The sequence below is a fragment of the Gopherus evgoodei genome, chromosome 10 (assembly GCF_007399415.2).
Source record: "Gopherus evgoodei ecotype Sinaloan lineage chromosome 10, rGopEvg1_v1.p, whole genome shotgun sequence".
Classification (NCBI taxonomy): Eukaryota; Metazoa; Chordata; order Testudines; family Testudinidae; genus Gopherus; species Gopherus evgoodei.
The window spans coordinates 52,231,753-52,375,931 of record NC_044331.1 but is presented as its reverse complement, the minus strand read 5'-3'; the positions used below and the strand labels follow the sequence as shown (position 1 = coordinate 52,375,931).

Here is a 144,179-nt window from a genome sequence, read left to right as displayed (position 1 = left end):
AGTGGCCCCTTGGCTGGCATCGCAAGTGAAGTGCAGCGCCTGGCCGGCTGATGGGCCCCTGTTGAGCATGGGTCTGGTGCCATTGTAAACCCAGTATTGTCCATGTGGGTGAATTCTTTTCACAAAGTGATCACTTTATATCTGAAATCTCAGTCCTCATCTGCAAAGGAAACCTGCACAACACTTTCAGAAAATGAGCCTGGAACGTTAAATTCATAACTTTGCTAGACACCAACAATCATGGACTGAACAGACACACTGGATTTGTGGCTTATTACAGCAATCTGTAACCCACAACCTCCACTGTTTGTCCGATGAATAAAGGGGTGTTGATGGGCCACTTCACCTTGAATGGTCTCTTAGTTAGAATATATGCTAGCTACTTATTCTAAACTATCTGTTTGATCTTGTATTTAGCTGGGAGCGGGGCCAACCCACAACATTTTGGCACCTGAGGTGGAGAGCTCAAATGACCCCCTACACCCTCTCGCTTGGGCCAAAATTTTGAAAGGTCTCAATTCTGCCTACTTCCTGTTCTATTTCTCTTATGTTACTGCTCTGCTACCAACCCCAATAAAGGAGAACAACTTAAAATGCCTTGTTCAACAATTTTAAGTAACATTTAATTTTTCTTGTCTTCATAGTAAACATTGGCATTTTTATCTGTTTGAATAATCAAAGTGATGCTTCCTGTGCCTTCTTGGTTGCAAAGATTTGAACTGATTCCTGAAGGTCCAGAGGCTGGGCCAGCTCATGCTCTATTGAGATAGTTGCAAGGCCAACCAGCCTCTCTTGTGTCATTGTGGAGCATAGATGTGTTTTTATTAACTTCAGCTTTGAGAAGCTGCGTTCTCCACTGGCAACTGTTACAGGAAGTGTTAGAAGTATGAGCAGAGCCACAAAAGTATTTGGAAAGAGGGCGGTCATCTTATTTTTGCACATATATTCCAGAACACCCTTTGGAGTTGATCCTGCTGAAATGGGCTTTCCTGTTCATCACCTAAACCACTCGCATCAATATTGCGCATGTCATCATGCGTCAACACTGTCTCTAGTGCCTTGCATTGCTGATGTAGGTCTTCTTCAGGTATAGCGAGAAGTTTTGGAATATCATACAACATTCCAAATATACTGCTGTGTTCCTTGAGCTGCACGAAACGTTCAACTAACTGTATTGCACAATCTAGCACCTGGTTAAAGAATTCAACTTTGAATTGTTGTTTGGGGGTCTCTTATGGGATTATCATGTGCCTCAAAATCAAAATGTCTTCTTCTTTGGTGACTCTTGTATTCTTGAATGGGTGGGAAAATAGCTTCAGTGTGAAGTTCCTCTGCCAACTTCTGTGCACTCTTCAGAAGGTTTTGAAATCTCTCATCTGAAAAGTAAGACCGTAGGTATGACTTTGCTTTGTCCAGTTGTTCCATTGCTCCAGATATATCAAGATCAACACCTTGGAGTCTCTTGCTTACAACATTTATTTTAAACAGTATATCATGCCACAACACTAAGTCAGACAGAAATTTGAAGTTATGTATGTTTCTGGTGATTCCATTTCCCTCTGCCACTGTTCTCCCACGAACATTTTCTGTCATAGCATTATCCTCCATAATGGCAATTATGACATTATCTATCTTTTCAATCTGGTGTTTGATAGGCTTTATCGCCTCCACTTGACTTTCCCATTGTGTGGCACTCAGTGGTTTCAGGGTCAGAGAGGATATTCCCAGATGTTGCTTCAAAACTTGCCATCAATGAGCTGATGCAGAGAAAAAAATACATAGATGCTTTGATTTACATTAAAAAAATTCAGCAGCCTCACTAGAAGCTGATGCTGCATCATCGACCACCAAGTTCAATGATTGAGAACTGCATGGGACAAAAACGATCAAGGGTTTAACTCTCAGATCCATGTCTGCACTCCTCTGTTCTTTCCTCTCATGTTGGCACCATTATTGTAGCCCTGACCTCTCATGTTGGCTATCGCAATTCCTGTATCTTCTAGCTTTTTAAAAGCACATTTGTCATACCATGATGTAGTATCATCAGTGTCAATAAATTCTAGAAAATGCTCTGACAGTCACCACTGCAGCAACATTTTCACTAGGTCCTGTTGTTGTTGTTGTTACAAAACACACCATCAAAGTCATTTGTTCTGCATGGCTGATGTCAGGTGTGCAGTCCAGAATAACAGAGTAATATCTTGCTGACTTCAGATCTGCCACAATCTTCTGTTTGACTTTTGTCGCCAGTAACTGTGTGATCTCATTTTGAATAGTTTTTCCAAGGTAGTGTTGTATGTACATTTCCTGGGTGGTGACTCTTCTTGGATGCTCCTGGAGTACAGCATCAAACTCAGCCATCTGCTTGACCATTTTAAGGAAGTTTCCACTGTTTGGCACATACAGCTGATCTGAAGTGCCACGCAGTGCTAGGTTTTGGGTAGCAAGCATTCTCACAATGGCAATGAGCCAGCAGAGCTGGCTGGGGCAGTCATGGTAGCAATGGGGAGAAATACCGCTCCGCTTCTGGAATCTCTCCCTGTGGGGGTCTTGGGTGGAGCCTCCCTCACCCCCATCAGCACCGTGGCAAGTGTCACCTCGGTCACTGGCACGGAGGACTCCAGGGTAGCAGGTGGGAATTTTTGCTCCATCTTTGAGGAGATCGAGGCCCTGGATCTGACCCTGGTTACCAAGGGGGAAAATTACCCTTTGCCAGCAGGCCTCTACCTGTGTGGCAGTTCCATCATGCTGCCCTATCTTCTCCTCTCTCCCCTCCCTTTGACTGCTATCCCTGCTCTTACTCGCAAGGTGCCCCCTGTTTCGTCCACCTGCCTGGCCATAGGGGGCACCTTGATCATGGCCGCTGAGACCGCTGGGGCAATGGATGGTGGTGAGCGGCCAGACTCCTAGCCATCGTATGTGTCCCCTGTTGATGCAGGAAAACTGCCACCTTATCTGGTTGGGGACCCTACCAGTGAAAACTCCCTCCCTCCTAATGCCATGGTTGCAGGCACTGAGTTGGCTATGGCATCAGAGTCTGGCATCATCAAGGGTCCCTTTCCTGCTCCCTCGACCCCTGTGCCCAGTCAAGAGATGCCTCATCCCAGCTGCCGGGGTTCCCAATTCTGTCCCTGATCCTGGTTCTGCCAGTTCCCAGTCCTGTTCCTGACACTGCCCCTGCCTCCTTTCCCTCCACCTCCCTTGTTGTTGCCGCCCCCAGAATTGTCTTGTTTCCCCGTCCATTGGACAGCCCTTGGAAAGAGGTGTGGCTTTCGAGTTCCCTTCTCCTAACCCCTTAGGGGCTGCTGTCCTCCTTCTGCCACCTCATCCCATGCTAAGGTCTGAGACGGGTGATGCAGTGCTGGTAGAAGGGGTACCATGCTGATTGTCTGCCCCATTTGCCTGTCTCCTTAGGCCATCGCACAGTCCATGTATGAGATTTTACTGAAAAAAACTGGAACTGTTTAGAGAAGAGATGAATAGGTAGCAATAATATAGGTATATCAAATAATGAAAGGTATGCGGAAGATAAATCAGGCATTCCAGGCAATTCCTGACTGATTTCCTTTGGGGCCATTACAAGTGATTTAGACTCTGATTCAGGAAAGCACTTAAACACATGCTTAACTTTAAGCATGTCTTAAGCAGTGGGATTCAGTGCTCTGCTGAATAGGGAAGTGTTCCTGCACTGGGGCTTGTATGAGCAATGATAACATCTACAGTCACATTCAGTAGGATAAAATGAAATAAATTAGGGATTTTGTGCTTCAGGACACGAACCAACCTCTAACTGATAGGATCAGGAAGAAAACTACCCCACTGTAGATTATTCCTAATTGTTGATTATGGGTTTTCTCTGAAGTACCTGGTGCTGGCCCATGTAACACACAGGATACTGGATTATATGGGCCCTACTCTGTTCCAGCATGGTGAGTAGGGCCCATATAATCTGGGGATCCTTATTTTTTGTGATTGTGAGAATGGTGGAAATATAACACTGCAGTGTGCTTTTACAAGGGGGTTATAAAAGGGTATTTCCTAAGGCAAGGCTGGCAAAGGCTGTAAATTACTGCTGTGTTACTAGATGTGACTATCTGTCATGACAGACATAAAACCATTCCATACATTTTCTGTAATATTCTGTTTGGGAACGTGTCTCCTATGAATGTACTGAAAGTAACACAGGTATGCATGTGCTGGAACTCACTCTCAATACATTTTTAAATGCAAAAAAAAAAAAAGCAACTTGTGTGTTCAATCGGCACACCTCTGACTTTAAATATCTGGTTCTAGGAGACTGTGGGAACCTGATCACAAACAAGCTGCAGACCAAAAATTATTAGTGAAAAATATTCAACAAATAATTTCAGCCTCTTACAGAACAGGGCCCCTGGCCATTTCCACTGGGCAGCAATAACAGCCTCAATCTCTTCCCAAGTAACTCCATAAATAATTACAGGACACTCATGTGCCAGTCAAGATTTGCCATCATACTTGTGTACCAAATATACAATGATAGCTGCCGGCCTTTGTGTTCATGTGTCCCTTGAGAACTCTGTGTTTCAAAAACAGATCGCTAGATCCTCCACTAAGGACACTCCAGTGAAGCAGTATAATGGTTTTAGGAGACAGAGACGCTTCCCTAGAGAGAGAGATGGCTCCAGGATACCAGGATAAAGTGAGGGTTGAGCTAATGCCAGAGAGGAACAACTTTACTGGGCTAAGTGGCCTTTTCCTGTCTAGCAATTTCTGTCCCTTATATTATTTGCAGTTCTTCCTTTCTAGGTTTTAGGCTCTATGGACAAGTATTGAACATGTTCTATACCTCTCAGCTGCCAGATGTAATTGACATATATTGCTTTTATTAAGCCCCAAACACATGAGGGCTATGCTATATAGTTTTTCAATGTAACCATTCTTTTGTTGGACACACACTGGGCTGTAAGGGGTCCCCTGTCAGGCGAGGGGTCGCTCTTCGCCCTCCGGGGCGCCTGGGAACCAGGCCGCCTCGCTACACAGCGAGCAGTTCGGTCTATAAATCTATAAAGCTCAAGCCCTGGCTCTGGGCAGGGCAACAAACACAGATACAGGGCTCAGACCCTCAGGCAGGGCTGAGCAGCAGTTCAAGTCTATAAGTCTATAAAGCCCAAGCCTTGGCTCAGGGCAGGGCAACAAACACAGATACAGGGCTCAGACCCTCAGGCGGTGGCTGAGCAAGCAGTCCAGGTTGGTAGGTCTATAAAGCCCAAGCCTTGGCTCAGGGCGGGGCAACAAACACAGGTACAGGGCTCAGACCCTCAGGCAGGGCTGAGCAGCAGTTCATGTAAGTTTAAAGGCCTCCTCAGGCCAGGGAGAGGGGGAGCCTGCCACCCCTGGAAAGGTGGTGGGGGAGAACGGAGGCCCTCCCACTCCACTGCGTCCCAGCCCGGGGCCCTAACAGCGGCAGGCAGTCTGCTGCTGGGTCAGTGGGGATCCTGGCCGCAACACACTGACATTGGTTCTGGCAGTGCTGCAGCCAGACTAGGGTTGGCTGCCCCCGGGCTACTTCCACTCTCCCCCTCCTCGAGTACCTGAGTCGTCGCGGTGTCGGCAGAGGGGTTAATCACCATTGGCTCCTCAGGGTAAGTGTCCACGGGTGGGCTCAGCAAGTCCTCCAGGTCGACGGCCCCCGTCCGGCTCGGCTCCTCCTCCGGGTAACGGGAGCAGGGCAGGCACGGCCAGTCCTCCTCCGGTTAGCAGGAGCGGGGCAGGCTCGGCCAGTCCTCCTCCGGGTAACGGGAGTGGGGCAGGCTCGGCCAGTCCTCCTCCGGGTAGCAGGAACGGGGCAGGCCCGGCCAGTCCTCCTCCGGGTAACGGGAGCGGGGCAGGCTCGGCCAGTCCTCCTCCGGGTAGCGGGAGCGGGGCAGGCTCAGCCAGTCCTCCTCCGGGTAGCGGGAGCGGAGCAGGCTCGGCCAGTCCTCCTCCGGGTAACGGGAGCGGGGCAGGCTCGGCCAGTCCTCCTCCGGGTAGCGGGAGCGGGGCAGGCTCGGCCAGTCCTCCTCCGGGTAGCGGGAGCGGGGCAGGCTCGGCCAGTCCTCCTCCGGGTAGCGGGAGCGGGGCAGGCTCGGCCAGTCCTCCTCCGGGTAACGGGAGCGGGGCAGGCTCGGCCAGTCCTCCTCCAGGTAGCGGGAACGGGGCAGGCTCAGCCAGTCCTCCTCCAGGTAAAGGGAGCGGGGCAGGCTCGGCCAGTCCTCCTCCGGGTAACGGGAGCGGGGCAGGCTCGGCCAGTCCTCCTCCAGGTAGCAGGAACGGGGCAGGCTCGGCCAGTCCTCCTCCGGGTAACGGGAGTGGGGCAGGCTCGGCCAGTCCTCCTCCAGGTAGCAGGAACGGGGCAGGCTCGGCCAGTCCTCCTCCGGGTACGGGAGCGGGGCAGGCTCGGCCAGTCCTCCTCCGGGTAACGGGAGCGGGGCAGGCTCGGCCAGTCCTCCTCCAGGTAGCAGGAACGGGGCAGGCTCGGCCAGTCCTCCTCCGGGTAACGGGAGCGGGGCAGGCTCGGCCAGTCCTCCTCCGGGTAACGGGAGCGGGGCAGGCTCGGCCATTCCTCCTCCAGGTAGCAGGAACGGGGCAGGCTCGGCCAGTCCTCCTCCGGGTAACGGGAGTGGGGCAGGCTCGGCCAGTCCTCCTCCGGGTAGCGGGAGCAGGGCAGGCTCGGCCAGTCCTCCTCCGGGTAGCAGGAGCGGGGCAGGCTCGGCCAGTCCTCCTCCGGGTAGCGGGAGCGGGGCAGGCTCGGCCAGTCCTCCTCCAGGTAGCGGGAGCAGGGCAGGCTCGGCCAGTCCTCCTCCAGGTAGCGGGAGCGGGGCAGGCTCAGCCAGTCCTCCTCCAGGTAACGAGCGAGGGGGAGGCTGGGTCAGCCGCTGCGTTCTGCGGCCTCCCCAGCGGGAGCTCGGTCATGGACGTCCGGCCTGGCTGACGGTTGGGGCCTCACTGAGCGCAGAGGGCCTGCCTTTGTACTTCTGGGTCGGCGCTTGACCCTTTGCAGGGCAGGCCTAGAGCTCCGTAGCTCTCCCCAGTCCGGCCTCCGGCTGGGCTCTTGGTTCTCCGGTGCGCCTGGGGGCCAGGCCACCTCACTACATGGGCATATAACATTCTGCACTGAACTGACCACTGGGGAGAAGAGGTGGTGGGAAGGATTAGGAAGCAATTGTGCTTCCACATATATCCCAGTCCATAGAAGTAAAAAACCTTTGCATATTTGCCACTGTGAATCCTATGGTGCCTGCCCATTTTACAGGGATTCTGTCTCTGAAACACTCTCAGCAGGCTCCAGAGGGATGCAGTCCAGCAGTGAACTCTGACTGGAGTTCAGGGAGATCTGGGACTGGGCACAAGGCTATTCCCTGGGGACCACCTCAAGCCCTCCTCACCCCCTCTGGTTATCACCCCCTCCAGTTTTTGGTTTTAATCTTTTTATGTTGCATGTTTAGGAAGTAAGAAGGAATTCCAAGACAGCACAGATGACTATGGCTGGAGAATACATGTGAGAAACATACCAGCAGTGCAACATAAACAGGAAGGTCAGAGGCCACCTAACGTCATAGCCTGAACCAGTTTATATTCTGTATCACACTCAAGGATTTGTACTATTGAGTCTCTTGCTTCATTTTGATGTATCGCTCTTCTCAAACCCTGGGAACTTGCAATATGACTTAGTTTGCTCCATCTTGATTTTTATTTGTTTTTCCAAATGACCCATCAGGCTTCATCCCACCACATGTCCTGTCTCTTACAGGACCAGGCTGGTAGTTCCTTTCTGTTTGTATAGAGAGAAAGCACCTAGGTGCAACCTCAGTGTGTTATTTTTCCGTGGGTAGATCTGTTGCATGCATAATAAAAACATTCATCCCTTGTGTGTAAGCGCAAACAGAATCTTTATTCGAAGCAAGAAATCTTGGCAGGGCCCTGGCAGAGACTAGCAGCTTCCTGATTATAGCCTGAACACTCACCCCTGAAAACTCCCATGACCAACCTCTTCCCTCCTCTTTCTACTTACAGGGAGAAAGCATCATTAATCGCACATGAACAGTCAGACACAGCCTCTAGTGAAACAACGGATGGACCCCCCGATAGCTCTATGCCAGTGATTTTCTCATACATGGCAACATAGAATAGCAATAATTAATCATTAGTAATGAATGAATAGCCTTTCCTCCATCCATCAGAGGATATATATATATATTTATATTATATATTTATATATTGTATATGATTGATATATTTATATTATAGGTTTCAAAGTGACTCTATCTGTTTAAAAAAAAAAGCAGCCGCACTTTTTTTTCAGTGAGAAGAGTGTATTTTTTGTTAGCCTGACATAATTAAAAAACAATTGGAGGGATTTTGCTTAAACTTCCAGCAAACAAAAAACAAACAAAACAAAAAAAAAATCACCTTTGGCTGAAACAAAAACATGAAGAATTTCAAACCCAAAGGAGATTTTTTGCAGAAAGTTAGAAACTATTGAAAACAGGGGATTATAATTTAAATTATTTTGCAATCTTTGGCCCTACTCCTGCAAACACTTTCACACATGCTGAATTGAATGGGATTATCCACACATGTAAAATCAAGTACAGGCCTAAGTGCCTACAGGAATGGTGCTTTCACCATAGCATTTGCTACCAAGAAAATGCTCTTGTGCCAAGATCTCTATAAATGAAACATTAATTTTGAGATTCGTTAAATCCAGAGCAAACCAAGAAATTAAGGAATAAAGATTCCTAAAACAACCTTAATCTTCCCTCCTGTGTGAATAGGATCTTTTGTTAGGTAATCCCAGGCTTTGTGCAAGAGAACATACTTATTCAGCTGATATTAAAAACCACCTTAAAATAGCTTGAATCTATTTTATTGGAAGATGCTTTCAGGATTTCATTCCATTTTGAAATATGGTGTCCAGCATGAACCTTTAATACAAACAGACTGTTTCAAGCTGAGAAATTTTGTTCGCCGGTAGAAAGCAACTGTTCATGACCATTACGTCACAGGAAAACATTCTAACTGCCATGAAACAACATGCAGGGAGGTTTTCAAACTGTAATAAATCAACTCTCATTTTAACAAACATTTATCGGCTTGTTTTTATATACTAGCTACACTGCCATTAAGATGACTCATATCTTGGCATTTCATGTTAATATACAAAGTGAGGTTTGCTAGTAATGTGGAGAGGGAGGGAAAGCTCAGCTCTCTTTAGTTTCTTCATCACTACTTTTGGGTGAAACTAGTGACTGTCTCCTGCAGCACAGGCTTACTGTACCGGCCTGCAAATCTGCTGCTATCTATGGAAAGTGTTTGCAGATCATGGATTGGATCCGGGTACAAATTTTGTATCTGCACAGGGCTCTATATAATGGCTAGAATTCAGGCATAATGCAGGCAGAAACCATTCTCATATACCTAGGCTGACCTACTGCACACTTGTATTCTGCGTGTTTGCACTCACACAGCCCTGTCCATGCCCCTCAATCCTGACTTGCAGCCCCCGCTGCTATTGGAGTTCTGAGACACACGCCCCTCCTAACTCAGTGCACTTGTCGGAGGACCTGCATCACCACAGGGCCAGTGTTTTAAGCATAGAAATCTTGGAACCAGCATCTTTTTTGCTCTAATGTTAATTTTATTTTTTTCCTCCCCTTCCCTCCTGTCCCATCCTCCTAAGTCCTTTTTCTCCCTGTACTGTCTTTCCCACTGTCATGTGACAATGGTAACAAATCAGAGAGTTACTAGCTTCTAAAACTGAACCAGGAACTCTATTAAAATAAGGTAACCGGTATAATTTCTAAGTTGCTATCTCTCTCTTGCTCTCTCTGCCAAAAACCTACCCTAGCCCACATCCTGCTGGGCTGCCGGCTGCTAATTTAAAGAGCCATGTACACTTCCTCACACTTATCCTGCTAAAAGAACAGGAATACTTGTGGCACCTTAGAGACTAACAAATTTATTTGAGCATAAGCTTTCATGGGCTACAACCCACTTCATCGGATGCATAGACTGGAACATACAGCAAGAAGATATTTATACATCCTTATCCTGCTGTTTTTCTATGTGACACATATCCTGGGTGAATCACTTATGAGACCTTGTATCTTGTTCTTTCAGACAGTGCCCTCATGAAAGCACCTCTACTAGATTCTGCATCACTATATCACATCACATGTGACATCAGCCAGCAGAGTTGAAGGATACTGACCCCTGCCACGTCAAAGGGGTGTAAACTTTTGAAACCCTGATTTGTGTCATGTGACTGGGGCTAGGCAAGAAGACCAGTCACATACCAGCATTCCAATGTGTCGCATTGTTATCACAATAGGCAGAGTTTTGAAAGGACTTTGATGGATACTTATCACCAGAGTCCCTAATGAAGGTAATGGGAGCCGGAGTGTGGGAATGAAAATTATTTGTGGGACCTTTCATCCCCCTCCATTTGGCATTCATGTTCCCGTCCTTCCTTTGCCTCTCCTCCCCTGTCTTTTATTGTCTCTTTGCCCTCTCTACCCTTTCCCCGCTCCCTGTTCACCTTATCCTTCACACTGTTCTACTCTGCCCTATCAGAACTAGCAAGGAGAGCCCAAATTAAAACCAGTCCATAGAGAAAGGACTGTCCAACCTAGGATCACCATCAATCCAGGATTTTGTAGCAAAGTCTTGATTTCCTTGGGGCAACCTTGTGTCTTACCACTTGCTGGAAATTCAAATGAATGAATCTGTGACATGTTGTGTTGCCTTATGATGCTGTTTTGACATACCATGATGATGTTGATGCAAGGCCATTATGTTATGTCATTGTGGGATGTTTTGGTGGGATGTGGTATTGTGCCAGATTGTTACCATCTGGTATGCTGACTTCCTAAAGTTGGGGTCATCAGGGAGACAAACAGAAGGTGACAATCGTAATTCAACTCCCTCTTCTTTTCTTTATAGATTACACCAACACAGGGCAAACCTGGTTTCCTAGGCCTGGGTTTATAAACTGGATTATGTCTCCCTTGATGCACCATGGTCTCTGCACTGGTTGAACTGCTGCAGTGCATCCTGGAAGATGTAGTACAGCCAGGGAGCCTGGCCCATAGAGGAGAATGGGGCCATGAAGCACTCAAATTACAAGTACTACAGCAGCTCAAGCGGATGCAGAGTTTAAAGGTGAGCCAACCCAAAGGCAAATATATTGACATTTCGGAATCATGTTTCCGAATTTATATTAAAAAAATTTACATATCTTCCCAATTGGGGACAAAAATAAATGTCAAAACATCAGAATTTCCCATATGATGTAAAGTCCAATTTTTGACCAGCTATGCAGGGACATCATATAGAAAACGGCAGGTGTGGTCTTTTTAACTCAACCATATTAGGATATTAGAACCTGGGATTTTGTTCTGTCTTGTAAGAAGCAAATCCAGGCATACAGATGTGTGAAAAGGCAGAACACTGTTTTATTGGGAGAGCTGAAATAACAGCTTGTATAGTATCTGATTCTACTAGCAGGTTACAACTGTACAGTAGTTTTAAAGATCATGTCAGTTTAGTGTCTAGAGGTTAGAGGCCAATACAGTATATTAACTCAGTGTCACCAAGCTCCTAAAAATTATCCTGTATCTTGTCCTGTGTGGAGCACCCTAAATAGAACTGTAATTGGCTTGCTGTCTCCTGAGCACCCCCTCATGGTTTGGGGTGGCTCTAAGGCTCTCTGCCTCAGTTTCCCTTTCTCAGGGCTTCTACAGCCTGGTTTGGCTGCTTCAGTGACTTGGTCCTCCAGCTAAGTCACTTAACAAAAGTCCACCCTTCCAGGGTATACCAGTTCCAACCAGACAAATTAAAACCCGAAGTCTTCATACCTGGCTCAAACTGGTCCCTTCTGGCCTTAATATCTAGGGCCCTGCAAGCCCCGCTTACTTGGCCATGGTGCACTGTCCTCTCATAGCGGCTAGGCTAGAGAATGATGAGCCTGCTACAGTCTTGGCTAATAGACGTGTCTTTCAGCACATGCATTTAGCTCCAGAGGTCCCAGATTTGATCCCCACTATTGACGCCTGCATGTGGTCGGCATCACAAATGGTGGTCCATATGGCCCACAAGCAATTCAACTGGGAAGTCTCTGAAGTTCAGGATGCACTCCCCTGCCCTGGGGGGAGCATGTGACCTCCTGCTTGATGGGAGTGGCGCTCTGTTCCACACTGCCGCCAGTTAGCCCACCCCAGAGTGGGGGCTAACTCCTCTGGATTTCAGAGTTCTAGACGCTTGCAGGGGCGTGTTAGAAGCTGGGGACAGCACTCTGTTGGTCCAGTAGATTCATCCAGCTACAAAAAAAGGAGGCAGAACAATTCTAATTTGGGATCATCCCAAGCTGCACAACCCATCTGAAGTCTGGAGTTGTTTTAACCAGATGTCAGCAGCCCTGGGTTCTGGTTCATTGACAACACCACTCTGCCTCTTCTCAGACAACCCCTTAAAGTCTCTTCACTGCCCCTCTTCTCTTGCAAGCACTTTCCCAAACAAGAGGGTAGGTTACTCACACTGCCTTTCCTGCAGGCCCACCCCCATCAGCTCTGGGCACAGCAACAGCCTCTGCCCTGGCTCAGGGAAGCCACTAAGCACCTCTGAGGCTCCCTGGTCAAAGCCGCTGCAGCAGCTTCTAGTATGGACAAAGCTGCACACAAGCAATTTCAGCTCCTTTCCAAACTGGAGCCCACATCAAACTCTCCTGGCAGAGGAAGTTTCTCTCTCACTCTCTCTCAAGGCATTCTGGGAGTTGTAGTCCCAAGGCTGGATTGCAATGCTCAGGATCTACCCAACTGGAACACTTCCAATTAAGTTCAGAGGCCCCAGCACAGTAAAGGGAACCTACAGCACTGTACACAAATGTAGACTAATAATAACCATAGAAGCTGAAACTGGGTGGATTGTGTGGTTCACTGTCTCTTAGACAAGTGACAGTCCCAGGACAGGGGATGGCCCCAGCACACCTGCCAGTAGCCTTCATGGCCGTGGAAGCCTAGATAGCCCAGCTCAGAACAGAAGGTCTTGCACTTTGTTCACTTTGGCACACGTAAACCTGATCTGCATAAGCAACACAAATAAGCCATGGGACTTCAGCAAACACTAACCATTTTCTTGGCACCCTGCTATGAATGTTGACTCCTGTAATGCAAACACAGTCCATTCTGTTCAGAGAAGCAGACCTGAATCACCCTTGCTGTCTAAACAGTAACAAGCAAGTGCGCCTAACCAGTGCTGAGACCTCTCCAGCCACACCCACATGTGTTTGAGAGCAGGTGTGTTTGTAATAGGGAGGGAAATGGGTGTCAGTTGGCCTTCTCTCAACAAGCAGCTGAAAACCAATCCCAAGCCCTCAGCAGTCCAAGGATCCCAACGGTGCTTTTCAGAGAAGCTGGCCAAGATCAAAGACTTCCTGCAGCTTTCACCAGGGGGATGGATGCTGACTCTGCTGAGATCACAGTGGAAGTTGTGAAATTCTAGGTGTGCTGCAGCAGGTGTGTGTGCAGAGCTGCCTGCTGAGGCAGGAGAGGAGCTGGAGTAAGGGAGAGCATGCTCAGAGAGCTGTCAGCAGCCTGTGTCTTCAGGCCCCTGCTGCAAAAGGGCTTGCCTCAGCCACATGTGCATGGAATGTTCCAAATTGCTCATAATTAGAAGAGAATCTGAACAGCAGCTTGCTGCTAAATCCCAGGATCTATCTGTGGTAAACTTAACTTCCTGTCTACGGAGCCTTGTAAGCACATTTATGGCACATCATTGATCACATCCCCTTATGCACATTAATGATCCTATTGAACTCAGTGAGATTACTCAGTGTGGATAACTGTTTGCAGGATTGGGGCCTAAACATGGAGATAAAACAGACAGGGCTGACTATGCAACAATGTTTGCAATGTGTCCTAATAACTGCAAAAGAAAATAAGCAAAACGAGGTGAATAATTCATCAGATTATTTCATCTAATTTTCTCATTGTATCTTATCCTCAGGTTGGAATTTTCTCAAAGACACTTGTCTAAACTATTAGCTGACTAAATTCTGCGGATCATTCTTACTCCCAAGTGTGTTTCTGAGCTGTTTGAGGAATTAATATTTTACTTGGACACATCGGTTACATGCACGGTTCTGTCCCAATCAGAAGAATGTACCTCTTTGGAGTCAGGTTCACAATGTGCACACATGTGATTATAATCTAAAAATTCACTTTCTGAGAATATTTGGCAATATTTGCCACTGCTGCTGAGAACATTCCTGCTCCTAAACTGGTGGCCAATTCAGTCGCTGGTATATTCCTGGAAAGTGAACAGCCAAAGCAAAGGTGTTTAGAAACCTTTAATATTTGTGGGAATGTTTTAATTCCTATGCCCACTAATAAATAACCAAATCTGAAGGATGCCCTAAGGTAAAACAAAGCCATAAAGGAGTTTGTGTGGTGTGGGTTTTCTGACAGCTCCTCTGATTCTAGTCAATAGACAGTTGTAATTTTTATGTAACTTCGGCGGGCTCTGAAGAAGACAGCCAGACATCCTGCTGCTTTTGAACATTCTCCCTTACTCTATGGCATTGTCTACACTAAGGAAACTAATATCTGAGATCACCCCAGTGCAGGCCCTATGGGATGGCAGCAATGGTGAAAGTGCTGGTATAGACAGAGCTCAGGGGTGGAATCCCAGCTCCCCAGAAGTTAATGACAAGGGCAAAACCCCATGGGGCCAGGATGTCACTGCAAGAATTTAACCCTGTCATTGGGGCTTGATGGCTTAGTTGAAAAAATATTAAGGCCGCCCATGTTGGAGCAGCCCCGAGAGATTATGAATTGTGGCCTAGAACTGCCAGAACCAGTGTGTTTCATTCCTGCAAATTCCTTCTGTCCTTGATATCAAGGCAACGGCTTGTTGTGGGGGTGTGCATGGCGGTGGATTTTGCTGCGTGTTTCAAGGAATCATTTACAGACATCCTTCCTCAGGCAGTCTCCCAGCAGCAATCCCTTTCTGCTCCTACCCCAGGGGAGGCCAGCTGGCAAGACAACTCAGAAAGGTGATTCCTCCCCCCCACCCCCATCCCTGTGCATAACTTGTACTTTAATTTCCCTCCCCTCCCCTCGCTCCCAACAAAATATCTTTGTGATGAGTCTATTGCCCAGCGGTCTGCTGCATGTGGAGTCTTCCTCTTCAGCTAGTTTGGGTGAACAAAAAAGAGTCACAGGCCTCAATCACCCCCTCTGCCCCTGACCGAAGCACTCTGTCTGCAGTGCTGTGTAATACTTGCCCTCTACTCTGGGGCCCTGCAGAGGCCAAAGACAGCAGAAGGACGTCCAAACCTACAGTCCTAAGCTTTCTGCCTTCCGTGCCCACCTCCACAGGAGACTGAGGAGGTGCACACTGGTAGGTCCATTGGCTACATCCTCACTCTACTCTCACCCTTCTTGCAGGTTCCCCAAATTCTGCCTGCCACCATGTGCACTCATGCTGTGAGCAGTGCAGCTGTCCTGGTCTGTCAAATATGAGCTAATGCCTGTGAAAATCTATTGCCTCGGATTTAGAAAGTGATTCTGGATGAGAGATGCTTCCTGTCCACAGCTGGGGACCAGGAAGCACCGGCACTGAGGGCAAATCTACACTACAAAGTTAAGTTGACTTAAGTTACGTCACCATACAAGCCACATCCACACTGCGCTCCTTGTGTCAGCGATGCATGTCCTCACCAGGAGTGCTTGCACCGATTTAACAGCCAGTGTGGAGCATTGTGGGACAGTGTTTGAAAAGTAGCAATGGTTGAGGTGAGCAGCGCAGTGTCTACACTGACAGTGCGTTGACCTAACTACATCAACCTAAGCACTACGCCTCTCACAGAGGTGGAGTTATTAAGTTGGTGTAGTGGGTGAGTTACAGGGGTGGAAGCTACATTTTAGTGTGGATGCTTCCAGAGTTAGGTAAACGTAAGCTGCCTTATGTCGATCTAACTCTGTAGCGTAAACCAGGCCTGAGACAAAGAAGTCACATGGGTGGAAGATGCACAAATGCACTTTGACTTCTAATAAAAATTGTGTGTGTGTCTGTGATTTGAAACCCAATAGCTGAGGGTATCATATGGTGAGTGTCAGCAACTCAGTGTGAAAGCCTGCACGGATCTAACTCCCATACGTTAGTCATGATGATACTTGCAGTCTGTGGTCATTTTCACATTGTTGGCTTTGCTCTCGGAGTGCAGGATCTGCCAGTAGCACTGCAGAATGCTGCTGTGCAGCAGAGACTTTTGGGACAGAGGTGTGCTTCCCGCATCAGAGAGGGGGTGGATTATCCCTGGCTGCATGGGGAGAGCTGGTATGATCCAGTAATCAATGTCCAGAGAGGTTATTATCCTGCAAGATGTTGAACACTTACTTCTGTGTGGTGCTGAGCACCTCAACTCCCACTGACTTCAGTGGGAAGTAAGGGCACTTAGCCGGAGAGAGTTCACAGTTAAGAGCTGATGTAAAGAGCAGCCAGAGGAAGTCATCTGCAGTGCACAGCATTGAGTCATCAGGAGCAGGGATTGAACCTCTGACCTCTTGATCCTAAAGCATAAGCCTCTACAGTCTTGAGCAGAAAAGACCCAGCACTGTTAGCCAAGGCTGTTACAAGCTCATCAAGCACTTTGTCTTTGTCACCCCTTAGAGAGGGACAGAGCACTAAGCGGGTGCCAATTACATCAACATCTATTGGTCCTGAAAACCCCCAGGAACTCTGCTGCATGTTCTTGACTGCCCCCACTGGCACCTCATCTATTAACTAACAAGGTACATAGATGCGCAGAGCAAGCACTCTAACATTCAGCACACTGCAGGATTGAACCTAGACTGCCTGGTAAGTATACAGTGCCAGGTATCATTGTTAAGTATTTTTATTTATTATCTACTGGGTTATTGAATAGGGCACTAACAAATAATAAACCAAATGACATTACAATCTAAACAGTGGGGCTATAATGTTTGCGTCGAGAGAATGTTATAAAAAAGCCTCCATCAGGGCAGCCCTGCCTGCCCCTGCCCTTCCATGTTTCAGGCCTCCTCTGCCTCCCACTTCCTCTCCTCTGCTAGCTCCATTCTGCTCAAGGCTTCCCAACCAGGTTTCCCTCTGCCCCCATCCACCTCCATATTTAAGGAGTGCCACTCCATAACTGGGCAACACGATGCCTTCTCTCCCCTGGGATTAAACACTGACTGCACCAGCACATGCTCTGGGCCAAGCTGCGAAAGAGTGACCAACCAAGAGTAGGAACCAACCTAACACTAGGAACCAAACCCAGGTTTTCCTGCTTGGCAGCAATGTGTGCTCCAACGAGGTCTCATGTAGGTTGATTGGGAGGTAATCAAAGAGTCACAGCAAAGGCTGCAGCTCATGCGACATAATTCTGTCGCTTTCTCTTTTTGACTCACATTTGGGGTGTGTTGGGCTTATGTGAAAACAACACGCCTTGGAGAGTGTTATGTAAGGAATAATGCACAACAGGGTGTGTGCTGGTTGTGAGATGTAACTACATGTCCCTGGTCTATAGTGATGGCACATGGCCAAAGCCTCCAGTGCCTGAAACCTGCTGTTATCCTGTGGCAATTGCTCTACCTCCTGTGAGTTATTCCACAAAGGAAAATAACTTTATTGTTTTAAACTTAGAGTAAAGTAATATGGGCTACTGAAAACGATTTTAAAATACCCAGTGGGCCAAATCAAGCCCTGGTGTAAGTGGGGTAACTCTGTAGCCCTCCCTAGTGTTACCCCAGGGCTGGATCTAGGCTTATATGTTTTGGATTTTTATTTTGCATACCCATTTGTGTGCAGAACATAAGTGAAAGGCCAATGGATTGCATTGCATTGCATTGCAGCATCGGCTCCATGCATGAAATAAAGATAGCAGGACTTGATTGGTCCAGAATGGAATGAAGAGAATGTGGGTATTAGCATGGTTAGTTCTCCCTGGGGGTACTTAGTGTGTGGGGAGGTCTCATTGTGCCCTCTCTGGGACTTCCCTATGTCCCTCCCACTTTCTCCATATCTCTCCCTCTTACTTGCCCTGCAAAATAGTTCTAGGAAGTGCAGGAGACTCTAGGACAGGGGTTGGCAACCTTTCAGAAGTGCTGTGCCGAGTCTTCATTTATTCATTCTAATTTAAGGTTTGGCATGCCAGTAATACATTTTAACCTTTTTAGAAGGTCTCTTTCTATAAGTCTATAATATATAACTAAACTATTGTTATATGTAAAGTAAATAAGGTTTTTAAAATGTTTAAGAAGCTTCATTTAAAATTAAATTAAAATGCAGAGCCCCCTGGACCAGTGGCCAGGACCAGGGTAGAGTGAGTGCCACTGAAAATCAGCTTGTGTGCTGCTTTCGGCACACATGCCACAGGTTGCATACCCCTGCTCTAGGGTGTAGCCTGGAAAATGAATGGCAAATTTATGTTTCAGGCTCATTTCTTTGCTAATCTGCTTCTCTAGATTTCCTCTGTTTCAACTGGCTCTAGGATTTTCCCTGCTGCCTGGCCTGACTTGGGGCTTGCTGCTGTCAGTCATTGCTCATGTAAATAAGCCCTTTAACAAGCAGTCCTCATTAGCACAGTTCCACTGGCTTCCCTAGGATCTATTGCCTGGGGAAGAGCTTGCAAGATCATGTCTCTGTTGTTTAGTGTGGCTGCGCATTGACATTGGCTTCTGCAGCTGAGCCCCCAAAAAGCTGTGATTTTGCTGTGAATGAAGTGACTCTAATGTTTAGTTTATTGTAGGCACTTTTGCAATGAAAAACATGAATACGTTATTCACCTGCTAATGAAAGCACATAGTTTTTATACAATATAACTTGAGGTGGAGCATGTATCTTTCATCAGAAAGCAGTGACCTGACATTTCCAGTGAGAAAAAAAATCAATAATCCACTCTCACATTTTCCCTCCTCGTCCTGCTCCCTGCAGCACCTTCCTCAGCAGCCCTTAGCAGATTTGGAATTCTGTCTACAGCTTCAAAATGAGCTGCTGGGATATTTGTGCCCTTAGAAATTAAAGACATTGACAAGACCGGTAAGGCTACACATGTGACCTATTGGCGAAACCCTAACTCCTAATTATCCCAGTTTCACAAGAAAATCTAACCTCATTGCATATTGGAATCAGGGCCCAGCAGAGCGGTTCAACACAAGGCCCATAGCACAGGATGTATTCCATAAAGGGGCATTTCCTGAAATCCACAGAATTCTCCCCACTTAGGACGGCAAACTCTTTGAGGCAAGGACCCTGGCTGATATTATGCTTGAAAGTGCCTGCTGCAGTGAAGGTGCTGCTAGAAACAAAGTGCTAACCACCAGCCAGAACTGTGTGTTCTGTGCCCAGCAGGATTACTAGCATTTGTAACCCCTTTGCTCTGGATGGAAGAAAACTGAGACTTTCCAGTGTTGAACATCATAAGGATAAAACCTAATGTGGAATTATTCCTCTGCTCTAGTCCACAGCCATATAATACTTCAGGGTGAGATCTCACTTGATTTCAAGGATGTAACCAGTTAGAACCTGGCCAAGCCACAAGCATTATTAACCTCCAATGAAAAGTGCCAGGGCATCTTTAATGACCACAAGGGGTCAGTCCATCAGTGTCATGTCTCTTCTGAAATATGGCACTCTCAGCTGCACAGCACCATTGTCACCAAGTGGGGGCACTCATTCAGTAATGACTTGGAGGAACAAATGCCACCTATTAAGTTACCAGCTTAATTGCTTGTACCACCCAGATCATCCTTGGCCATTTCCCATCTAAGAAATGACTAGGTCTGCTGCTGCTGAGCTTGGGGCATGATGAGCCCTCAGCATAGATTGCAAGGGAGGCTGCCAGGACCATTATCACACACACAGAGCTGAGCAGTCAACACTTCTGTCCTGAACAATTCACAGTTTTCTTGAATTTATTTCATATTTGAAATCATTCACCCAGTGAGGTCAGTGCTAACTCTTGGCTTGTGGGTTGCTCACCAGAAGTTCTTGGCGAAGGCCCGAACTGTAGCTTTCCTGCTAGGTGTGCTCAGTTATATCTCCAAAGGCCCAGCCCTACCTTGGAGGTGGTGTGGAGCTGCACAGACCTTCCAGAGTTTTCAGACGTTCAGGACAACAGCACCTAGGGTGACCAGATGTCTTGATTTTATAGGGACAGTCCTGATTTTGGGGTCTTTTTCTTATATAGGCTTCTATTACCCCCCATCCCCACCCCCTGTCCCCATTTTTCACATTTGCTGTCTGGTCACCCTAATGGCACCTGTTGGCCTCTCCCTTAGGCAGTGCTGCACTAAGGTTGTCATCTTTCTAATGGCTGGTAACCAGTCCCCTGAGGTCCTGCCCCCTGCCCTACCTCTTCTCCCAAGGCCCTGCCCCCTGCTCCACCTCTTCCCCCAAGATTTCGTCTCTGTTCCACCTCTTCCCGTTCAGATTAAAAAAAAAACAGACATCAGGGCTTGTCAAATGGCACCTCGGCACATAAGCCGAAACCTGGACTGTCTGGATGAACAGTGGTGCAACACATCCTCTCTCTGTGCAAAGCCAATGCACGGGGGAGGGGTTGTTGGCCTACCCTGCACACGTCCCCTCTGGTGTGTCTTGCGCTCTCAGAGGCACTAATGTTCTTGTTTTTCAGAGGCACCCGTCTCTCTCAGGCTGTCAGAACGCACTGTCGCTGCACTCGGGAGACGTCCAAGACCATTCCCAGCTGCTATGGGAGGCATGCACGGGCTAGAATGCTCGCATCCACTCTTAGGCACCAATGCAGGGCCAGGTACAATCTGGTTCAAAGCCACTTGCACTAGGCCACATAGCAGAACGCATAGCACGGGGTAAACGGGCTGAATGGCCACTGAGGCCACCAGGTCTGATTAGGAGGTGGGAGAAACTGTGATTTAAAAAGGTGGGGGGAGGGAAGGATCTAATCTCTCAGCCCCACTATGGGTAACCAAAGTGAAATCCCATTCTGCACACGGGCAAGCTGCTGTTGATTGATCTAACCAGCCCCCCGACTCTCTGCAGGGACTCCGAGTCATGACAAGCTGTTGTGCTTCCTGCAGAAGAATCTGTGGGCCTCTAGCAATGACTCAGCTCGAGTGAGATCATTGGGGTTACCAACCATCCGTGCTTTTCCCTGGAGTCTATTACCAGACCCTCGGGGGGGGGGGGATCTGAACCATCCATGGTAGCGCCCTGACTCACGCTGGAACCCAAGGGAGGCAGTGGGAGAGTCTTCATCTTTCTCTCTCCATAATCAGCATCTATGGGAAGTTCTGTCCAATGGGATAGAGAAGGGGAATCTTCTCTGTATCCTAACTAATGCACCAGCCGGGCTTAAAGTAAACAGTGAAAACAGCGACTCACTGCCCTAGAGACTTGGGTATGCCTGAGAGGGAGTTTGCTGGGCAGCTCCTGGGGGATTTTTCTTCCCAAGCATTTTTTCCTAACAGTAAGTACTGTACATAGAAGTGCTGCCCTCTGTTGGGGAAAGGCCTGAACTGCGTAACTCTACAGAACGGATTCCCATTTTTAATTTCATTCTTGTTTTTATTTCATTGTTTTATGGTAGTGCCTTGGGGCCCTCGTTATGGGCCCAGACCTCATTGCCCCAGGTGCTGTACAAACACAGGCCAGAAAGGCAGGCCTTGCCCCAAAGAGCTAATACCCCCTCTGGGCAGAGGTGGACGCTGCGGAAGGAAAGGAACCCAGAGGCCACTTGATTAGAAATGAATCCAAGAAACCTTGCACTCCTCATTTGCTTGTAAAGGAAGCCCCCAGCTTTATTTCCTAGGGCCTGTCTTTAGCATCTGGACGGGCTTTGTGATCAACAGCCCCAACTGAGGCTGTGACTTTCAGTGAACTAGCTAATATTGGTCACTATTTCCACATAATGTGGTTCCGCTGGGCTTCCAGGGAATTACTGAGGCATGTATGTTCATAAAGCTACCTGTGGTAAGTGGGCAGCCACTGTAGCAGTGAGAGAGTCCCAGTATGCCTGGGCTATCCTATCCTGCTCCAGAAGGAGGGCTTTGGGCAGTCTGTATCATTCCTCTGTCTGTGGGTAAGGGTGAGACTGCGCCCTAAGCAAGGTCTTGCCCAGTCCGTATTGGATGGGAGAAAACCCAGCTGGTGAAGGAAGTGGTGCTAGCATCTCTGTAGGTGCTGCTTTTCCTGCTGAGTCATACAGAAGTAATGAAGGGGAGGTCTTTCAGAAGAAATGTAAAACTGAGGTCCTGGTGGCTTGGGGCACTTTAGGTCTCAGGGTACTTTTAGCAGGAGTCAGAAGTTAACCCGTGTGTCCTGGCCAAACTCCAGCATTGGTAATTACATTCTGCCTCCTGAAAATTTCCCCTGTAGCTTATATTGGTTTCTGTATCCTTCATTTCCTGTCCTAAATGGTTGTGTACTGTTCCCATGCACTGTTGAAGAGTTATTGCCTTCCATCCCAGAGGTGGCTGCATTTCGGTGGGAGGGGCATATGAAGTGGTCTATTCCTGTCACAGTGTGCTGGCATGCTGCCGGATAACTGAATTCTGATGCGTGTGCATTGTTCCTAGTCTTACTGAACTAATGAGGCCGTTATTCTAAGGATCCAGGCACAACTGCAGGGCTGACCTGCTTCCACAAGGCCGGCAAAAAGCCCAAGGAAAATTTGCATGATATTTTTATAAGCAAATTTCATACAAAATTTACAGTGAACTCCGCACCATGCATCCATCATTTTCCCCCAGATCTATTAATTATTCCTACACAAACACATCAGTTCCCTCACCTCTACCCTTCCTCAATTCTCCCACTCCTCTCCCACCCCTTCATTTCCCTCCCCTCCATTTTCCACCTCCCCTACTGGTTGTCTCTTTGGCAGAGAGGGAAGGAATTGAGGGCAGGGAGGCAGCATGATTGGCTAGCAGAGAAGGAGGTGGGGGTAATGTGAGCAACCTGCCTCGATCCCTTTGGCAGCTGGCCAAACATCAAAGTCTCTGCAAGGATGGCTGGGAAGCTAGAGAAGGGGCCTGGAAGCTGTGGCACCAGACAAAAGCCAGGCAGGGCTGCAGAAGTGTGGATGGCTGGCTGCTTTCCTCAGCCATCTACTATATTGAATGACATAGACAGCACCTGGGCATGTGTAGTGTTTCTGTCAAGAAAGATTGCTTCTGAGCTTGGAGAGAAAAGTTCCCTATGACGCTGGACTTAAGTGCTACCATAGGGACCTACATCAAGGTTGCCCTTTGGGCTGAAAGGGGCTATGGAAACCTACGTTCCCATTGTGACTTCTGACAGCACTGGTGGGGGTGGCACTTGCAGACGCCGTGCACCACGGCAGCAGTGAGCCAGCCTCATCATCTGCAGAATGGGCTCTGCCATCCATGAACAGAATAGTGCAAATTCACTCACAAGTGGAAATGGAGACGGTGAAGGAACAACGTCCACAAAGCCCTGGGCATTTGTCTTTGAGATTCCCCACCCTCTTCATGATAGGGATTCCTGCTCTAAGGGAGGGGGAAATCCTCAGGAGCCTTGACAATCTGCCCCAGGGGGGAGAGGGAATCCTTCCTGCCTCCTACTCTGATGAACAGTTTAATTCTGTGCATGTGACTAAGAGTCACAGCCGTGATGCATCTAATCCTGCATAGATCCGGAGATACTACTAGGCTCTCAGCAATTGCTCGCCGCCTTACTTCAGGTCTTCGGTTGCAACTCTGGGCCCCATGTCCCTGCACCCTCTGGTATCAGGGCTTTTGGTCACCTTTATCGCCTTCTCAGGGCCTCATGCCCTATTCCCCCATGGCTGGTAAGGACTCCAGGCCCTCCCCCTTCACCAGACTCCAGACCAGGGACTCTACAGCCAGCAGCCACGATCTGCTCTGTGAGACACCTTGCTGCTACCTGTCTGGACTGCTTCCTACCACAGCCTTTTTTTCAGGCCTTCCCCACAGTTTTTCTATGTTCATCCTTCCCTCAAGGTCAGGACATGATTCCCCCCCCGTGTCTCTCCTGGCCTCCTCCCAGACTTCTCTACCCAGGTGAGGATCCCAGGCCAACGCTGGCCTGGGATTCCTCCCTCACACTTCACCCTCTAGTACCAAGAGCAGAGTCCTTCCCTCTCCCCGCCACCTCCTTCCGCGCCAGACTCCTATAGCACACTTCTCTCCTCCTCCACCAGGCCTGGGTGTAACCAGGGGGGTTAATTGGCCTCTGAAGCCTTCCTTAATCTTTCCCTACCTGTGTGACCATCACAGCCCCTTTCTAGGATTACAGCCTGCCATTTCTCACGAGGCGGACTGTAGTAACAACATTCACGCTCCAGCCAAAGGGCCATTCAACTACTCATCAGCTGGACATCAAAGGGGGTGGGGACCAGTCTCACCCTGCCAGGCAGAACTGGTGCCTCTGATAGACGCACCCTGTGTCACATTTCATACATCCAGGCCAGTGCACAGTCCTCATGACAAAGGGGCTTGCTGGATCGCCATGGCATGCCTGCGATTACCTTAGTGTGCTCTTTTAGGACCAGATGGATGGGGGACCGGCCCTTCCTTTTTGCAAAGGCAGATTTCTGTGTCTGCAGCAGCCCATACTCTGCTTGTGATAAGCACCTGAACCTGTTCAGTATCATGGCAGTGGATGGAGAAAAACTGCAGTGTGGCCTGCTTTTTGTGTGCTAACCACAGCCCCAAGAATAGTCAGATCTTTTCCTCTCCTCCCCTCAACCCCCAAGAGAGCTCAGAGGCACTGATGAGTCTGATTCGAGGCACAGATATATTCATAGACTAGGTGCCTCTGCTTTTCATGCAGGGCGGGATCCTCCTCTTACACAGTGGGTATGTCTGCACTTGGAGATGGGGTGGGGGCGAGTCCCAGCTCATGAAGACATACTCACGCTAGTTCTCATGGAGCTAACATGCTAAAAATGCTAGTGTAGCCATGGTAGCACAGGCAGCAGTGGTATGGGCTAGCCGCTGATTCAAGTACAAATCTATCTGAACCCTGTGGGTAGTGCAGGATTCCTTGGGCTCAGGTCCAGCTGGAGGCCAATCTGTGTGTGTCAAGGCATCAGGAAACTGTCGGTGATCTGGCGGGCAGAGAAGGGAGCAGACTTTTAGCCTAAGCCTCCTGGCTAAGGCAGCCCACAAACACACAGTCTGGGCCCACAGTCTCCTGACTGGCGCAAGCCACAAACAAAGCATAGACCTTTTGGCTTAGGGGTGATAGGCTGCCACCCCAGCGATGGGGTTGGTGGCAGGAGGTAGGGTCCTAGCCCAGAGCCCAAACAGTGGGAGATGATTTCACCACTGGGTCAGTGGGGATCCCTCCAAAATGTGCTGGGGTTTCTAGTAACAAAACTGGACTCAAGTCTGGCTTGCCTGGGCTACTTCCTACCACGGTCCAGGTTGAGGGTTCCATAGTCCAAGAGTCCTCAATCTTCTTGGGGTACACTGCGGACAGCAGTCCCAGCAGCTCCTCTCCCAGGTTGCTCTGCAGGGCGCTGCAGAGTTCTGCAGCCGTGGAAACATCTATCTCCTTCCCTGGCTCCTGCTCAACTGAGTTGCAGGGCCCTCCCTTTATACTTCCTGCCCTGCCTCATATTCCCAGCATGGGGGGCAAGGCTGGCCCAGCTCGACACACCAGGAGAGTGTAATGGTCCCTCGAGCTCAGGCTCAGAGGGAGGTCACTCTGCCTCACTACAGTACATACGCGGACAGCTAGCCAGTACCGCCGCTCACTACTTCCTATGCAACCGCAACTACACCTACTATTTTCAGCACCCTAGTTTGATGTGAGCCAGTGTATGTCTACACAAGCTGGGAATCACACCCCTTGCTCCCAGTGTAGATGTAGCCGGAGTAGATTAGGAAGAATCCACGTAAAATTGGGATAAACGAGAGGACAACTAGGCCACCAATTCGGCAGCTAAATCTTTAGAGCAATGTAGGACCAGCCAGGCTGGATCAGACCCGAGGGTTATCCACACCAGGACCCTCTCTCCTACCATGTCCAGCATTTAAGGTGCAGGAGCCCCACAGTAGCAGATGTGAGATAATCTGTGACCCACCCCAGCTGTGTCTCAACCTGGTCTCTGCTAGTTAGCGATTGACCTAAACCCTGCAGTGTGAGGTTTAATAGCCCTTCCAGAATTTGTCATAATTAATTACAATAACTGGATATTCATGGCTTGCATATCAATATCTAGTCCCCTTTACAATCTTGTTAAATTCTTGGGCTGAGTGACTTCCTGCGGCCACAAGTGCTACAGTGTAATCACATGTTGTGTGGGGAAAGTATTTCCTTTTCTGGAGTTTGTATTTCTCACCTTTTAATCTCCTGACTGTCCCCTTGCTCTCATGTTAGAGGACAGGGAGAACAGAAGTTCCTCATCTCCCTTGTCTAGCCCTTTCATTATTTCAGAGATTTTTATGATGATTTGTCTCTTTTCTAAGGTAACAATCTCAGACTTTCCAATCTCTCTTGATGAGAATTTTTCCAGGCCCCTGGTCATTCTCATCGCCCTGCTCTGAACCCCTTTAGTTCTGCCGTGTTGTGTGAGAGATGGGGTGACCAGTGCTGCACGAAGCCACATCACTGATTGAAGGCATTTTCCATGTTATTTTCCATCCCATTCCTTATGCATCCTGATACCATTCACTGCTTTGATCGCAGCTGCACACTGAGCAGAAGTTTCATTGAACTGCCTCCAGTGATGCCTATGCCCTTCCTCTGCAGACTCTACAGCTCCCAGCAGTGTCCAGAGCAAACCTTAACTGGAAAAGTGTGGGTTGAATTTGTCCTTAAAGAATGCCTCTTATTCCTAGCCGATGGGCCTGTACTGGAGTGGTACCAGGTGAGCCATGTCCTGCATGAGCCATTTTTTTTGTGAGGCCCCAAAAGGGAGAGGAGGCCTGGCAGTGGGTTCTTGGGTGAGGGAGAGTGAAAAGATGATGGAGGAGCTCTCCCCCCGGTGAGCGTGGGGCACTGTGCAGGCTGGATTGTGTTTAGGTGAGATGCCCTTTTTAGCACATCCTGAGACGGTTGCAGGAGAGGTGAGGCAGCAAAAGCTGAGTTTGGAGGAGTACCTCACCCCTAATGCCAAGATGCTCCACTATGCCATGTGTGGGGAACTATGAAGAGATCTCTCCCCTTCTCTATGGCTCACTGGGAGGGTGTGAGTCCCCAAACGTCCTTCTTTTGTTACATGGGATCATGGTATGGGAAAGGCTGAAAGCTGGGCATTGTGATGCTTCCTATTCCACCATCATCTCCCTGTCCAGCTTGGGCGCCGCTCTGTGTTTTCTGCTAGCAGCATGGACATCAACCAGAGCCACGTGTGTGTGCATCTGAGGGCAACGTTTCACTTCCCTTTCGAACTCAGGGGCACAATCTGGGATTTTCTTCTTCCTTCCCCGGGTTTTGTATAAGCACTGTTTTCCTGCATGGGGCCCAATCCTGCTCCCTTTGAAGCCAATTGCTAAACTCCCATTGACTTCAATAGAAGCAAGCCCATGGTTTCAGCATCTCTGTGGACAGGCAAACAAAGCAAATGTAGCTGTGGAATGTGTTTGAAAAATACTGATTTTATTAGATGGGTTAATGTACAGGACCAACAATTTTATCCAAATGCACATTATCATGAACATCTAATTTGGAATATATTACAGCATGTAATTCCTTATATGCTGTCTGTCCAGATTCCTGTTAAAAAAGAAGCACACAAAAGTGGCTTTAGGGATGTTGGGTTTTTTAGCAAAATTAAAAAATCTTCAGGCTCCCTGTTTTCATTCCCGATGTATTTCCTGTAACTCAGAGACACATCGCTCATGTCACACTTTATATTTTGTTTCTAATCAAGTTCATTTTGTTTCATAAAACAGAGACAGTCAGATTGATGGTAGGAGCCTGCTATGTCATCAGACTGTGACAGATGAGATGGGCTTTGAACTACAGTTCTTTTTAGACTAACAATCATTTGCTGTGGCCATGCAAGTCATTTCAAGTGTTAAGGGGCTTGGGAAGAAAGGCCATCAGAAATGTGTCAGATTCCCAACAAGGGCTGTGGTAGCCAACCAGAGCTAAGAGTGGACCCAGCTTAATGTGCAATTAACGAACAAATGCACTTCTTAGGTCCACTGTTTCTTAAGGGTCACCTGATATCAGGCCACAGGGAGGTTAAACTTGGAGTGCCAGGAGTGCTTTTAAGAAGAGAATCCTAGTGTAAATTTTCAGATGGGAAGGTGGTTATGATCAATGCATGAGCCTCTGTGCTGAGCTTCTGAGCCAGTACTATGCTTTTGTCAGTCACATTTCAAAAGGTGAACTCATCTGATTACAGATTTTCTTGAGTATATGCAGAGATCTTCATTGTCAATGAATGCTTACCCAACAGGACGTCAACCAACAGGCCCAGTACCTGTAGACAACCATGCTTTACATCCTCCATCCTCCTCAATGCTGCCAATGTTCCTCGTTCTGTATCGTATTGGTAACACCAGCCATACCACAATCATCACTTCCACCAACACCCGAAAGGAGAGCAGTAGCTTTATGACCAGCAGGATGCTAGTGAGCAAGAGAGAGCTAGGAAGGAATGACCTGGGTATAGTGAAAAGAGGATGACAAGAAATGGAGGAAAGAAAAGGTAGGAGAAAGACTGAAGAAAAGGGGAAGAGAACATGAACAGAAGAAAGACAAAAAGAAGATGACAGCACAGTGAAGAGAAACAAAAAGGCAAAGAACGAGCAGGAAGAATAAGGCACAGAGAATTAGAAAAGTTTAACAGCCATTTGCTTATGGTGACAATAAAACATAATGTGATGGCAGAAGCAGTGGCAAAATTAGCACAGCTCTGACAGTGTTTCTTTTCCATTTGCTCCTACGAACACCATGCAAACTAAGCCAAGTGACAGGAGCAGCAGGTAAGCTTAATGGAGGGCAATGAGAAGTGAGAAAGAGTGGGTGACCAAGACAAAGAAGGATGATGAGAAGGAATGGGGTAACATAAAAGAAAGGGAGGAGAAGAACAGAAGTGAATTGAAGAAGCAGCTCCAAGGCAGTCTGAGACCTCACTCAGTATTGACTCACCAGCATGTCACTTCTCTTTGTGCTATTTCAGATGCCAGTTTCTCTGACGCCTCTTCTTGCCTTCATTAGCTGCCCCTGTTCCTTTCAGTGCTGTGCACAAAATCCCTCGGCATGTAGCCTGCCCTCTTGCAGTACTCATTGATGTACTTGTTTCTTCTTCGGCACCCAGCCTTTGGGGACTCATTACCCATTGGCTGTGTCCTCCAGGGTGACACATTTGGACCAAGTCAAGCACCCATGAAACAATGCCCACTAGAACTAACCCGGATTGCTTTAAAAGACCATTTATTTTAAACTCAAGGTTTTGGCACCAAGGAAGCTGAATCCCAGACCAGTGCTAGATATGTTTGATTCTCCTGTAGCCACAGCTCCATCTCTATTCACACATGTGGATCAGAGATGTGCTGCCTTTCAGACCCAATGCCATGCTCCCAACAGGCTCTGGTCAGCACCTTCCACTTTCTCATCTGCTCAAATTTCTTCTTTAAAATGCCAACATATGGCTTTCTTATTTCCTTTTGTCTTTCTATCTTTGTCTTGCTTTGCTTGAGATTTCATTAAATTCTTGACCCCAGGCAGATAAGGCCCACAGGCATGTTACAGTGAGGACTTCTACTCAGAAGGTTCTCTGAAGACCAGCCTCAGCTCTGGTCCATTTGACAGGGAGAAATGAAGAAAGGCTATTTAGCAGGTCTCAAACACCATTCACTGTTTAGGGCAACATCCACCTTCTTCTTCAGTTAATGCTTAGCTCAACCACCAGCCACACTGGGTTATTGCAACCAAACAATGCCTGCTTAGTGAAGAGGGCTCCCATACTTTCACTGTTCTTTAGTTGCCATCTACAATGAACTATGTCCACAGAGAGGCTGGCACTGGTTCCAATGGCATCATTTCCTGCAACTCACAATTTTGGGTGTTGGTGTGTTGGGGCAGGTGAACAACATGGCAACGCCAACAAATAAATATGACTGCTTGGCTCAGCCCAAATAAGATAGGGCCCAGACACCTTCGATTTCCTAACCTACAGCAAAAAGATTGGAAGAGAAAACAGGCAACAGCTGTGAAATGGAGGTTGTTCCTGTCTTCCTCCAAACTGCACAACAACGCAGGGATCTGACTCAGAGAAAACATGCAACACTGGCAAACACAAGGTCAAAATGCAAATCAATTAACCCTCTGAGCCCTACCAAGGTTTGTGCTTGACTTGCCGACAACTGCGTGACGCTAACAGCAAATGCATACACTAAGCTCGCGGTCTCTTCTGAGGCACAGGGACAAACTGATGCTTTCAAACGCTTTCTTCTGAACTTTCTTGAATTACTGCCACTGTCTCTCAAATGTAACTTAAGTGCCTTTGCTCTTTCAGCTCCAGTCCATTTCTCCTTATGAGCCAGACTTCCAAATCCCACCTGGGACATGCATTTGGTGCTAACAATGCCAAATGTTCTCAGAGATTGGACTGAATCCAGTCTAAACACAGACATGGGGTCTTTCTTTCCCTACCCCTGGGGATAGGAGAGGGCTAATACCTGGGTGAATGCTAAAGATTCTGAGTTACAGCTCAACTGTCATCCAAATTGAGCTCACAAAGAACTGAACCTGATGGCCTACAAGTCTTGAAAAGAAAAAAACAGATTATTATTTATTTATAGGCATTTCTGTGGTCCTCATGCCTATATACAGCCACCAAAAGCTGACATTTACTCTGCTGGATCTCTCTCTCCCCAGGGGTGACCCTCTCCAGTTCTCCAGGTCAAGGCGTTGGAGCCTTCCTCCAGGTTATCATTCCAGAGTCTGCATTTCCTACTCCCTGCCTGCTTAGTGTATGCAAAGGTTGAACTTCTTGTTCCACACTCATGAACTTCAGTACCAATGAAAAAGCAGCTAAAGCTTTAGGTCACCATTTGTTGCTTTTACTTACAGCTTAAACATTGCTTTCTATTTCAAATAACAAAGATAAAATGTCAGGAATTCACAGTTCTTTATTCTCTTTTCTATGCCCACCCCGCTTCCCCTGCCATTAATGTCAATGACTTGAAGTCCTCCTTGGACAGTAGCTCTTGCCAGTGTGTCACTCAAAGGGTTAATAAACCATGGCTTCTTGGACAGATAAGACATAAGCTCATTCACCAATAGGAACACATGAATGGTTATGTTAGTACATAGCATGTTATGGTTTCCTATAGCGGTTCCTTGGGGTTTCACCACAGCCAGTTGTGTCACAGGAGAGAATACTAGGCTTCTTCCCCAAGCCAATACTCCCCAAGAGATCAGGAAGCTCATGAGTAATGGCCCTTTCGATCTTCTCCAGGTAACATCCTCCCATGTAGGAGCACTGCTGAGCTAGCAGCTTGAAGCTGCTGATGGGATTGATGCCAAAGAAGTCCTTATAAGCCTCACGGTTGGGGAGATCAAACTTGCTGACATTGGTCTTTGCCAGGATGGACTTGAAGATGTAGAACTTGTCAGGGTCTTCCACAATGTCCTTGAATACCAGCTCCCCATCACTGAAGAAGGTCATTTTGTCCTTGTAGGTTTGCAGATAGCGGTCGACCAGGAGGGCGTGGATGCGAACCCGGATGGCATGTTGGCGGATGAAGGCAATCTTATTCTCCAGCCTGTTTTCAATCACCTGGTTAAGGTCTTCCAGGAGTGAGATCTCTTCTTTAAGGAACAGATCCTTGTGGGTTTCAGGGTGATACTCTGGGGGCCAGAAGGAACTGACATAGACCCTGGGAGGTTCAGTGACATTGATCAGAGGAGCCAAGCTCCAGAACAAGGCACCATAGACTCTCATAAGCTCCTGGGTGGCGAGACTGTCCGCTTTGTTCAAAATTATTCTTATTTGAGACTCTCGGCCCTTCAGCTGGCGAAACAGCATCTCCAGCTCCAGCCCCACATCCAGCTTTGTAGGGTCAAAGACAACAAAGATGAGGTCAGCTCTGTCGATGAACCACTGGCACACGTCATTGAATGGGTAACCTTTGGGAGAGGAGAGAGAAAAATCAAACAGAAATGTCCCGCTCCCCACATCTAACACAGGACCAATCCATTCAGTCATCGGCATAGATATGATACAAGCCCACTATGTCTCAGACCCCTTCAGACTTAGACCTCATGCAGTGGGAAATCTCATTTCTCAGCTACTAAAGCCATCACAGAACACCTTGGCACTAGTATCCACGATCAGTCTATATTCAGTTGGCACTAGTGCCTTAGCTGGCGTTCTCTGATAAAATCCTGGCCCCAGTAAAGTCAGTGGGAGTTTTGCCATTGGGCTAGATTTCCTTCTGGATTTAAGGTAGATATTGGGAGAACTGAGGTGGGGATGCTGTGTAATTAACGCACTGATGAGCATATAGGTAAATAACAGATTTCAATAGACAATTCAAACATTTTATTAATATGGTGGTACTGCCTTCTGCCTCTAGGCCCACTCTGACATACACTCTGCTACCTCCTAGTGGTTGGGGGTGTGTTTTGCTTCTTCTGGAATTAAATTCCTTCCAAGTCACTTCCAAACTTTCCTTTTCTCTGTAGCCTGTTGTTGATTATCTGTGCTCTGATTGTTTTCTAAGGCCATGGTTTGGCCACTCCAGTGCTGCCTAATGTATCTAGTATATGGGTTGACAAACCCCAGCAGTGCTATCCCAGTTGTGAGATATGTTATACTGGAAGTGCTGGTGTTCTAGCATTCCATCGTGTCCTGCTCTACCACAGAGACTTTGGCAGGGGCCTGCATCAAAGAACATGATAGAAACATGAAAGAAAATGATGGGCAAAGTGCAGCCCATAGGCTAAATACAGCCCAAAGGCCACAAACATCCCCATCTTGCTTAAGTTTCTGAACACTGTCCCTCCATATGAAAGAGGAAGTGTGCTGCATCTGCTCTATTTTATGAGTATTGTGTGTGTCTCTGAGGCCCCTGCCAGGTGGCCATTACAAACACAGGCAGGCAAAATTTTGGTGCTTCTGCAATATAAAAATAAACACCCTGCAACACCTCCTCACTGGCCCTTTGTTGTGTGTGACCTAATGAATACAGCACTCAACTGGGCCTCTGGAGATCTTGGTTCTCTTCCTGGATCAGCCACTGTCACTTTTTTTCCCATCTGTAAAACAGGGAAAATGCTACAGTGCTTTGAGATCTACTGATGAACAGCATTGTAGAAGAGCAAGGGACTGTTATTATCTCACATTTATAATGCTCCTTCTTTTCTGGTCTCTCTTACAATGAACAAAGCAGGTTACTACCTCGTTCCTGTTGCTTGCGGTTTTCAATGATGCCCGGTGTGTCTACAAAGGTGACCCGCTCTAAAAGCTTATGAGGCACCTCTATCCCGATCAGCTTCTCCAGGAAGTTCTGCCCAAACTTTTCGAGGGGCGAAAAGGAGCGTGCGCTGTCAGCAGCCATCACGATGCCCTCGATGGTCTTCAGCTTTGGGCCGTGCATGATGACCGTGAACTCAGAGGTGGTGGGTTCAGCCCCTGTCCAGTAACAAGAGAAGCAGAGCAGGTCAGCCGTAAAGTCTAAGCTGTCCTGCTGGAAATGAGTCAGACTCTGTGTCTGAGACTGTCTGCAGAGGATACTCCTAACTCTTGAATATACAGAGGGTGATCCAAAGCAACAGGTATGGTCAGAGAGCATCTTGTAATATCATGTACCTTATGCCTTGTAGAATGTCTTGAGGAAAGGTAAGGCAAATCTACACTACAAAATTAAGTCAACCTAAGTTAGTTCGATGTACAGCCACCACAGTAATTAAATTGCTTTGCATGTCCACACGACACTCCTTGTGTCAGCGGAGCATGTCCTCACCAGGACTGTCAGTGTGGGGCATTGTGGTACGGCATCTGAAAGGCAGCAAGTGTCGATGTAAGTGACGTAGTGTCTACACTGACACTGCATCGACCTAACTACATCAAACTATGGGCTATGCCTCTCGCAGAGGTGGAGTTATTAAGTCAGTGTGGTGGGCAGATTACACTGGTGGCAGCTACATTTTAGTGTAGATACTTACAGAGTTAGGTTGATATAGGCTGCCTTATGTTGACCTAACTGTAGTGTAGACCAGGTTGTAGCTATGCAATGGATGCACAAGTGCAGTTATTCCTGCAGTGGTTAATCTACACTGAGATATCACGAATGTGAAAAGCACTATAAAGGACCAACTCCTGCTCTGCTTTCTAGTTCCTTGATTCTCCCTATGCCCAGAGCTCAGAACGGTTTTTAGTTCAGCAGTGCTACGCTCAGCTGTGTTCAAGGATAAAAAGGAGTGGGAGCTGAGAAGAGGAGATGGGAAATGTCACGCCTGTTGTTAAAGTAAATTAATTGGCTCCATGCATGGAGGGGAAGGATAGAAGAAAAGGGCAAGTTCCCCTTGTTAGAGGATTGTTACTCTGCTGGCCTGGAAGGTGACCTGCAGTGCGATGCCCTATCGGGCTGGAAGATCTCAGTCCTGAGCCTCTGGACTGCAGGAAGTGGGAATGCTGCGAAGGCAGATGCACAGCTTGATCCTGGGAGGTGAAGAGGGGAAGAGGAATCTCATCTGTCTCTCTCTGCACCAATTCCTCTGACTCTTATAGGAGCAGGGTTGCAAGGATTCAAGCCTTCCCTGACTGTCACCTAACAGCCTGGGGGGTTAAATGAATAAAAAGAGAGGTTCAAAGAGCAGCTGGGGACAATGTTTACCAGCCAAGCTCTGGCTGGAATTGACTTGAGACGTGAATGTATGAGTGACAATGCCTGCTTGTACCCTTTGCACAGCACATTAAGCAGAAACAATGGGCAAGCTGGGGTGCATGTTACCTGTGTACAGCTGGTAGGGCGTGTCGTCCAGTCCTAGGAGGTAGTTTATCATGGTGGATTTGCCAACGCTCCATGGTCCCAAGAACAGCACCATTGGCTTGGACGTAATCTCCCCATCTGCAGAGAGGAAATAATAAAAGGAAGTGAACAAGCACTAGAATTTGAGCTCCCTGCTGTAACGAATGTCCCAGCTGAAGAGTGAACAAGAGCCACCCCATCCCACACCCTTAGCTAAATGTTCCAAGCTCAGGGAAATGTTCTAAAGTTCCTTCAGCTGTTTGCAGGGCATAGCGACTGACTCGCGCAGGGCCAGGGTCACGGATACGCAGGTGCACACATGCTACTTATGCTGCTAGGGTTATGCATAGCTTCAGAACCCTGGTACTGGGACTGAATATGTGGAACAAAACAGTCCAGTCTATGACTGACCCAGGTGCCCAATGTTAGCTAAGTCTGTGCTGGTGCTAGACAGTCAGGAGACTCCTTCAGTCTGATAATTCATCTGTGAGATGGAAGAAATAATACAAATTTGATTTCTGCGCTCCTGACTATATTCAGAGTGGAACAAGCCTCACCCTTTGGCTGTCTGATGATGTACAGCCCTATGGCTGGACCTCTGTCCACATGCTGCAGTGAGCGACCTCACCAAATTATGCAAGGTCTTGAAAGGAATGTTTTTCTACTCCATTTTTGAAGATGGATTTGCTTAGTGAATTTTGAGTTTGTTTTTGCAGGCATCTTTTTGCAAGCAGCAGTGCATTCCCAAAAATATGCATGCTCCTGCAAAAACATGCCCTTGTGCACGCCAAGCAGGCCATTGTGACTGCAATTATTTCTTCTGTGGAAGCAAATTGGCAATTTGTGTGGACACAGGCATTTTTGCACGTGGAACGGACATGCATGCATTTTTGCAGGTGCCCCTTTTACAGCTTCTTTTAGAACACAAATCAATTGGAGATTTTGCCATGATCCCTATGGTACAAGAGGTGCAAGGCCAGGCTCAGAGGCTGGGCAGACTGACACAATGGGGCTGGCAGCTGGGGAACATTACATGCCCCAGCTGGTAGGGCCAGTAGGAAATTCATCAAGGGCCTGATCTTGCACCTTTACAATCAATGGGAGTTTTGCTGTGGACTTTCATGGGATCAGGGCATAAGGGCCTGATCCTGCAGCCCCTTACTCAGGTGAGGAGTACTTCAAGTGAGGCTACTCATGTAACAAGCCTTACTGAAGTCAATGGCAAGGATTACTGAGGTGAGGTTCTGCAGGATCAAACCTGGAGCCATCTGCTGAGAAGCATGGACAACTAACATCACCAAGGGGCCACAGGGAGTTGCTATGTTCAGCGCATCCCAGGATTCAGGCCTGATCCACCTGGCACTTAAAAAGAGACAAGCAAAGGAGGACTGCTGAGGATGCTGCAGAGGATGTTGCACAAAGAGCCCATGAAGAGACCCATGGAGAGTCTGGGCCTCAGGACAACCACAGCGAGGGAAAGAGATGTGTGGGAGACATCTCCGGACCAGCAGTCAGGCACACTGCCAGCATAACCTACTCAGTGCAGTGCTCTGTCACCCTCCAGTGGTGGTTGGGCCACAGACACACAAAGGTTGATGAGCCTGCCACAATCTGGTCCCTCATTGCTGTTTTTCGATTGCCAGAAGCTGGGACTGAACAACAGGAAATGCATCACTTGATGATTGCCCTGTGCTATTCATTCCCTCTCAAGCATCTGGCACCGCCACTGTCAGAAAACAGGAGACTGGGCTAGATGGACCATTGGCCTGACCCAATATGGCCGTTTTTATGTTAGCTCGGGCAGTAAAGGCTCATGTTCTGAGATCTACCCGTCCCAAGTTCAGTCATGGCTCCTGATGAGCTGCTCAGGGGCTCAGTGTAACACTAACATTTAAAGAATTGTTTCCATGTTCTAAAACTGAAACCATTGCCTACGACGGGAAAGGGAGGGCGTATGCTGAAAACAACCATGTAGTTTATAGCATTTACTCTGCATAATAATTTATTATACCAATTGCATTACACTAACTTAAATCCTATATCATATACTGTATAATAAATGTCATCATAGAAATAAAGTAAAATGTACAATTGATACAAATATATAATATAGGCAATATGTTCATATGGAAATAATATATTATTGTATCTACAAATAATGTATTATCCATATATAAAGCAAAACATATCGCCAGCAATATGGGTTATACTTTTGCACTAGGGTCTCTGAATGCTTTACAAATAAGAATGAATTAATCCCTGCAATCTCTCTGGCTCCGATTTAGGGCAGCACTTACACATCTGCTTAAAATCAGTGGGGCTTAGAGCTGGGCAGGAAGTGATTTTCCCATTCTAGGAAGATATTTGAGATTTTTTTTAAAAAATGGTTTGGATCAACTGAAACATTTTGCTTCAATTTCAACTATTTTTTAATTTTAAAAGTGGTGTGCCTAGCCTCTGTTCATCAGAGAATGGAGATGGATGGCAGGAGAGAGATCATTTGATCATTGCCTGTTAGTTTCACTCCCTCTGGGGCACCTGGCATTGGCCACTGTCGGTAGACAGATACTGGGCTAGATGGACCTTTGGTCTGACCCAGTATGGCCGTTCTTATGTTCTTATGTTTAAACTTCCTCCCAGACCCCTCACCTCCTCCTGCACCCCAATCTGCTGCACCAGCCGGAGTCACCTCCTGCACCAAACTCTCTCCCAGATCCCGCACCCCTCACTCCCTCCTCTAGTGCCGGGTTTACAATGGCATCAGTGGCACCATGGAGCCAGGCCCATGCTCAGAAGGGGCCCAGGCCTGCCCTGCTTGCACTGCACCCCAAGATTTTGCCAGCCCACTGGCTCCCCACTCCCCTCACTTGCTCCTCTTGGCCCCCTGGTCCCACCCACTGTCTCCTCTCTGCCCCCTGACCGGACCCCAGTGTACCTCCAGCTCCTGACAGTCTCTGCTTCCTACCATCTGTGGGGCCCCGCCTGTCTCCCTGGAGTTGAGTCGCCTGGGACTAGTGCAGAAGCCTGGCCAGCCTTGGCCAGCTGGGATGAGGGACAATATGGGGGGGCTAGGCTGGGTCCCTCCAGGCAAGTGGGTTTTGAGGGAGCCCAACAAGGCAGGGTGTGGCCTGGCTGATTGCGCCACTCCCAAAGGGCCGGAGCAATGCCTCACCCCAGGACCAGCTCTGGCTGCACTGCTGGCTCAGCTCGGCAGACACAGTGACCTCACAGCAGGGCTGGTGAGTGCAGCTGGGAGGCAGTGCATGGGGGAGTGGGTCTCTGGGAGGTCTAGGGGTGTGTGTGCTGGGCTGTGAGGGGGAGGGGAAGATCCATGTGTGTTGGGGCATCAGGGAGTGGGGGTTCTGTGTGGGGTGCTGGGTAGTTGTTGTGGGGCTGTGGGCAGGGGACACTGGGCAGGGGTGGTGTTGTGCAGGACACTGTGCATTTGTGGGAGGCCTGGGGGGGTAATGGGCATAGCGGGTCGGGGGGGCACTGGGCATCGAGAGTCGAGGGGGTATTGCAGAGGTGCTGACTTTCTGATTTCCCTGGGGGTGCTTCACCCTGCTCTGCCCCATGACCCACTCTTATTGCACCCTTTCCCCCAAGCCCCATCCCCACACCATCTCTTCTTGCCCCCACTCCATCCCTGCCCCACCTATTCCTGCCCCATTCTGCACTTTCCCCCGAGTGTCCCCAGCCCTTGCTCCCTCTGCCGCCCCCCCCAGCACCTCCTGCCTGTTGGGTGGGTGGGAGGTGCTGGGGGCAAAGGGGAGGAGCTGGTTGGCAGGGCTGCTGGTGGGTGCTCAGCACACACAATTTTTTTCTTGTGAGTGCTCCAGCCCCAAAGCACCCATGGAGCTGGTACCTATGGGGTGTTGGTGGGGGGGGTCTGTGTGACATGGTATGGGCCCACCCCCGAGGGGAAGGGGCATGCTGGCAGGATGTAAATAGAGCCCTCGCACTGGGCTGAGTGGAGTGGGGCTGGCTCTGCAATGCCATGCTCCATTGCCCCTGGCTGGCCCCTTGCTCTAGGGACTGACCTCCCTGCACCATGCTCCATTGCCTCCATGGGGGCCCACAAATATGTTTGGTGCCAGGTCCACAAAAGGTTACTCTGACCCTGCCTCCTGTACCACAACCCCTGCTAGAGCTGGCACCTGCACACAAACTCCCTCTCAAAGCCCATACCCCCCTCTTGCACCCCAACCCCCTGCCCCAGCCTAGAGCCCCCTCCTGCACTCAAAAGCCCTCCCAGAGCCCACACCCCTCACCCCAATTCCCTGCATCATCCCAGAGCCCCCTCCTGCACCAAACTCCCTCACAGAACCCGCACCCTTCACCCTCTCCTGCACCCCAACACTCTGCCTCAGCCCAGAGCCCCCCCTGCACCCAAACTTCCTCTCAGAGCTTGCACCCCTCACTCCTGCACCCCAAACCCCTGCCCCAGGCTCAGCCCAGAGCCCCCTCCTACACTCCAAACCTCTCGCCCCAGACCAAAGCCTGCACCCCCTCCTGCACCCCAACTGCCTGCCCCAGCCCGGTTAAAGTGAGTGAGAGTGGGGGAGAGCAAGCGATGGAGGGAGCAGGGAATGGAGTGAGTAGGGAAGGGCCTCAGGGAAGGGGCAAGGTAGATCCTGGGTTGATCTTAAATTCAAAAAGTGATCTTGTGCATAAAAAGGTTGGAGACTACTGGGCTAGGGACACCATCCCTGCCCATCCTGACTAATTGTCATTGATGGACCTATCCTCCATGAACTTACCTAGTTCTTTTTTAACCCTGTTATAGTCTTGGCCTTCACAACATCCTCTGGCAAGGAGTTCCACAGGTTGACTGTGTGTTGTGTGAAAAAATACTTCTTTTTGTTTGTTTTAAACTTGCTGCCTATTAATTTCATTTGGTGACTGCTAGTTCTTGTGTTATGAGGAGGAGGAAATAAAACCTCCTTATTTACTTTCTCTACACCACTCATGATTTTATAGACCTCTGTCATATTCCCCCAGCCCCTTAGTCACCTCTTTTCCAAGCTGAAAAGTCCCAGTTTTATCAATCTTTCCACATATGGCAGCCATTCCATACATCTAATCATTTTTGTTGCCCATTTCTGAATCTGTTCCAATTCCAATATTTCTTTTTTGAGCTGGGGCAACCATATCTGCACACAGTATTCACAATGTGGGTGTACCATGGATTTATACAGAGGCAATGAGATATTTTCTGTTTTATTATCTATCCCTTTCTTAATGATTCCCAACATTCTGTTCACTTTTTTGACTGCTGCTGCACATTGAGTGGATGTTTTCAGAGAACTATTCACAGTGACTCTAAGATTTCTTTCTTGAGTGGTAACAGCTAATTTAGACCCCATCACTTTGTATGTATAGTTTGGATTATGTTTTCCCAATGTGCATTACTTTGCATTTATCAACATTGAATTTCATCTGCCATTTTGTTGTCCACCCAGTTTTGAGGGATCCTTTTGTAGCGCTTCACAGTTTGCCTGGCATTTAACTATCTTGAGCAATTTTGTATCATCTGCAAATTTTGCCATCTCACTGTTTGCCCCTTTTTCCAGATAATTTATGAATATATTGAATAGGACTAGGTCCAGTACAGACCTCTAGGGGACACCACTATTTACCTCTCTCCTTCTGAAAACTGACCATTTATTCCTATTATTTGTTTCCTATTTTTTAGCCAGTTGCCAATCCAATGAGAGGACCTGCTCTCTTATCCCATGACAGCTTACTTTGCTTAAGAATCTTTGGTGAGGGGCCTTGTCAAAGGCTTTCTGAAAATCTAAGTACACTATATCCACTGGATCCCCCTTGTCCATATGCTTGTTGACCCCCGTCAAAGAATTCTAGTAGATTGGTGAGGCATGATTTCCCTTTACAAAAACCATGTTGACTCTTCCCCAACAAATCATGTTCATCAAGACTTCTGACAATTTTGTTTCAATCAGTTTACCTGGTACTGAAGTCAGACTTACCGGCCTGTAATTGCTGGGATCACCTCTGGAACCCTTTTTAAAAATTGGCATCACATTAGCTATCCTCCAGTCATTTGGTGACTGATGTGTGAACAATGCACGTGACAACGAGGAACCTTTAAACAGCAGATCTGGAGCTCCAGCACCAAGGGAGGGATTTTGTCCTTAACCCATTGCCACTGGGTTACAGGGAAACAACATTTCTCATACCAAGATGCCCAGCCAGGACATCTGTGGGAGTGCTCAGCTGGTGCTCCAGACCTGCTACTGCTCACCTGCAATTAGCACAGCAGGTGCACCCTGGGCTTTCCATGGCACTGTGGGATTGCAGCTGGACAGACATTTTACGCTTGGTTTTCAGAAGTGCTGAGTATCTGCAGCTCCATCTGAAGGCACGGATGCCACTGAACATCGGGCAATAAAACTCTCCTGCTTCCCAGTCTTACCTTTCTGCTCTCTCTTCTCCATCTCCTAGCTCACCACCTTCCACCCCGTTTCTCTCTCACTGATCTCTTTCCTTTCCCCTTCCTTAGAGGATGTCTACACTGCTTCCTGGGGTGTGATTTGCAGTTCGTATAGAAATTCCTGCGCTCCAGCTAGCTCATTACAAACAGCAGCAAGGACGCTGCAGTGCTGGCATCAGTATTGGCTGTAGGATGTACCGAGGGGTCAGGTGGGCTTGTGAAACCCATGCTGAAGCCCACACGGCTGCCTTCTCACTACTAGATATAGTGAGCTAGCTAGAGTACAGCTAGTGCGGGTACCTCTGCATCAGTGGCCAGTCACACCCTGCCCGCAGTGGATGCACGAGGAAGTGAGAGAAACAGCCAGTGTCACTCAAATATTCGGTATCCTCTACTCGAGTAGCTGTGAATTCCTAGAAGACACCAGCCACATGTGGGGATTTTTACTCTTCACTAACCACAGCTGTTAAACAAATCTTAGCAAACAAAGAGACCATTTCCAGTTTACAGGCCCCCTGAGCTGGTTCTCTGCTGATCACCATGTAGAGTTGAGGGCAACTCGTTTGGGGTCTGGCATTTCCTCTCTCTGTTGCCATGGTTGTGTGCTGTGGGCCTACCAAAGCTAGGGGTTTTCACAAGATGAACAGGGCACTAGAGTGTTGCTATTGTCTCTTCTCTTGTCAACATTTAACATAGCCAACCAGTGGGATTCAGAGCCTCTCCAGTTACAAGTCCGACGTCAGCAAGCAACAGAAATGAACCCTATCCAGCCAGAAGCAGGAACAGCAGGGGAGCAGACAGACCAACGGGTGCTCTTAAGCAAAAATTGCCCCCTTTTCCCCAGCAGAGCAATAAGACTTTTCAATTCAACCGAAAACCCTTTACAGAAGTGCAGCATCACCAATCTGGAGTCCCCTGGTGTTTCATTTAGTTCAGTGCTGTAAATGTGCGACCCTTCGGATAGTCTCTGTACTGGCTTGTGCTGTGGGAGCTTCAGCACAAAGGCTTAGACATTGGAGTGTTATGGTTCCCAGTGGATAACAATTTGTAGAGGGGGCAGGGCCGGCTGGCCACAGATGACCTATATTGCATGCATGTGAGAGAGATCTCTTAGCCCTGAGCGACTCTGATTGGTGGACACTTAAGTTTGGAGGCTGAGCACTTGCCAACAAGAGGGATGTTGCATCTTACAAGAGAAAAGGTTCATTCCAGACTGAAGCGGCATTCATGAGCAACTGCACAGCGCAGGCCCTGAGACCTGTTCACTGCCCTCACACCTCGCCACAGGACAGGGCAGACCGAGGCTTAAAGGGACCAGCAGGTGCAGGGAATGATGTATGTTGTTTTAGTAATTGTGGTGTTTGCATGGAGGAGGGGTGAAACAAGAGTGCTCATCTCCAGAACAGAAGGAGGGGGGTGACTGGAGTGAGAACTTTCCTGGAGAAGGGAGAATGGGATTTTCTATGGTCATACCTTCACATATGCAAAGGGGCAGCATTTCTCCCCCACCCTTTGAAGAGACCATACGTGCTGCAGAAGTGTTTCTCACAGCAAGATTCTTTGTGATGTTCTAGGACCTGGGAAGGCGAGATCATACAAATGGAGGGGGACATGATTGTGTGATGGCAGCCAGATAGTCCCTCTCACTGCTTTCCTCACAGCCTCCCTAGCTTGGTGTCTTTCCTTACTTAAGAGATCCAGGTTAACAGTCAGGGTCTCAGGCCACATCTCCCAGTCCAGCTGAGATATAAGTGTTTAAACACACAGGCTAAGTTCTAGGATCCCATCACATGCTCATCGGAGGTCAGAATTTGGCCCTTGGATTAGAGCCTTGAAATGGGAATTTTAAAGAAAGGGGCACATAAGAAGATAAGAACAGCTATAGTGGGTAGGACCAATGGTTCATCTAGCCCAGTATCTTGTCTTCTGACAGTGGCCAGTGACTGAAACTTCAGCGGGAGTGTAGAGAACAGGGCAATTTTGAGTGATTGTCCATAGTTGTCTACTCCCAGCTTCTGGCAGTTGGAGGTTTAGGGACACCCAAGCATCCTGGACCAGCTGGGCTAATAGCCATTGATAGATCTATCCACCAATAACTTAGTTAGTTCTTTTTGTAACTCAGTTATTACTTTTGGCCTTCACAATATCTCCAGCCTATGAGTTCCACAGGTTGTTGGTGTGTTGTGTGAACAAATGCTTCCTTTTGTTTGTTTTAAATCTGCTGCCTATTAAGTTAATCGGGGGACCTATAGTTCTTGTGTTATGTGAAGGGTAAATAACACTTCTCTAGTCACTTTCTCCACACCATTCATGATTTCATAAACCTCTATCATAACCTCCCCCCCCTTTAGTCATCTCGTTTCAAAATTGAACAATGTCAGTCTTTTTAATCTCTCCTCAGACGGAGAGATGTTCCATCCCCCTAATCATTTTTGTTTCCCCTTCTCTGTACTTTTTCTAATTCTCATATACATTTTTTTGAAATACGGTTGACCAGAACTACATGCAGTATTCAAGGTGTGGGCATGCCATGGGTTTATATAGAGGTCTTATGATATTTTCTGTTTTATTATCTGTCCATTTCCTAATGCTTGCTAACATTCTTAGCATTTTTTTTTTGACTGCTGCTGCACATTGAGTGGACGTTTTCAGAGAACTATCTATGATGACTCCACACAAATGAAGTAGGTTCACTATTTGTCACTGGCAGCTCCCTTCCATAGACAGAAACAAAACACCCACAATAACCCACACCAAAGGTAACTCAGCTCTGTAGGTAGTTCAGCCCTGGAGCTTGGGTGAGACCCAAATTCATGTCCTGTCAGTGTCTCCTCACCCACACAGATCATGTGGCAAGAGTCTGGCCATCTCCAGAGTAACCTCTCCACCCTTAGCATCTCAGGATGCAACTCCAGGGGATTTAAGGCATGTGGTTATGATCCAAAACTGGCAAGAAGATACTGTGCCTGCTGCTGTTTCTCTCAGCGCATGAGATGTATTCACTGAGCTTACTAGTAAAATACAATTTTATTCCTGCCAGCCCTGCAGAGCCAATAAAGCTGCGGGAGAGCAAAGTGTGTTCCATTCTGCTCTGCCCCATGCATCATGAACAGAATCAAAAGCTCAGTGCCAAAAATTTCAGCTGAGAATTTGGCTTTGAACAGACATTTGGTGCTGAACTACAGCTACAAGTCTCATACTTGGGTTCAGGGGCGGCTCCAGGCACCAGCGCAGCAAGCATGTGCCTGGGGCGGCCAGCCACAAAGGGTGGCGTGCTGGTCGCCATGATGGTGAGCGTCAGGTGGCCTTCAGCAGCATTTCTCTGGGAGGTCCGCCGGTCCCACGGCTTCAGCGGTAATTCAGCGGTGGGTACGCCGAACACGCGGGATCTTCAGATCACCCGCAGAAACACTGCTGAATCCGCATGACCAGTGGACTGCCCGCAGGCACGCTGCTGAAGGCCGCCTTGGGGTGGCTTGGGTTTGTCCAAATATTGTTTAAGTTGCTGCTTGAAGCTCAATAGCTCAAATGAGACTGCAGCTCCCACATGATGGTGCCTGCAACATGGCTAGTTTGCAGCCTTCTCATCCTCAAGGCCTGTGCTGACAAGGAGACAGGAGAGAAGCGGAGGGTTTGAAGAGGTTCCACTGCATTCTGGTGGCTTCCTACAGCACTGGCTGCTTCTTGTCCTCTCATTATATCAGAGCCTGTATCTACTGATCTTTCCATCCCCTCCTCCTTGGGTATGAACTCAAAACCATGTCAGGATGCTGGTTTGAGGGCTGGGGATAAGGGCTGTAAAGCTGGTTAAAAAAAAAATCCCCCCACACGCATGGATTCCTTTTGGATGGAAATTCAAAATCCAAAAAATTTTGGCCAAAACTGACCAAAAAAAAAATTAGTTTGGAAATGCTGCAGTGCTTCATGGGAGTTTCAGTACGGGCGCCCTATGCTCCCATTCTCCTCTATAAGCTATGTACCCTGGTCTGATTATATCCTCCATGATGCACCACACTCTTCCTGCTTGGGGAGGGGAGGCAGTGCATCATGGGAGTGCCTTGCTGTGGTCGATCATGGGAGATGTAGACTGGGCATGGAGACTGGCCCATAAAGGAGAATGGGGACTTGAGGTAACTGAACTACAAATCCCAGGAACCACCACAGGAGCATTTCCAAATTGAAATATTTTGGTTTTCAAGTGTTTGGTTTTTCAATGAAAAATTTAAATTTTCCATGGAAAGCAGACACTTCTCATAGACTCATAGACTCCAGGACTGGAAGGGACCTCGAGAGGTCATCGAGTCCAGTCCCCTGCCCTCATGGCAGGACCAAATATTGTCTAGACCATCCCTAATAGACATTTATCTAACCTACTCTTAAATATCTCCAGAGATGGAGATTCCACAACTTCCCTAGGCAATCTATTCCAGTGTTTAACTACCCTGACAGTTAGGAACTTTTTCCTAATGCCCAACCTAAATCTCCCTTGCTGCAGTTTAAGCCCATTGCTTCTTGTTCTATCATTGGAGGCTAAGGTGAACAAGTTTTCTCCCTCCTCCTGATGACACCCTTTTAGATACCTGAAAACTGCTATCAGGTCCCCTCTCAGTCTTCTCTTTTCCAAACTAAACAAACCCAATTCCTTCAGCCTTCCTTCATAGGTCATGTTCTCAAGACCTTTAATCATTCTTGTTGCTCTTCTCTGGACCCTCTCCAATTTCTCCACATCTTCCTTGAAATGCGGTGCCCAGAACTGGACACAATACTCCAGCTGAGGCCTGACCAGCGCAGAGTAAAGTGGAAGAATGACTTCTCGTGTCTTGTTTACAACACACCTGTTAATGCATCCCAGAATCACGTTTGCTTTTTTTGCAACAGTATCACACTGTTGACTCATATTAAGCTTGTGGTCCACTATGACCCCTAGATCTCTTTCTGCCATACTCCTTCCTAGACTCCTTCCTTCCTTCCTCCTTCTCGTAAAAGATTCTATTGAGTCAAAATAAATTTCCATCAAAAAGCAATTTCTGTGAAAAATTTTTGCACAGTGCTAGTTTATATTATGTAGGGAAGCCATTTGTTTCATTTCTCACCTGTGAAATCTCAGCCAAATCCTCTGCTGGTATAACTCTACAGCCCGCTTGACTTAAACTGAGCTTACCCAGTTTACACTAGTCATAGATTTGACCCCATATGCTTAAAACAACCATTTTGTCACTATTATCTGCCTCCTAAGCAAAGATTGCTATTACTTTGAACTTTCTACCAAGTCAATAATAAAAGCAAGAAGCATTCACAGTAAGGTCTTTAACTGTTCACAAACATATCAGTCCCATTTATTTATTTATTTGAAACAAATTAATATATGGCTTTTGAAAATAAGTTAAAATATTGTTTCCAGGATAGATTATTGCTAAATGATCAGCACTGGAATTCCTGTATAATAACTTTACAAGGGGTTATGGTGACAATAGCAAGTTATTAAAACATATAATCTGAAGAGTGTTCTATTCTAATGTGTTCTGGTTTTGTGGGGCTAAGTGTTTGATTAGCCAATGGTATTGGTTCTTATTCATAGCAATAAATGATCACATATAATACATGCAAATAGAGTTGGTTGGAAAATTTCAAACAGAACATTTTCCCATTGGAAAATATGATTTTGTGTAAATTTCCCAGGAGAAAATATGGATTTTGGTGTATTTTCCATCAAGAAAATAAAAATGAAATGTTTTATTTTGAATGGGCTGACATTGCTCTCTGCATCTGCCTCAGCCACCATGATGCCTCGTGAGCGTTGTAGTTCCGGGTTCTCCACAACCCTATTCTCTCCTATGGGCCTTAAACTGTGTCTGACAGTCTCTCTATATGACTGATCTGCCACAGTGCCTCATAGAAGCTGTAGCCTGGCCAGTTTTGTTCCATAAAAAGTTTTGATATTTTGATTTTTTATCCTAACTTGGGATAAAAGCAAATATTGAAATATTGGTATTTCCTGCAGGACAGGAGTTCTGGTTTCTGATCAGCTCTGCATACAACTGCTTCATCTAGTGCTCTATTCACTTTCAATCTGGTTTTGTATTAATACTATTTATAATTATTTAGTATTTGACTGAATCTACATATTAGATACTCAATAGTGGGACTAGAATATTGATGAGGATGGCGAAAGAATAAGCAGCTTGACTCTCAGATCCCACTTGCAGAGCTGGCAACTAGGGGGAAAAAATCTGTACACTGAGTGCATTAGATCTAGACATTAGAGAGGGACATTGAACATGGAAGGATAGAGAATCTCTTTTCTAACCATAATTGCTTTCTGAGCTAGAAGATAAGGCCTGAGTTTCCAGCAGTCAGAAGTCTCATTAGGTGGAAGGTGAGAACAGGGTTGCCACCCAACCCAAATTTTCTAGGCTTGCTTCTGGCTTTGTGGGTCCTTCTTCTGGCCTGCAAAACTAGTTAACAAACAGACTGTATGTTCAGGCATAATCACAACCCCACCTGACAAGGTCACCAAGTTGCTGTGCAATGAAGACTGACTCTCTTTTGTCCACTAGGAGCCTTTCCCAAAGATTACAGCGTCAGCTGAAATAGCAGCACCTAAAGCCATCAGAGTAACTTCATCCTTCCTACATAAATTCTCCCTGGGATTTCAATAGGGCTAATTTACTTCACTTCCTGTCCTAAAGTACTGAGTAGTGTTACTCTGCCCATTAATGCACTGACATGTTCCTCTCCAGAACGGGCCATTTAATAGCAGGGTCCAAGGTGATCCCTGTAGTTCTAGGGTTCATAAAGCACTTTGGGATTTTGTCAGGATGACAAGGGCCATATTTACTTCCAGTTACAGTCTCTGACTGTGTCATGTGACAGTGGGGAGAGTTTGCATTTCCTTGCTCCCAGCTTCAGGGCCTCTGCAGACACAGTCACCGTCCACAGCTCTCAAGGGATCCCTGCTCTGTGGCTCCAGAGTGTGTTCTGCTACACCAGTCTCTCTCCTGCTGTCTAGCTCTTCCCTTGCTCTGGGGAGCAGTAGGACTGGCACTTCATGGCCAGTACTGAGCACCCAGGGCAGCAGGACCCTTACTGGTTCTTCATTAAGCAGGCTATTTTGTGTCCCTTGGGTGCAGGGCTGGCGCTATCATTTAGGCAGCTTAGGCAATTGCCTAAGGTGCTAGGATTATTCGGGGACGGCATTTTGCCAGGGGGGCGGCAGACGGCTCCGGTTGACCTGCCGCAGTGGTGCCTGCGGAGGGTCCGCTGGTCCGCGGCTCCGGTGGAGCTGCCGCAGTCATGCCTGCGGATGGTCGGCTGCTTGCGCGGCTCCAGTGGACCTCCTGCAGGCATGCCTGCGGCAGCTCCACCAGAGCCACGGACCAAAGGACCCTCCACAGGAATGACTGCGGCAGCTCCACCGGAGCCGCGGGATCAGCGCGGGGGGCGGCAAAATGGCCGTGCGCCTAGGGCATGAGAAACCCTAGCGCCGGTCCTGCTTGGGTGTTTCAGGAGGCCCATCTCACTGATATGCCTCCAGCCAGGAGGCCCATGCACACAGTCCTTACCTCTGTAGCCAGGGCAAGCTATACATTCACCTGACCCTGCAGGGTAATCTACCTGACCCTGCAGGGCTACTGAGTGCTATCCTGGGCTTCTCTAGCTTCGGGTGATGGCCTGTCTCCTTAAAAGTCTCTTTACAAACTGCAGTCACCTCTGCCCGCAGTCTGAATCGACCCTATTGCCAATGCTGAGATCTGTACCTCACAGTTGTGGCTAACTTTGCTTGGCTCTCGGTTGAGCCCTGGGCTATCACAGGCATGCCCCCAGCATCCTTCCTCCTTACATTTCCTGCATGGGCTTCCAGACCCAGCAGACCTCAGCTGCCCTGTGTTCTCCCATGCCGCATCTGTAGGGCCCTACCAAATCCACGGCCATGAAAAAATGCATCGTGGACCGTGAAGTCTGGTCTCCTCCCATGAACTCAGGTCTTTTGTGGGCTTTTACCTTATACTATACAGATTTCACAGGGAGGACCAGCCTCTCTCAAATTGGAGGTCATGACCCAAAAGGGAGTTGCAAGGGGAGGCCACAAGGTTGTTTTAGGGGGGGTTGCAGTATTGCCACCCTTACTTCTGCTCTGCCATCAGATCTGGGTGGCTGGAGAGTGGTGGCTGCTGACTGAGGGCCCAGCTCTGAAGGTAGCAGCACAGAAGTAGGGGTGGCAATACCGTACCACCTTTACTTCTGCGCTGGTACTGGTGGGGGCTCTGCCTTCAGACCTGGTATCCCAACCAGCAGCCGCCGCTCTCTAGGGTGACCAAATGAGAGATATGAAATATCGAGATGCCGGGGGAGGAGGTGCCGGCGGAGCACCCAATAAAAAAAAAAAAGAGCCGGCGACGGAGAAAAAAACAAACAATAACCGAGAGCCGCTGGAGCATAGGAAAAATGGTGGGGGCTGAGCACCCACCGGCAGCTCCACACCCCGCACCCCACACACCAGCTCGCCTTCACTCTGCCTCCAACTCCCCTGAGCTGGCTGCTGCGTCCTGCCCCCTCCCCCCCTTCCAGCACTTGCGCCGCCATACAGCTGATTAGCGCAAGCCTGGGAGGGAGGGGTAAGGAGGAGAAATGTGACGTGCTTGGGGAAGAGGTGAGGCCAGGGCGGGGATTTGGAGAGGGATCCAATGGGGGAGGGGAGGCGAAGTTGAGGCAGGGCCGGGGTGGTGTTGGGGCAGGGGGGGCACGAGCCCCCTCTGCCTATGCGCCAGAGGGCAAAATATTGGGACAATTCTCATCCCAATTGATGTTCAGTCGGGACGCAGGACAAACAAGTAAATATTGGGACAGTCCCGATAAAATCGGGATATTTGGTCACCCTACAGCTCTCTGGCTGCCTAGCTCTGAAGGCAACGCCATCACCAGCAGCAGCACAGAAGTAAGGGTAGCAGAACTGTAACCCCCCTACAATAACCTTGCGACCACTTCACAGCTCCTGTTTGGGTCAGGACCCCTACAATTACAATACCATGAAATTTTAGATTTAAATAGCTGAAATAATGAAATTTATTATTTTTAAAATCCTATGGCTGTGAAATTGACCAAAATGGATTGTGAATTTGGTAGGGCCCTACTCATCTGCCACATCTGCCCACAGAACCCCAGGCTCCTAGAAGGGATTTTAATGGGGCTTCCCTGTTCTGCGGGGGGTCTCCTTTACTGGCTCTTGCTCCAGCTCCTTTGCTGGGGTGATTTCCATTCCACAGACTCACTGTGTTGCTTGCCCCTCATGTTCCAGGGATGAAGTGATCATTCAGCAGTACCTTATTCTGGGTGTAGTCCATATGTAGGGTAAGGCAGCATGAGTAAGGATGGTGGGGTGGTGGCCCTTTGGCAACAGCATGCCCATGCCTGTGTTGCATCCCTGTTTTGCAATGAAATGCTCATCAGACACCACGGTTATCTGCTTCCTCTGCAGGGAAATGATTTATAAAGGTTTTCAGCTTGCTCCCCACTGCAGGACTCTGCTGACCTGTCTTCGCGGCTGGCTGTGTGATGGTTCATTGGCTGTTCAGCATCTGGGGAGCGGGTCCTTTTCACTCCGCCACCCCATGCCTCAGCAAGCTGAAAGGCTGCTCTCTGGCATTTTCCTTGCCTCTTATTTCTGTGGGCTCAGAATGCGTCCACACCTGTTGCCATGTGACGTGGCAGCACCTCACAGAGAGAGTCACTTTCTTCTAGCCCTGCTCCAGAGACTTTTCTCCAGGCAGGGAAGCTAGGCTATCCCTCATTCCCCCTCCGTCCCCAGAGCAGAGCATCTGGCTAGGACCTTCCTATGGTCCCCGGGTGGCTTCTTGCTACAGATTTAAAAGCAGCAGAGGGGAAGTAACTTGCCCATGGTCATATCAGCAGGCCAGTAGCAGAGCTGGAAATAGACCCCAGGTTTCCTGAGTGCTAGTTCATGCCCTAACCACTAGGCCACGCTGCCTCCAGAATATGTTTGAGTGCATTGTGTTGCATGGCAGGACTTATACATACACCCATCAAAACGGGCAGCAAGCTGAAAAATATCTTACATGGTAATGCTGTGGAGCACACTTAGGCTGTAGTTTGGCAACAAGGTCTCCACCTGCAGCAGGGCCGTTGCTGTGTGGCAGGATTCTAAGGATATATGAATGAGCAGGCTCACCCAGAGAGGTGCCCTTGTTGCACTGGGTTAACGTGGGTGGTGCCATTTTGTTTCTAACATCAAAGCTCTTCTTAGAGGTTGCTTATTTCCAGAGCTCGCTCTAACCATTGGGTAGAGATGACTGTGGTTAGGTCCATGGTGTATGTGGTACATGCCAGGCCTGCCCCACAGCCGCTTGGGCTCCATTCATTTGAGACAAAAATTGCTTCATTCAGTGTTTGATTTCAAAAGTGACTGTCTCCAAAACACACATTACAACCTGACTATGGGGGTAACAGCACAGCAAAGACCCAGATTGACTGTAATGGGATGCACTCACCTCTTGCAAGTGACCCTCTCAGTGCATGTGCCTGTTCTGCTCTCTCTTGGTTTGTGGTAGGGGCCTGGTGACCTCAGCCCTCTGGCTGAGTCACCACACAGTCAGTTGTGAAATAAAAACAAAGCAAATGCTTTAAGGGTACAAATCCAACAGGGGCCTCTCTCAGGGGCCTTCTGTATCATTTCTCTTAAACTAGTCCCTGCTCTGGTATAGAGTGGTGACCCAGGGCTCCCTCCCTGGGGGCAATGTCTTTGCCCTCTCAGGGCTTTCTGGCTAAGCTCTCCAGCTAGATATCTATAGCTAAGATACTGTATATGCATACAAACATTTGTATATAGATAGGATAGATAGATAGATAATAGATAGAAGATAGATAGATACACACACACCGTTTATAGGTCTAGATCTGTAAACATACACATTTAACAGCTGGTGTGTATTAGACATAGGCTGTGTTTATAGATAAATACCTGTAGCTATAGGTAACTCTAGCTAGCTGAATATGTACTGTGACAAGTTCCTCCTCTACCTTGGTGGGTCCGCGCTTATTGCAGATTTGCTCACCTCAGTGACCTTCCCCAAGCCTGGGTCAGCTCTCCTGTGGTCTGATCAGAGTTGGGAGGTTTGGGGGGAACTCAGGCCTGCCCTCTATTCACTCCAGGTTCCAGCCCAGGGCCCTGTGGATTGCAGCTGTTTATAGTGCCATCCTGTAGAGCTGCATGACAGCTACAACTCCTGGGCTACTTCCCCTTGCCTCCTCCAAACACTTCTTTATCCTCACCACAGGACCTTCCTCCTGGTGTCTGATAACACTTGTACTCCTTAGTCCTCCAGCAGCCCTCGCCCTCACCTCCTTGTGCTTCTTGCTCCCCGTCCTCACATACACTTCCTCTCCACTGGTTCCCCCTATCCTGACTAGAGCGAGCTCCTTTTAAACCCAGGTGCCCTGATTAGCCTGCTTTGATTGGCTGCAGTGTTTCTAATTCAGCCTGTCTGGCCTTAATTGGTTCTAGCAGGTTCCTGATACTCTACTGCAGCCCCTGCTCTGGTCACTCAGGGAACAGAAAACTACTCATACCAGGTGACCAGTATATTTGCCTCTACCAACTCATGTACCCCACTGGTTTGGGTCTGTCACAGTATACAGCTATCTCCCAGTTTCCAGAGGTAAATAAAATTCATTGGAAAGCCAGAGTGTGTCTGGCAGGCATGTTAGTGTAAGGGTGTGTGTGTGTGAGATGCACAATGCACGGGTGCTATGATGCCGTTGTGCAGTCAGGAACCAGTGACTCTGGAAGGACACTGCTCTTCCAGCAGCAGCTCCCTGTGCTTTGGGTGTGTTTGGAGGGGACAGGCTTAAAGGAACGGCAGCAATTTTTTAACATTTGTTGGCTGATCATGTGGCTGTGACCTTACCAATGGCACCAACCCAGCCACCACTGCTGCTGCCCTGTATGGATTTTCACCTCTACCTGTATGGCTGACCGGCTGGAAGAGACTCAGGAACCTCCAAGCACCAGGATTTCCTGCCAATCCAACTGGGAGTGTGCTGTACTAGGTAGCCACGCCCTTACCTTTCTCTGGGGCACCATCCTGGAGGGGCCCTATTTCAATTTAACTCCCGTCACCCAAATATGGTCCTCATGGGAGTGACACAGATACCCTGGCAACACCATTCAAAGCAGAATACATTAGGGCTAGAGCCAGTTCTACCTCCTGAAGGGGCCGAGCAGGGCCGGTGCAACCATTTAGGCGACCTAGGCAGTCGCCTAGGGTGCTAGAATTTGGGGGGGTGCCATTTTCTTTGGCAGTGACCGTGGCGGCCGGATCTTCAGCTGCCCTGGTCGCCGCCGGCATTTAGGCGGAGGGAGCTGGGGCAGGGGAGCGCAGGGAGGGCCACCTGCAGCAAGTAAGCGGGGGGGGGCGGCACGCAGGGGAACTCCCCGCTCCAGCTCACCCCGCCCCACCTCCTCCCCGAGCATGTCGTGACCATTTCACTTCTCCCGCCTCCCAGGCTTGCGGCGCCTAAGCTGTTTGGCACCGCAAACCTGGGAGGCGGGAGAAGTGAAGTGGTCATGGCGTGCTTGGGGAGGAGGCGGGGCAGGGGTGAGCTGCTTCACTTCTCCCGCCTCCCAGGCTTGAGGCGCCAATCAGCTTAGGTGCCGCAAGCCTGAGAGGTGGGAGAAGTGAAGCAGCGACGGCGTGCTTGGGGTGCTGGTGTGCGGAGCAAGGGTGAGCTGGGGTGGGGGGGTGCCTCAGGGCTGAGGGGGAGGACCTGCTGCGGGGGTGGCGCCTCAGGGCATGGGGGGATCTGCCGTGAGGGGGTGCAGCTCAGGGCAGGGGCGCAGGGGGGAGAGCGCAAGGTGGAAATTTCGCCTACGGTGAGAAACATCCTTGCACCGGCCCTGAGGCCAAGGGCATGCTGTGTTCCTGGAGGGTGCTGCTGGGCACTGGAGGGACAATCCCTACCCGTCCCTATCAAAGGGGGTGGAACTGTAGCTACTGTCACTCGCACTGCTGCACCCTCAGATTTCATTGAAATGGGCAGCCTTGCAATGTTCACATCTGCAGGCCTGTGCAAGGTGGGGGACCGCGACATCTGTGACTGACCGGGACCGATTATCTTGTCACACAGGCTGTGCCTTTGCTGCAAAGTGGTGCTGTGATTGTAGTATAGGCACTGACTCCGTGGGCACTCTGGGCAGGGGTGGAATCAGGGTGGGGCCAGGCCAGAGGGAGATGGGAGCACTCACTGGCACGAGTAGAAGTCGGCGCCTATTGGATATAGCGTGAGTAGGCTAGCGTTAACCTAGCACAGGCACCAACAGCATGATGACATGGTGGCCCAGGCTAGTCCTTGGGCTAGTGCCTGAGTACAAGCCAACTGTGGACCTTGGGTATAGAGTGGTAGTTGTTATCCATTCTAGCTATATTGACCCAGCACAGAAATGCCTACCCATGCTGCAAACCACACCTTCAGTTGCAGCGATGATGTACCGGAGACTACAGATGTTTATCTGAGGATGCCATGAATGTGTGGCCTGCTGGACAAAGCCAGCCACTGCAAAATAATAAAGACAACTATGTATATAACTAGCACTGGCTAGTGCACAGGGACACTGGGCGTAAGGCTGTGGCTAATGCATGGTGGCACTGGGCGTATTTCTCTTTGTATTGCACAGGGGCACTGGGTTTATGGCTGTGGCTAGTGTACGGGGGCACTTGGCATATAGCTCTAGCTAGTGCACAGGATGCACTGAGTGCATGGCTGTGGCTACGACACAGGGGGCACTAGGCTTGTGGCTGTGGCTAGTGTACGGGGGAGACTGGGCATATGGCTGTGGCTAGTGCACAGGGGCACTGAGTGTGTGGCTCTGGCAAGTACACAGGGGCACTGGGCGTGTGGCTGTGGCTGTGGCTAGTGCACAGGGGCACTCGGTGCGTGGCTTTGACTAGTACACAGGGGCACTGGGGGTGTGACTCTGGCTAGTGCACAGGGGCACTGGGTGTGTGACTCCGGCTAGTGCATGGGGAGCACTGGGTGTGTGACTCTTGCTAGTGCACAGGGACACTGGCTGTGTGACTCTGGCTAGTGCACAGGGGTACTGGGAGTATTGCTGTGACTAGTGCCCAGGGGGCACTGGGAGTACTGTTCTGGCTAGTGGCTGTCTGAAAAGAGGAAGAATGCTGGGATTTTCAGTACCTTTGACCAATGACAGCTGAGAGGCAGTGAAGAGGTTATCTGGCTGCTAGTAGCATGCAGATGGCAGGCAGCAATACCAACCTGTGGCTGAGGAGCCCAGGGTACGTCCATGGTAAGCTGTTAGCAGGGAGAGGGCAGGGGGAGAGAGAAAAGGAAACATGAGTAGAAGGAAGGAAAGGATGTGATTGGTCGGTTAGGACCCACAGAGAAAGCTGATGGTCGGTTCAGCCTTCTCCGAGACAGAGAGCAGAACCAATGAGCAATGCAAACACTCCAGGAAGAATGACACAATGAATGACCTGCAGGAACAGAGGGCTCATGCACTAAGAGAGTTATAATTACTGGTCTTAGATTAAAATCCCAGGTCTTGACCAGTCTTTTGGGAGTGGCCCAAGGACAGGTTTCTTCCTTCACTGACATCCTTCTGTGCCCCTAGGATACTGGAATTCGACTCCAGCAGCAGGTCCAGTCAGGGCCAGCTGGAAGCCTCTTGAATAGTAACAACTTCACACTAAGGAATTGTTTTCTCCTACAGAGCAAATGAGTCAGCTGAACTGCCTGTAACAACCCATATTAATTAGGGTCTGTTCAGTTGAACTGCAGGAACAGTCACAAACACAATGTCCCATACCCCTTCCATCGGGCTATGATTACCTGTTTCCCCTTCTACAACGACAGATTGTGGAAGATACTTTGGTTAGGAGCAAGGCCGTCTCCGGTGCAGGCATGTTAGTCTGCATGTACACATACATGGTTTAGGGTTGCCAGCATGTACCGCAATTTGGTGTGACATCTCTTCAGGCCCCTGCTGTTGGACCAGGACATTCCCCAACCAGGCAGAAGTTCTTCTGAGGATGGAACCAGGAGAACAATCCCAGCATGCTAGAGAGAAAACTGGCACCCCTAACTCAGAGAGAGCGCATACGTATACCATGGACATATACACATCCACATGCATGGAGACATCCATTGCTCTGCAGCCTGCAGGCCTCCATATGGGATGTGTAAACACAGTATCTTTGTGTACACACCGGAGAGGTGTCCAGCATGGAGATGGCACAGCTCATACTGAAACACGAGCACATTTTAAAGAGAGGGTTTCTGTCTGCAAACACATTCCAGAGAAGTCGTACACAGCCCATATAAGGAGCCTCCAGACATTCTGGAAAGAGACTTCAGGCCAGCCAGTTGTAAATAAAATCTGCTATGTGCCAGGAGTTGCTGAGCAACCTAGGATCCTGGTGAGCTACAGCAGAGAGCGCTAATAATACTACAATACCCAAATGACCCTAGCATTAGTATTAGGCATAGCAATGCAGCTCAGCTCCGCTATCAATGTACATGGGCGCAAGCTGCAGCCATGTAACCAAGGGCAGAACTGGCCCATGGATACAAACTCCCGGAGGGCTGCTGTATAATGGAGAGGGAAAGAAGCAAATTGCTAGGAACAGATAGAGAACTTACCATTGCATATTGGTTTGACCCTTGGAACATAATCCCTGTTTCTTGACACTCCTGTTATTCCACATGTTCCCTAACCTGTATGACCCATCATGAGTCCTGTCAGACTAGGGCCCTGCCTGGGCCTGCTATTGAGCTAATGGCCACCAGGGGAGTCAGAGACAACTCCATGTATCTTCCCCACTCCTTTCTAGAGAAGAGCTGTGATGGCATTCAGGACACACCAGGGACGCATTCAGACCTTCCCTGCTCAGAGAAGTCACCATCAGGTTATTAATGTGGCAGAGGGAAATGGACCCAGTCGATGCAGCCTGTACCGTCCACAGCAGCAGCAGCAGCAGCTTGCCATGCAGAGAAATGCTGGCAGTGAAGCCAAAGTCGGAGGCAGGTGTGACCACTCACTCAACACTGCAGTGTGCTCACCTGGGCTGCTGAGTTACGGGGGCTCCCTGGCACATGGTGCTACACAGTCATCACCACCCCTCTAACTACTTGACAAATTGCTCTGTTTACTCTTCCACCGGGCTACCAGTGGGCATGATGGGAGATGCCTTTGTTACAGGTATTCCGGGCAAACATTGCCCATTCTGCTCAGTCCTGGAGCCTGAAAGTGCAAAGCGGAAGGAGCATTTGGCATCAGGTGTATTGGTTTAAATGCTGGCATTGCTGAGTCAGGCATGGGAGAGAGCCGGCGGTCTGAGAAGTGGTGGCAGGGGGCAGCACTGGAGCCTGAGGAGTGACTGCAAAGCAGCTACAGAAATGGCCCTTTACCACGTGCTGTAGAAAAGGCAATGGTGGAGATGCTATTTTCCAAACGGAACAGGGTGTGGCCATGGACACATGACTCAGGAGACAGTGGTGCCAAATGGAACACTGAGATGACCCATCTTCCATGCCAAGCCCTCCTGGGAATGGGGACTGTGTGCACAAGGCACCAGCTATCTGTTACGGCCCAGGCGATCAATGGAAAAGCGTCTGAAATTGTGGCACCGAGAACCAAGAGTGAGGGGGATAAACTGTCATTTTGAATGAGCATGTCTGCACTGCCTGGATATCTAAAAAGCACGGGCTACACTCCCAGAGCCCTGTCCCAGCATGCACTGGGGTCAGTGTAAAACCTGGGTTGGTGTCTCTGGTCATTTCAGCTGTTCTATAGTCCAGGCTAGGAACTTGGAAGGGCTGTCCCCAGGACATTACATCATCCACAAAGAAGTCCCTGAAAGGATGCCCTGATGCCAAGGTGAGCATTCAGGTTGGTTCCTGGGAAGCCATGTGGCTCCTATCCCCACCCTCCATGTCAGTGCCTGGGGGTGCCATTGCTCCATTACGCTAGGACTATCACCCTAGGGGTCACTGCCATGGCGTTGGTATGGCTGGGGGCAAAAGCCTCAGCAGAGACTGGTGAAAGGTGCAGGGTGAGCATGTCACCATTCTCCTTGGCAATATCAATTCCGTGGGTTCACGCACATGAGGCCAGAATGCTACCCAGGGGTGTAGTCTGGAGAGCAACCCCCACAGGATGGAAATGGTAACCCTCACAGAGCCAACCCCCGCTCCACTCAAGCCAGGTCAGGCCCTGGTACAGGTAACGCACATTGCGGTCAGCCAGGTGGCAGGCTCAGCACTCCCCTCAGAAGAGAGAGGAGAAGAGGTAGGGCTGGATTTCTGTGCCCTCGCTTGCTGAACCCCACCCATGATGGGTCTGCCTGGGGAGGGATTAGCTGTGTGTTTGGGAGGCAGGGGAGGGCAAAATCCCTGTTTGGCGAGTCTGAGGCCTAGTCTATGCCTAAAATTTAGGTTGATTTAGCTACATGACTCAGTGATGTGAATAATTCCAGGCCCTGTGTGACCTGCCCCCGTCCCGCCACTGTAGATGCAGCTAGGTTGATGGAAGAATTCTTCTGTCCACATAACTACTGCCTCTCAAAGGGGATGTAAAAATCCCCTCTGTTGCTGCACCACGTGTCTACACTACAGTGCCCAGTGGCTTAGCTGTGTTGACATTCCCTGAACAATACCCCCCACCCACCTTTGCTGTTATGTGGCTCTTTTGGAATTTGTGTTAAATTTCTGCTTGGAAATGACAACCTGAGAGTGTCAATAACAAAGAGACTTGTCTGTGCATAATCAAGCATGTTCCTCCACCTGCTAAACTGAAATTCACTTCCCGCTCCCCTGGCCCCAGCTCCAGGCAATCCCAAAGTGAGGATCACATCGCTGTCACAAGCATCCTGCAATGCTGCATGCCTTCCTACACCTTGTAAAGGACTATTGTGCACAAGACTGCAGAACCCACACATGGGCGTGCACACACTCCCATGCATGCACACAGAAGTGAGGTGAAAAGTCAGAGAACAAAGGCTGGGAATTATTAAAGTTCAGGTGATTTCAGAGCAAACCATCTGCAATGCCCAAATATTAATCAGAGCTGAGCACAAGCACTGGCTTATGCAGCACTTGCAAAAAGAAGCAGCTTTGAAGGAGCTGAAATGGTGTCACTGATTGGAGCCACCATGCTTCAGGGGGAGGAGTGGAGGAGGAATGAGGCATGGATGCAGGGAGTTCCTAGCATGTGGTTATGATGGGTAGAAGTGTGTCTTTCTGCTACAGCCCACGGAGCACTGAGTATGCACTGAAGTGTTTTGTGGGTGGTCTTTTTTGCACTGGCTGTTTTGAAATATCAAAGATCCAACTGAGACTACCTCAAAGAGCATAAAGAGGAGATGCTGCCGAGGGGCTGGAGATATGGCCCCATTTGGAGGCAGGAGCTCTGGAAGGACCTGCTGGATGACAACCCTTTTCATCGCTTCGCAAAATCGAGTTATACAAAAATAATGTTGCAGATACAAGGTGCTGAGCTTGGTGTAGAGTCTACCAGGCCCGTAAGCTAGAGCTTCTGAGGGAACCAGCATGTCTGATTGGCTCTCTAAAGGCAAAATATGGATAATGGGCTTTTAAATGGCTGGTCTATCGTAGCTCAGCTGAGAACAGCTGCAATGGCAGATATGTGTGGGATAGAGAGTAATGCTGAACCAAGTGAGGGGAGGGTAGCACCTGGAGGAGGGGCTGATAGTAATGGGGAACCTACAATGTGGTGAGTGGAATTTGCATCTTGAGTGGGACTGAGAGTGTGCATGAGTGGAATTGTGGGGAGCAGAGATGGGAAGGCAGGGAGGGCATAAGCCACAGATCACTCCTTGCAATAAGGATAAACCCAGGACTCTGCTATGGAGTGATCCCCCCCATCCCCAGAGGCTAATTATCTTTTTGTAGCATGAGTAAAAAGCCCAGAGGGCAGGTGTAGCATGGGCAGCAGCCGGGCAAGCATCGCCGGCCCACCCCAACTGATGTGCCTCACCCCAATCTAGTACAGCCGGCTCTAGAGCAGAGAGGAGCATTTCGTCTCCACGGTTCCATCCAGGCCCCAGTTCAGCAAGGTACATGTGCCTAACTTTGAGCATATGAGTTTTCCCGTTGAATTGGGATCTCAGACCTTGGCTGCTCTGCTGAGGCTGCCAACAGGGTTCTGTGATGTTGACACTAACACATTAGAAATGGGGCCATACAGCTGCCGTGTCACGCAGATTGCAAAGGCCTGGTGTAGTCTGCAAGCTCCTTGGAGCAGCGGCCGTTCTTACCTCCTTTGGAGTGGACCAAGCACACCATTAGGGCTTAGCAATTACTAGCAGGCCCTGGCACAGCCATTGGAGGACCAACCTTTGATCACGACTGGCCTAGGCCAAATTTCCATTACTAATGACCTGGAGCTAAAAAGCTCCATGTTCCATCACACCTGCTGAGTCATCCACTCCCCTGGAAGGAGAAGTTAGACCAAAATCTTGCACCCAGAAGAAGAGCTGCAGGAGAAGCAGCTCACCCATCTGTGTCTGGTTCTTAACAGGACGGAGTGTTACAGAATTATTACTCCTTAGTGGGTTCAGACACCCTAAGCCTCCTTGTGAGCCAGCTGTCCTGTGCCTTCTTGAGGGCTGGTTCTCTGGGCCTTGTGCAGTTATTCACACCCATGCAGCGTGGCCAGGAAGCACCCATCAGGTGAGTGGAAGGTTTTAATCTGACAGCGTTTCACATGCACATGGCACAGGTGCCCCTGACTTTGCAGGTGCCGGCAGTGCAGAGCCAGGCCCTTGAGGCTCATCAGCTCAGTGCACTGATGCACTCCGCCAGGGAAAAGGAGGAATTGTTCCCACTGATTGAGGTGACGTTATGCAGGGACCTAAAAAGCCAACGTGCATACACAGAATTCCCACACACTGAAACCCACTGCACTGGGCTGCATGGGACCCAGGTAACAACACTCTCTGGATCTCTTTGTCTGCTGCAAAGGAAGACTCAGTATTTGAGGTCTTCCACAGATCCAGTATCTGTACTCTGAACCTATGCACAGCAGAACACTGACTGTGCCCGATGCATCCCTACTGCCCCTCAGCTTTACCTGTGATCTCATGCTGCCTGAGCTCGTTGTATCTGTAGGACTGCTCCAGGGGTTTGATGGAGGAGTGATAGATCTTCCTCAACCGCTGCAGTGTTGCTACAGGTTCAAGGGGTGATAAAATAGAAACAAATCAAACTCAGAGCTACTCTCAGATGCCTCTGGTGTTCTGACCATCTTCTTTACCTCCCTGGCTCTCTTTCATGTACACACACAGAGGCAGTGCAAACAAACAAGTAAATAAATCTCCATTTGGCTGTTGGAATAGGAGGCCTCTCATTGTGAATAGAGATTTCTGGTTGGGACAGGTATTAAGAATGGGCATGAAATCTCATGATAGCAGGTGACTTGAGTCGATGACCAGGGAGATGCCCTAGTCCTATGTTCCCGTCTTTAGAAAATAAATTACCACAGAATAAAACCCTTTGAGATGCTCCAGATTAAGTGCTGTAGTTAGAGAAGGGCTGGCAGATTCCAGCCTGTCCCATGAGCTGTTCTGGTGGCATTACTTCTGTTCACTGGGAGGTAGCTGCTGCCTGCTGTAGCCATTGTTTCAGTTTGATTTGCTTCTGTGGAAGCACCCATAAAAGACACAGAGGAAGCAATCCTGTGGTTCTGGCATGATTCCACTCCCACCTCCCACCCCTCTTAAGCCTTAGAACTTCCTCTAGTTTTCTATTAGTGTGGGAGAAGGTCAATAGGTTTAAAGGGTTGGTTCAAATAAGTACCCAGACGTTCAGGGGTGAAATCCTGGCAAAAGTCTCATTGGCATCATTATGGCCAGGATTTCACTCCAGATGCTTTACCCAGCCTTCTCCAAACCTGCAAATGTATCGATACGTTGGGTAAGAAATCATAAGATTCATTACTATTTAATATTCAAAACACAAATTCCTAAAGGGCCCTTCATTGTAGTGTCTGGGTGCCAGTGAGAACAGGCTTTCTATGACATGCCCAGTTCATCTGCATTTCTACAGGCCAGAAGAGTGGCAGAAACAGCTCTTCCCACAGTATTTTGGTGCTTCTTCATCTAGTCCCAGCAGACACTGGGGAGTGCAGCAGCAAACGATAAGTTTCAAAAATGAAAAATAAAACTTTAAAAGTTGCTCAAAACTTTTTTGCTCCTCAATAAACATTCAGGGCTGGGCTGGATTGGGTTGGCTTTGAGGGGAGCTTATGTCTGTTCTTATTTTTGTGGCTCTCTAGACTTATCTGAACTTCCTTCTAACGCACACCATGTGTACATCTTAGAACTATCAGAACAATGGAAATCCAGGGGAAAGATAAGCATTTAAGAGGCAAGAATCTGAAGGAGAACGGGAAAAGTTACCAGCTTCGTAAGAAACAAGATGTAAGACAACAACAACAAAAAAGACATTGCCACTAGTGCTTTTTGTTTAACTACATGATTCTGTCTTTCAGAGATAGGAGTATGGGCTCTTCTCCTCTGTTATGCATGTTGTACAAGTCTGTGCTTAGAGGCGCTGGATAAATGGCCATCTCCCACGGCCTGGGCCCAGAAGCCACAGAATCTCCCAAATCCCAGGCTCTATGTCTGCAATAGATTGGGGCCCCCACTGCACCCAACCACCTACTTGCTTCCAGAGTGTATTTCCTACCCCGCCCTTTGTGCACGCCCTGTTGCCACGCTTCTACCTGAGTAGTCGTCTGCAGGTTTAGCCTCACTCAGTTAAGGGTGCTCTCTATATGGGACCGGTCCCTCTTGGCAGTCTCCCCAACATCTTCTGTCTCTTCTGGAGAAAAAGGAAAACAACCCGTTAGGCATGTCTGAAAAACAAGGCTAGGAAGAACACGCAAACCACAGCATGACATGGTGAGTGACTCCCTGGCCACAGAGGGGCTGAGAAGCATCTTTAACCCCCTTGCCAGGGAAGAATCTTTGAATGGCTAAGTCATTAATGGGTTTGGCTCATTGCTCCGTTTTACTGCAGACATTCCTTTCCCCCTCCCTCCCCTCCCTCCCTCTCTTGCAAAATTTGCTTAGGCTCCCAACAGAGGTGTCTGTTGGTACCAGTTATGATTATGGCTTTGCAATGTGGTGATCTTTCTATTTGGTTCTAGAGAGAGACCAGCAACTGACCCACTTAGTCCTGTTGGCATGTTCCTCATGATTGGAAAGTCACAGACTCATAGATTCCAAGGCCAAAAAGGACCATTCTGATCATCTCATCTGTATCACACCTGCCCAGAGAACGTTCCCAGAATAACTCCCTCTGAACTACAGCACAGCTTTAAAAACTGTCCAATCTTGATATAAAAATGGCCAATGATGGAGACTCCACCATGCCTGTCGGCAAACTAAGAAATAAGAGCTTGACATCAATACTATGAATGCAAAATATTCATCTGAAAGGGATGCTTGATAATAAAGAAAACCATTAAGCAATATGTTCAACTGATCAACTTGCACATGCCAGCTTGCTGGATAGCAGTCCCTGCCCTGGCACTGATATGGGCAGAAAGATTTCAATATGTCTTCACCTGCAGCTAGTCAGACCCGAACTACAACTCTTGCATAGCAATAACACCTGGCTTTAGTCTGGTTTCCCCCTCTGTCTCTCCACCCAGGCATCTATCTGCAGAAGTTAAACACCTCCCACGTCCACTCTTTACAACCAAAAGTGAAAATGAAATGTGCTGATATTGACAACGGAGGATGCTGGACGAGGCAACATGGCCCTGCCGAACAGCCCCAGCCTGCCACTCGCCACACCCAGGTTCAACTCCTGGCTGTGGACAAGTCACTTCACTCATGGGCCTCAGTTTCTCCATCTCTCAAATGGGGAGAATAATCTTTCCCTTCACCTACCATTTGTGTGTTTTGGCCATTTAGACTATCAGCTCATTGGGAAAGGGTCTGGCCCTGCCTATGTGTTTGCACAGCACCTGGCATAACGGGGACACTGCTTTTGGTTGGAGCCTCTAGCTGCTACTGTAATAACAACACTACATCAGCCTAGAGGAAGAGGGCTGTAGCACGAGACAAACTGCTTGGAACAGAGTAGGGCTATATAGCTAGACCTCCACTTAATGTCAATATGAACATTAGTGCTCAAAGTGTTTGCAGCATGCTGTATCACACAGGGGTGTGTGCCTGGCCTTGTAGGTATGTTGACCTCTATAGATGCATTAGTTTCTATTAATGTCAGTGGCAAAGCTCCCTCTGAAAGCAGCAAGTGCAGAATTGGGCCCTAGGCTCAAGAATGGTTTGCAAACAGCTCTGCAACCAAACATCTTCCCAGCCCATCCTGTTGGGTTGGGAATAGAGCCACCACTCACCACATGGGCAGCTCTCGTTCTCACGCTCCTCACTAGCCTGAGAACCTGAACTGAAGTGCATACGTCATGCAAAGAAAGGTCTTTTGGATGTGCCAAAAAAAGCCACAGAGACTCAGTTCTGGTTACATCTGGGCACCAGCAGCTCGCTCAGTATGTCCGTATGTTACAGCACAGCACTAAGCAAAGGGAAGGGAGGGGAGGGGAGGGGAGTTGGGGTGAGGTTTCTGCTCATCATGCTAATCAGTGACAAAGGCTGAAAAATTTATGTGACAGATTTCGTGAGTAGGTCCAAAGAAAACATGGGACAGATAATTATTCATTGTTCACCCACAAACTCACCTGTGACTGACTGGCACGTGCGGTCTGTGCAATTTGGAATTTTACCAGCTTTCTGCCGGCTTCTTGGGAAAATCTAGGGCCCCGATCCTGCACTATGTAGTGTGAAAGCGGGCAGCTACGACCACACCAAGCGCCGCTGAAGTCAATGAGGTTCTGCCCGAGTTTGCATTCTGCCCATAAGCTGCATGTTGCAGGAGCAGGACATAAGTCTCCTTTTTTCATGATCTGGCATTAATCTGAATGCCCAGTTCATCCATCCACCTTTCCCTTCCCAGCGCTCTGGGGAAAACAATCCCAGCACTGCTCAGAGAGTGCCTTCTGAAACAATAATGCAATCTGGGAAGAACTGGGGACTGTGTTTAAGACTTATCTAAGACTTCCCTTGGAATTCACATCTTTGGAAGGGGATTATCACTAAGGGGCATCATGAGTGACTCGCAAGCGAAGTATCGGGGTAACCATGTTAGTCTGTATCCACAAAACAACAAGGAGTCCAGTGGCACCTAAAGACTAACAGATTTATTTGGGCATAAGCTTTCAGGGTAACTAGCCATGCATCTGAAGAAGTGTTCTTTCACCCACCAAAAGCTTATGCCCAAATAAATCTGTTAGTCTTTAAAGTGCCATTGGACTCCTGTTGTTTTCCAGGTGAAAGCTCAGGGTTCTAACCTGCTATTCCCAGGATAGGTCATTCGCCTCAGTTTGATTCTGATAGCTTTGCAAACTGGTGTACACTGGACACATCACTCAGCCTAGATCCAATTCTCTTGTGTTGTCTGTGCTGACTCTTAAATTGCCTGGTTGTGTGAAAAGTGTGGAGTATTTTAGAGTGTTTGTATTCCTTGGACCTGGCTCTCTGCTGTCTCATGGCCTGTGTAATCATCTATGCCAGTGCAAAGCACTGGTGCATTAGGACCAGACTGCAGCGGAACAGTGTCCTGGTCCATTTGCTGCATGGAGCATGCCATTTTGTTCCGTGAGGTCACGCTGGCAGGGGCATTCCGGTAGATGTCCGTTCAGGACTACCCCACTGGTACAAAGTGGTGTCAGTCACTATCACAGCAGAATGTTAGCACTCACTTTGCACTAGTATTAATGACTGCACAAAGCACGGAGCTGTGAAAAACCAGGGTCCTTTGCCTTTAGAAGTATAAGGACATGAATCCAATGCTGGTGAAAGGGGCCATGTTGGCTCCTGGACATGGATTTCTGTTTTTATCCACAGAACAAATCCAGGCCAACCTTTGCCCAGTTCAGCTCCTGCCAATGTGCCCTATCCTGGAGGGACCACCTGTAGTGCTGAGAGAAGAGTTCAGTTGCCATGGCCCAGGAGTCCTTGGCATCTCTATTGAGGCTCCCAACTGGTGCTAACTGGGGTGGAGCTGGACAACCCGTTCCTGGGAAATGGGGAAGGAACATAACACTTCATTTCATGCAGGCCATGGCAGAGCTGTCAGATGGCAATGGATATTCGTCACTGTTGACCTTGTACTAATTCAACCTAATGCCCAAGGGATGAAAGCCTTCATCTCCCATTACCAAGTACTAACTGCAGCTCATTACCACCCCATATCACCAATGCCACCCCTCCTGGCTGTGGCAGGACAGGGATTTCCGGTCTGAGCAGTTGGTTAGGGTCACACACTGAAAGCACAAGCATTAGAACAAGGGCCATGCACTGGGTGCATTTTAATGTCTGCCAAGCTCAGCGGCGCACTGGGTTTGATATTAACCAATGCCCTTGCTGTTAGGCTATTACTACTAGCACACCTAGTAAAAAAAAAGTCAGACCTATTTGTCTGGGGTCAGGCACAGCAGCAGCAGGAAGACGGTTGTTGCCTGGTGGGCTATCTGTCTCTGCCACTAACTGCGCATCCACGGAAAGGCTTCCTGCTACAGCTGGGTTACTATTGTGAGAGTGAGCTTTGTCCTGCTCCATGTCTCTGCGGGGTGCATTCTTCTGGCCTGCAGAATCAGACTCAGCTTCCACTCCACTGATCTCTTCCTCTTTGACATGGCCATGGTCTCCCATGTCACTAGCAGCCACTCGGACATCTGGGGCAATGACTTCTTCAGCCTCTTCCTCTGCCTCTGCCGGATCACCATCCTCTTCCTCTGCCGGATCACCACCCTCTTCCTCTGCCAGGCCAGCCCCCTCTGCCTCTGCCAGATGACCACTCTCTTCCTCTGCCAGGCCAGCCCCCTCTACGAGGCCAGCCCCCTCTTCCTCTTCCTTTGCCAGGCCAGCCCCCTCTTCCTCTGCCTCTGTCGGATCACTACCCTTTTCCTCTGCCAAGCCAGCCGCCTCTTTCTCTTCCTCTGCCGAGTCATCACCCTCTTCCTCTGCTGAGTCATCACTCTCTTCCTCAGACTCTTCCTGGTCATCATCCTCTTCCTCTGAACTTTCTTCAGACTCCTCTGCTTCCAAGTTAGGGTTTTCTCCTACTGCCTCAGCAGAGGTAGTGCTTGGTTCCTCTCTGTCCCTTTCCGCTGCCTGGCCATCAGTGGTGGTCTCTCCCACAGGACTGTCACCAGTTCTGTTGTCTGAATCAGGTTCCTTTTCTTTTGCAGCTAGTCCATTGCCCCCAAGAGGGGCCCCAGAGACATGACTGGTCTCTGAGCCAGAGACTTCTTTGTCTTGCTTGTTTGCATGATTCCCACCTTGCATGTGAGATTCGGCACCTTGGCTAGCATGTGGAATACGGCTCTTGTCTTCTTTAGAGCCTTCTTCCAGCTGTGTCCCCACTTCCTCAAGAGTTCCTGGCTCTGCTAGAGCAGGTTCAGCCCTATGTGCATCTCCCTGAGAAGGCGATTCCCCGCTGGCTGGCGAGGGTGGCGCGCTCCTTTGGGAGGCCTCACTGACTTCGCTTTCCTTGTCGGCAGCATCTTTGTCATCGTCAGGCCCTGAGTGGCGCTCTGCTGCTGCTACCTCCTCTCTAGCCAGAGTCTTTGTACCACGCTGGGAAACCTGCCTCTCTTCTGCAGGCAGGCGGGTGCTCTCTTCAAAACTCCCTGCTGTGGCGGGAGGAGAGTTTTGCCTGTTCTCTTTCCTCCCAGCCTCTTCCAGCCTGATTTCCACCCCTGCCACATGGAGCTCCTTCTCCTCCTTGCTCTCCTTTGCAGCTTCATTCCTGCTGCCTCCGGGCTGTTCTTTGGCCAGCAGCTCTTCCATGTCTTCCCCTGGGAGAGGAGTCCCTTCTGCTGGCTCTGTCTCTCTTGCCACAGTCTCACTTCCATCAGCATTGCTGCCTGTGGCAGCATCACATTCTGAAACCGATGAAGCAGCATTAGCTATGTTCATGTCATTGTCCTCCTCTTGGCTGTCATTGTTCAAGCCATCAACAGGGATATTTATATCAGCACCTGTCTTGGAACCACAGTCATGTGGCATTCCGCTCCTTTCCTGGGCTGCTGCCTCATTGCTGTCTGCAGGCTGGAGGAGAACAGTCTTCTCAGGAGGTACAGAGTCTGGGCAAAGTACCCCTTCGTTCCCCTCTAGGCTTTGGTCTCCAGCTGATAAGTGATTCTCAACAAAGTTGGCAACATCTTCAGTGCCCTCCGAGGCAGAAACTTGCAATTCTAAATGATTAGAACATTAGCAGTCAGTTTTATCTGAGGCTGATTCTGTTCTTCTCCTCAAAAGAGCCTACATGTGCCTACATAATATGTGTGTGTGCTCACAGGCACACATGCATGTGTGTGTGTGATGTGGGGGTAAAACTCAGTTGCTTACTAAAAGGATGCTGTATATGGAGTCCTAGCATGTTACAAAATCTCTATTTTGAGGCTATTATAAATGAATTTTAATGCTATCCCTGTTGATCCATGGGCATCAAAAACCATCTTTGGTGCCATCTTGCTTTTAATACTCCTATCAATAAATCAGATGCAAACAAGTGTATGTTGGGGAGAATATCTTATATTACATGGACAGTATTTAGGAGATTACTGCCGAGAAGCTCTTAGCCCCAGTAAGTCATACCAGCAATTGTTCCCTCTGAGTCTTGCCTTTTGCTAGAACCCTTCTGCCCCTTGTGGTCCACTCCAGCAGAAGCAGTGTTTTGGAACAGATGTGAAGAGTAGAAAATTCTCAAGGAAAGTGACCTTTATACATATACTGGATGGGATGGGGGGGTGGGTGGAGGGAAGCTTAGCCCAGAACCTTTATATCTGAAAAGCCACTTGTGTGTGGCAAATTATAAAGAGTTATTTCCACGTCCTGTTTCTTGCATAGCAATTGGAGTTTAGCTGGATCGATAATAGGGGTGAGGGTGAGAGCTGAAGGAAGGGGGATGCAGAATGTACTGGCCACAAGAGGAGTGGACCCCTGTGAATAGATTTGAGGGTGCAGCCTGACCCAGAGTCCATGCTAGAGTGCTATTTATTGTGAGTAGCCTTTCATTAGGAAAACATTTGCCGCTCTTTGAAACTGACTGGAATGCAATGAATTCATTCTGCATTCCGGGAGATGTTACCTGCGTTTTCCATGGGCCCCCCTCTGTAATTCAACATTAGTCAACAGATACTTAAAATAAAGCATTACTGGCTATAGCGTCTCTGTCACAAACAGTTGCTACTAGTCTGAATAATCCCCTGAAAAGTCTAATGTCCACATACCAGGGACGCATTTCAAAAGGGAATAATTCCTTTGTACTCCAGCTGGCAAGCAGATGCCAACCAGAAAGTATCATCCTCAGGGAGGAAAAAGGGGTAGCACTGTCAGGCTCTCTCAGATAGCAACCAGAGCTTGACATGGGCCATTCCTGTCGTCTTCTCCCATGACCCTTTGATGGTCCTCCCACTGGCCATGTTCCTAAATGCTGTGTTGGAGAAAGTGGGAAGTGTCCCGCTGCCCTCCAGCCCAGCAGTGTCCAGTCTCACCAGGCACAGTGCTTCGCACTACTATTAACAGCAGTGCCTGGCATGCTAGCACTTTGTATCCAAGGATCTCAAAGCACTGCCCTGCCCAGCCAGTCAGGCCATACACAGAGCTCAGTTCAGCCCAGCAGACCTCATCCTGCAGGCACTAGCACCTGCACTTAGGGGAGCACAGTCTCGGTTCATACTCCTAATGGAGAGAGAAGCATGGTCAAACCTAGGACCTGAATGCTCCTGGCCTTTGTGATCATTCAGACCCAGATCCTGCACTGTGTGACTTGACCCTGATAGATCAGTTTCTTTCCCCAGGCCTCCCTGTTCAGGGGCTATGCTGCAGTTTCCCCTGAGCAGTAGGGATGGTTGCTCAGTGAGTGATTCCCTGTACACTGAACTCTTGTAACGAGCACTCAGAGCAGCCAGGTGCTGGATTAGGAGAGCAAAGCACCAGAAAAAATAACCTGCTTTTAAAAGATTCCAATCACTGCATTTGGTTTGGCCTGTAGTGTAAATAACAGCAAGGGCGAGCCAGTCCTGCAACACTCCAGCACATGGACATGAGCAGCAGTGAGCTGGTCACAGCAACGGGACAGAACAGCAGCAGAGGGTCTGTCCACACTGCAGTGGGGAGGTGCAGTTTCCAGCCCAGGTGGACATACACACACTAGCTTGGATCACTGCAGTATGATAAAAATAGCAGTGTAACTATGGTAGCCTGGGCAGTAGCTCAGACTAGCTGCCTGCATACAGTCCCATCTGCATCCCTAAGTCCTCAGGTGGCTAGCCTGTGCTGCCCTGGGTGTGCTGCTATTTTTAGCGTGCTAGCTCAGCCAAAGCTAGCCTGTGTATGTCTACCCAAACTGAGAATCACACCTCCTGCTGCAGTACAGACATATCCAAAGATGGTCAGACAGCGCGTGAGTCTGCAGAGTCTCTGCAGGAGGGGTGCTGTGGGCTAATGCCTCTGCTGTGATTTGCTTGGCCACCTTCAGTAGCTCACCAAAGTCAGTCCCGTGGGGAGAGACATGGTACCCACTCTCTCACTCTTGCATGGGGTTTCAGTTCAGAAGTGGGAAGGCTATGAAGTGGGAGGTGGCTGAGGTGGGGTCCAGTGCAGAATGCACGCAGAGCAATGGAGCTGGGAAGTGGTGAGTGGCACGGGAGAGCTGGGAAGTTGGCAAGGAGAAATGGGACAGGACCCTGCAGATGGAACAGGTGGTGAAGAGTAGAGCTGTGAGGGGGACGGTGGTGGGAGAGAAGGACCAAGAGAAAAAGGCCAGAGGTGGGAGGGAGTCAGAGCAGTGGGTCAGAGAGTCCAAGGCCAGAAGGGCCATTTTGACCATCTAGTCTGATCTCTAGTAGAACACAGACCATTGGACTTCCCCAAAATAATTCCCAGAGAAGATATTTTAGACAAACATTCAGTCTTGATTTAAAAATGGCCATTGATAGAGAATCCACCCCGACCCTTGGTCAGTTGTTACAATGGTTAATGTCGCTCACCATTGAACATTTGCATCTTATGTCCATGCTGAATTTGTCTAGTTTCAACTTCCAGCCGTTGGGTCGTGTTAGACCGTTCTCTGCTAGATTGAAGAGTCCATCAAGTATTCCCCATGTAGGTACTTACAGACTGTGATCAAGTCACCCCTTAACCTTCTCTTTGTTAAGCTAAATAGATTGAGCTCCTTAACTCTGTCACTGTAAGGGAGGTTTTGTAATCCTTTAATCATTCTTGTGGCTCTTCTTGGACCCCTCTCCAATTTATCAACATCCTTCTTGAGTTGTGGACACCAGAACTAAACCCAGTAGTCCAGCAGCGGTCACACCAGTGCCAAATACAGAGGCAAAATAATACCTCTGCTCTTACCCGATATTCCCCTGTTAATGCACCCAGGATCACATTAGCCCTTTTGGCCAGTGTTGCACTAGGAGCTCATGTTCAGCTGATTATACACTGTGACCTCCAAATCTTTTTCAGTCACTGCTTCCTAGGATAGAGTTCCCCATCCTGTAAGTACAGCCTACATTTCCCCCCCAGATGTATACATTTACACATAGCCATATTAAAATGCACATTATTTCCATAACCCCAGGTTACAAAGCAATCCGGCTCGCTTGTATCAGTGACCTGTCTTCTTCAGTATTTACCATCATTGCCCCAGTTTTTGTGTCTGCACTCTGTATCAGTGGTGATTTTATGTTTTCTTCCAGGTCATTAATAAAAATGTTAATTAGCATAGGGGCTAAGAACCGATGCCACCAGAAACAGACCAGTTTGATAATGATTCCCCACTTACAGTTACATTTTGAGACATGTCAGTTAGCCAGCTTTTAATCCATTTCATGGGTACCATGCTAATTTTATATATTTCTGATTTTTTTTAATCAAAATGTCATACACTATTAAGTCAAATGCCTTACAGAAGTCTAAGTACCTTACAGTAACACTATTACCTTTTGTGACCTTGGGAACCCCACAGTGCACACCATATCATAACTCATGTCAGGCCTTCTACACTCATTGCCTCAACACCGTGTTGTCATAATCTGTATCTAACAGGTGTCATCTAAGGAACCATATGCAAACTGGTACCATGTTGGTCATTAATACTATAGTGTCATGTATGTAAGAGTCAGGGCAGTGGGCAGAGGTGGGAGGGAGTTGGGGCAGTGGGTGGGAGGCAGGAGGGAGGCAGGGTGTCAGGGCAGGGAGTTGAGGGGGTGGGAGGAGGAAGAGAGGGTGTTGGGCTGCAGGGCAGAGGTGGGAGGGAGTTGGGGGAGGAGGCAGGAGGGCAGCGGGCGGAGGTGGGAGGGAGGCGGGGCGGGAGGCGTGAGGGCATCAGGCTGCACAGCAGTTGTGGGAGGGACTCAGAGCCATGGGTCGGAGGCATGTACGTGGTGAGGAGGAGCAGGGCTGGGGGAGGAGATGCAGCAGGGGAGCAAGGAGAGGCTGAGCAGCCTAGTGGTGAGAGCCAGGAGGAGGGAGGGAAGGGTCAGGCTTGTGGGGGGACCCAGCTGGATGCCATGTGGGTGGGTGAGCCACGAGGGAGCTGAGCCTGGGCACTGGGGTATGCTGCTGTGGCTGCCAGGCAGTGCAGGAAGGAGTGCACAGAGCTGCCAGCCTGCGAGCATGGAGGGGAGCTGAGAAGAGGGAGGGGGTGACGCTGGTCTCCGGTGGTTCAGGGGTTCAGTGTTGCTGGGAGTCTCATTGCTCTTTGATCTCAGCACTCACCTGGGGACACTGGGGCTGGAGCAAAGGGGTCAGTCGCACAAACTGAGCATGAAGTTCATAGCATCACCAACCCAGGAGCTGGGGCCTGCCCTCCAAGAGCCCCTTCCCCTTTCACAGCAATTCCCAGACATTCCTGACTGAAGCCCAAAGCCTCCCTTCTAATGCAAACATGGGGACACAGCAGAGACGAGCCATTGCCCTTGTCATAAACAGATAGTTAAGGGATAATGCCTCTTTTCCCTGTAAAGGGTTAAGTATAGCCCTAAGAGAGCGCAACTTGCCCACGCAGGGGCCAGAAATGCTTGTCGGAGAGACGTAACTACCGGTAAAGCAGCCTCTACCCTCCTGCACCTCATGCTTCTTCCACACCAGCTGAGCCACCCCGACCCTCCCGTCCACATCAGGGAGTGGTGTAAGCAGGCCTAAGGGAGCCTAATGTACAGCGACACATCACCTCTAAAGGCAGGCGCTGCACGGACTGAGCATCTGGGTGGGAGCTGAACGTGCTGCTTCTGACCCACATAGCCCTATGTGGCCTGGAGCCAGCCTACTTGAGAGAGGCCCCAGCACATGACACTGCTGCTGTTGAGATCAGTGCAGCTTCTCAGTGTTCCTGGCAGCGTGCTCTCCAGGACACCAGAACTTGGGAATTCACTCCCCCCTTTGGTCCAAAACAGCTAGGATCCAGCAACCTCAGCTTCAGGGCATGCTGTGAAGCTTGTCTCTTTTGCTAGGCATTTGAGGAGTGCTGCAGTATGCAAGGAGAGGGAATTGGGCTGAAGGGCACACAGTATGTTTTCAAGATGGGCTGGGCACTGTAGGACCTGCTGCTGCTTCTCTTTTGTGTTTAATGCTTTGTCATGGCACCTGGAGCCAGTGCTTGTTGATTTTAATGCTAAATAAGCATGCAACATGAAGACCTGTAAGCCCGTAACATGCTACAGCTGCTTGAAATGTTGGGTGGCATTGGACCAGTCTAAAAAATTCCTTGAACAGATCAAATCAGCTTCCATGCTTTGGACTCTTCTGCTGCTGTTTCAGATGTGTACATGATTTCCCATGACCTTTGAGGTGTTATGTAAGGTTCCTGAGGTCCTCCCCATCTCCTTCTCCCTTTTTCCCCCTCCATGTTTTTTAAACACATCGAGTGTAAATTGTGCTGATCTGCAGATGGTCAACTGACGATCACTTGGCAGCCAAAGGGGCCAAGGTTATGGGTTTAGCACCCTCTGGCCTTCCTCCTAAGGCTAAAAATATGTCCAGCAACTGGATGGCAGAAACTGAAGAAGTGGCTCCTTCAAACTCAAAAAAGAAAAGGAACTACCTGGGAAGACATTACCCGACCGACTAGCGTGCGTCTCCCTACCCAAGGCCACAATTTCAATTATAGAATGTAACCAATGTGGGACATCAGATGTGGGAAGAGTCCACCTCCTCCGGGTGGATGAGGTGGGGGGAGGAAGGGACAGAGAGGGGAACAAGTAAAAGCATTTATCAAACATGTCCTATAAGTGCATTGTAAAATGACACTTGGTGCAGCCCAGGACTTGGAGCCCTGTGCTGTACGTACCAGGCTGAGACAGCCGGGTGCAGTTACAGCAGTGGAAAGTTATGTAAGACAATATATCTTGCTCAGCACGCCTTGGGGACTGGATTACAGCAGAAAGGAACGGGTGCCAGAGCACCATTATAGTTTCCACCCACGTCATGGGCTATTCCCCAGGACCACAGCAGAGATTGGGGCATTCCTCATCTCAGCATAGCTTTGGGCTCCAGGTCAGGGCTCCTCTTACAAAGTTACCTTCCTCTTCGAGTGTGGAGGAGGGTCAGGGCCCTGTTCATTAGTATCTATCTGTCTAATCTCTCAGCAGTTACACTTCACTCATCAGCATGATAGCAGAGCCCCTTGCTACCTCACAGCCTCACAACAGTTAGATGGGGGCCCTCTGACTTTTCCACAACCACCACAAAAACCATCAGGCATGACAGTTGCTATGGCAGACATTCCGCAGGGCACACTAGGAAATCAGAGTGGGAATTAGCTCAAAGGCTAGGTAGTAGGGGGTCAGCTCTTTGTGGCGGGGTCTCTTTCCCCATTCTGAGGAGGGCACGAAGCTCAGGTCTGTCTCACCGGAAGGGGCTGGCCCAGCGTGGTGTCTCAATGACAATGGCTGAGTGGCCTGTCATCTGCGTCTAGTTTCTAGAGCAGGCTGGGAATTTTCTACCTACCTATTTTTTCCATTGGGAAATGGGGAAAATGTCCTGAGGAAAATGACAATTTTGCTGAAATTTTTCAGTATTTTGTCAGGAAAATCATAATGTTTCAGATGAAGACCAGTAATCTCTGTGTTTGCCTGATCTGCTGCGGTGCCTCATGGAAGTTGTAGTTCAGATGCCTCAGACTCCTAATTTCCCCTATGGACTCCACCTCCACTTACACACTGTTGTCATTACTCCATGCCTCAGTTTCCCCATCCATAAAGTGGGAAGAATGATACTTCTGTATGGTAGTTTGCAGACGGCTTTACCTCCTACAGCAATAACACTCTGTGGAGATTATTCCTCTTTCTCTGGTGGTGGAAGAACACCATTCTCACAACAGACTATGCCAAACAGAGGATCTAGCCCTAGCAGCATATAGTCCCTAAAACCAGAGCAAGTAACTCTGCCATCTATGTATTTATTTCTAATGCCAATAGCTTTAAGGTTATAGAGGGTGTTTTCCTTCAGATCCCAGCTGCAGCTTGAAAGCACTGAGGAAGGAGGGGGCACAATGGGACAGACTCGAACAGGTGTCCGGGCTGGAGAGGCACCCCCACCAACAGAAATAGAAGCACGGAGCATAGCACAGGGGATACACAGCAGAGAAGAGACAAAGGCTTTTGTGCCCTGCTTTGCTCGGCAGCAAACCGGGTGCCCTCGCTGCGACCAGAGAGATATTCCTGTCAACTGCAGCTGATTTAGGGTTCAGCGTTCCTACAATGCATTGGCATTGGCACAAAATACTGGGGCGAGGAAGAAACTGTTATTTAATATTGATAAAGACATTCACAGAGGCAGTACTGCAGTGGCTGGGCCAAACCACGCTGCTTTCTTCCTATGCCTAAGGAAAGGAAAGCTCTACCAGGCTGAGAGCAGTGGTAGGCTGCAGGGAAACTGCCTTTGCTTCCACAAAACTTCATCAACTGGATTTACTTTGGCAAATCCAAATCCAGGGTTGGGTCAGCGGTGAGGCCCATTGCATTTGACCTCCCAGAGCTAGGGCATGGGGGAGTTGGCACCAGTTTACATCTGTTTTTAGCTAGGGGCTATTATATTTCCCAATACTCACAAAGCAGCGGCAATTTGTTGTGGATTAAGGGAAGCAAACAAGAAAGAACAAAAGTCAAGTCTCCATGAGGGAGAGCAGCGTGTGTGTCTCCTCTGCCATTGCACACCCAGCTACACCCAAAAGAACTGTCAGCAGAGACCTTAGAAATTTAAAGGTCCAGGACACGGAAAATTAAATAGATGGAAAGGAGGCTTAAAATGACTAATCTACATCTTCCTTAAGGTGACTTTCCACTGCCAACCCTCGCCTATGCTAAGAACACTGCAATGAAAAACAGTGTCTCAATTTGAGGTTTGCTCGGGTCCTGCTGTAGGGATACAGGCCAGTCAGATGCCTCCTAAACACAAGAGGAAGCTAGGACCTAATTCAGAGAGCAGCACAGAAGTCATGGAGCAGAGATTAGCAGGACAAGAAGACAATATGAAAGAGACTGAGACAATGATGGTGGAACTGACTTGGTTTACAAAAACACCTGCAGGCCAGATTGCTGTACTGGTTACACAGAAAAGCAGAGCCAGGGAAGGAGGCAAAAGAGTGAGTTTCAGGAGTGCTCACTGGTATGGAGATACCCCAGTCAGTCGCTATGGTGGAGAAGAAACTGCTCCAGCGTTAGAGCCTACAGGCCAGATTCTGATCTGTTACATGACTGTAAATATGCAAAATTGAGCCATTCTGGATTTACACTGGTGTAAACAGGATCAGAAACTGGCTTCAAACAGAGGAGACTTTTGTGGTGTTTAGATGTTGCTTGTAATTATTAGAACTGGGAGCACTGGCTGTTGGGAGTCTGAAAGGACAGGAAACAGGAAGGCGGGGGGGAGGAGTTCAGGAGACAGAGTGAGAGTTACAGAGGGTGCAGCAGCAGCTAGATAAAGAGGTTTCCACTATAAAAATACAGTCCTGTTGAAGTTTGTTAGTACCTTGCCTGGTTGATACAACATTTTGGTGACGTGGGTGAGATCTTCTGCCTCTGAACCCACCTGCACCCTTTCTGCAAAGCCCAGGTGAGCCTCCAATTGCTTTTACTGCCTGGATCCATATGTTTGAGACGTATCTGCTTGCAATCAGTGCTACAGAGATTTCTGAAGTAAGAAAGCGTGCTCTGCTAATCCACTGCCTTGGAGCAGAAAGGCAGCATATATTTTACACTTTTCCCCTTGTAGATGATTAATGCAGTCTCATATTTAAGAACTTTTTTGTGCCAAAAGTGAATGTAGTAGCTAATCACTACAGATTTCACCAGCGTGCGCAGAAACCAGGGGAGACTATAATGCAGTATATTGCTTCCCTGAGGAGTCTGATTGTAACTTGTGACTTTGGGAATATGGCAGATGAGATGATTAGAGACCAGCTCATTGAGAAAACAACCACACTTGGTATATGAGAACACTTACTTCTAGAACTACAACTTACGTTAGAAAAAGCAATAACCATTGCTACTCAGATTGAGTCAGCTACAGCTGAAGCCAAAATAATGAGCAGGGATACAGGAGGCACAGTCCAGGCTGTGACTCCTTTGCAGAAAACTTCACTAATCGCTGCAGACAAACAATTGCAGGAGGAAAACTAATGAAAAGCCACTAAATCAGCAAATTCAAAATACAGTCAAAGCTTTCATTTTACACAGATCATCCCTATATTACCCTCAAGCCAATGTGGAAATCGAACGGTTTAACAGAAGTTTGAAAGAGAGTTTGCAAACGGCTAAACTGGAAGGGCAATTGTGGATACTCTTCACTACTGATTTCTTGCAAGCATACCAGGCTACATGACATGCTACAATGCAAAGATCACCTGCAGAGTTACTGCATGGGAAACAGATGAATACTAAACTGAACATTGCTGGATTGTTAAAGGCATGACCTGAGGCCCCAGCTGAGGATGATGTGAGAAAAACAGTTGAACAGAACCAAGCAAAAGTATAAGGCTTTCACAGACAAGCAGTGGGGTGCTAGGGAACCAAAGTTTGAGTGTGGTTCCTTCGTTACAATACGAAAACCTGGAATTTTATGCAAAAGGGACCATAAATTCACAGCTTCTCTTAAAATCATAGAGAAGAAGGGACCTTACACTTATCTACTTTCTGATGGGCAGGTATGGAATGCTTCTTATCTTGTACCTGCCTATGCACCATGAGGAGATTATGCCAACACCCAGTCTGCACTGGATGACTTCACCGTAGTATCAACACAACAAGACATTGCATTGGAACCAGGACTTGAGGGACTGCCTGTCAGACCCAGATGACCACCTGTCTGGACTAGAGACTATGTTATGTAGCATCTACAGTGTTTTCAGTGTAATATTTCTGCCAATAGTATAGTGTCTTGTTTCCTATTTGTTCCTGTGGTTAGAACAACATTTATTTTAATTAGGAGAGTTTCTTAAGAGAGGAGGGAATGTGGTGTTTAGATGTTGCTTGTAATTATTAGAACTGGGAGCACTGGCTGTTGGGAGTCTGAAAGGACAAGGAGGGGGGAGGAGTTGACGAGGCAGAGTGAGAGTTACAGAGGGTGCACCAGCAGCTAGGTAAAGAGGTTTCCACTTTAAAAATAAAGTCCTGTTGAAGTTTATTAGTACCTTAACTGGTTGATACAACAACTTGCCCAAAAAGAACATGCCTCAAGTACTCCCAGCTGCTGGGCAGGTCTGTGAGAATGCCGTGGTAGTACTGCCAGGCCAGTGAGATGGGAAAGCAGTACTTCATGTGACATGATAGGTTAGAGATCTGCATATAGTCACACCAGCATCCTCAGGTCACCATCTCTGCTCCGGGCAGCCCAGCAAAGAAGAATGAATTGCAGGCCTGTTTAATCTGCTTTCATTGACCAAAATGTATCTCAATCTGAGCCCCAGGGAGCTTGTGGGATACATGTCAAGATACCTCTTAAACAGGTTAGCTCTCTGGGCTGCTCTAGTGGCACATAACATGGGTGCAGCAAGGACATTTTTACTGCCATTTGCTTGATTTGTTAGAGCCAAGTTTAACACAAGCTGTCTGGACTGTTCAAAGCAAAATGGAAGTAATGCTGATGGGAAGGGAGCATGCACTCTGGATGCCAGCAATTCCTCTTTTTCCGTTATTTTAGTTGCACCTGCTGGAAACAGACATCAAAGAAGGCAGACTGGCCTGAGGATCCTTTTGCAAACGTGCGAGGACCTGAACTGGTGCTTTGCGTCTAACCTTGCTTGATCTTGTCTTCCCCTGTTTTAACATGGCATTGAGCCCTCTGGCACTGTGTGAACAATTGATAAGAGTTTGTGCTTGTTGCTTCTGTGATGAGAAATGTTGTTGACAAAAATAATTTCAATTTGGCTTTTGATGATGATAATTGTGTGTGGGGTGTTTCTTGGTTCAAACCCCCTTGCTGCCTCCTGAGCTTGTGTTAGAATAAGAACTGCCTCCATTTCTTTCATATTAGCCATTCTATGGGTAATGCAAAATCCCTGCAACCCACCCACACACTACCCACGGACAGAAAAATGTAAAAACTGCACTTATAATTAATCCTGACTTTCACAGCAACCTTGCCAAGCAGTTAGAAGCACAGGCTCGCCATTAAATATAAGGAGCAGGTTTTAAAATGGACAATTTTAGAAAGACATAACTTCTCCTAAGGGAGTTTAGTTTTGTAAATGATTAAAATAATGGTGAATCTACCCCAAGATGGCTGGCTATGTTTTCTGTCTCTTATTTATAAGGGACTATGTGTCCCTGTCTGTGTGTTGTATATGTGGATGTGCCTAATATATGGTGGGAGCTACTATATTACAAACATACTCATGAAGAAATAATAGAATCGAGATTGTGAATGATTCATAACACTGCAATCACAGGTCAGTCTAGGGGACATGACCACCCCCTTTGAGTCCTAAGTATCTCAGAGGTGCTCAAGGCTCATGCAGTTTCACCCATGAGACTACATATGTGATATTGGTTTACTAAATGTTTAAACTTCTGGATATGTGCAAACTATTGCTTCACTCTGATGCACTAGTGCCATGAGACATCAGCAGTCTTTATTTGCAAGGGTCCATGCAAATTTTGAGTCTAGTTTCACTCAACTCGGATTCACATCCCCTAGTTTGACTTGGGTTCAAAGACACCCAAAAATTCAGGGTGAAAACCAAGCTGCACTGGAGACTGGCCTCGTTTCATGGTGAAATGATTAGATGTTACAGAGCTTTGCAAAATAATAGATCAACTGAAGTTCATTGGAAACTTGTCCCTTGATTGCTTGAACAATTGGCTCTGGGCTCATTGAGAAGATCATAAGCTCCACTGAACTTTCCAGCAACCATGTTTCAAAACTGGACTAGAGAGAAGTCTTGAGAACAGGTGCCCTGGTAGAGAAGTTTCTGTATGATTGGCCCAGATCCTTTCTGGCAATAATAATAATTTCTACTGCTTCATTGTATGGGATCCAAGCCTGCCCTCTTGGTACAGGGAAGCTGTTTCAGCTGACTCATAGAGCTCAGCAACTAAGATTTATGAGGACTCAAGGAACACAAGGCCAAATCCCAGTTTGTCAGCAACAATGTATTAATTACTACTAGTATTTAGAACTAGTCAAAATGTTTTAATCAAAAAGGTTTATGTTATGAAAAATGTCTGACATGTATTTGAAATTTTTCTGCAAAAATATTCATTTTTCATCAAAACGTATCAAAACTAAACATTTTCTGTTTTCACCTTTTTAGAGATTTTCTCTCCGCCCCCCATCCGTTTTTGAAGAAGGGGGAAGGGAAGAACCATGGAATGAAGTCAAAATTTTCTTTGCACTTTGACAAAAAAACAACTAAACTTCAAGATGTTTAAAAAAAATGTTTTAATTAACATTTTTCATTTTTTCCCTAGATTTTTTTCATGGAAAAGTTTCAATTCATTATTTTAATGTTCTAATTTATTTTTATTATTATTAGAAAAATCAGGTACAGCTCATTACTCTGAAATGGACTCCCTTCCTAGGCCACTTACTGTGTGCCTACCTGAGACAGAGTGATCAGGGGAAGGCAATTTATATTCTGCAGGTGGTTTCCAGCCTGCCTGGTCCTTAAGGGGACAGCACTTCATCGGAGAGCTCCTATTTGTTTATTATGTTGTATGGAAACATCTCTTCCTCTCACCTTTGGGTACTTTTAATCCTAGATCTTATAACTACATTACAGTAGAATGCTACACGGTCATTGGATGTTCTGGTAGGAATCAAATATCCATAGCAGGAGCTGAGGAAGGTGGGCAATGGTCATGCCTATGGAGTAAGCCCATGCCCAGATGGGCACCACCTCAGCCTCTCTCTTTGGAAGAGAGAGGTCCTGTCCCAATGCACTCTGACACCAGGCAGGAGGAAGGTCCCTGCACTATTCTTCTGGCACTGGTTGCAACTACCCTCCCATTGCACCTGGCTTCTCATGCTCCTGCTGATCAGCAGAGCAACCTGGAGAGCTGACTTAAATCCCCCAAGTCACCAGGTTTTTGATGCACCAGTCTACCCCCTTTCTGGTCTAGAGGCAGTCAGCAGCTCAGAAGGGTGGAGATGATGAATAAGCATCTCACACTAGTGTAACCCACTGGTCAGTGTGAGCTAAAAGTCCCCCTCAGTGACCAACCCACCCAGATTATAGATGCGGCACAGCTCTTAGCCACAGAGCCTGGCCCTTTAGCTCCAGCTGTAGAGATTCATGTTTTCAGGTCTCCTTGGCCCCAGATCAAGTCCTGCTATCAGGCAAGATGGCAGCCATCATACCATACGTCTCCACTTCCCTCTCTCCCTGTCCTTCAAGGGCCCGACCCCCAGCCTGCCACCTCAAGACCCACCTCAGTCCTGGGGCTGCTACTCCTCCTAAACCTAGAGCCCATCTGGAACAATGTGTTTTAAATGCACCAGGAGACCCTGGGTGAGAGGGTTGGGAGCAGAGGAATTGTTGGGTGCCTGTGAGCAAAGACTCCCCCAGGCTGAAGTGCTGGTCAGTTTCATTCACAGGGCTCACAAGACACTTCAGGAGGTTGGGGGGAAAAAAATATCATGGAATGCAGCCAGGAGCTCCTGGCCCAGGATACACAGCACCCTTATGAAACACAGATGGGGTAAAGAGGTCACTTGGGTACAAGGCCAGCTCCAGAGTTTTTGCCACCCCAAGCGGTGAAATTAAAACCAACCAAACAAAAGCCGCAATCATGATTGGTGGCAGCTCCACAGCGCCGCCTTCTTCTTTGGCAGCAGATCCCTTCCCCCCCCGAGAGGGACCCGCTGCCGAATTGCTGCCGCAGAGCCCAACTTGCTGCCCCCTTCACTTGGCCTCCCCAAGCACCTGCTTGCTGAGCTGGTGCCTGGAGCCGGCCCTGCTTGGGTAAAAGGAAGGTGATTGCCCAACAGTAGGTGGCTGAAAGGCAAAGAGATTTAGCAAAATCCAGCTTGGCTAATAGCCTGGGTCAGTCATGCCAGGGGCTGGTTTGGCATCTGCAAGGAGTTTATTACCAGGTCTCCTCCCTTCAGCGTTAGCCAGAGACACTTCCCTCTGTTTTAACCGAACTCCCTACAATTCGCTTTTGGTGCTGCTTGGGCTCTAAACTGGAGGCCCAAACATGGCTTGCTGTGCTATGCATGCCAGCGAGGCTATTTTACAGGCTGCAGATTACAATAATCCAGGCTGCTGCCAGCCATCAATCTGGCTGTTGGAAAAAGTCAGTCAAGGAGGATTAGTCTTATGTTCCTGACCTTTCTGGAATATTGTAACTGTTCCCAGCAGGTCCTCTGGGGAACAGGTGTCATGAGCTGGCACGTGAAGATGGGAGGTGGGGAGAGTAGAGAAGGTGGAGTGGAGATGTACCAGTCACACCTCAGTCAGCTGTGTGCCATGGAGCATCTCGGCATTGTTACACCACTTGGAACACCATGACTTTCCTTGGGCAGCAGCACCCCTCCAGGGCCCCTCACCACTGTCCAGGGACAATACGGAAATACTAGTTGAGGCAGAAGCAAATACAAGGCTTGAAGGATCCGTGGGGTGGAGAACAAGGGAAGGCTATTCTAGGACAGCCAACATGGCAAGCTAGTGAGCAGGGACTGAGCAGAAGCCAGGGTTGGGAGAGGAGGCCTGGAGTAAGCCCACAGGAGGCTGTAAAGAAGAGGGAGGTTTTGAACAGAAAGGCATGGGGAGCCAGTGAAGTTGTGTGAGCCGGGGGGCGGGGTGGAGGGGGAAGGGGAGGAGCTCTGTTTCCCAGAGCAGTGCATGTGAAGAACCAGTGCGCGTGCACATGGCAAGACATGTGCACGATGTCGGTGGGCAGGACTGCACCACAAAACAGGCGAGCTGTTTGCATGTGCAGGGTGACATGCAGCCCTACTGAAGTCAACCACACTTCTGCCATTCACTTCGGGGGAGCCGGGATCTTACCCTTAGGCCTTCACCAGGGAGAGGGGACGCTGTTTCTCACTGTTATTCCCACAAGTGACCCCTCAAGAAGCTGGTGCTCCACAGAATGACACCTCAGCCACAGTAACATCATTGCAGGAAGTCTGGCCTCTGAGAAGTTTGAGGATACCCCATGTGCATAGCTCCCTTCTAAGGGTGCCCCTCACGTCGGAGCCAGAGTGTGGGGGAGAGGGAAGGCACACAGCACAGATCTCACCTTTACGCAGAACAAAGCCACAGCTCTGCTGGCACAGAGAGCAAGGAAAGAATCCCCTGGTGGCCTTTCTAATGCTGGCAAGAATATCTGCAGCAATTACAGCTAGACATTGGGTTTCGGTGCCTGTAACCTTCCTCTGCACTTGAGCATGTGACAGGTGATATAAACCACCCAGGCTATCTCTGCGAGGTGAGCTGAACTCACTGCAGCTGCATGTCTGGAATGGGAGGACGTGAAGTCTGCAGTGAACAATCCAGGACATTTGTACTGGATAAAGCGCTTCAATCCATTTTAGCTGCCATTATGCGTCAGGATTGTATTTGCCTTGCAATAGGGAGAGGCCAGCACTCAGATAGGTGCATTGAGACATTTGTCTAGTTTCCCTCGTGGCTTCTGCAAGTACCTCTCTAGCCTGCTGAAAAGCAAGTTGGTAATGTCTCACAGTAGCTCCTCTCATTGAAAATGGGCTGATATTCCTTAGTCTCAGCCAGCAATAGCCCAGTAGACGTGATTATCAGCTGGAAGCAATAGTGGCCACACTCAGAGAAGTCAGAATGACGGTGCTAGGCCAGGGGGTCTCAAACTTAATTTATCTTAGGGCTAGTGCCTGTCCTCAAATCCTCCCAGTAGGCCAATAATGTCACTCATGCTGTCTAGAAACCTCCTCCCCCCCCCCAAAAAAAAAAAACCAAAAAAACCCAAACCCCTCCATCCCCCACCTACCTAAGGCTCTTGGAAGGAGTTCAGGTGGGGGAGAAGGTCTGGAGTAGGGGATTGGGGTGCAGGCTCTGGGATGGAGTTTGGGTGCTGGGTGCAGGCTGTGAGCTTGGACAGGAGGTGGGGGTACAGGGGGATGGGGTGGGGTTGCAGGCTCTGGGAGGGAGGAGAGGTGCAGGTTCTTGGAGAGAGTTTGGGAGTGAGAGGGGGTGGAGGCTCTGGTAGGGAGTGTGGTGCTTACCTGGGGCTGCAGGGTGGGCCAGGGCCCCTTTGCACATTGCTACCCCCAGGCACCACCCCTTCAGCTTCCCATTGGCCACTGGGGTGCTTGGGGTGGGGGTAGCATGCGGAGGCACAGCCCCACCCTGGGGCCTCAGGGAGGAGCCAACAGCCATGTGGAGTGAGCAGGCAGATGCCACTCAGCTCCAGTGTGCTGCTAGGGCCCCTGGCCATTGTAAATCATGCCAAGGGAGAGACCTGGCCCCAGAACTGCTGGACCCCCACAACGGGGAGGTTCACGGGCCGCAGATGACACATGGGCCAGGAGTTTGAGACCCCTGTGCTAGGCAAAGGGCTGGCTCTCAGGCACGGGAAAGGGTGGCAGGAGATCAGGGATCTCTTTCCAGTTCTGCCACTGCCTTCCTCTGACTTCTCTGGCAACTCTTTCACTGTGGCTTAGTTTCCTTCTCTGTACAATCATTACAATGCACAAAAATGAGGAAATTTAAAAAAAAAAAAAGGTACAAATGCAAAAGTGAAATCCCTGCAAGCTGCATGGAAGTGTTTTATAGACACCATAATAGAGGCCCAATTTAAATATATACTACAAATTTTAAAAAATAGTAAGAGGATCAAAAAAGTGCCACCGAGGCTAAACAACAAAGTAAAAAAAGCAGCTAGAGGTAAAAAGGCATCCTTTGAAAAGTGGAAGCTAAATCCTATTGAGAAAATAGAAAGGACCATAAACTCTGGCAAGTAAAAGGTAAAACTATAATTAGGCAGGCCAAAAAAGAATTTGAAGAACAGCTAGACAAAGTCACAAAATAGCAACATTGGTTTTAAATACATCAGAAGCAAGAAGGCTGCTAAACAACCAGTGGAACCACAGGACGATCAAGATGCTAAAGGAGCACTTAAGGATAAGGCCATTGTGGAGAAACTAAATGAATTATTTGCATCAGTTATCACAGCTGAGGATGTGAGGGAGATTCCCACACCTGAGCCATTCTTTTTAATCTGAGGAACTGTCCCAGACTGAGGTGTCAATAGAGGTGGTTTTGGAACAAATTGATAAATTAACAGTAATAAGTCACCAGGACCAGATGGCATTCATCCAAGAGCTCTGAAGGGATTCATATGTGAAATTGCAGAACTACTAACTGTGGTATGTAACCTATCACTTAAATCAGCTTCTGTACCAGGTGACTGGAGAATAGCTAATGTGATGCCAATTTTAAAAAAGGCTCCAGAGGCAATCCTGGCAATTGCAGGCTGGCAAGCCTAACTTCAGTACCAGGCAAATTGGTTGAACCTATACAGGGCTGACCTTACTTGAGGCAGCTGCCTCACGTGCCAGACTCGTGTGTGTGTAGAGGGGGCACCACTAGGACCCAGAGTGTAGAAAATTGTGTCTGCTCCTGGTGCATATGTATTCTCTCCGCTCTAGATGCACAGAGATGGCAGAGTGCTGTGCTGGAGGAAGGAGGGCACAAGAGACCTAAGACGCAGGCAGGAGAAAAGGTGAGAGGGAATAACAGAAAGCAGCAGGAACTGCAGGGAGTGAGAGGAGGTCTCTAGCACCTCCAGGAGCCTGGACTGATTAACAACAGCTTCTCAGGGAGCTTCCTATTTCCTGCTGCTTCCCTGAACCCACTTGAGGAGAACATGCAATCAACTGAAGTAGTAGGAGCCAGTTAGGCCCTTAAGACGCTGATATCTTCCCTCACTCAGGCCCTGCTACCAGCCTGCTTATTTGTCCCTTTCAACTGAGTGTTGAGAGCCAATACAGCTGTCACAGAACAGCAGTCATGAGTGAAAGAAGAAAATGCCCCTCTTGGGCAGCATTCAGAGAAAGAAAGCGAAGGAAGGAGCTCTCCTGAGATACATAGACACAAATGTTCACGGTGAGCTTTCCGACCCCAGTGAGGATGCGAGTGGTGAGGAGATGCCTGATCTTCCAGTTAGTCAGAGTGCAGGTGACCTGGCAGCCGTTGCATCATCCATATCTCCATTTCAGATGGATGTAACCATGCACATTCCTGAAGAAAAGTGTAGATCAGAGAAGAGAGTGTGGTGGAGGGGCAAGAAACAGCTGCTGCTGAGTTTATTTACTTAAGTCTAGATGATCCAGGACTGTGGACCCACTTGAGCAGTAGCCTGAGGGACTTCCTTGTACTGCATGGGCCACAGCAAGTGAAAAACTTCTATTTTCATTGTCCTTTAGGAAATATGAAGTTTCCATCCAACACATTACTGGTATGAAATCTCCAATGGTGGCAAAGTGGAGAGGCCATGGCTCATGTACTCAAAAATCCAGAATGTGGCATACTGTTTTTGTTGCAAATTCTTGCAGTCTAATGTTCCAGTCACATTGGGTTCAACAGGAACAGAGGACTGGAAAAGTCTGGCTAGAAATCTGGCATGCCATGAGAAGGCAGCAAATCACCAGAGAGCATTCCATAGAGTTTGAGATGAGACTAAGGTTAAAGGCCACCATAGATGATCAGCATCAAGCAAAGATTGCATCAGAGTCTCTTTACTGGCAATATGTTCTGAAAAGGCTCACTGCCATTGTGAGAATGCTGGCTACCCAAAACCTAGCACTGGGTGGCACTTCAGATCAGCTGTATGTGCCAAACAATGGAAGCTTCCTTAAAATTGTGATGCTGATGGCTGAATTTGATGCTGTACTCCAGGAGCATCTAAGAGTCACCACCCAAAAAATGTACACACATCACTACCATGGAAAAACAATTCAAAATGAGATCACACAGTTACTGGCAACAAACGTCAAACAGAAGATTGTGGCAGATCTGAAGACAGCAAGATATTACTCTGTTATTCTGGACTGCACACCTGACATCAGCCATATGGAACAAATGACTTGAATGGTGCATTTTGTAACAGACCTAGTGAAAATACCCCTGCAATGGTGACTGTCAGAGTATTTTCTAGAATTTATGGACATTGATGATACTACAGGAACTGGTATGACAAATCCTTCTTAAAAAGCTGGAAGATATGGGAACTGCGATAGCCCTGACCTCGCATGTCAGCTACAATAATGGTGACAACATGAGAGGAAAGAACAGAGGAGTGCAGAGATGGATCCGAGAGTTAAACCCTCAAGTGTTTTGTCCCATGCAGTTCTCATTCATTGAACTTGGTGGTCAGTAATGCAGTATCAGCTTCCAGTGAGGTTGCTGAATTTTTTTATGTAATTCAAAGAATTTACTTTTTCTCTGCATCAACTCATCGATGGCAAATTTTGAGGGAACATTATCTCTGACACTGAAGCCACTGAGTGCCACACAATGGGAAAGTCGAGTGGAGGCGATAAAGCCTATCAAACACCAAAGTGGATAATGCTACGACAGGAACTGTTTGTGGGAGAACAGTGGCGGAGGGAAATAGAATCACCAGAAACATACGTAACTTCAAATTTCTGTGTGGCTTAGTGTTGTGGCATGACATACTGTTTGAAATAAATGTTGTAAGCAAGAGACTTCAAGGTGTTGACCTTGATATATCTGGAGCAATGGAACAACTGGACAAAGCAAAGTCATACCTACAGTCTTACTGATCAGATGAGGGATTTCAAAACCTTCTGAAGAGGGCACAGAAGTTGGCAGAGGAACTTCACACTGAAGCTATTTTCCCACCCATTTAAGAATACAAGAGTCACCAAAGAAGACGACATTTTGATTACGAGGCACGGGATAATCCCATAAGAGACCCCCAAACAACAATTCAAAGTTGAATTCTTTAACCAGGTGCTAGATTGTGCAATACAGTCGAACATTTCATACAGCTCAAGGAACACAGCAGTATATCTGGGATGTTGTATGATATTCCAAAACTCCTCACTATACCTGAAGACCTACACCAACAATGCAAGGCACTAGAGACAGTGTTGACACATGATGACATGCGCGATATTGATGCGAGTGATTTAGGTGATGAACTGAAAGCCCTTTCAAGGTATATTTCAGCAGATCAACTTCAAAGGCTGTCTGGAATATATGTGCACAAATAAGATGACCACCCTCTTTCCAAATGCTTTTGTTGCTCTGTGCATACTTCTAACACTTTCTGTAACAGTTACCAGTGGAGAACTCAGCTTCTCCAAGCTGAAGTTAATAAAACTCATCTACACTCCACAATGACATGAGAGGCTGGTCAGCCTTGCAACCATCTCAATAGAGCATGAGCTGGCCAAGCCTGTGGACCTTCAGGAAGCAGTTCAGATCTTTGCAACCAAGAAGGCACGGGAAGCACCACTTTGATTATTCAAACTGATAAAAATGCCAGCGTTTACTATGGAGACAAGGAAAGTTACATTTGCTGTTCAGCTGTTTGAAAGTTAAGTGTTACTTAACATTTTTGAACAAGGCATTTTAAGATGTTAGTTCTCCTTTATTGAGGTAGGTAGAAGAGCAGTACCATGAGATGAGCAGAATAGGAAGAAGGCAGAATTGAGACCTTTCGAAGTTTTGGCACAAGCAAGGGGGTATGGGGATGACATTTGAGCTCCCCACCTCAGGTGCCAAAATGTAGTGGGCCGGCCCTGAACCTATAGTAAAGAACAGAATTATCAGACACATAGATTAACACAATTTGTTGGGGAAAAGTCAACATGTGTTTTTGTAAAGGGAAATCATGCCTCATTAATCTACTAGAATTTTTTGAGGAGGTCAACAAGCATGTAGACAAGAGTGATCCAGTGAATATAGTGTACCTAGATTTTCAGAAAGCCTTTAACAAGGTCCCTCACCAAAGCCTTTTAAGCAAAGTAAGCTATTATGGGATAAGAGAGAAGGTTCTTTCATGGATCAGGAACTGGTTAAAAGACAGGAAACTAAGAACAGGAATAAATGGTCGGTTTTCAGAATGGAGAGAGGTAAATAGTGGTTTCCCCCAGGGGTCTGTACTGGGACCAGTGCTGTTCAACATATTCATAAATGATCTGGAAAAAGGGGTAAACAGTCAGGTGGCAAAATTTGCAAACGATACAAAACTAGTTAAGTCCCAACCAGTCTGCGAAGAGTTACAAGGGGATCACACTAAACTCGGTGACTAGGCAACAAAATGGCAGATGAAATTCAATGCTGATACATGCAAAGTAATGCACATTGGGAAAACATACATACAAAGTGATGGGGTCTAAACTAGCTGTTACCACTCAAAAAAAATCTTGGAGTCATTGTGGATAATTCTCTGTAAACATCCACTCAATGTGCAATGGCAGTCAAAAAAGTGAACAGAATGTTGGGAATCATTAAGAAAGAGATAGACAGAAAGAAAATATATTGCCTCTACATAAATCCATGGTACGCCCACATCTTGAATACTGTGTTCAGATGGCTGCCCTATCTCAAAAAAGATATATTGGAATTGGAAAAGGTACAGAAAAGGGCAACAAAAAAGATTAAGACATTAGAGCAGCTTCTGTATGAGGAAAGATTAATAAGACTGGGACTTTTCAGCTTGGAAAAGAGGTGACTAAAGGGAGATATGATAGAGGTCTATAAAATCATGACTGGTGTATAGAAAGTAAATAAGGAAGTGTTATTTACTCCTTTTCACAACACAAGAACTAGGGGTCACCAAATGAAATTAATATGAAGCAGGTTTAAAAACAAACAAAAAGAAGTATTTTTTCACACAACACACAGTCAACCTGTGGAACTCTTTACCAGAGGATGTTGTGAAGACCAAGACTATAATAGGGTTCAAAAAAGAACTAGATAAATTCATGGAGGGTAGGTCCATCAATGGCTATTGGCCAGGATGGGCAGAGATAGTGTTCCTAGCCTCTATTTGCCAGAAGTAGGGAATGGGTGACCAGGGATGGATCACTTGATCATTACCTGTTCTGTTCATTCCCTCTGAACCACCTGGCATTGTCCACTCTCAGAAGACATGATACTGGCCTAGATGGGCAATTGATCTAACCTAGCATGGCCGTTCTTAAATGCTGAGAATGTCCCTGGCTCTATCTGAGACACATGGCCCAGACAGCACATACTGTGTAAACACAACAGAGCCAGCAGACATGGCACATGCTGGGGAGCTCGGAGGCAGCAATGGCTTTTTTTTTTTTAATGTACATTTATTATTATTGTTAAACTGATGGAAATGCCTGGCTCACTCCTTGTGGGCTTCTGGGGGAGCTGTGCATCTGTAGCAAGGATTCAGAGCAAGAGAGGGCACTGTCTCTGTGCAGCAGGCATGTTCCAAAATGGGGATTCTGAATCTAAATGCTGGGAGGCTCAGTTCATTAATGGCTGCAAAGCATGGTGAGAGCCTGGCGCAGAAGGCATTAAGGCTACGCACAATCGCTTTGGCAGTTCTGAAAAGACCAATGTTATTACAGAGGTGGCATTCAACAGTCACGCAGTTCACCCAGACCCAGCCCAGGCAAAGGGAATCAACTGGTGAATGTGCAAATGCATTTGTTGGCTTTTCTGATCACTAGCAGGGATGTAGATGGGGACGAGGGGCCAAGCGGGTGGTGAGCAGGGGAGTTCTCTTGTGTCCCAGTGCAGTGGGAGGCTGTCTGCCATGCGTCTGGCCCATCAATGCATGGGCAAGGATGGTTTCTAGAGGGAGGAAGCAGTGGAATGGTGCAACAGGGGAAGGGGAGGGATGGTCCCACTCTCCAGGGGTTCATGGCCCACAGCCCACCCTCCCCTGGAGCAGCCCCTCCGGAAATTCTGTTTCCACCCTCACCAGTGTTCACTGGCTGTTTTCATTTCTCCCCCCCCCCCATCTGATCCACAGGTTTTTTATATCTACGAAGATAGCTAACCACCCTGACCCAATACCCCATTTGGGGCAAGTGACCTGCACCCACACGCTGCAGGGGAAAGTGAGTAACTGCAGGTCACTACCAAACTAGCCTGGGGGAAAATTCCTTCCCATCTCCACATATGTGATCAGTTAGTGATACCAGTCAGCTCTGTGTTTTTAGGGAACCAGGGTGCAGTGTCTGACCTCATGGGGGACACCACCCGCCGGTCTCTGCTTGAACCAAGACCGATCAGAGAAAAGGCTTGCAGAGAGCGGTGAAGTGCATTGGGAGACACACTTAGACCCCTCCTGATAAGTGTGACAAGATTAAGACATCTCTATTTGCATACAGAAGGGAGAGCAGAGATAACTCCCTTAGCCTCATCTGCATGAAAGATGGGACAGGGATTATCATACAGAATGAAGAACAGAGAACCGCACTGGGACCAGAAAAGCAGGGAAGCACTGCATCATGGGAATCTCATTCACCCGCGAAAGCTCATGCTCCAAAACGTCTGTTAGTCTACAGGGCCAGTGCAAGGATATTTTGCGCCCTAGGCGAAATTTCCGCCTTGCGCCCTCTGCCCCCATCCCTCCCCCCAGAGCATTGCTTATTATAAACTTTCAAAAATGAATACTGCATAATGTGGCATTGTTCATTAGAATTAATACATATTCGGCTTGAAAATTTATTAATTTCATTATTTAGCCTACATATTTAATGAAAATAATTGAATAACCTGACAGGGTGTGGGGCTGGCTGGCTGGCTGGCTCTGGGCAGGGCAGGGGATGCGAAGCTGGTTGGAGATGGGGTGTGGGGTTGGCTGGAGACAGGGGGTGCGGGACTGGCTGCATGCAGGGCAGGGGGTGTGGGGCTGGCTGCATGCAGGGCAGGGGGTGCAGCAGAGGCTGGATGGAGACAGGTGGTGTGGGGCTGGCTATGGACAGGGCAAGGGGTGCAGCAGGGGCTAGCTGCATGCAGGGCAGGGAGTGAGGGGCTGGCTGTGGGCAGGGTCGGGGTGTGGGGCTGGTTGTGGGCAGGGAAGGGAGTGCGGGGCTGGCTGCAGGCAGAGCAGGGGGTGCGGGGCTGGCTGCAGGTAGGGGTGTGGGGCTGGCTGGATACAGGGCAGGGGGTGAGGGGCTGGCTGTGGGCAGGGCAAGGGGTGCAGCAGTGGTGGCTGCGGGTAGGGCAGGGGGTAAGGGGCTGGCTGCAGACAGGACAGGGGGTTCAGCTGCCATGGATGGAGCTGGAGTACAAAGAGCAGCTGCAGAAGGAAGAGCTGTTGGACAGAAGCTTCTGTGAGGAACCGGCTCTGTTCCATGGAGAGGTACCACTGCGGGATCTGCATTTTAAATAGGAGTGGGGATGCCCCTGCAGCCCCTTGCCCTCAGCCTCCTGGGCACAGGCTCTCTGCGGCTCACTCCCTAGGGGCTTACCCCGCCCTGCTCCTCTTGCCCCGAGTCCCTCATTAGGCCTGGGTGCCTGTAAAGCATGCAGCATATCTTTGTACTGTGTTAATGACTCCTGAACTGGTGGGGGCTATGTCTAATTGCTGCCACTATCTCTTTCTTTGCTGGGCAATTAGATGACAATTAACTTGGAATAGCCCAGAGGGGTCAGAGTAGAGAAGGAGGGAGCCGAGACCTTTAGGTTTCAGTTCTGTGCAAAGCCGGTTAACTTTTCTTTTCAGCTGCCTATAAACAAACCTAGTAGAGAAAAGAGTTTCTTCCCCACATCCCCTCCCCTAAAAAATCGGTTATGATTTTAATGGATCCAGAAGCAAAATAATTCTGTAATCAAAAAGACAAGTTTCCTGCTTTCCCTTCCACAAAGATCTATTTCCAACCCAGGTAACTTATTATTTATTATCTGTAGTAACTATGTTCTCACGTTTGAATGATACACTGTAGCGGTGTCGGAGTTGTTTGGAAATCCCTCAGCTCTTTTGCTGTGTTGGGAGTGAATGCTAGACCCTCGGTTAATTACTTTTACCTTACTTCACGTGCCCATCTTTTGGTCATTAATTTTTGAAGTTAAATTAGATTTTCAAAACCCAATTTTAAAATGATGTTCATGTGGACAATTGCAATTTAATTGTCCAAACGAGGAAATCGATGCCTTGAAATTATGGGATCTAATTTTAAAATTGTATTAAAAATGTGGTATTATAAAGGGGAAATATTTTAAAAGGTTTTACCAGCATCCCCATTACTGTTACCCAGGATTCTGCTTCAAGCAGTAACACAGGAGGGAGAGGGCAATGGACAGATTAGTGTTCAGTGGTACTTCAAACTGAAAGACATTTACTCTTAAATTATCTCGTTGATGCCTAATTGACGATCTAATAGCATGTATCAAGTACCAAAACTTCGCTGAATAAGCTTGTAAGCATTTCTAAGGGGGACACTGAACATTCCAAACAGTGATAAGGTTTCTTATCAGCCATACTTCAACCCTCCCCTCACCCCCCACTATGCCCTGATTGAGCAGGTAGGCAGCTCCGGCTGCCACAGTGGTGTCTGCGGGAGGTCCACCGGAGCCGCGCGAGCAGCTAACGGTCCGCAGGCACAACCAGCAGCTCCATGGGAGCTGCCTGCCGCCCCCTCCGGACACTCTGGGCTGCCGGCTACCGCAGCGGTGCCCTGACCCAGGGTCAGAGTGCCTCTGCGGCAGCCGGCAGCGCAGGGTTTCCCTAGGCCAGGGGACCCCCACCACGGACTGCCGCTGCCGGGGCGGCGTGCTGACCCGGGGGACACCCTGGACTGCGGGCTGCCGCCGGCAGCTCAGACTACCTCTCTGTCCCAGCAGCAGCTGCTGCTCAACCATTTAAAAAAAAATTTGAGGGCACTTTTTGGCGCCCTCGGCAAGCGCCTAGTCCACCTAAATGGTTGCACCGGCCCTGTTAGTCTATAAGGTGCCACAAGATTCTTTGCTGTTTTTACAGATCCAGACTAACACAGCTACCCCTCTGATACTCTGCTCCAGATGTTAATGAACCTAGGCCTGCCCACACCCAGCTCAGCAGTTATCAGACCAATTCTAGTAATGAATCCTTGATTGATATCCAAAATCCTGAAGCAGCCTAGTTGCATTGTGAGCTCCCTGGAAGAAAACACCACCCATAGCCTAGAGTAATCAGCTCCTATTGTCTAGCTTAAAGAAAACCCTTGAGTCATCAGTTTACCCATACACAAATCTAGTGTTCTCCCTTGAACCATTGTTTTTTCTCTACAAAAACCTGTACGTGTGTGCAACTAAGTGCTCCGATGCTTAGATCCAAACTATGCCTCAGTTCCACTAGGACTCCATCTTCTCCTGACTGATCATGTTGGGGGCTCTGTCTGTCTCCAGCACTCAGGGCCCTGAGCTACCATCATCTCTCGAACCCCAACCAGTTCAAGCCTCATGGAGTGGGTGAGATCCCCCCTTTTTCTCTCTGTTTTCCTTTCTACCTTAGGTATTAACCTTTAATAATCTATGTTATGTTGGTTTAGCCCTCCTTGGGTAGTTTTCACTAGTATTCAATAAATAACTTTTATGGTTAAGCTGTTCACTTCTCTCTCTCTTGCTAAACTTTACTTTTTTGTGGTTTTGCTTCCCCCATTTACTCAGCAGCAATGCTTCTTTTACCTAAGCTAAAGATCCCTGCAGCACCCAAAATACTGTGGGATTTGTTCATCAAGTAGGTTACTGCCAGTACAATTGTGATGTGAGAGTGAGGATAGCGACATGCTGAATCTGGGACGCATAAGGGTGGCAGCTTGAAAGTGCTGCTTGACCCAGTCCTGGGTGTGGGGGTGTGCGTGTGTTCATCTGGTTCTGGGGCTGGAGAAACCAAGCCCTAGAGAACCTACGCCCTGCAGGATAGTTCCAGTGGGAGGGGACTTGCATAAGGGAGAAGTAGAGCTCCATATCATAATACACGTGACACAAGCAGTACATTGATAGAATTACAGAACTCCCCTCCTTCCCCAGAAGAGTAACCCAAATAAATGAGCATATGCTGAAGTAACGGGCAGATCTGGTAACATTAGACCCTGAGCATAAGAGCAAGAACCAACTAGCCACGTACCTGAGAGAGAGAATGAGAATGCTCAGTGCTACTGCAGAGCCCTGCCCCCACCCATCCAGTGTCCCATCTCCAGCCTTAGGCATCCCTGATGCTTCAGAGGAAGGAGATTAAAAAAAAACTCTCCCAGAATACATTGAAAGTGGGTGGTGGGAATCCCTTCCTGATCCCTGCCAGTGGCTGGCTGAAATGCTGAAGCATGAGCTTCAGAAATATAGAACATAAGCTGGAAGTGAGTGCCAGGGCTGCTGAGTCCTGCTCTTCCCACTCAAAATCAAAACAACCCCATCATACAACTGCATGCATCAGTTTGTCCAGATCTTTCTCAAAGCTAAGTTATTGCCCTGACAACTCCTGTTGGGAGGCTGCTCCAGAACCTTGCCCCTCTGGTGGCTAGAAACCCAATTTCCAGCCTGAATTTGTTCATGGCTAGTCTATATCCATTTGTTCTTGTGCCAGCACTGTCCTTTAGCTTAAATAGGAATTCACCCTGATATTTACCCCCTAGTGTATTTAAAGAGGGCACCGTATGTATCCCCTCTCAGCCTTCTGTTTGCTAGACTAAACAAGCCAAGTTCTTCTAGTCTCCTCTCATAAGATAGGCCCTCCATTCACCTGACCAGCCTAGTAGCTCCCTCTGCACTGGTTCCAGTTTAAGTTAATCTTTCTTGCACATGGGTGACCAGAATTGTACACAGCATTCCAAAAGAGGTCTTACCAGTGCCTTGTACAATGGCATTACTACATCTCTCTCTCTACTGGAAATGCCTTGCCTGATACATCCTAGGATTGTGTTTGCCTTTTTCCCAGTCAAATCACATCAGTGGCTTGGAGTCATCTTGTGATCGATACACACATCCAAGTCTCTCTCCTCCTCTGCTGCTTTCAACTGAGGACCCCTCCAGCTTGCAGCAGAAATTCTTGTTACTAGACTCTAAGTGCCTGATCTTGACTTTATTCTACTGAATGTCATCTCATTTCTGTCACTCCCATCTGCACAGCCATCCATGTCTTCCTATGTCTTGTTCCAATCCTCCTCTGTATCAATGAGACCTTCCAACTTTGTGTCACCAGCAAATTTCATAAGCACAGTCCCACTCTTTGTAGGAAGGTCATTAATAGCAATATTGAATAAGATGGGTCCAAAGTCTGAGGAACTCCACTAGTTACCTCCCTCCAGTCTGATAATTCACTTTTCAGCACAACCCATTGCCTTCTTCCCTTTAGCCAATTCTTTATCCACCTTACCATAGGCGCTGACTTTCTAATGTCCCAGGGGGTGCTGGACCTCTGCTCTGCCCCAGGCCCTGCTCCCACTCCACCCCTTTCCCAAGGCCCCAGCCCACCTCTTCCCAACCCTTCCCACTCTTACCCTGGCCCTTCCAACCTCATTCTGCCTCCTCCCCTGAGTGCATCCCACTCTCTCCTCCCCCGCCCCCAGCACCTCATGGGACAGCTGAATGCAGCAGCTGGGAAGGGGGAGGTACTGATCAGTGGGGCCGCCAGCGGGTGGGAGGTGCTGGGGGGGGGAAGAGGGAAGAGCCGATTTGGGGGCCTGCTGGTGACCATTTTTTTTCCATATGGGTGCTCCAGCTCCGAAGCACCCTCAGCGTCAGCACCTATGCACCTTACAATGCTTATACTGATCACCATCTTCTCTAATGTAACTAATACTTGCCCATGTGGCACTGTATCAAATGCTTTGCTAAAGTCCAAGTAAGTTAGATCTGCTGCAACTCCCTTATCTAAAAAAAAATTATTTTCCTCAAAGAAGGAAATCAGGTTAATCTGGCGTGATCTGTCTTTGGGAAACCAATGCTGCATTGCATCCCCTTTACCTCTATTCATTTAATTATTCTTTCCTTCCTGTTGTTCTGAAACCTGGCGTACTACTGAGGTCAGACTAGCAGGTCTGTAATTGCCCGGATCACTTTCTCCCACCCCCTTTCTTAAATATAAATACATCATTAGCTATTCTCCACTCATATGGTACTACCCCCAAATGGAGTGCTCATTAAATAGCAAAGATTTTTAATAAATCAATCTCATGTGCCAATTCTTTCAATATTCTGTGGTGGAAGTTATCCAGTCCCCCTGATTTGAGCACATTAAGCACTTTAAGTTTTAATTCCACTGCAGAGTTGGTCACTTCCATTTCTAGATGCTCATTCCTCATCAGCTACACTGCCTTCATGCACATTTTCTACTTAGTAAAACCAAGTCTAAAATTGCATCACCTCTTGTTGGTTCAGTGATGGATTTGATGAAGAAAACTGTTATTTATCACTGCCAGAAATAACTGGACCCTACCAGTACTGGTAGCATTTATTTTCCAATCTATAGCCAGGAAGTTAAAGTCTCCCATTATGACACAGTTCCACAAAGTGTTTCTCTCTCTAACAATATTAGAGAGATTACTGCCCATAATAGGGCTGCTAAAATCATCCTAACAGAACCTCTTTTACTACCCTTCCCCAAAGTGATTTTGACCCACCTATGCTTCAATACCTGTATTCCAGCCATGAGTGCTATTCCATCAGTTCTGTGTTCCCTATAATGACTGGTTTAACGTCCCACACAAGTAGCTCCAGTTCCTCCATTTCATAGCCCAGACTCCTTGCATTAGTGTAGAAGCATTTCATTTTTTTTTCTTGGACCTTATCCAGTTTTCTAGCTTGTGGTGTTCCATTATCCCTTACTATAGCTTCCTTTAGGTGCTTTCCTGCTCCTGATTATTGAAGCCAAGCAATACAGCTGCCTTTGGGTGCAAACAAATTAGTTTCCCACCAGTCTCTTTCCCCTGGGGGTTCCTTCCTGCAAGACAATCTCTCATTATTATTACTGAACTTGTGAGGCTGCCCTGCTGTCCCAAGGACATTGTGAGGCAGGTCACAAGTTCCTCAGAGCTAGGTTCATCATAGCACTAGCTGCTCATGACAGCACCCTTGTGGTTAATCACTGTATTGCCTTTGCAGCTTCTGGCTACGGTGAAGGTCTGGGGAGTAGAGGCTGTGGGGTCTATTCCAGACTCACTGAATGACTAAGGGCAATACAGCCACTTTTTAAAGGTGGCTACTGATTTGGGGTATCATGCTTTTTAGGTATTCAACTCAGTCCCTTGGGGTTGAGGTGCTAAGCCCCCAAATTCCAGTGACTCCAGTAGGAGTCTCAGTCCCTCTGCAAATTAGACCCAGCAAGACTCAGTTTGGGAAGCCAAACACCATGGTACTCAACCATGGCTCCATTCATGCGCCCTGATACCACATGAGGACAGCCAGGAGCAAAAGGGCTGGAGAAGTGCCAGTACTGCGCAGCGTCTCTATGGAAACAAGTTGGTACATCACAATCCGTGCCAAAGGGAACAGCATGAAGCAGACTCAGGGAGAGGGACTGCATGGCACAACTCCAGTGGGGAAACAGCCAGCTCTGCCTTGGGACACAGGGACAGGCCTGCCGCTCCCCCTCCACTGCATGAGACCCCAGTGACACTCATACAGTCCCCACCCTTGACACACATGCAACACCACTCCCCCGCCATGTCATCAGTGACATGCATGCAGCGTAGCTCCTCCTCCCACCCCCAGTGACATGCAAGCAGCCCCCCAAGCCATCAGTGACATGCACATAGTGCTGCTCCCCTCCTCCCGTCTCTCAGTGACATTGATGTGGTTGGGTTTACTTTGAAAGGGGTGAGGATACTCCCTAGAGGATTTCTGTATCTGTTTATTTCCCCTCCATCTCAGCAAACTTCCTTTGGCAAAGAGAACCAAACCCTGCCCTTCTCTCTGCTGCCTGCCTCCATCACCTCTCCCCTTGGCAGTGCCCACTGGGTGCTGCAGGCAGAGATTCCTGGGTACAGTTTAGACAAACTAAAACAATTTTGACTGGGCAAAGGTCAACAATCTTGCCTGAGCCAGGCAGAGCGTGGAGCGAACCACCGTACAAATCTCCAGCCTCACTCCTGCCAGCCCCTGAACCTCCAGACCCCTTAATGCTGCCAGTTCATTTGCTGACTCATTTTAGCAGAGGCTTAAGATAATCCACCACCCTAGGCATAACTGCAGCATGCACCTCTCCCTGGCCCACCTACAAACACACCCCACACCCTGGAGCGCACCAGACCGCAACGCCACCCAGTCCAACTCCCTTGTGGCACATACGCTGAGTGGAAAGAAAGCCAGTTTGAATAATGATACATAAAACAGTGCTCCTACCAGGAGATTGAATTGGTCAGAAGTGGTCAAATGGATAATTTTCATTCACTGGGTCTGCTGGAACAGATGTTGCTGAATCACTCATTTAAACGGCCTCAATCCATCCCATTTAAGAACCCAATATTACATAGATGATTATCAAGGTTTTCTTGCACAGTTTAGCTTACTTTTAACCAACTTACAAACCATTACAAAATATGTACTCCACACACAGCAAAATGGGCACAGACACTAACAGATACATAGTTGGAATCTGTCTAGCTTACTTGTGGGTTAATATTGATAAAACAGGTATTAGAATTCTCAGGGTACGTCTAGACTACCTGCCATATTGGCGGGTAACGAACAATTTCTCAGGGATCGATATATTGCATCTCATCTAGATGCGATATATCTATCCCTGAACGTGCTCTCGTTGACTCCGGAACTCCATCAGCGCGAACGGCAGTAGCAGAGTCGACAGGCGGAGCCGCGGATGTTCATCCCACGCCGTGAGGACAAGAGGTAAATCGATCTAAGATACTTCGACTTCAGCTACGCTATTCACGTAGCTGAAGTTGCGTATCTTAGATCGATCCCCCCCCTAGTGTAGACCAGCCCTAAGTGTTCAGACTCTATCGAATGCTTCGGAGTTGCTGCATGAACTGATCTCAACTTATAACATCTGCATTCCAAATTGTACTGTAAGATCTGAACAGGTGTACTGTGAGCCTCTGTGACTGTACGAATCACCATGCAGGAGAGGGACATCAATTAGTGTGACAAGCTGCTTCTCTACAGACATTGTTCTGTCCCTGCCTCGAAAGAGGGGACCTGCTGATACCAGATGGGTGAGGGTTGGATTTTACAACTAGAAACTGGCTACATCAGGTGTCATAAACAGATAGCTAAGGGTTAATGTCTCTTTCACCTGAAACACCTGACCAGAAAACCAATCAGGAAACCGGATTTTTTCAAACTTTGGGGGGAGGGAAGTGTGTGTCTGAGTCTTTTGTCTGTCTGCCTGTTTCCTCTGAGCTTTGGAGATGTAGTTCTATTTTCTAGTCTTCTGTTTCTAAGTGTAAGGACAAAGAGATCAGATAGTAAGTTCTATGGTTTCTTTTCTTTGGTATTTGCATGAATATAAGTGCTGAAGTGCTTTGATTTGTATTCTTTTTGAATAAGGCTGTTTATTCAATATTCTTTTAAGCAATTGACCCTGTGTTGTATCATCTTAATACAGAGAGAACATTTGTATTTTTTCTCTCTTTTTATATAAAGCTTTCTTTTAAGACCTGTTGGAGTTTTTCTTTACTTCAGGGAAATTGAGTCTGTACTCACCAGGGAATTGGTGGGAGGAAGAAATCAGGGGAGGTCTGTGTGTGTTGAATTGGCTAGCCTGATTTTGCATTCCCTCTGGGGAATAGGAAAGTCCTTTTTGTTCCCAGGACTGGGGAACGGAGAGGGGGAATTACTCTGTGTAGTTTCACAGAGCTTGTGTCTGTGTATCTCTCCAGGAGCACCTGGAGGGGGGAAGGGAAACAGGATTATTTCCCTTTGTTGTGAGACTCAAGGGATTTGGGTCTTGGGGTCCCCAGGGAAGGTTTTTCAGGGGGACCAGAGTGCCCCAAAACACTCTAATTTTTTGGGTGGTGGCAGCAGTACCAGGTCCAAGCTGGTAACTAAGCTTGGAGACTTTCATGCTAACCCCCATATTTTGGACGCTAAGGTCCAAAATCTGGGAATAAGGTTATGTCATGGTGTGGCAGCGGTGGGATCTAGACAGAATCCAGAAGCCAGTAGGAATATTATATTTTTCTTTTCTCTGCTAAGGGCTTTTTAGCAGAGAGAAACAGTTTGGTTTTAAAAGGGAACCAGAGAGAATTTTTTTTTCTGCTCTCTCTAGCAGTTTGTGGTTTGCATGTTAAGCGAGAAGACTGTTGAGGGTCTTTTGTCATGCAATAGCCCTCCCATTAGGTGGCAAGTACCAGCACTTATATGCATGCAAATAAAGTGGTTTTTCTGGTTTCCCTTCATTGAACATTAGCTAGAGAGAGAAAGGGAAAAAAGCACTGTTGCTAGGCAGACTTCAGGAGGCAACAGAGCCTGCAGTTCAACAGAGAAACACCGGAGGGCACCCCAACACAAGAAAACAGGAACCATGTCTACTAGGACAAAAATGGAGGCCGAAGACCAATTAAAATAAGCTGAACACAGGCGACAACTGGAAATAAAACAAAAAGAGATGGAGATAAAAGAAAAGGAAGAAAGCATCAAACTGGCAGCCTTCCAAAGAGAACAGGCAGCCCAAGAGGCAGCACACAAAAGAAAACTAGAAGAAGAAGAGGTGGCCTACCGAAGGAAACAAGCAGAAGATGAGGCGGCCCACCACCGAGACATGGAAAAACAACAAAAATAGAATGAAGAGAAGGAAAAACAGAGAAAACATGAACTGGAGATGGCAAAAGCTGGGCTGCATGTGCCAGCCAACCCTAACAACCCGGTGCCAAGTATTGCTCCACAGCACAGGAAATTTCCCACCTACAAGGCAGGTGATGACACCGAGGCCTTCCTGGAAAATTTTGAAAGAGCCTGTCTTGGGTACAGCATCCCCGAAGACCAGTACATGGTAGAATTAAGGCCACACCTCAGTGGACCTTTAGCAGAGGTGGCAGCTGAAATGCCCAAGCCGCAAATGAATGACTATAAACTTTTTCAAACCAAGGCCAGATACCGGATGGGGATAACCCCAGATCATGCCCGTCGGCGCTTCCGAACCCAAAAGTGGAAACCAGAGGTGTCATTTCCCAAACACGCCTACTACATTGCAAAAAACTATGAGGCCTGGTTAACAGGAAACAACATTCAAACCTTGGAAGAAGTGAACCTCCTCATACAAATGGAGCAGTTCTTGGATGGTGTTCCTGAAGACATCACACGGTACATACAAGATAGAAATCCCAAAACTATCGCTGAGGCGGGGGAGATTGGAGCGAAATGGATGGAACTGGCAGAAAGCAAAAAAGCTACTGTCAAGGGGAACGATTACCCCAGGGGGCACACAGACCATAAACCCTACAACCGAGGACAGCCAAAGACCCTACATACCACCCAAGTAAAGCCACAGATACCCTACTCTTCAACCTCACCAGTCTCCAGTAACTCACCTCGGCCCAGTGACCCATCAGATGGAAGATGCTTTAAGTGTAATGAACTGGGACATATCAAGGCCAACTGTCCCAAGAACACCATGCGAGTGCAATTCATTACACCACCATCACCCCAAAGATCCCCAGGCCCAGATGCCTCTCAAATACCCTTGGAGCGAAGGGAAAATTTGAGAGTGGGCGGAAAGAAGGTTACTGCGTGGAGAGACATGGGGGCACAAGTGTCAGCTATCCACCAACCCTTCGTTGACCCCAAATTCATCAACCCAAAGGCCAAAGTTACAATTTACCCCTTCATGTCACAAGCTGTAGACTTGCCTACAGCTCAACTGCCTGTCCAGTACAAAGGCTGGTCAGGAATGTGGACTTTTGCAGTCTATGACAATTATCCTATCCCCATGCTACTGGGGGAAGACTTGGCCAACCAGGTGAGGCGGGCCAAGAGAGTGGGAATGGTTACCCGTAGCCAAACCAGGCAAGCTTCCAGACCCATTCCTGTTCCTGAGCCGTCCACAGAGGCCCCGTCTGTGTTACCAGAGACCCAGACAGAGGTAGTGGACCCGGATTCCATGCCTACCACTGAAACAGCCACAGCATCTCCAGTCCCAGGCCCGGAACTGGAACAGCAACCAGCACCAGCAAGTGCAACCACATCTTCAAACTCAACGCCAGAGGGCGCCAGCGAGCCAGAACTGGCAGAAGCACACGACAGCCATACCCAAAAGGCTCAGCCAGAGCCTGAAATACCCTCAGGTGCACCAGCGGAGAGCGGTTCACCAGCAACGGAAACAACCCCATCACCTACATCGCTTCCAGAGGGACCAAGCCCAAGTCCACAGTCTGAGGAAGAACTGGTGACCCCAGCCTCAAGGGAACAGTTCCAGGCTGAGCAGGAAGCAGATGACAGCCTTCAGAAAGCGTGGGCGGCGGCACGGAGCACCCCACCGCCTCTCAGCTCTTCTACTCGATGCCGGTTTGTTATAGACCAAGGACTTTTATACAAGGAAATTCTTTCTGGTGGACACCGGGAGGAACGGCAGCCGCAAAAACAGTTGGTGGTTCCAACTAAGTACCGCGGGAAGCTCTTAAGCTTAGCCCATGATCATCCCAGTGGCCATGCTGGGGTGAACCGAACCAAGGACCGGTTGGGAAAGTCCTTCCACTGGGAGGGGATGGGCAAGGATGTTGCCAAGTATGTCCGGTCTTGTGAGGTATGCCAAAGAGTGGGTAAGCCTCAAGACCAGGTCAAGGCCCCTCTCCAGCCACTCCCCATAATTGAGGTCCCATTTCAGCGAGTAGCTGTGGATATTCTGGGCCCTTTCCCAAAAAAGACGCCCAGAGGAAAGCAGTACGTACTGACTTTAGTGGACTTTGCTACCCGATGGCCAGAAGCAGTAGCTCTAGGCAACACCAGGGCTAACACTGTGTGCCTGGCCCTAACAGACATCTTTGCCAGGGTAGGTTGGCCCTCCGACATCCTTACAGATTCAGGGTCTAATTTCCTGGCAGGGACCATGGAAAAACTGTGGGAAACTCATGGGGTGAATCACTTGGTTGCCACCCTGTACCACCATCAAACCAATGGCCTGGTGGAAAGAGGGGACCTGCTGATACCAGATGGGTGAGGGTTGGATTTTACAACTAGAAACTGGCTACATCAGGATTGAGAAACTGTCAGCAAAAGGACTAAAGACCCTTACTGTTGTTCTGCTCTCCTCCCAGTGAGGATGAGTCATGAAAGTGGATCCTCCCATCAGTGGAGTTTGCAACTCAGAGCACAGGAGTGGGTTAAAAACCTCAAACCAAAGGAAATAAGGCTCTCTATGCTGCTCGGGGGAGGGTGAGAGGGGACAAGGTGTTCTAGGCATAAGCAAGAGATCCCCAGCTGGTTAGCCCTAAAGGTCAAATAGAGTTTGCTGAGTATAGAAGCCTGTTACCTTTTGAAACCTAATACTGTAACTAATTTGTGTGTCTATTTGCTTTAACCTTGTAAATATCTCTAATATCCTTTTCCTATTTAATACATTTTCCTAAGGTTTATTATAGGACTGGCTACAAGTGATGTCCTTGGTGTGAGACCTAAGGCGCAACTGACCTGGGGTAAGTGACTAGTTCTTTGGGACTAGGAGCAACCTGAATAGTGCTTTGATTCTTGGTGTAAGGGGCCATCTACAACAGAGATATGCTCACCTGGGTGGCAAGACAGACCAGAGTACCCAAAGGAACTGTCTGTGACTCTGTTTAAGGCTGTTAATGTACCTGAGGAGTTTGCACTTGGTGCAGTTTGTTGGTGAAATCTAAGTTTAGAATGCACGACCTGTTTGGTGTTTGTGCCCTGGTTTACAGTAGCCTGCCCTGAGGCTGGTACTCACACTCTGGCGTCACTCTTGGGAGCATCACAAGACCTGCTATTCTGCGCCAAACAGCTGTGCATACTGAAAAGGTTTCGATTAAATTTTATTCTGAACATAGATAATTGATCCAGTGTGGGGAATGTCATCACTGGTAGGTTAATCTTTTTTACCATTTAAAGTAAAATCACTCCATTAGAAAAACTTGAAATATAAACCTGACATATAAATCGTTCTGGAAACTTTGTTTACTTGTTTTATCCCGCCAAGCCTGGAGGGGCTGCAAGCATTTTGAAGGGAAGGATTAGAAGTCAACACTACCATGATAAGTTAGAGCATTAGTCAGGAATCAATAATATGAAACTCAATAAAGACAAGTGAAAAGTACTTTGCATAGGAAGGAAAATCAAATGCACAACTACAAAATGGAGAATCACTGGCTAGGCAGTAGTACTGCTGAAAAGGATCTGGGTGCTATAAGGGATCATAAATTGGGCATGAGTCACCAATGTGATGCCATTGTAAAAAAGACTAAAATCATTCTGGGGCATGTTAACAGGAATGCTGTATGTAAGACACGGGAGGTAATTGTACGGGCTGTACTTGGCACTGGTGAGGCCTCAGGTGGAGTATGGTGCCCAATTCTGGGTGCCAAGATGTGGATTAATTGGAGTGAGTCCAGAGGAGAGCAACAAAAAGAATCAAAGACTTAGAAAACCTGACCCAGGGCCATCCATAGGCATGTGGCTACATAGGGCACCCAAAAATTTGGAGCACCCCTGAGTCTTAGTAACCACCCTTCTGCCTCTTCCTATCACTGTTCTGACCCTTCCTGCAGGCTCCCAAAACTAGCTGCTGCAGCCTGGTGAGTCTTCCTCCAGATGGGATCTAGTAACTTAAAAATGAAAAAGCCATAGAGTCTGCCAGACCTCTCAGCACAACATTGAAACTGTTAAAGAGCCATTCAAGCGGTAATGAAGCCATTCAACAGGCATTTGCCAACCCCAGGTATATACTGTCAGTTTCTGAATTTACTGACGAAAAACAGTTGTGCATCAGTATAATATTTACTCAGAACACGTTAATCAACAGGACCTTAGTTTAAAAGTTGCTTTAAAAATATTTCATTAGTGAGTTGCTGAAGATTATAAAAATCACATCTCTAAAAAATCCTTGCACAGATTTTTACATGCACAATCTGAGTATTCATCTTTAGCCTTAAATGCTTGGATCTTCAGATATATAGTTTTTTAAATAAATCCTTCAAAAGACCACCCTTATCTAAAATACACATTTTAATTTCAATTACTATAATACAAAACTTACGTGCAAAGTCTTCCTGTCCTTTCTGTCTATCCTTTTCTCCCTTCACACACGCACATGCACACACACGTTTTTGCATATAAATCTCTGGGTATGGCTACACTTGCAGCCGTACAGCGCAGCCGCGGGAGCACTCCCGCAGCAGAGCTTTGAGGTCCAAGTGTGGTTGCAGCGCCAGCGCTGGGAAAGAGCTTTCCCAGCGCTGCAGGTACTCCACCTCCCCGTGGGCTCCCAGCGCTGGGGTACTGTTTACACTGGTGCTTTGCAGCGCTGTAACTTGCTGTGCTCAGGGGGGTGTTTTTTCACACTCCTGAGTGAGAAAGTTGCAGCGCTGTAAGAGGCCTTCGCTACATTGGCGCTTGACAAACTTCAGGGTATATCAAAAAAGCTGTGACTGACATTTTTTATTCCCAAGTTTAGTGCTTTTAATTAGTTGTTTTCACCATCTGGCATGCAATGGAAAACATGCTCCATTTTCTTAAGGCCTTGTCTACACTTCCACTTTACAGAGCTGCAACTTTCTTGCTCAAGGGTGTGAAAAACACCCCCGTGAGCACTGCAAGTTTCAGTACTATAAAGTAGCAGTGTAGACTGTACTTCCAGCGCTGGTAGCTGGCTTTGTGTATTTAAAAAAACAAACAAACAAACCAAACGCCACCTACCAGCGCTGGAAGCACCAAAGCCAGCTACCAGCGCTGGAAGTACAGTCTACACTGCTACTTTATAGTACTGAAACTTGCAGCGCTCCGGGGTGTGTTTTTTCACACCCCTGAGCAAGAAAGTTGCAGCACTGTAAAGTGGCAGTGTAGACTGTGCTTCCAGCGCTGGCAGCTGGCTTTTTTGTTTGTTTTTAACACAGAGAGCTCTCCCAGTGCTGGTGCCGTGACGGCACTGCTGCAGCAGCACTTTAACGTTGTTAGTGAAGACATGCCCTTAGAATGAAATTGCAGAAGAGTTTTTTTTCCAAATGTCATTTGCTTAATTTGGGTTCAGGGATTTGGCTGGAAGGGGATGAGCAGGGAGGAGGAGGGAGACAGTGGGGAGAAGGTGGGGCCTGGGCAGGGTGGGGGCAGGACCTTGGGCAGAGCAGGGGTAGCGTATGGGTGGGAGAAGCGGTGGGCTGGGAAGCTAGCCTCCTCAAGCAACAGTTTCACCCACCGCCCGTGACAGCAGGTAAGAGCGGGTCAGTTCCCACACACCCAACACGTGCTACAGTTTCCTTAGGCTGAGGCCGTATTCAGAGCCAAATGCGCGGCTCCGTGCATGAGGAATAGGGTCCGGGGGGTCTCTGCGGGGAACTGTGACTCTCTGCTGCCATGAGGTGGACCAGGCAGCTTGGTATCCTTTGCTGCCTTGTCCCTCCCTGCCCCAGGCTGCGAGCCTGGGCTGCCATTGGCCATAGGGGCATCAGTTTGATAATACTGCGTAGGGCCTCATAAATCCTGATGGTGGCCCTGGCCTGACCTAGGAGGAAAGGTTGAAAAAGCTGGGAACATTTAGTCTTGAGAAAAGAAGACTGAGGGGGAACCTTATAACAGTCTTCAAATATATTAAGGACTGTTACAAAGAGAATGGCTATCAATTGTTCTCTGTGTCCATTCAGGGCCGGCTCTAACATTTTTGCCACCCCAAGCGAAAACAAAGAGCGCCCCCCCTGAGTGTCGCATCACCCTGCCCCCCCCGAGCGTCGCATCGCCCTGCCCCCCTCCCCTCCTGAGCATCACACTGTGCTGCCCAAGTCCCCCCACCCCGTGTCACGTCGCGCCGCCCAAGTCCCCGCCCCAGCCGAGCGCCGCATCGCCTAAGTCACCACCCTCCCAGCACGGCGCCACACCTCCGAAACCCCGCCTCCCCCCAGCGCCGCCCGGCTGAACCAAAAAAAGCCAAAAACAAACTCCGAGTGCCGCCCCAAGCACATGCTTGATGGGCTGGTGTCTGGAGCCGGCCCTGTGTCCACTGAGGGTAAGATAAGAAACAATGGGCTTAATCTGCAGCAAGGGAGATTTAGGTTACATATTAGCATAAACTTTCTAACTCTAAGGGTAGTTTAGCTCTGGAACAAGCCTTTAAGGGAGGTTGTGGAATCCCTGTCACTGGAGGTTTTTTAAGAACAGGTTGGACAAACACCTGTCAGGGATGGTTTAGGTCAGGGGTTGGCAACCTTTCAGAAGTGCTGTGCCGAGTCTTCATTTATTCACTCTAATTTAAGGTTTCACGTGCCAGTAACACATTTTAATGTTTTTAGAAGGTCTCTTTCTAAAGGTCTATAATATAGAACTAAACTATTGTTATATGTAAAGTAAATAAGGTTTTTAAAAATGTTTAAGAAGCTTCATTTAAAATGAAAATAAACTGCAGAGCCCCCCAGACTGGTGGCCAGGACCTGGGTAGTGAGAGTGCCACTGAAAATGAGCTCACGTGCCGCCTTTGGCATGCGTGTCTTAGGTTGCCGACCCCTGATTTAGGTTTACTTGGTCCTGCCTCAGTGCAAGGAGCTGGACGTGATGACCCCCAAAAAGGTCCCTTCCAACCCTGTCTTGCTGAGATTCTATGACTTAGCAAGGAAAACGAAATAAAATCATAGCAGATTCAACATGCAGAGGCCAATTGGTTCATTTCACTTCCAAAAGGGGGGCAATACACAGTCTACATGAGACATTTCTGTTGCTATTCTTACATATGAAAAGTTCAAACATCCCTTTAATAATTTACTATCTTTATTTTTATCTTCCTGACAGTTTTACAGCTTCCATTTTCTTAAAAGGTTTGTCTACTTTGTCTCCATAGCAATAAACTTCCATCTTATTATTTCATTATTTACTGTCTAGAGCACTGACCACGTGGGACTGCTTTGCAGACAAATAGGAGGTCCCTGATCTGAAAAGCTTATCCACAGACCCACGGCCCTACTGGTACATCGGACGTCCACTGACAATTTCAGGGGGGTTTGGGATGTGCTAGAGAAGCATGTTCAGGCCATTGATCCAGAGCGTTGGAGACAAACCACAATCTCTTGCCAAGCTTGCACCACCCTGAGCCAACAACAGAAGTTATTAGTTTCTCCATAACACCACAATGTAAATTCTGACATTGCCTGTGTAGCGTGACGGGGCTCCACTCACCATGCTGGCAACTCCTGTTGGCCATCTTGGGGATTAGCTCTGCAGTGGGTACACCCACTCCCAGTGGTGCCTCACCCACCATCACTTATGCTCCCGGACCACATCACTCCAAAGAACATGGCATTCTCCTCATGACACAGCCCTCTGTCCGTGCCATAATCTGCACTTTCCCCTTCCAGAGGCCAGTGCTGCAGTCCAACTGCAGCCAATTGTTCAGCCACTTCCCCAGCACCCTCTTTGCCCTTCCCTCAGCCTGCAAATCCCAGCAACCAGCCAGGAGCTCTTCTCTATCACCCCTAGTCCCTGCTAGCAGCAGTGCTCTGTCCAGGATGCTAACTTCCTTCTGCCTGCCGGCATCCTACTCCTCCCTTCTTGAGCTCCAGGGTATAACTGACCTTGTCCTGCCCTGCAGCTCCTCTTATATTGGGCTGCTGGCCCCTGATTGGCTGTTCTTTGCAGTCCCTCTCCTATTGGCTGCTTCCTGAGCAGCCTCCCTTAGGGCCCTATTAACCCCTTGCATGCCAGTCACAGTCAGTCACTAATCTACCTCATCCAGTTCCAGTCAGGATGATGCAAATATTAATAGAGACAGGGGAACCATAGCAAGCAATGCATGAATTAAAGATAATAATCCATACTAGCTTTCCTGTATGCTCCCTACCCACGTAGTATCACAGCAGCTACCCGCACATTGCATTGAAATAATACCTTTTATCCATGATTCTCAGTGTGATTGACAAGGGCAGGGAGGTATTACTGTCACCATTTTATAGCTAGGGAAACTGAGGCAGAGATGGGTTAAGGCTGAAATATTCAAAAGTGTCCACACAAGAAGGGTGCCTTCTTTTCTGGAAACAGCTCAGGCCTGCTCTTGAAAGGCACTGAGTACAGGCAGCTCCCATGGATGTCAATTAACATGATGAGTGTTCAGCCCTTCTAAGAGTCCGACAAGAGGTGATCCAGGCCAAATTGAGGGCCCCCCCACTCTGAAATTAGTGGCCATTTGGGACATATTTGCCTGAACGGCTTGCTCAAGGTCACACAATGAGTCAAGTGGGAGAACAGAACTCGATTGACCCAACTACTGAACCAGTCACTAGGCCATAATGCACCTCACTGACTCAAATACCTTCAAGAGTGCCTCGGTTTTCACTTTTACTATACGATATCTTCCCAGAATCACTCCCCCTGCCCCCACCAGCCTTACCCTCCCAGAGCCCCTCCTTTCCCACCCCACCAGCTTGACCTTCCCAGAGGCCCTGCCTCCTCCCGCCTCCACCAGCCGGGCCCTCCCAGAGCCCCTGCCTCACCTAGTTGGAACCTCTTGGATCCCCCCCACTTCCACCAGACTGACCCTCCCAGAGCCCCAACCTTCCCCATCTTCACCATACTGACCCTCCTGGAGCCCTCAAGGGAGCTCCTGCCTCCCCCACACCTCCACCAGACTGACCCTCCCAGAGCCCTCAAGGGAGCCCCTCCCAGCAGCCTGACCATCCCAGAGTTCCTGCCTTGTCCACCAGCCAACACCCCCTAGAGCCCCTGCCTCCCCATGCACCAGCCAGACCTTTCTGAGCCCTTGTTGGAGCCCCAGCCTGATCCTCCCGGAGTCCCTGTCTCCCTCCCTCCTTGCCGGCAAGCCCAAGACTTTGGGTGATGGGTCTGTCCTGCTGTCCAGACCCAGTGGGTGCCTAGCACCAAGAGGGCTCCAGGAAGAGGTGCTGCCCAGCAAGCTGCAGGTGACAAGGCAGATTGTGGCTGGCACCAGAGTCCCACTCTGAATCATGCATCATGCCAGCCAGGCCACAGCAGTACTCTCCCTCCCAGACATAAACAGAATCTTCCTACTTCACCAAAATCAATAGGGTTCTCCCCCCTGGTACCTAGAACAGTCCCTGAAATTTTGGGAGTGACTGGACGCTGTCTTCTGAAGTTATCACATTACCAGCAGAGATGTGCCAGCTAAGCTGAGTGTTAGGTCTCACTTCACTTGACCAATTACCCGTTTTACACCTAGAGAAATCAAGGCACACCAAGAAGTAACTTACCCTTGAGTCACTCATGGAGCTGAAGCTAGGACGCAGGATTCCACTTGTGGCTTTAGCCACTAGCCCTGACTAGCAAAGTGAGGTGGGCCCTTAGGGAACCAGATAACACTGGTGCCATGAATCTCCATTGGACAAGTTACTGGTGACAAAGTGGGGGAAAAGAGTGAACGAATAAGATGACAGGGTGTTTGGTGCCAGGTCCTGAGCTAGTGATGCAGTCATTCCCCTCCAGAGCATTGGGGCATAGGCGTCAACTCCATGGGTGCTCCAGGGCTGAAGCACCCACAGGGGAAAATTGGTGGGTGCTCTGCACCCTCTAGCACTCAAGCTTTCCGCCCCAGATCACCTCACCTTCGCCTCCTCCCCTGAGCATGCTGCATCCCCAATTCTCCTCCCAGCATGTGCCCTGCAAAACAGCTGTTTCATGGCGTAACAAGCTGTGGGAAGTGTGGCGGGGGAGTAGCAGGAATGTGGTGCACTCAGGGGAGGAGGCGGGGAAGAGGCAGGGCCGGGGCAGGGATTTGGGGAAGGAACCCAATGGGACAGAGTCAGGGCAGGGCCTGGGGCAGGAAGGGGTCCAGCACCCCCCAGCACAAGGAGAAGCTGGCGCCTATGCATCGGGGTAGGCAGGCTGTAGGGGATTATGGGACAGCACCTCAGAGTCCCAGTTGAAAATGTGCACTTTGGTGTTGGGCTGGCTGGCTGGCCCATCTCTTTCCCCATGACAGTGGCTAGTTTATCTAAACCCTTCTGTGACACAAACTTTTCCCTCTGTGGCAATCTGACAGGCTGTGGGCCAAAGTTCATTGAAGCCCTTGGGGGCCTCCCAGGCAGCAGAAGGAAGGGCTTCAGTGAGGGGAGACATTGCATTGAAGAGAAAAACACAGTCAAGGCATCTCCATCATTCTAACAGGGCGATCCCACCTTCCTCCCTGTTTCTAACCATTGTCGAGGAGCTGGGTGCTGAGGAAAACAAACCATTGTGCTTGGTTTCGAGATGCACGGACTGCAGTGATGCTGATGCACTAGGGAGGGTTGTTACACAGCATCACCCTAAAGCAGTCAGGTCGGATCCCCATTAACATTTCCAGCACCTCTGAAGCTGGGATTGAGCCACTGTTGCTCATTCCTGCCCCAGTGCACCTGCTGGTCTCATAATGGCAACAGCTGCCATAAGAGAACCACAGCCCTCTAGCTGAGTCCCTACACCAGCCCTGGGAGAGCTGCTCCACCTAATGCAACCCTCCTCTCCTTACTGGCAAGGGGAGACTCACCCATCTAACAACCAAACAGCCTCTTCTCCAACCAACTGCCCAGCCCACCTCCAGACAGGACCCTCCCCCGCCTCCACCTACACAAGCACTCCACAGGCAGAGGCTGCAGGATGGCTCACATTGTGAGGAGGAGCTTCCGTGAGACACTGGGAAAGGAAACCCATGGGGGACTGAGAGGGATGAAGGTGAAGGATTGATGGGTCAGAGGGAAGACTAGGGAACCGAGCAGGGGAAGGCAGAGTGTATCACTATCAGTGTCATTGATACAATTATGGCTGCACAGTGAGTGACTGCAACTTCCCCAGTACAGCACCTGATGGGGAACATCCACTTCCTCCGCCCACATGCCCTGGTGGAGGCTTTGCTTAAGGCTTCCTCTGCACAGCATGCCAGAGCTATGTACAAACATGGGCAGACCAATGAGGTACTGACAGCTTGTGCTTGGTGGTAGCCAGAGTCACAGTGCTGGGTCCCCCTCACTTGACTTTCATGCTGCTGAAAGATGCCAGAGTGAGAGATCTTGCTTGCCAACGTCTGCTCACTATCACTAAGACTGGCACATTGGCTGATTACCACCAAGACTACTCCCCCATGGCACACCTCAGTGCTGGGTGGGAAGGGCAAGCTGCAGCCAGGAGAGAGGGGCCCTCCAGTGGCTTCTTTGGCCTTTCTGCTGAGTGTGCCAGGGAGGGAGCCAGTTAAGGTAGTGTTCTGCAGTGTGGTCCCCTAGTCACAAGGAACAGAATGGAGGCAATCAACTCAGTTCACATGGGCCCCCAAAGTGAGGTGCAGATGTCCTTGATGCAGTCAACACTATCTGGGCTGGATTTGAACCAGTGACCTGAGCACAAAAAAAAGCTCTGTAGTACAACAGCCCTTGAGATATCCAGCCCTAGGGCACAGCTGTTTCATGCCATAAAAGCCTTCTTGGTGTGTTTTGCAATGAGATGCGATGAAGAAAAACGCAGCTGGAAGGAGGCACTTCAAGCCACTGGCAATGCCTCCTCTGCCCTGCTAAAGAGTGACACTGAGATACACGCTTAGGAAGCCTGGCCCCATTGAAGCTAGCGAGAGTTTTGCTGTTGATGTCAATGGGGCCAGGCTTTCACCCATAGCCTGCAGTTCCCTGCAAAGTGGAGTTTGTTGTCCTCTGCTCAGTGAAGAGTTATTTTCTTCCTCCCTTAGACACTGTCATGCTCCTGTATCAGATTTGGCCTGTCTACAGAGCATACTTTTGAGCAATACACACACCAGATGTGTTCATTGTACGATCCTTTAATGCTCTGCTAGGTATGGCTCAAGTTAGCTTAAAATAAAAGTTGTGTCATACACCTAGTGGCTAAACAGTGTAATACAGTTTAGCATCCATTACATCTCCCCCATTTAAATTCTACATTACTACCACCTACACAATATACACTATCACACAGCCTTTGAAGTTCAGTACATATCAGTGTTAATTGTCTCTGAATCATACTGGTTTTCTAATTACACAACCAAAACACGTAACTACTTGGTCACCTGACTGTCCATTAGTCGCAACATCTGGCTGTGGCCAGTCTAGCATTCTCTATTATTATTCTTCTCCTCCTCATTGTTCTGCATCTACCATCTGTAAAGTTTGCTCTGTTGGTTGTTCTTCCTGAGGAACAAACTGTAGATATCAACTGTTGAACTCTCCACTGTCAGTCTCAATCACATATGATCTGGGCACTGAATAGTTTTATCTTTATGACAGCTGGAGTTGTCCATCCTTTTCCTCCCTCCAAGTTGACATGAACTTGGTCACCAGGCTCGAGACCTGGCAGTTTTCTAACTGAGTGACATCTGTTGTAAAACAAGTTTTCATAAGCTCTTTTAGCTTTTTTATCTGATTTGGCTACTCTTTGTTTCTGGCCACTTTGGAGATGGAATTATGGTTCCAACTCTGGAAACGAATCTGAGTTGTCTTTCCATCAGGCGCCATGCCGAATTATATCCAGTAGCTGCTATTGGTATTCTGTAACTCAGAAGAGCAAGGAATGAATCTTCTTGCTGTAGGATTTTCTTGATTGTCTGTATAGGTCTCTTAGCCTCTCCATTTGCTTGTGGGTAATGTGGGCTGCTAATAAAGTGATCAAAATCATATTTCATTCAGAATGACAAATTCTGCTGCATTAAATTGTGATCCGTAGCCTATCACTAGTTATTCTGGAATATTAAAGTGAGCAAAAGTGCACTTCAGTTTTTTGATAACACTGCAACATCTCTTTCAAATACATGATTGCTGCACACCTGGAAAAATAATCCACTACAAACAGGTAATGATGTCCTCAGAATTCACACTGTATTGTTTCTTTAAGTTGATTTGTAGTGGAGCTCCTTTCAGAAGTCTAAAAACATCAAATCCTCTGTTAAGTTTTTCTGCTTTTCTCAATAGGCCCATCATGGATGCCACACTGCAAATGAGAAGTCTTTTGGTCTGTGGTCCTTTGATCACATGCACTCTGAATGCAAAGCTTTTGTCTTTGTAAGTTGTTTCTGTGGTGAATGGGCCCATATAGTTCTGGATACCTCCAGGGTTAGTCAGAGCTGTGGCAGGTGGCTTCAGCTCTGGGTGGGGTTTACGGTGATTGTAAGTCCCATCTGGGATGAATGTGACATTATCTCCCGAGTCAATTTTAAAGTCAGTCTTGCTATGAATGTTCAATTTCACTCTCCAGGCAGGTTCTGTGTTGTTACAAGTGATAGATCCCAGAAACAATGGTTCTTGATTGTCTGTGATACAAGTCAACTCCCTGACTGCTTTGGTGCAGCAATCAGCTGCAAAATGTCCATATTTTGTGCATTTATTACACTTTTTCCTCTGGCTGGTCATGCATTATCTTTTGGGATGTGACTTTTTCCACACCATGTGCACATAAGCTGGAATTTGTCCCACTTAGCCTCAGGGGTCTTATGATAATGATTTTTAACAGACATGCTAAGTCTATTTACTGCTTCTAAGCTAGCGTCTTGGTTTTCAAGTTGCTCTTAGATTTGCTGTCTCACCAGTTCAGACTGCTTTGCAATCTGAACAGCTATGTGTAGGCTTAAATCTGTTTTAAATTGTAGCTGCTGTGAAAGGTATTTATCTGTCGACCCAATAACCAGTCTGTCTCTGGTATTTTCATGTTCCAAGATCCCAGTTTTCAGCCCAGGCATGCAGAGCTCTTATAAAACAGTCAATATTTTCCCCCGGTTCTTGAATTCCTGATGGAAACAGGCTCTTTCATAAGTCACATTTCTCTGAGGTATAAAGTTATACATTAAGAAAGAATCCTGTCAATCATCTTTCTGACTGTCTTCAGCAAAGTCAACGGATTTAAGGATGTACTCTGCTTGCTTCCCCATAGCATACAATTAAAGAAGATACCTTTACATCTCCAGTTTCTTGGTGGTCCTTATTTTGCTCTTTGAAATCTTGCGAAATTCTGCTTCCAGTCTGCCCATTGTGAAGGTTTGTCAAAGCTGAAGTTCTCTGGGGCATTGAAAAGCAACACGTTGATGAGATCTTTCAACCTTTATCTCTTTTTCCTTCTGTCTGCAACCTTTGTTATTTTCCTGCTGTTTCTGTTATCCTTTGGCACTGTTTACTTCTAATATCATGTCATGCTCCTGTATCGGATATAGACTGGCTACAGAGCTACTTCTGAGCAAGATACACATCAGAGGTGTTCCTCATAAAATTCTTTAATGCATTGCCAGGTATTGCTGTTAGCTTAATAAAGGTATTTTATACACAGTGGCTAAACAGTGTAATACAGTTTAGCATTCCATTACAGACACCAATATGAGAAAACACCCATGCTCTAAACACTATTGCTAGGGAGCAGAATAAAAGCAGAGCTCCCTCACCCATGGAACAGGAATATCTCGTGCAAGGAGGTTATACTTCAGAAATTGAGTCCTACAGGATTGGAATTTATTCTTGTAATTTAATATAATTTTAACTTAGCTACCCAAATGTCATACATGTGCCTGCCTGAATATTACCACTCTGGAGTCGGGGCATCGGAGCCTCTTGAAAGCAAGGTCACCCTGGAGGTCAAATAGAAGACCTTGTGACAAAACTACAGGAAATTATCTTTCCAGTGGCAGACAGCCAGATCTGCTGCTCTCAATAGTTCACAGGAGTTCAACTCCAATCATTCATTCAGAGCACTTACGTACAAGACACTACTAAAGCAGAGCCAGTCAGAAAATGGGATTCCTCCTACCCCCACAGAATATTTCATTGAAAATGGAAAAAGTATATTTTTGTTGAAACATTCAGCACAGAATATTGAGTTTTCATTGAGCCAAAAACTGAAAAAAATTGGGGTTTTCAGACAAGGAAAAAAAATCAAAGTTTCAAGGGATGCAGACACTTTCTAAGAAAGTTTTCATTCAGTCTAGAACCCAATTTTCCATCAAAACTTTTTTTGATGGAAAAATTTCAACCAGTTCTACTGCTAAGGTACTTCCCAAAGACTTACTCAGCACTTTATAAAATCCACATAGAAAGATGCAGTTGGCCACTAATGAAATGCAGCCATCTCTGCAGTGAAAAACTGGGAACTACATTCTAGTCTAATAGGATATTACAAACATCACACTTTGCACCTTAGTGAAAGTTCTTCCTGTGGTTAAATATATGGCTGGAGTGGATGACAGGGATGCATCAACTGGATTGTCATATGGAAGATCTGGCTCCCAATCTAGCCAAGATACAATATTATGTGAATTGGACCTGGAGGTACCAGACAACACAAAACGACCATCCAATTTGGCACTTGGCAAACTGTACTTGGTAGAAAAAGGGGGCTGCAAGTCAAAGGTGAGATGCATTGGCAGAACTGTGGGAGCTCGTGACTGATATAGGAGGGGGAGCTGTGATCAGGCCTGAAATGCACTGGCTGAGAATGGAGTAGGACAGTGGTACAATGATGCACAGGGCAGACTGGGTGTGGGCTGGAGCTGTGGGAGGTTCCATCTCAATGAATATGCTCCCTTGGTGACTAAAGCAGGCGGTTACAAACACAGATCCATTCTGGAAGGAAAGACCAGGTGGAAGGTGTTGAGCTGGTGAAAACGTTATCTAATGCTAAACAGAGAAGGGGGGAAATAGAACAAAACAAAAATTCCTATGGCCATGTCCTCACTGGACACGCTGCAGCTGCACTACTGTATGCTTCAGTGTAGACACTCACTACAGCGAGGAGAGGGTTAATCCACAAGAGCTGGGAGCTAGATTGATGGAAAAATTCTAGTGTGGTGTACTCCAAGGGTTACGTCGGTTTAGCAACATCACTCAAGGGTGTGGATTTTTCACACCCCTAAGCCTGCATAGATCCAGCTTTTCAGCATAGACCTGGCCTCAGGCACATTTGCCTCTCTGTTTTCAGCACCACTTTGGGGAGGGATGACAGCTCCCTTCCCTTGTGCCTCTAAGATGAATGTAGGAAAGCACATGAAAAATCAAGTTCATTCTTGTTAAACTCTGCCCTCCATGAGCCATGACAGCAGGGCAGTGACTATAGGGATGCAGCAAGCCTCAGGAGAGGTACTATCTGCCTCCTGCTGCTGCTGCTGCACTGCTCCTTTCTAGCTAATCCATCTTTATAGCATAACATCTGCAAAGATCCTATCACCACAGTATCCTGGTGCTGTACCGTCAGGTTCTGAGCCCTCTCTGCCCACTCCTTTACGGAGGTGAGCCATGATGCACAAGGCTGAAGGCAGAAAGAGCAAAGCTTCCAGGGCTGAAGAGGTCCAAGCTAAGGTCTCATCAGATGCACTGGAAATTGACAGATTCCAACTTAAATAAACCATCTGCTCCTCTGATCTGTCAGTGGCAGTGACGCCCTGCACAGTGATCAGAATGACAAACTCCCTCTCCAGAGCCCGAGCTCTACAAAAGGCCCTAGGGAAGCACAGAGGAATGTTTGGGGGTGGGGAGCTCGGCAAGACCTGGGCCAGTACCCACAGAGGGGTGAGGAGGGAGTGCCACCCAGCTCTGCTCCACCCACAGCCCAGCTCTGCCTACAGCCTTGGCTGTGCAGTAATTGAGGGAGCCACAGATTCCATTACTGGTAAGGGGCAGGTGTGACAGGAGAAATTTGGGCACCACTGTCCTGGACTAACTGCCAAAGCAATGAGGGCTCGGGGATTTGGAGTCACAGACATACCAAGAATTCATGGAAAGTGATCACTAACTGCATGAGATCGGACGGGGAGGGAGCTCCCTCAGGCTCGAATCCTGGAGCCTGTGCTGAGGTCAGATGGGGAGCGGCTCCTTTGGGCTCGTAACAATCGTCTGCACTAGTACCCATTGGGAGAGGGCTCTCCCGGTCTGCAAGCATGGCTTGAATTTGAGGAGGAGCGTATGCGGTCTCAGGGCTTTCCTGAACTTTCTGCTGTCCAGCTTCCAGTTCGGAGGCGAATCAGGTGCTCAGGAGCATTCCTTGCCATCGGAATTTGCGATGCATCTCCAGTTAATACAAGTGTCAAGCTTAAGCCCTTTGGACTGATGGTGCCACATGACACAGCTGGGAGCTGCCCTCCAGCCAGCCGAGCCCCAATGTCCCATTCATTGTGCTCAAGGGGGGGCTGCAGCTGGCCCCGACACATCCATGGGCTCCAGCAGCAAGTAAGGGGTTAAAATAAGGGGTGTAGAAGCAGAGATCCCTTGTGCGTGTCCCCCTGCTGTCGTTTCCTGCTCTGCCTCAGGGAGGGGCCTGTCCGGGTGGCCAGCGGACTGGAAGGTGTGAATGATTTAAGGCTGGGCCCATCTCCCCAAAATAGCTTTCCATGCAGGCGTGAGGTTTGGGTGGTGACAGCTCCATTTCGTGGCCTTGCGCCCTCCCCCCCATTAGTGATTTCCCTACACCCCCCCACCCCAGTTTTGTGAGCTAGTTACATACCAATTCAGTGACTGTTTGGAAATATGAATTTAAACTGAAACTTTAATACACACTTTAAAAGCTTATACAGTGTATGATAAAATGTGTATCTGAAAAAGTATAATAGATTTGAAAAGTATGAACATAGACTAGCTTCCTAGCTTCCTTATACAGCTGTTTTTTATGATGCCAGTGCATTCATTTCGGTGATGTTGGCCAACCTAATAATTTCAAATGATGATTTGTAAGCAAAGTGTAAATGAGCTCTCCCTGACAGCTAGTGATGAGCTGGGGCTGTGGAGAAAGGCTTTAGGACCAGATTATATTTACATTCACACCTAATCTACCTAGGTATCCAGCAAACAGAGCTGTGTTGTCCAAGTGATAGATTTTGGCTGGGGTTGGGTTACAAACCACTTGAATGTAGGGGGAATGGGAGATGAAATGTTGTTCTTATTGTATGAGTAAAGGGCAGTAGAACTGTAGCCTGTGATGATTTGAAGACATCAAGAGAGAGGGTGGGGACCTGTCCCTCTCCACTGTTTAAAGACAGAGCTGATTAGGCTCCATAGAGAGTCTTTTATTCTGTTAAGTGACCACTGCAGCTGCAATCACTGACAACCAGGTCTAAGTGCTTAGTCCTGTTGTGGGGACAGTGTTCCTGTGGGTACAGTGTTTTTGTGTAAGAGACAGCCCAGACTGCACTAGCAGCAAGCGAGGTTCCCGCACTGAGAGCTCAGCTGAAATCATTGAGAGCTTTTTTGGTGGAATCTCAAGAGACCAACTCGCAGAGGTCACAGTGGCAGGTGGCAGCTGAAGGTGACTGTGCAGGGCCATTGGCAACAGAGTGGTGGAGTGAACAGTGGCACAACGAACAGATGTGGCCAGAGCGAACAGTGAGCAGCTGGAGGAACAAGCAAAGTGCCTTCTTGTCCCCCACCTGGAAGGTGTACTCACGTGAAAGCACCTTTGAACTCTGAGTCTCCACTGACCAAGGACAACACTGGTGAGTGGAGTGCGGTGCAGGGAAAAGTGAGGGGCATGTTAAATAAACATTTGTTTGTTGGACTATATTTTAGTCACTTTGCTCCAGAATGCTAGATTTGTGACTGGGAATGGAAACTTATATAAATATGTTTCCTTGTAGGCCAAGATTTTTAAAATGCATTATTTGCCAAGGTTGTTATCTCACATTGTTGCTATCTTAGGAGGTCATTATATTGGGGAGTTTCTGTACTAACCATTTTTATTATTATAATAAATTTTTACATAAGAATGGTCAGACTGGGTCAGACCAATGGTCTACATAGCCCAGTACCCTGTCTTACAACAGTGGTCAAGGCCAGGTGCTTCAGAGGGAATGAACAGAACAGGTAATCATCAAGTGACCATTCCCAGCTTCTGGCAAACAGGCTAGGGACACTCACAGCATGGTGTTGTATCCCCCTCCATCCTGGCTAATAGCCACTGATGGACCTGTTCTCCAGGAATTTATCTAGTTCTTTTTATAATCCTGTTATAGTTTTGGTCTTCACAGCATCCCCTGGCAAAGAGTTCCCTGGGTTGACTTTATATTGTGTGAAGAAGTACTTCCTTTTGTTTTTTTAAAACCTGCTGCCTATTAATTTCATTGGATGACTGCTAGTTCTTCTGTTATGTGAAGGATTAAATAAAATTTCCTTATTCACTTTCTTCGCACCAGTCAAGATTTTGTAGACCTCTATCATATCCCCCCTTAGTCATCTCTTTTCTAAGCTGAAAATTCCCAGTCATTTTAATCTCTCCCTCTGTTTCATACCCTTGATCATTTTAGTTGCCCATCTCTGTACCTTTTCCAATTCCAATATATATATTTTTAGGATGGGTGACCAGATCTGCACACACGATTCAAGGTGTGGGTGTACCATGGATTTATATAGAGGCAATGTGATATTTTCTGTCTTATTATCTATCCCTTTCTTAATGATTCCCAACATTGTTTGCTTTTGTGACTGCTGCTGCATATTGAGTGGATGTTTTCACAGAACTATCCACAATGACTCCAAGATCTCTTTCATGAGTGTTAACAGCTAATTCAGATGCCATCATTTTGTGTGTATAGTTGAGATTGCAAAGTAACGCACATGGGAAAGCATTTATCAACATTGAATTTAATTTGCCATTTTGTTGCCCAGTCACCCAGTTTTGTGAGATCCCTTTGTAACTTTTCGCAGTCTGCCTGGGACTTAACTATCTTGAATGTTATCTGCAAATTTTGCCACCTCACTGTTTACCCATTTTTCCAGATGAATATGTTGAACAGTACTGGTCCCAGTACTGTCCCCTCAACGATACCACTATTTATCTCTCTCCATTCTGAAAACTGATAATTTATTCCTACCCTTTTTTTCCCATCTTTTAACCAGTTACTGATCCATGAGAGGACTGCCCTCTTCTCCCAGGATGGCTTACTTTTCAAAAGTCAATTTAAATTAAATACATTTTTTTTAATTTTTTTTTTTTTTAATCTAGATCTGTTATGCGTTTTGGTGTAACTTGCATTTTCCTTATGTTAAATTTGCATAATCCTAACAAAACATTTACTTTATTCATATCTCTTTTATATATCTCATTGGACCTGACACCCTCTCTGTAAATTCAAACACCCCCCCTTAATTTCTATTCCTGGGGAAACCACTGCCCCCCATGCAGAGCATGGATCCCAGCTGGCAGCCCCAGTTTCCGAATGGAGCCAGGAAACTCGGTGGCTAGGGCAAGTTCAGCACTTCAGACCCAGCCGTCCACCCTGCTGCTGATGCAGTTGCTGGGGCTCTCCTCAAGCAGGGGCTTTCCCTGATTGACAAGCAAACCTGTTCTCCTCTACGGGGTCAATGGGGTGTGCTACGTGCCAAGGGCTGAGCCTGGGGGCAAAGCCCAATTGGTTCCCTGCACAAGGGGCCGTGCCACAGCTGGGGTAGTGAGCACAGACGGCCCAGTTCCCCCCTGCCCTTGCCGCAGGGAGCAGCTGGCGGAAGCACAGGGGACAGTTCAGTGACAAGGTGCAGGCAGAGCATTCCATGCAGGTGCAGAGAGAAACTGGGGCAGACTGTGGGGGAGGGAGCCAAGGTCTGGTTGCGGGTAAGAGGAGGGCAGGAAAGCCTGAAGCAGTCAGGGGAGAGGCTGGGCTGGATCAGCCTCCACCATTCTGCCCTGGCTTTCCATTTGCCTCCCTCTGCCTGCAGCCCCTAACCCCCAGCCAGCCACTGCTGCTGCCTCCTGCACCCTGGCTGGGCACCAGCAGGGGAAGCTGAGAGCGCAGAGGCTGGCAGCCTCCCTGCAAGGGATTCCCTGCTCTGCCCCTGCAGCCCCGCTAGAGCTGGGGGTGTCCTCGCTCCCAGAAGCCATGGAGATGTGCCACCCTACAGGAGCCCATGTGCCACATTTGCTTTGCAGAGTGCAGGAAGGCAGCCCCACTTCAGCCATCACACTCTAGGAGGGGCACCTCCTCCCCTCCAGGCCCCAAAGCCAGACTGCAGTAGGCCCATTCTGTATGGCCATTAACAGTCCCAGGCCATTAGCATTCCCTCCATCGCGCCAGCTAGAGTGCCCACAGCTTGCTGTGCTGGAGCAAGCTGCCGCACGCCCCCCAGAGGCAGCTGCAGTGTGGGTGGGGAGGATGCTGTCAGCATGCAGAATATTTTCCACATGGCAGCAGGCAGACACGAACTGCTGCCTCTTGAATCTTGGTTTCCTGTTTCACTGGTGTGAAAGGTAAGTGCAAAGTACTTCACTTAGGAAGGAAATATCAAAGGCTCAACTACAAAATGGGGAATCACTGACTAGGTGGTAGCACTGCTGAAAAGCATCTCAGGGTTACAGTGGATCATAAGTTGAATATGAATCAGCAGTGTGATGCAGATGCAAAAGGCTAATAGCAGTCTGGGTGTATTAATAGGAGTGTTCTATGTAAGACACAGGAGGTAAATGTCCCGCTCTACTCAGCACTGGCGAGGCCTCAGCTGGAGTCCTGTGTCCTTTTCTGGGCACCACACTTTAGGAAAGATGTAGACAGACTGGAGACAGTCCAGAGGAGAACAAAAATTATCAAAAGTATTGAAAACCTGATCTATGAGGAAATGTTATTGTAGATTAGCAGACTCACCCCTGCAGCGCCTCCTGGGAATTAGCTCATTCCAGCTCCGGAGGACCCTCTGCACACTAGTGATCTGCCTTCCAGCTACTGGCCCCCGTGATCCTCCCAGGACTCCAGTGCCCTTTTACCTGGGGTGCTGCTCCCTAGCAGTAATCCCCTCAGTCTTAGGCTCTCCCCTCCCTGGGGAACCCCCACCCACTATTCCCACCTCACCTCAGTATAAGGACGATGACTGGCAGTCAGGGCTGCCCAGAGATTCCAGGAGCCTGAGACCGTCGGTGGCAGGTGGCTCTGGTGGACCTCCCGCAGGCGTGCCTGCGGAGGGTACACTGGTCCCGCGGCTCCGGTGGAGCTGTCATAAACAGATAGCTAAGGGTTAATGTCTCTTTCACCTGAAACACCTGACCAGAGGACCAATCAGGAAACCGGATTTTTTCAACTTTGGGTGGAGGGAAGTTTGTGTCTGAGGTCTTTGTTTTCTGGCTGCCTGCTTTCTTTGAGCTTTGGAGAAGTAGTTCTGCTTTCTAATCTTTTGTTTCTAAGTGTAAGGACAAAGAGATCAGATAGTAAGTTATATGGTTTCTTTTCTTTGGTATTTGCATGAATATAAGTGCTGGAGTGCTTTGATTTGTATTCTTTTTGAATAAGGCTGTTTATTCAATATTCTTTTAAGCAATTGACCCTGTATTCGTCATCTTAATACAGAGAGACCATTTGTAATTTTTCTTTCTTTTTTATATAAAGCTTTCTTTTAAGACCTGTTGGAGTTTTTTCTTTACTTCAGGGAAATTGAGTCTGTACTCACCAGGGAATTGGTGGGAGGAAGAAATCAGGGGAGATCGGTGTGTGTTGAATTGGCTAGCCTGATTTTGCATTCCCTCTGCGGGAATAGGAAAGTCCTTTTTGTTTCCAGGACCGGGAACGGAGAGGGGGAGTCACTCTGTTTGGATTCACAGGGCTTGTGTCTGGGTATCTCTCCAGGAACACCTGGAGGGGGGAAGGGAAAAAGGATTATTTCCCTTTGTTGTGAGACTCAAGGGATTTGGGTCTTGGGGTCCCCAGGGAAGGTTTTTCAGGGGGACCAGAGTGCCCCAAAACACTAATTTTTTGGGTGGTGGTAGCAAGTACCAGGTCCAAGCTGGTAGCTAAGCTTGGAGGTTTTCATGCTAACCCCCATATTTTGGACGCTAAGGTCCAAATCTGGGACTAAGGTTATAACATGGTGTAGCAGCGGTTGGGAGATAGACAGAATCCAGAAGCCAGTAGGAATATTATATTTTTCTTTTCTCTGCTAAGGGCTTTTTAGCACAGAGAAACAGTTTGGTTTTAAAAGGGAACCAGAGAGAATTTTTTTTTCTGCTCTCTCTGGCAGTTTGTGGCTTGCATGTTAAGCAAGAAGTCGTTAAGGTGCTATCACAAGTCTTTTGTCACACAATAGCACTCCCATTGAGAGTCATACCAGCACTATATAAATGCAAATAAAGTGGTTTTTCAGGTTTACTTAACATTGAAGATTAGCTAAAGGCACTGTTGCTAGGCAGACTTCAGGAGGCAACAGAGAGCCTGCAGTTCAGAAGAGAAACACCGGAGGGCACCCCAACACAAGAAAACAGGAACCATGTCTACCAAGGCAAAAATTGAGGCTGAGAACCTATTCAAAGAAGCTAAACACCGGCGACAACTGGAGCTAAAAGAAAAGGAAGAAAGCATCAAACTGGCAGCCTACCAAAGAGAACAGGCAGCCTTAGAGGCAGCACACAAAAGAAAACTAGAAGAAGAAGAGGTGGCCTACCGAAGGAAACAAGCAGAAGAAGAGTTGGCCCACAGCCGAGACATGGAAAAACACCAAAAAGAAATGGAAAAACAACAAAAAGAAAATGAAGAGAAGGAAAAACAGAGAAAACATGAACTGGACTTGGCAAAAGCTGGGCTGCATGTGCCAGCCAACCCTAACAACCCGGCGCCAATTATTTCTCCACAGCACAGGAAATTTCCCACCTACAAGGCAGGGGATGACACCGAGGCCTTCTTGGAAAATTTTGAAAGAGCCTGTCTTGGGTACAGCATCCCCGAAGACCAGTACATGGTAGAATTAAGGCCACAACTCAGTGGACCTTTAGCAGAGGTGGCAGCTGAAATGCCTAAGCAGCAAATGAATAACAATAAACTTTTTCAAACCAAGGCCAGATACAGAATGGGGATAACCCCAGATCATGCCCGTCGGCGCTTCAGAACCCAAAAGTGGAAACCAGAGGTGTCATTTCCCAAACACGCCTACTACATTGCAAAAAACTATGAGGCCTGGATAACAGGAAACAACATTCAAACCTTGGAAGAACTGAACCTCCTCATACAAATGGAGCAGTTCTTGGATGGTGTTCCTGAAGACATCACACGGTACATACAAGATGGAAAACCCAAAGATCTCGCTGAGGCGGGGGAGATTGGAGCCAAATGGATGGAACTGGCAGAAAGCAAAAAAGCTACTGTCAAGGGGAACGATTACCCCAGGGGGCACACAGACCATAAACCCTACAACCGAGGACAGCCAAAGACCCCACATACCACCCAAGTAAAGCCACAGACACCCTACCCTTCCACCTCATCAGTCTCCAGTAACTCACCTCGGCCCACTGACCCATCAAATGGAAGATGCTTTAAGTGTAATGAACTGGGACATATCAAGGCCAACTGTCCCAAGAACACCATGCGAGTGCAATTCATTACACCACCATCACACCAAAGATCCCCAGGCCCAGATGCCTCTCAAATACCCTTGGAGCGAAGGGAAAATTTGAGAGTGGGCGGAAAGAAGGTTACTGCGTGGAGAGACACGGGGGCACAAGTGTCAGCTATCCACCAATCCTTCGTTGACTCCAAATTCATCAACCCAAAGGCCAAAGTTACAATTTACCCCTTCATGTCACAAGCTGTAGACTTGCCTACAGCTCAACTGCCTGTCCACTACAAAGGCTGGTCAGGAATGTGGACTTTTGCCGTCTATGACAATTATCCTATCCCCATGCTACTGGGGGAAGACTTGGCCTACCAGGTGAGGCGGGCCAAGAGAGTGGGAATGGTTACCCGTAGCCAAACCAGGCAAGCTTCCAGACCCATTCCTGTTCCTGAGCCGTCCACAGAGGCCCCGTCTGTGTTACCAGAGACCCAGACAGAGGTAGTGGACCCGGATTCCATGCCTACCACTGAAACAGCCATAGCATCTCCAGTCCCAGGCCCGGAACTGGAACAGCAACCAGCACCAGCAAGTGCAACCACATCTTCAAACTCAACACCAGAGGGCGCCAGCGAGCCCAAACTGGCAGAAGCAACAGACAGCCATACCCAAAAGGCTCAGCCAGAGCCTGAAATACCCTCAGGTGCACCAGTGGAGAGCGGTTCACCAGCAACGGAAACAACCCCATCACTTACATCGCTTCCAGAGGGACCAAGCCCAAGTCCACAGTCTGAGGAAGAACTGGTGACCCCAGCCTCAAGGGAACAGTTCCAGGCTGAGCAGGAAGCAGATGACAGCCTTCAGACGCTTGGGCGGCGGCCCGGAGCACCCCACCTCCTCTCAGCTCTTCTAATCGATCCCGGTTTGTTATAGACCAAGGACTTTTATACAAGGAAATTCTTTCTGGTGGACACCGGGAAGAATGGCAGCCGCAAAAACAGTTGGTGGTTCCAACTAAGTACCGAGGGAAGCTCTTAAGCTTAGCCCATGATCATCCCAGTGGCCATGCTGGGGTGAACAGAACCAAGGACCGGTTGGGGAAGTCCTTCCACTGGGAGGGGATGGGCAAGGATGTTGCCAAGTATGTCCGGTCTTGTGAGGTATGCCAAAGAGTGGGTAAGCCTCAAGACCAGGTCAAGGCCCCTCTCCAGCCACTCCCCATAATTGAGGTCCCATTTCAGCGAGTAGCTGTGGATATTCTGGGCCCTTTCCCAAAAAAGACGCCCAGAGGAAAGCAGTACGTACTGACTTTAGTGGACTTTGCTACCCGATGGCCAGAAGCAGTAGCTCTAGGCAACACCAGGGCTAACACTGTGTGCCTGGCCCTAACAGACATCTTTGCCAGGGTAGGTTGGCCCTCTGACATCCTTACAGATTCAGGGTCTAATTTCCTGGCAGGGACCATGGAAAAACTGTGGGAAACGCATGGGGTGAATCCCTTGGTTGCCACCCCGTACCACCATCAAACCAATGGCCTGGTGGAAAGGTTCAATGGAACTTGGGGGCCATGATACGAAAAGTCATCAACGAATTCTCCAATAATTGGGACCTAGTGTTGCAGCAGTTGCTGTTTGCCTACAGGGCTGTACCACATCCCAGTTTAGGGTTTTCACCGTTTGAACTTGTGTATGGTCACGAGGTTAAGGGGCCATTACAGTTGGTAAAGCAGCAATGGGAGGGGTTTACGCCTTCTCCAGGAACTAACATTCTGGACTTTGTAAGCAACCTACAAAGCACCCTCCAACACTCTTTAGCCCTTGCTAGAGAGAACCTAAAGGATGCTCAGGAAGAGCAAAAGGCCTGGTATGACAGACATGCCAGAGAACGTTCTTTCAAGGTAGGAGACCAGGTTATGGTCTTGAAGGCGCAACAGGCCCATAAGATGGAAGCATCATGGGAAGGGCCATTCACGGTCCAAGAGCACCTGGGAACTGTAAACTACCTCATAGCATTTCCCAATTCCTCACTAAAGCCTAAAGTGTACCATGTTAATTCTCTCAAGCCTTTCTATTCCAGAGACTTACAGGTTTGTCAGTTTACAGTCCAGGGAGATGAGGCTGAGTGGCCTGACGGTGTCTACTACGACGGAAAAAAAGACGGTGGCGGGGAAGAGGTGAACCTCTCAACCACCCTGGAACGTCTGCAGCGGCAACAAATCAAGGAGCTGTGCACTAGCTTCGCCCCATTGTTCTCAGCCACCCCAGGACGGACTGAACGGGCATACCACTCCATTGATACAGGTAATGCTCACCCAATCAGAACCCCACCCTACCGGGTGTCTCCTCATGCCCAAGCTGCTATAGAACGAGAAATCCAGAACATGCTACAGATGGGTATAATCCGCCCATCTTCCAGTGCATGGGCATCTCCAGTGGTTCTGGTACCCAAACCAGATGGGGAAATACGCTTTTGCGTGGACTACCGTAAGCTAAATGCGGTAACTCGTCCGGACAACTATCCAATGCCACGTACCGATGAGCTATTGGAGAAGTTGGGACGTGCCCAGTTCATCTCTACAATAGATTTAACCAAGGGGTACTGGCAAGTACCGCTAGATGAACCTGCCAAGGAGAGGTCAGCATTCGTCACCCATGCGGGGGTGTATGAATTCAATGTCCTTCCTTTCGGCCTTCGAAATGCACCCGCCACCTTCCAGAGGCTGGTAGATGGTCTACTAGCTGGACTGGGAGAATTTGCAGTTGCCTACCTCGATGATGTGGCCATTTTTTCAGACTCCTGGCCCGAACACCTACTACACCTGGAAAAGGTCTTTGAGCGCATCAGGCAGGCAGGACTAACTGTTAAGGCCAAAAAGTGTCAAATAGGCCAAAACAGAGTGACTTACCTGGGGCACCAGGTGGGTCGAGGAACCATAAACCCCCTACAGGCCAAAGTGGATGCTATCTAAAAGTGGCCTGTCCCAAGGTCCAAGAAGCAGGTCCAATCCTTCTTAGGCTTGGCCGGATACTACAGGCGATTTGTACCACACTACAGCCAAATCGCTGCCCCACTGACCGACCTGACCAAAAAGACCCAGCCAAATGCAGTTAAGTGGACTGATGAGTGTCAAAAGGCCTTTACCCAGCTTAAGGCGATGCTCATGTCTGACCCTGTGCTCAGGGCCCCGGACTTTGACAAGCCATTCCTAGTAACCACAGATGCATCTGAGCGTGGTATAGGAGCAGTGCTCATGCAGCAAGCAACAGATCACAACTTCCATCCTGTCGTGTTTCTCAGCAAGAAACTGTCTGAGAGGGAAACTCACTGGTCAGTCAGTGAAAAGGAATGCTATGCCATTGTGTACGCCCTGGAAAAGCTACGCCCATATATTTGGGGACGGCGGTTCCAACTACAAACTGACCATGCTGCACTAAAGTGGTTTCATACTGCCAAGGGGAACAAGAAACTTCTTCGTTGGAGTTTAGCTCTCCAAGATTTTGATTTTGAAATTCAGCACATCATAGGAGCTTCTAATGAAGTTGCTGATGCACTCTCCCGTGAGAGTTTCCCAGAATCCAGTAGTTAAAAAGTGTTTTTAAAATGTAAAAGTCTGTTAGTTATATACTTAGTAGTATATGTAAAGGTGCATGTGTTGTATTAGCCTGTTTATTTTCAAGTTCTAGAAGGAAATTGCCGCCAGTGAGCTTCCCCACTGTCTGCAATTTGGGGGGCGTGTCATAAACAGATAGCTAAGGGTTAATGTCTCTTTCACCTGAAACACCTGACCAGAGGACCAATCAGGAAACCGGATTTTTTCAACTTTGGGTGGAGGGAAGTTTGTGTCTGAGGTCTTTGTTTTCTGGCTGCCTGCTTTCTCTGAGCTTTGGAGAAGTAGTTCTGCTTTCTAATCTTTTGTTTCTAAGTGTAAGGACAAAGAGATCAGATAGTAAGTTATATGGTTTCTTTTCTTTGGTATTTGCATGAATATAAGTGCTGGAGTGCTTTGATTTGTATTCTTTTTGAATAAGGCTGTTTATTCAATATTCTTTTAAGCAATTGACCCTGTATTCGTCATCTTAATACAGAGAGACCATTTGTAATTTTTCTTTCTTTTTTATATAAAGCTTTCTTTTAAGACCTGTTGGAGTTTTTTCTTTACTTCAGGGAAATTGAGTCTGTACTCACCAGGGAATTGGTGGGAGGAAGAAATCAGGGGAGATCGGTGTGTGTTGAATTGGCTAGCCTGATTTTGCATTCCCTCTGCGGGAATAGGAAAGTCCTTTTTGTTTCCAGGACCGGGAACGGAGAGGGGGAGTCACTCTGTTTGGATTCACAGAGCTTGTGTCTGGGTATCTCTCCAGGAGCACCTGGAGGGGGGAAGGGAAAAAGGATTATTTCCCTTTGTTGTGAGACTCAAGGGATTTGGGTCTTGGGGTCCCCAGGGAAGGTTTTTCAGGGGGACCAGAGTGCCCCAAAACACTAATTTTTTGGGTGGTGGTAGCAAGTACCAGGTCCAAGCTGGTAGCTAAGCTTGGAGGTTTTCATGCTAACCCCCATATTTTGGACGCTAAGGTCCAAATCTGGGACTAAGGTTATAACAGGAGCATCCGCAGGCGTGCCTGCGGGAGGTCTACCAGAGCCGCAGGGCCAGCAAGCGGCAGGGCGCTCCCTGCACAGCGAAATGTCTAGAGCTGGTCCTGTTTGGCGGCGGGGGGGGCCCCCGCCGCGGGTCTTCAGGGCACTTCGGCAGTGGGTCCCGGAATGGAAGGGCCCCCTGCCGCTGAATTACCGCCAAAGACCGGGTTGCACTTCAGCGGCAGGTCCCGCTTCGGCCGTAATTCACTGGTGGGGGGTCCTTCCACCCTGGAGCGGAAGGACCCCCCCGCCGGCAAAGACCGGGAGCGGAAGAAGCTCCAGGGCCTGGACCCACAAGAGTTTTCTGGGCCCCCTGGAGCGAGTGAAGGACCCCGCTCCAGGGGCCCCAAAAAACTCATGGGGGCCCCTGCAGAGCCCAGGGCAAATTGCCCCTCTTGTCCCCCCATCCCCTCCAGGTGGCCCTGCTGGCAGTAGCTAGCCCCATGGTCAGGGCAGACGGCAGTATCAGCCTACTCATCACTGGCAAGGTTGGGTTTGAACCTGCTTCCTTGGCCCTCCCCTGGGCTGCCCTCTGCAACCCCCAGTACCTGTTGGCCCAATGCTAGGCTGCAGCCTGCGGCTTTCCAGGCTGGAGCTCCCCAGGCTTTCCCCAGCCCTGCTTCACTCAGGTACCCTGCATCCAGCTCCCTGCAGCCAGGCCCATCTCACTCTACAGTGAAAGAGACTATTTGCTCCTGGCTTCCCTGGCCTCTTTATACAGGCCAGCTGTGGCCTGATTAGGGTGTGGCCCAGCTGAAGCCACTTCCCAATCAGCCCAGCTTAGTAGCTCCCAACCACAACCTTCCCCCAGGGCTGTGCGGCACAACCTTGCCCCTTCAGGGCAGGAGCAGCTTAAGCACCTGCTATAGTTATAAAAAAACTGAGCATGTTTATTCTTGAGGAAAAGAAGAAAAAAAGACTGGGGGGTGGGGGTGGGGAGATGTGACAGAGCAGCACTCACCTCTTGAGTGCTTCCTAGCAGCTGGGTGTGGTGCTGCAGTCTTTTTCCTGCCCCTGGCACTTCCTATAGCAATAGTTCTCCAACTTTTATACTGGTGACCCCTTTCACACAGCAAGCCTCTGAGTGCAACCCCCCTTCTAAATTAAGAACACTTCTTAAATATATTTAACACCTTTATAAATGGTAGATGCAAAGCAGGGTTTGAAGAGGAGACTGACAGCTTGCAACCCTCATATAATCAGGGCTGATTCCAGGCACCAGCACAGCAAGCAGGAGCTTGGGGTGGCCAAAGGAAAGGGGCAGCATATCCGGCTCTTTGGCAGCAGGTCCCTCAGTCCCTCTCAGAGGGAAGGATCTGCCACCGAAGACTGAAGCAGCAGCGGTAGAAGTACCGATTGCAGCTTTTTTTTTTTTTACCCCTGCCACTTGGGGCAGCAAACACACTGGAGCTGGCCCTGCATGTAATAACCTCATGACCCCCTGAAGCATCTCAACCCCCAGTTTGAGAACCCTGGTTCTATAGGTTGCTGACCTCACCAGATGGGTCTTCAGTGGCTCAGCCCTCTGGCCAAATCACATAGCAAAAAATGGAGCCTTTCCAGGTTAGCAGAAGTCCAGCAAATCTGTTGGCCCTTACTTGGTCTTCAGCTCCATCTTGGCCCTGTTAAATCCTGCCCTTTGCTTGGGCTTCTAAACAAGCCTTGTCCCTTTCTCGGGGCTTAGGCCACTTTGCCAGTGGGTGTGAGGAACCCAGCCCACCAGCTACACTGGGGGCCAACCCAGGGACCCTACACACAGCAGCCACGCACTGCTCACTGCAATCCTCTGCTGCTACCTCCCTGAGCCTCTTCCCACCTGGTCCCTTTATCCTCCCCTCACCTTAGGATTTCAGTTCTCCAGTCCCCTTTCTCCCAGTTTAAGTGAACACAACACCACTCCTGCTCACCCCTCTGATCCCAGCCAGGGACTGAGCTGTACAGACCCTGCAGTTCCTTTTATCTGAGCCTGCTGGGCTCTGATTGGCTGCTTCCCCAAGGCCTCTCTAGGCATGCCTGGAGGACCTACCTCCACTGTTCCTTCCTGAGCAGGGGATGTGGTAGGACTGCAGGGCCTCGAAAAGCCAGGTGCACTCTGTCACCGGGGGCCAGACAACTGTCCACAAATATGTTAAGGGCTGTTATAAAAAAGGCAGTGATCAATTGTTCTTCATGTCCTCTAAAGGTAGGACAAGATGTAATGGGCTTAATCTTCAGCATAGGAGGTTTAGGTTAGATGTTATGAAAAACTTTCTAGCCATAAGGGTAGTTAAGCTCTGGAACCGGCTTCCAAGGGAGGGTGCAGAATCTCCATCACAGGAGGTTTCTGTGACCAGGTTGGACAAACACCTGTCAGGGATGGTCCAAGTTTACTTGACCCTGCCTCAGCTCAAGGGGCTCAACTTGATGACCTCTCAAGGTCCCTTCCAGCCTTACCTTGCTATCATTCTGTGAACTATTGGCTAGCACAGCAGTACCATCGGCTCCCTACATGGACCCTCCACTAAGGCAAGACCTCCCACCTATCTAACAAATACCCCTCTAGTCCAGTAGATCTCTAATTTATGGCACTCGCCCTTTCTGCAGCACTCTGTTCTCAGTCAACAGGCCTGCAGGCTTTAGTCCTTCACATGCAGTGGCTCTCAGCAGTGTGTCCGGGGCTACTGGCGAACCACTGTCTTCACACCTGAGCCCCCCCCCACTCCCACGTTGCACCACGCTACGGTTCTGAGAAAAGCCAGTTCTCAGTCTCAACTTAACACATGGCTGGGAAGTGCAGAGAATCACAGCAGAGAGGAGGGAGGTCAGAGACGTGCTTCCTGCAATCCACTTCTCTTCATCTTTCAATGGCGTATCTACGACAGAAAATGATTTCACTTCCGAGGGAAGGGGAGCGTGGCCAGTGAAAGCTGTTTGGAAGCTTGCCCATCACTAGTGCCTGTCTGGGATAAGGGCAGGGGGGTCAGTTCAGCACTGCCCACCACCTCCTACTGGCCACCTCTTCTGACAGAAGTAACTTGGAGCAAACAGGTTTTGAAAAGCCAAAGCCTGGGGGCCCTGTTCTCATTTTCTTTGCCTGTGTCACAAAGCCAGCTGCATTGACACTTATACATTACACTTCTGCCTCCGGGTATGAACTATGTCCTAACATTGGGTTTCATCTGATGAGGAACCTTGCAACTCTCTCCTCCTGCCTCGGTTACGCAGCTGTCAGCATTTTCCATTGGAGGGTTGGAGGAGGTTGGCTGCACTGTGTGAATTAATGAATTACTTTGTGCGCTCATGGCACTAAAACAGTCACGATTTAAGAGTGACTTTTCAGCAAGCCAATCCATACCTTAAACAAGCAGAATGCCAATGCTGAAACAGTTGATCCTGTCTGTGCCATAGGCTGGGAAGGGAGTGCATAGATGTGACCAGGATAGCAGCAAGCCCTGTTTTTTAGCACAGGCGTTCTGTTTGCCCTACTTCGCCATTATCCTGTCACCTCTCAGTGCAAAAGCAGATAAGCTACAATCCCAAGCAAGGATCCTTCAAATGCGCCAAGGTTTTGTTATTTCTCTCTTCAGACCTGTCCTCATCAGCCTTTGAAGCTTCCAAATTCAGCCATTTTTTAATCATCTAAGCATTAAGAAGTGTCTGGACAATGTAACTGAGGGGTGGGAAATGTGCTGTCACGCTTACCTGCCTCAAAACAGCCAAGCAAACGGCCACCAAAAATGTCACCTTTCTGCTGATAACAAGCTGGTGACATTTTAGCCCAAAGGGTTGTTTTTCTGCAGCACCAGAAACTATGAGAACTTAGCTCCAATGTAGAAATAGCACTTCTATAATGCCCCTGGTGCTAGTCCACAGGGCCCGTACAACAGTCCACCCAACATTACCAAACACGTCTGTTTGAAACACCCCCACTCTCCTGTTCAGCGGGTAGGTATGGACTGGGGGAAGGGGCAGGGTAAGCAAGCTATGCCTTTGTGAAGCTGCTGGAAGCCCACCAAGACACCTACTTTGGGCTCTGAACGGCTGGTCAGTAGGGGCCCTGGCCCCTTTTCTGAAGGCCCCACACCCAGACCCTTCTTCCCATCAGCTACTCACTTCCCCAATGGACAGTCCACTAGGTTCCACAATAGTCATCACCATAGAGGTCAAGGCCAGAAGAGATCACCAGATCCTCTAGTCTGACCTGCTGCATAGCACAAGCCACCCCCACCATCCAGCGTGAGTGGAGTTGTGACCTGGCTTATCGGGTTGCAGTGCCACTCACTCATATTTGGCTGGGTGGAGCTGAAACACTTAATGATCCTGACTGCAATTTCAGCTGGAGTTTCCATTAGGGCCTGTCTGTGCCACCCTCGCTCCCCCCACAATCTCCCACTAGCATGCCATGGCTGAGTTGTGCCACCTCTTCCATGCATTGACAGCCTAGAATAGGGTGACCAGACAGCAAATGTGAAAAATTGGGACAGAGGGTGGGGATAATAGGAGCCTATATAAGAAAAAGACCCAAAAATCAGGACTGTCCCTATAAAATCAGGCCATCTGGTCACCCTAGCCTAGAAAAGCCATGATTCTCCGTTCAGTTGCTGGCATGATGCAGCAGAGACAGCAGGCAACACCCCACCCATCTGATTAGTTCTGACAGAGAGGAACAGCCCCATCAGTGAGTGGGTATGTAGATCCTTGACTTCTCTGCCACTGGAATAACTAATGAGAGGCCCCTGGTGAGATGGAGACAGGTACATTAGGAACTGGACTCACAATGATCCTGTTTGCATTCTGGCCTGGCCTCTCCTCCAACCACCCACTAGCTCTTTGGGCTATATCATTCCTGTGTCTACAGCACAAGTGTTATGCTATAGGTACCTGTCTGATCTTTAGAGTTGTCAATTTGCCCTCCTCTGACATTTCAATAGGGGTGTGTTGCAACCTCCTGGCAACTTTGCGTCTGTTTTCAGTTCCTCCCTAGAACATTTGGTTCAGTGATGGCCTTTACACTTATCTCTTAACACACATTCCTTATTCACACACAACAGAGAATTGATATACACAGAACATTTGAACAGAAACATCAAATTGCAACACGAGAGAAAAACAACCATTGCATTCTTTTACTTATTTTAAAATGCTAAACCTACAACTAAGTGATGATCCTAAAGGTCTGAATTCGGCACTGACACAGATTCCAGCAGATGCATCTCTACCAATGGCCAATTAGGCCATTCCTTTCTGCTTTTCAAAAGGGTGGCTGGCAGGATATGGTCAAGTCATACACCAATACATTTAATACACGCTACATTGTTATTCTTTATCCTTCATTTTAAATTATACAAAACACTAACATAAAACCCTACTATTACTCAAGTACAGACCACATTAGGCACAAAACACCCAGAAAAGCTGAGAGAGGTGGCCTCACACACAAGGAGATCTCAAGAACCCGAGCCCAGGAGCACCTGTGATCACAGCCACAGACAGGCCCGGCCCATGTATGGATTTGCATACTGTAGCGTTACTGTGTGATGTTGGTCTATCCCAAGGAGATAAAATTGCAACAGCTGCTGCACAATGATATCAGATCTGAACATGTGATTCTTAGGGATTATTAGCTGATGAATTTCATGCATAGGGAGAGTAGAGGGGGGGGTTCTTTCTTGTTTGGGAACTGTGAACGAGCACCTTACAATTTTCCAGCATCCTGTTCCTCTGGAATCTCGCCCACCCCTGCTTGGGTGAATAATTCTTGCTCTGTTGGGTATGAGCAGCTCTTTTGCCAGTACTCCAGCATTCAACATTTAGTTCATTTTGACAGCACACATCGGTCACATGGTATTATTTCCTTACGCTGATGGGATGAGGAGCATAACCCTTGGAATCAGGTGTCAGGCACAAATACTCCCATTTACACCTTTGAAAGTTGATCTCTGGGAATATTCTCTAAAGGTCACTGTTGCCCTGAGTTTTCCTGCCTGTGAGCTCGTTCATTAAAAGAGCATTACAGGGGTGCACAGCAGCTCCAATATGAAAATATTTTCTCAGGTATAATACGGAGTGTTTCAACACAAGGTTTGGATACCAGTGGATCTGTGGATTTCAACCTTTTTTCATTTGCGGACCCCTAAAAACTTCTAATAGAGGTCTGGACCCCTTTGGCAATCTTAGATATAGTTTGCGGAGCCCCAGGGGTCTCTGGACCGCAGGTTGAAAACCACTGCAGTACAGTAACCCACTCAAAAATGGCATGGCTCTGTCCCCCTCTAGTGGCAAAACCATATAGAGAAGTCTATGAGTCTGCTCCTGCCTCTGAACTAACATACCTGGTACTTCAGCTCAAGCAAAAGACACTCAGGTTTTAGATCCAGTTAATTCATCGCAGATGACCTGTCCAGGGGTTCTGCTGGATTCCCAGTAGGTTTTCCAACAAAGCTCTAAAGGTACCCAGTTCAGACTGCAACATGCATCAGCCAATATTTTACATGGTGTAAAATGTCACTTATGTTCTATAAATGTCTCCAGTCTTATGAATCAACAATCAATCTGTATCACTGAAGACAACTGATTCTAATTTTAAAACACTAATAGTCTGCTGCTGCCCACACCCAGGCAATCTTGTTGGCATTAATGGGGCTGCAGGGGTGTAGCTGAGAGAAGAATTGGCTCTCAGCATTGTTAGTTTGACATCTGTCACAATGACATGGCATGTAATTGCAGTTTAATCAGAGACTCACAGAAGAAAAGACCATTTTGGTCATACCTGAATTGTACAGAATTCTCTCTCTTGCTTGCTAACACTTTATTCAGCTTGCTCTTAAATACTACCAGTGAAAGTGTCTCAATCCTTTTCCTTTGAGAGCAAAGCTGATGATAAAATAAAATAATAAATAAAAAATTGAAAAACAAAGTTGACATTATGACATTCTTTCCATTTTGCAGGGTTCAAACATGACCCATTTTTCCTGATTTTTTTTTTTTGCCAAATCTTTTAAATTGAATGTTTCATCAAAAAGGTTCTCAAAATGGAGACTGAAATGTTTCTGTTACTGACAAGTCAGTTTTTGGAAAAATAAAAACTAGCCCCAATAAAAAATTCAGTGAAAATTCAATGAAAATTCAGTGAAAATAGCAAATTTATTTATTTATTTAATTTATATACCTTTTTTTGCAAATCAATGGAGATTTTTGAAAAAATCAACCAACCATACATGCAAACATTTCTGGAAAAAAACCTCAGCATTTTTCACAAATTCCCCTACACCTCTTTGTATAAAAAAATTGTTATCATCTTTATTTGCTGTCTGGGCCTTGCTATTAAAAACCTGTTCCTGGTTTCTACCCTAGTTGTATCCTTCCTTAGATTCAAGTCATAGCTTCTTATGCTGCCATTGGTCAAGTCTGAACAATTCTCTTCTTTCATTTATACTGTTACCTCAGTGGTGTTTATTTTTAATCATAAATTATGTTATTCCTTAAATGCTTCATTACATGGTAAGAATCACAGGGAATAGTCTTCCCTGGAAGCCAAAAAAAATAAGAAATATACAGTTGGTGATGTCATAGCAAGGAGAATATATTTCTACTATAAACCATCAAATATAGACCTAAAACCTGGAGAATTAGACAAAATTCCCATAAACTAAAATTAGAGAAAGAAAGAAAACAAGAAAAACGTGATGTGAAAGACACCGAGAGATACAGGCTGAAAAGTGACTCATGGAATGCTTCTCTGATGCCGAAAGCACCATGAAGACACCCACGTAGCCTCTCTGTTACTAGGCCCATCATGAACTCCTAACTGGACATGACCTGAACATAGGTTCATAGATTCGAAGGCCAGAAGGGACCATTTTGATCATCTAATGTGACCTCATGGAACAGGAAACATCCCCAAAATAATTTCTAGAGCAGATCTTTTAGAAAAACATTCAGTCTTGATTTTAAAATTGTCATTGATGGAGAATCCATCCTCCTCCCTTGGTAACTTGTTCCAATACTTTGTGGTGGATGCTGCTCTTACTTCCACCTGTGTAAATAGGGAGTAGCTGCACTGCAGTCAGCAGGTCACAACGCCACCAGTAAGGCCAAAGGCAGAGCCAGAGAGCTTTTGCAAAAAGTTTTGTAAATGGCCCCACAGCATAATTCTCAGGTTGTGCTGCAATATCTAAGCCCTTGCATGTATTTTTATAGGCCGTGGCCCCTGAGCCGCCTTCTTTCCAGACTATATATTTTTAGCTGATTTGCTCATTTCTCCTCCTACATCTAATCCTCCATTCCTGCAGGACACCAGCTTCTGGGTGGAGGTCATGTGAGAACACACCATCTCCTGGGATGTTGCCGTTTTCTCTTGCTGCCAAGGGATCCATGTCTCTTTAAATCTATAGCAGGAACCTAACAGGGCTGGAGAGGGTTCGAGGCAGCAGCTCTGCAGAGCAGGTTCAGGAATGACACCGTTTCCTGTAGTCCATTAAAGTTCCTTGTTCCGTGCTAGAAGAAAGTGTCTCTTTCTTGTGAGTCGTTACCACCGTCACATGACACAAAACAAAACGAGGAAGTGCACAAAAGAGCAGCACAGAAATAGGTGGGGAAGAGGGAAAAACTATGCTGTAGCTCCACAAAGGCACTGGCTGTGGCTGGCCGTATTTTATCCTAGCCTATCTGTGCCCCCCAGGAAGAGATGCTGCCCAGGTCTAGTCCCTGGCATCACAATGGCTCAGTCCTGTATATGCTACACGTACATGGGAACCCTAAAAATAATGCAGAGCCATGGAAAACCAGCAACAATGCCACCTGGGGCCCCTGATGAAAACTCTTATCACTGCAGAAGAAGGCACAATTTCCAGCTGTGATAGTGAAGTGCACATATAAGGGATGATACAATCTATAGTGACAGGACCGCAAAAGGCATTGATCTGATTATGGGCATTGACTGGTATGGGACAGGTTTGCAGAAAGTGCACAAGACGCCTTATGCAGCATCTCTGTGACTTCCCCATGGTATTCCTGCCACACATGCAGTTAGAGCAATGGGACGGGCAACCAGCAAGGAACTCAGAGTTGGACAGGTGCATGCTGCATAGCAGGGGGGGTGTATATGTGTATTTGCATGGGGGGAGGGGTTCATTTATTTAAAAGGAGAAAAATGAATTGCTTTTTAAAAGTGAGTAAGGCAGATTATTTGAGGCCCCACCTGTGCAGACGAAAGTAACGCTTCCCTTGCATAGCTGCTACAGTCACTAACACAAAGCGAGAAGTGCCGCTCCTGTTTGAGGGGTTGGTGGGCTCAGCAGTAGCTGCTGGAGAAACCAGCTGTCTTTCTAGATACTTGTGTGACTCCAGTGAGGGGAGCATCTGAGTGTCTCCTAAGTACATAAAAATAGAAATGCTAATCTCTCCACTTCCTTCCCAGCCCAGTGGAGAAACCCTTCCCTGCCTCTGTCACTGCTAGGAGGAAGGGGAGGAGCAAATCACACATCCCTGACCTCAAGTCTTGGTAGGTGTCACGGCTTTCCCATCCCTCTGTAAAGGCTACAGCCCAGGTGGCATAAGGGCAAACCTCCCCTGACTGACATTTGGTGTAAATTTTAATTCACGGTTGTGACACCATAATGATGAAACCAATAGGATTCTAGTATGCAAATGATTCAAATGGGACTGACCGTGTGTGTTGCGCGGCACATTACCTTGGGATGGGAAGTGGGCAAGGCATGAGGAGGCAGGTAGCTGGTGTGGCGGCAGCAAAGCATCAGTGTCTGGCCAAGGATGGGAGCTAGGGACACAGCTGAGCAGACTTGGCAGGGTGGAGGGAGGGTGTGGGGAGAGATGGGTGGATTTGTGTAGGCCACAGCAGGGGATGAGTTCCAGGTGTCCCTGTGTTGGAATGTGAGGGAGGGCTGCCACCCAGCAGTCTCAGCAGAGGAAGTGGCACATGCAGGGTGGTACCTGCACATGCAGTGTGTTGCATAGTGAGATACACAGGAGAGCTGGGCTCGGGGATAGCTCTGAGATTATGGACCAGAGAAGCAGATGGGAAGTCAGAGCTGAGAAGGGATCCAGGATGTGTCTGACAGTTCCCAGACAGCTCCCTGCGAGCCCCCTTGGGGTGCCACTTGTGCCCTCCCCACCCATGGATTGTGAGGCAGTGGAATGCTGTGCTCTGTGCATCCCACCATGACATGGTCCCAGTTTCTCTCTGAGCACCCATGCTGAGAACATGGGGGACTCCTGCCATTCTGGCTCTGGCGGGCCCTGCCAGCGATGGTGTCACATGTCCTGGGCATGCCCAAGCAGGCACTGATGGCACCAAATCCTGCCCAGATGGTCCGTATAGATGCGGCCTCGGGAAGGACCTTGACTGTCCGAATGCTCCTCTCCACTCCAGAGTGCAATGCAGCCAAGTTGATGTGATTCAGGACACCAGAAGCTCCACCCCTCCTGAGCGTCAATGGGCACAGGGGAGTGGCTGATGGATGCCCCAGCACATGGCTCCACGGCACGGGTCATTCTCCTTGCCCCAGCCCTGAGGCTGCAGTAACAGCTACTGAACTATTCCACAGCCAAGGGGGGCTGAATCCTCTCCTGGCCCTCCCAGTGCCAAGCCCTTCCACATTCATGCTCAGCTTGGGGAATACCCTTCTGAGCCCAGGACACACTGGAGGGAGACTGGGATCTGTCAGCCCCTCTCCCCTCTTGTTCTTGTGAATGATAAAGGATGTCCTTAAAAGGACAAAACTCCTGTTGCCAGTCCCCTGTGTGACAATGCGAGAAGGCAGCAGCTGGGCATGGCCTTGGTGGGAGAGACTGGGGAAGTGGAGGGGGAGGAGGGGTGGGACGGCTGTGGGGAGCTCAGCGTCCAGTTACAAGGCTGTTTCCATACTTAGCCACCTTACAGCCGCCTGGGATACACAGCTCCAGCCAGTGTAGCACAGAGACCAAATTAACTCAAGGGCAAGCAAGGGTAATGCTGATTTGCTTGCCCCACTCCTCCAACAGCATCCCAAAGGAGAGAAGCCTGCAGGAAGCAGCCACATACAGCCCAGGAATCCTTGGAGCTGGGCCCCATGGCAGCATGGGGTCACTGCCCTATGCATAGGGAGAAAGAGGGGGCACCAAGGGGAGGTCCTGGGGATGTGACTCAAAATACTGAACTACACCTACATTTTTCCTGGCACATCTGCACCATCAGAGCAAGGAAATGGAGAGGAACCCCACACATACCACCACTGCCACGCCTCATGGTAAAATCCAGCCCAGCCTCTCCCAGTGCACCACAGAAAAAAAAATCAGGCATCGAATAGTCGCTGTGCTCCTGCACTGCCTGCCACGGCTGGGACATCCACAGAGTCCCCAACTCCAGAGTGACTCCAATGCAAGGGCAGGCCCAACATAATGCCCAGCCGCAGCACAGAAATAACCCACTCACTGCATCAAAGTCTGCCCTTCTCATGCATCATGGACACAGCAAAAGAACACACATCCCCACATGCCTGCCTGCTGCAGGACAGCCTCACTGCATCATGGCAGCTGCCCCTAAAAGGCATGGGGGGCTGCCCGGGTCAGTTCAAGCCAAGATACCCGCCGGGGGCCTCCGAGCTCAACAGCTCCCCACAGGGTTCTACTCATGCCATGCCCAGTGCTTTCTAGGCATCCCGCCCCAGACCTGTGTGGCTTGCACACCCCAGCTGCAGCCTGGGGGTACAGTCACTGCCCTGGAGCAGGGGACAGGCCAGACAATCCCCCTGTTGTGCCCCCACAGAACAGGGGAGCTGGCAGAGGGAAGGGCCCCGGAACTGCAGCACACACAATGCACAATCCCTGACAGTCTGGGGGGCTCCAGCCCCCTAGGCAGTGGGGAGCAGAGCAGGGCCTTACCTGCAGCCCCGAGGAGCAGGAAAGACGCCACGCAGCAGCACAGCAGCCTCAGTCCCTGCATGGTGGCTGCCAGGAGCTCTCTGCTGCTCGGCACCTCTATTTATACAGCAGCTGGGAGAAGGGGACAGGCCACAGTCACTAGGGCAACTGGGCGGCAGCACAGCCCTGCACAGATAGAGTCTGCCCGATATGCACCCTCCCTAGTGTGGGTCTCGGGCCCCGCCCCAAGTGTGCTGGAGGATTTTCACAGGATTACACTCAGCTCTGTCACAAACACCACGAAACGGGCTCCTGGCGGTGACAGCACAACTGCAGAGAGAGGGTTATGGGGGGGGGGGTGCCTGGGGGACACTAGTCTGTTCCATACAACTCCTTACACCATGCCCATCACTGTAATATCTGAGCCCCTTCAGCAGTGCATTAGACATGGGGGTGGGGTGTCCCCAGGGCAAGAGCACAGCTGGACAGAGAGGG

At 48.3% G+C, this 144,179-nt stretch overlaps 1 protein-coding gene across 1 annotated transcript; it reads right to left on the bottom strand.

Annotated features, from left to right (window-relative positions):
* Nucleotides 1–27,588: 27,588 nt before the first annotated feature.
* On the bottom strand, nucleotides 27,589–143,862 carry SRL (sarcalumenin). Its single transcript, XM_030577879.1, is given in 8 exon segments — nucleotides 27,589–32,097; nucleotides 33,371–33,604; nucleotides 34,926–35,042; nucleotides 61,520–61,615; nucleotides 63,173–63,208; nucleotides 63,211–63,270; nucleotides 67,514–68,734; nucleotides 143,706–143,862. Coding segments are annotated over 8 exon segments (2,637 nt in total). The 5' UTR covers nucleotides 143,767–143,862; the 3' UTR covers nucleotides 27,589–31,285.
* Nucleotides 143,863–144,179: the final 317 nt, after the last annotated feature.